This window comes from Coregonus lavaretus (genome assembly GCF_964263955.1).
Source record: "Coregonus lavaretus genome assembly, chromosome: 9".
NCBI lineage: Eukaryota > Metazoa > Chordata > Actinopteri > Salmoniformes > Salmonidae > Coregonus > Coregonus lavaretus.
The window spans coordinates 51,993,311-52,118,035 of NC_139996.1; the positions used below are offsets into that span (position 1 = coordinate 51,993,311).

Consider the following 124,725-nt stretch of genomic DNA (forward strand, 5'->3'; position numbering starts at 1 on the left):
CACAACATACACTAAGTTGACTGTGCCTTTAAACAGCTTGGAAAATTCCAGGAAATTATGTCATGGCTTTTGAAGCTTCTGATAGGCTAATTGACATCATTTGAGTAAATTGGAGGTGTACCTGTGGATGTATTTCAAGGCCTACCTTCAAACTCAGTGCCTCTTTGCTTGACATCATGGGAAAGTCAAAAGAAATCAGCCAAGACCTCAGAAAAAAAATCGTAGACCTCCACAAGTCTGGTTCATCCTTGGGAGCAATTTCCAAACGCCTGAAGGTACCACGTTCATCTGTACAAACAATAGTATGCAACTATAAACACCATGGGACCACGCAGCCGTCATACCGCTCAGGAAGGAGACGTGTTCTGTATCCTAGAGATGAACGTACTTTGGTGCGAAAAGTACAAATCAATCCCAGAACAACAGCAAAGGACCTTGTGAAGATGCTGGAGGAAACTGATACAAAAGTATCTATATCCACAGTAAAACAAGTCCTATATCGACGTAACCTGAAAGGCCGCTCAGCAAGGAAGAAGCCACTGCTCCAAAACCGCCATAAAAAAGCCAGACTACGGTTTGCAACTGCACATGGGGACAAAGATCGTACACCAGCTCTGTCAGGAGGAATGGGCCAAAATTCACCCAACTTATTGTGGGAAGCTTGTGGAAGGCTACCCAAAATGTTTGACCCAAGTTAAACAATTTAAAGGCAATGCTACCAAATACTAATTGAGTGTATGTAAACTTCTGACCCACTGGGAATGTGATGAAAGAATAAAAGCTGAAATAAATCTCTCTCTACTATTATTCTGACATTTCACATTCTTAAAATAAAGTGGTGATCCTAACTGACCTAAGATAGGGAATTTTTACTAGGATTAAATGTCAGGAATTGTGAAAAACTGAGTTTAAATGTATTTGGCTAAGGTGTATGTAAAAGTTTAAAAAAAACATTATATACAGACCACTATTGAAAAATACAATGTTCAGGCTGGTATGTTGACAATATTGGGCTTATAGTGAACACATATTATTTGTGCCGATTATTGATTTGATTGAATTTTACAATCAAATGTATTTATGAAGCCCTTTTTACATAAGCAGATGTCACAAAGTGCTTATACATAAACCCAGCCTAAAACCCCAAACAGCAAGCAATGCAGATGTAGAAGCACGATGGCTAGGAAAAACTCCCTAGAAAAGGCAGGAACCTAGGAAGAAACATAGAGATGAAGCAGGCTCTGAGGGGTGTCCAGTCCTCTTCTGGCTGTGCCGGGTGAAGATTATAACAGTACATGGCCATTAATGCCAGATTTTTCTCCAAGATGTTCAAATGATCATAGATGACCAGCAGGGACAAATAATAATCACAGTGGTTGTAGAGGTTGCAACAGGTCAGAACATCAGGAGTAAATGTCACTTGGCTTTTCATAGTCGGGCATTTAGAGGTTGAAATAGCAGGTGCGGTAGAGAGAGAGAGTTGAACACAGCAGGTCTGGGACAAGGTAGCACGTCCGGTGAACAGGTCAGGTTTCCATAGCCGCAGGCAGAAGAGTGGAAACTGGAGCAGCAGCACAACCAGGTGGACTGGGGACAGCAAGGAGTCATCAGGCCAGGTAGTCCTGAGGCATGGTCCTAGGGCTCAGGTCCTCCGGGATGGGAGGGAGAAATGGAAAGAGAGAAAATTAGAGGGAGCATAGTTAAATTCACACAGGACACCGGATAAGACAGGAGAATAACACCAGATATAACAGACTGACCGTAGCCCCCCGGCACATAGACTATTGCAGCATAGATACTGGAGGCTGAGACAGGGGGGAGGGGGGGGTCGGGAGACACTGTGGCCCCGTCCGACGATACCCCCGGACTGGGCCAACCAGGCAGGATATAACCCCACCCACTTTGCCAAAGGATGAATTGGAACGCCGACTGCGAGCCTAATCGCCCAACATCAGTGCCCGACCTCACTAATGCTCGTGGCTGAATGGAAGCAAGTCCCCGCAGCAATGTTCCAACATCTAGTGAAAAGCCTTCCCAGAAGAGTGGAGGCTGTTATAGCAGCAAAGGGGGGACCAACTCCATATTAATGCCCATGATTTTGGAAAGAGATGTTCGCCGAGCAGGTGTCCACATACTTTTGGTCATGTAGTGTTTTTATGGGAATATCCTGCTGCCAGGAGAACGTAATGTCGCCTGGTGAGGCACAGACTCTTAGATATAACAACTCACCCCTCTGGTGGCCACAATGAAGATCAGTTCAACTTCCCTTCTTTCATTCAGAAAAATGGCATAGGAAAATCACAATTTTGTTTCTCGCACACACCTTGATGTGAATTCATTGCATAATGAACTACAGTTTGACCAAAAACAGAGTTTAATGGAACGCCAGGGACTGTGAGGGGACACACACAAACACACGCTAACACTCACTTTATTATTTTAGTTGTATTGTTTGTATTATTATTATTTTGTTGTTGTTGTATTGTTTGTATATCGTTGAATTTTACATTTGGGTGACTGTCCTTGTCTATCAGTGTTTTGTTACTTGTCATGATTTGTGTTTTTTGTGGACCCCAGGAAGAATAGCTGCTGCTTCGGCAAAAGCTAATGGGGATCCAAATAAACCAATTAGATGAAACCAGCTGATTATGATTCAAACATTGCAATTATTTGTCATTTTCAGCTCTGTTTAATAAAAGTGAGTCACCTTTAAACTCCTAGAATTAAAAATATATTGGAAACTTTAACATTCTAATCAGAAGATAGCCTACCTATACAATTGGATTAAATAGCATTTAGGTACTCATTTTCTTTGTGACCATCACCACCAGTCAGTAGGAAGATGTTGTTGTCTCTACATGTAGGCCTAGGCTAATATGCTTGAATTGAGTGATCCATTGCATTTAGAAGTTAAGAGACAGGCCCCACATACTCCCATGTAGTGGAAAGCAATGCATTTTGGAAAACTGCAATGAAGGTTCTCATATTGTCAGATAGAACCGAAGTTTCCACATGGAAGCCTTAAACGCAATTCTGCCACTTTTCAACCTCATATTTATTATCTCCAGCACCAAAGTGTCTACATATGTGAAAACGGCACGTTTCTATGATCTGTAGTTAAAAAGATAAGAAGAAAGGTCATAAACAATGTTTCTCTGTGACATCACATTGTAGGAAAACTAGACTCCCTGCGGACCTGTCATCTTTTCACTCCCTCCTCTCTACATTTTCTTCCTCTGTTTCTGCTGCTAAAGCCACTTTCTACCACTCTAAATTTCAAGCCTCTGCCTCTAACCCTAGGAAGCTCTTTGCCACCTTCTCCTCCCTGCTGAATCCTGCTCCTCCTCCCCCTCCCTCCTCCCTCTCTGTGGATGACTTCATCAACCATTTTGAAAAGAAGGTTGACGACATCCAATCCTCATTTATTAAGTCAAATGACACCACTGGTCCTGCTCACACTGCCCTACCCTATGCTTTGACTTCTTTCTCCCCTCTCTCTCCCGATGAAATCTTGCGACTTGTGATGGCCGGCCGCCCAACAACCTGCCCGGTTGATCCTATCACCTCCTCTCTTCTCCAGATCATTTCCGGAGAACTTCTCCCTTACCTCACCTCGCTCATCAACTCATCCTTGACTGCTGGCTATGTTCCTTCCGTCTTCAAGAGAGCGAGAGTTGTACCCCTCCTCAAAAAACCTACACTCGATCCCTCCGATGTCAACAACTACAGACCAGTATCCCTTCTTTCTTTTCTCTCCAAAACTCCTGCTATCTCTCTCAGAATGACCTTCTTGACCCAAACCAGTCAGGTTTCAAGACTGGTCATTCAACTGAGACTGCTCATCTCTGTGTCACGGAGGCACTCCACACTGCTAAAGCAAACTCTCTCTCCTCTGTTCTTATCCTTCTAGACCTATCTGCTGCCTTTGATACTGTGAACCATCAGATCCTCCTCTCCACCCTCTCCGAGTTGGGCATCTCCGGCGCTGCTCACTCTTGGATTGCGTCCTACCTGACAGGTCGCTCCTACCAGGTGGCGTGGCGAGAATCTGTCTCCGCACCACATGCTCTCACCACTGGTGTCCCCCAGGGCTCAGTTCTAGGCCCTCTTCTATTCTCTCTATACACCAAGTCACTTGGCTCTGTCATATCCTCACATGGTCTCTCCTATCATTGCTACACAGATGACACACAATTAATTTTCTCCTTTTCCCCTTCTGATAACCAGGTGGTGAATCGCATCTCTGCATGTCTGGCAGACATATCAGTGTGGATGTCAGATCACCACCTCAAGCTGAACCTCTGCAAGACGGAGCTGCTCTTCCTTCCGGGGAAGGACTGCCCGCTCCATGATCTCGCCATCACGGTTGACATCTCCATTGTGTCCTCCTCCCAGAGTGCAAAGAACCTTGGTGTGACCCTGGACAACACCCTGTCGTTCTCTGCTAACATCAAAGCGGTGACCCGATCCTGCAGGTTCATGCTCTACAACATTCCCTGCCTGCCTGTGCCATTAAACCCCTACAACTTATCCAGAACGCTGCAGCCCGTCTGGTGTTCAACCATCCCAAGTTCTCTCATGTCACCCCGCTCCTCCGCACACTCCACTGGCTTCCAGTTGAAGCTCGCATCTACTACAAAACCATGGTGCTTGCCTACGGAGCTGTGAGGGGAACGGCACCTCCTTACCTTCAGGCTCTGATCAGACCCTACACCCAAACGAGGGCACTACGTTCATCCACCTCTGGCCTGCTAGCCCCCCTACCTCTACGGAAGCACAGTTCCCGCTCAGCTCAGCTCAGTCAAAGCTATATGCTGCTCTGGCACCCCAATGGTGGAACAAGCTCCCCCACGACGCCAGGACAGCAGAGTCACTGACCACCTTCCGGAGACACTTGAAACCCTACCTCTTTAAGGAATACCTGGATTAGTATAACAGTAATCCTTCTATACCCCCCCTCCCCCACCCCCCCGTAAAACAAAGGGTAGTTGTCCCACTGGCTATCCTAAGTTAAATGCACCAATTTGTATGTCACTCTGGATAAGAGCGTCTGCTGAATGACTTAAATGTAGAAATGATGCAATCTCTATTGCACTCCACACTGCCCTTTCCCACCTGGACAAGAGGAACACCTACATGAGAATGCTATTCATTGACTACAGCTCAGCATTCAACACCATAGTGCCCTCAAAGCTCATCACTAAGCTAAGGATCCTGGGACTAAACACTTCCCTCTGCAACTGGATCCTGGACTTCCTGACGGGCCGCCCCCAGGTGGTAAGGGTAGGTAACAACACACCTGCCACGCTGATCCTCAACACGGGGGCCCCTCAGGGGTGCGTGCTCAGTCCCCTCCTCTACTCCCTGTTCACCCATGACTGCATGGCCAGGCACGACTCCAACACCATCATTACGTTTGCCAACGACACAACAGTGGTAGGCCTGATCACCGACAACAATGAGACAACCTATAGGGAGGAGGTCAGAGACCTGGCCGTGTGGTGCCAGGATAACAACCTCTCCCTTTACGTGATAAAGACAAAGGAGATGATTGTGGACTACAGGAAAAAAAAGAGGACTGAGCACGCCCCCATTCTCATTGACGGGGCTGTAGTGGAACAGGTTGAAAGCTTCAAGTTCCTTGGTGTCCACATCACCAACGAACTATCATGGTCCAAACACACCAAGACAGTCGTGAAGAGGGCACGACAAAGCCTATTCCCCCTCAGGAGACTGAAAATATTTGGCATTGTTCCTCAGATCCACAAAAAGTTATACAGCTGCACCATCGAGAGCATCCTGACTGGTTGCATCACCGCCTGGTATGGCAACTGCTCGGCCTCCGACCGCAAGGCACTACAGAGGGTAGTGCGTACGGCCCAGTACATCACTGGGGCCAAGCTTCCTGTCATCCAGGACTTCTATACCAGGCGGTGTCAGAGGAAGGTCCTCAAAATTGTCAAAGACTCCAGCCACCCTAGCCATAGACTGTTTTCTCTGCTACTGCACGGCAAGCGGTACCGGAGCGCCAAGTCTAGGTCCAAAAGGCTTCTCAACAGCTTCTACCCCAAGCCATAAGACTCCTGAACAGCTAATCATGGCTACCCAGACTATTTGCACTTGCACTTCAAACCAGCAAAGCCTCTACAAACAAACCAACTGAAAACAAAATAACATTATTGCAGTGGCTTTACATAATGAACATCTTGAAAATTGTCCCACATGAATAAACTCACTGATGGTCAAACTCAACACATACCGTTCAGAACAAATCGACCACACCCCAAACATTTCTTAAAGAAAGCATGGTCACAAATTGGTTGCTCACAGAAATAAACCAACATCAACGCTGCCATACAGCCTATACACCCAAAGGACCTTTCAAGTACTACACTCTCACCTGAACATGGCCAAGGGGTGATTTTATACATTTGCTGCATGTTCTCCCCTAATAAGGGTGCCAAGGGAAACACTGGCTTTGGTTCCTAGCCTGTCACACAATATTGTTCAGTTACAACATTTTAACTGATTGAGGTTTAGGTGAGGTTATGGTGATGCCCATCTACTGTTGGACTCCAGTTAAAGAGCAGCGGGCGGCAGAGATGCAGTTCAGTTTAAGAGTCTTTATAGATTCAGGTAATGGAGATGATACATGGCAGGGAATGATTGACAGTGGTTGACATGAGACTCTTCTTGAATTAAAACTTGGTTGGCTTTGTATAGAGTATGGTTTATCTAAAAGGAGACACAGAAAGGTGCAAATAATAACAGGCAATAACAGCAATTAACATACATAATTAATTGGCTGTAAATGATAGTGATGTGAAATCAAGGCTTTCTGAAGGCTTCAGTGCTTTCACCAAATTGTGCCGAAAAACTGTTAATTACTTGGAGCTTCATTATCTGTTCACAATGCACATTAGTGATATCTGCTGGTTAGCAATAAATATGAGTGTGTTATTATCAGATAGACTGTTTTCATAAAGATTCTGTGGCACAACGGTAAGTCGTTGTCTTTAGTAGCCTATGATCAGTTGGAATACCTGGTTCGCACTTTACATTAAGTTGACTCTTTTTCAAAAACATAATCTATTGCATTATTTAGCATGCTTAAGACAAACTTATACTATACTAAATAAAATAAATGATTTGATCAACAGTGCAGAAAGTGTGGTTTCACTTCTTAAATAAAAAAAATAAAAATAGTGTGTATAACGGTATTTGACCTCATACCCTCATGTCCCTGAATGTTCCCTACTCTACCTGCTAAGCTACCTGTCAGGTGAAACTACTGTACATGTACAAAATCCTAACTATATTTGTAAGTATGGTGTCCAGTAGAGGTCGGTGTTTGAAAGCAGCTTAGAATCAAAGAAAGCACCGGAACCATGGCGAAATCAATGGGATCTCACATTTTGCAACACATGGTTTGAAAAAGCATGTGATCAAACGATGCTTCGGAAGTCATTGATGACTTACTTCTGATAAAGCGATACACACATCGGCACACTGCTTCGAAGATTTCGAAGCATACCTCGGAGCTCCGGTATCAAACGTAGCATCACTAGTAAATGGCAATAATCAATGACAATATGCAAATACAATAAGCATACACAGTGCATTCGGAAAGTATTCAGACCCCTTGACTTTTTCCACATTTTGTTACGTTACAGCCTTATTCTAAAATTGATTAAATAGTTTTTTTTCCCTGGGGAAAGGCCTGATTGGTGGAGTGCTGCAGAGATGGTTGTCCTTCTGGAAGGTTCTCCCATCTCCACAGACCAACTCAGGAGCTCTGTCAGAGTTACCATAGGATTCTTGGTCACCTCCCCGATTGATCAGTTTGGCCAGGCGGCCAGCTCGAGGAAAAGTCTTGGTGGTTCCAAACTTCTTCCATTTAAGAATGATGGAGGCCACTGTGTTCTTGGGGACCTTCAATGCTTCAGAAATAGTTTGGTACCCTTCCCCAGATCTGTGCCTCGACACAATCCTGTCTCTGAGCTTTATGGACAATTCCTTCGACCTCATGGCTTGGTTTTTGCTCAACTATGGGACCTTATATAGACAGGTGTGTGCCTTTCCAAATGATGTGCAATCAATTGAATTTACCACAGGTGGACTCCAATCAAGTTGTAGAAACATCTCAAGGATGATCAATGGAAACAGGATGCACCTGAGCTCAATTTCGAATCTCATAGCAAAGGGTCTGAATACTTATGTAAATAAGGTATTTCTGTTTTCTAGTTTTTATAAATTTGCTAAAATATCTAAAAACCTGTTTTTGCTTTGTCATTATGGGGTATTGTGGGTAGATTGATTAGGATTTTTATTTAATTAATCTATTTTAGAATATGGCTGTAACCTAACAAAATGTGGAAAAAGTCAAGGGGTCTGAATACTTTACGAATGCACTGTATATAAAACTAGGCTCCACTGCATTACAGACTGCAATGGATAGGCGTTCCCAATCATGAGCCCCGGCCTTCCCTGCTCTTGCTAATGTAAACACTTTTGTGCTGCCTAACCAATGGCTGTGCTGTTCAGGAGGTGTGTCAAAGGCTTCCATTTTTTATTTGCCCAAAAAATGCATTCTCTCTATGCACGCTGACTAGGCCTACTGATGTCCTGTTCAGTTTGAGAGGGAGAGCTCTAAGATTTTTTAGAGTAGTATGCACATGGATTCAGTTTTTGTGGATTACCTTGACGTTGTCACAGGACGGCCCCCACACCCACTTCTGAGGCGTCCACCTCCACCACGAAAGGCAGCGTAGGGTCTGGGTGTTTCAGCAACGGGGCAGAGGTGAAATGCCCCTTCAGCAGGCGAGAGGTGAGGCGATGGAGCTGAAGTTCCTGATGAAGCGGCGGTAAAAGTTGGCAAACCCCCAAAAACCATTGTAGTCCCTTTATGGTGGTTGGGACTGGCCATGACCTGACCGCATCTACCTTCCTTTCCTCCATAACCACCCCCTGCGGGCTGAACCAATATCCCAAGAAGGAGACGGTGACCTGATGGAACTGGCACTTCTCCGCTTCACTTACAGATAGTTCTCCAGGAAGCGTCCCAGGACTACCCGGACATGGGCGATGTGTTCCTCGAAGGTAGATAAGGATGTCATCGATATACACGACCATCTGTCTGTGACCCTTCGGTTTTTGGCAAGTGGCAGCACACAGCAAAGTATCGCTCCGAGTTACAGTGGGGGAAAAAAGTATTTAGTCAGCCACCAATTGTGCAAGTTCTTCCACTTAAAAAGATGAGAGGCCTGTAATTTTCATCATAGGTACACGTCAACTATGACAGACAAAATGAGATTTTTTTCTCCAGAAAATCACATTGTAGGATTTATTTGCAAATTATGGTGGAAAATAAGTAGTTGGTCAATAACAAAAGTTTCTCAATACTTTGTTATATACCCTTTGTTGGCAATGACACAAGTCAAACGTTTTCTGTAAGTATTCACAAGGTTTTCACACACTGTTGCTGGTATTTTGGCCCATTCCTCCATGCAGATCTCCTCTAGAGTAGTGATGTTTTGGGGCTGTCGCTGGGCAACACGGACCTTCAACTCCCTCCAAAGATTTTCTATGGGGTTGAGATCTGGAGACTGGCTAGGCCACTCCAGGACCTTGAAATGCTTCTTACGAAGCCACTCCTTCGTTGCCTGGGTGGTGTGTTTGGGATCATTGTCATGCTGAAAGACCCAGCCACGTTTCATCTTCAATGCCCTTGCTGATGGAAGGAGGTTTTCACTCAAAATCTCACGATACATGGCCCCATTCATTCTTTCCTTTACACGGATCAGTCGTCCTGGTCCCTTTGCAGAAAAACAGCCCCAAAGCATGATGTTTCCACCCCCATGCTTCACAGTAGGTATGGTGTTCTTTGGATGCAACTCAGCATTCTTTGTCCTCCAAACACGACGAGTTGAGTTTTTACCAAAAAGTTCTATTTTGGTTTCATCTGACCATATGACATTCTCCCAATCCTCTTCTGGATCATCCAAATGCACTCTAGCAAACTTCAGACGGGCCTGGACATGTACTGGCTTAAGTAGGGGGACACGTCTGGCACTGCAGGATTTGAGTCCCTGGCGGCGTAGTGTGTTACTGATGGTAGGCTTTGTTAATTTGGTCCCAGCTCTCTGCAGGTCATTCACTAGGTCCCCCCGTGTGGTTCTGGGATTTTTGCTCACCGTTCTTGTGATCATTTTGACCCCACGGGGTGAGATCTTGCGTGGAGCCCCAGATCGAGGGAGATTATCAGTGGTCTTGTATGTCTTCCATTTCCTAATAATTGCTCCCACAGTTGATTTCTTCAAACCAAGCTGCTTACCTATTGCAGATTCAGTCTTCCCAGCCTGGTGCAGGTCTATAATTTTGTTTCTGGTGTCCTTTGACAGCTCTTTGGTCTTGGCCATAGTGGAGTTTGGAGTGTGACTGTTTGAGGTTGTGGACAGGTGTCTTTTATACTGATAACAAGTTCAAACACGTGCCATTAATACAGGTAACGAGTGGAGGACAGAGGAGCCTCTTAAAGAAGAAGTTACAGGTCTGTGAGAGCCAGAAATCTTGCTTGTTTGTAGGTGACCAAATACTTATTTTCCACCATAATTTGCAAATCAATTCATTAAAAATCCTACAATGTCATTTTCTGGATTTTTTTCTCTCAATTTGTCTGTCATAGTTGACGTGTACCTATGATGAAAATTACAGGCCTCTCTCATCTTTTTAAGTGGGAGAACTTGCACAATTTGTGGCTGACTAAATACTTTTTTCCCCCACTGTATAAGCTAGGAATCTCGACAGTTTGTGCCATCATCATGGAAGTGTGCCACACTATCTGGCATGTCCTGAAGTAGGATTTTGTTGCTTATCCCTCTGTGGCAAAATGGGCTTCACCATGATCGACGTGGGCGCATAGTCGGGAAGGAGATGCAGGAATCTTCTCAGGAAGCAAGTTTGGCTTCCAACTCATTGTAGGCCAGCTGCCGCTACCAAATGCTTGCCGGTGACCATATCCAGGTAAGATATGCTAAATACATGACTATACATATGTGAAAATTATACCTATTATAGACGTTGTAATTATACAGTGAGTGTCACAGGCGCCAATGAAGTACGACCAAAGCGCAGCGTTGGGAGTGAACATGATGATTTTAATGTTGAAACACACGACAAAACAAAACACGATCCGTGACGTCCTCAGTTACACCGACTGAACATAGAACAAAAACCCACAACCACAAGGTGAACACAGACATTTAAATATGGCTCCCAATCAGAGATAACGAGCCGACAGCTGACACTCGTTACCTCCGATTGGGAGTCACTGACCAAACATAGAACGCGAACACCTAGACACTACCCACAGTACAAAACACACGGAAATCTACACACCCTGACTAAACATAAAAAGTCCCAGAGCCAGAGTGTGACAGTACCCCCCCCTAAAGGCGCGGACTGCGACCGCGCCTAAATACAAGCAAACAGGGGAGGGCATTCCTCCTCGGCGGCGGCTCCGGCTCCGGGCCTCCTCCCCACTTCCTCTCCAACCCCCCAAAGTACCCCTGGTCCTGTCTAGCCCCGCTGGCCGGAACCGGACTGACGACACGCGCCCCTGGCTTGGCGCGTGGAACAGGAACGGACCGGACCGGGCTGACGATACACACCCCTGGCTTGGTGCGTGGAGCAGGACCGGACCGGAATGGGCTGGCAACGCGCACCACAGACTTGGTGCGGAGAGTAGGGACGAGCCGGACAGGGCTGACGAAACGCACCCTTGGCTTGGGGCGTGGAGCAGAACCAGGCCGGACAGGGCTGGCGACACGTACCACAGCCTTGGTGCGGAGAGCAGGCACGGGCCGGACAGGGCTGACGAAACGCACCGCAGACTTGGTGCGGGGAGCAGGAACAGGCCGGGCCGGGCTGGCGACGCGCATCATTGGCTTGGAGCAGGGAGCAGGCACGGGCCGGACAGGGCTGACGAAACGCACCACAGACTTGGTGCGGGGAGCAGGAACGGGCCGAGTCGGGCTGGCGACGCGCACCGTAGGTTCAATGCGAGGAACAGGAACAGACAGAACCGCACTGGGGACACACACCCCTGGCCCTACACGGGGATCAGGAACGGGCCGGACCGGACTGGAAACACCCCCCAGTACCTCTCGCCGTGCCTCCACACTTTCCATCCCCTTCGTAACCAGTGGCCCCCTTAAACTGGCGGCCATATCTGCCAACCTCTTGCACTCCTCCGGGCCGTACACCTTCTGCCCCGACGTCGTGAGCCCCCCCCTAAAAATTTTCTGGGGGTCTCTCCTCTCGGTGGACCAGGCCTCCATAGTCCTCTCCCAACCTTCGCTCTTCTGGCTCCACCACTCGTTATCCAACTGCTGCTTGGTCTCGTTGTGGTGGGTTTTTCTGTCTCAGGCGCCAATGAAGTACGACCAAAGCGCAGCGTTGGGAGTGAACATGATGATTTTAATGTTGAAACACACGACAAAACAAAACACGATCCGTGACGTCCTCAGTTACACCGACTGAACATAGAACAAAAACCCACAACCACAAGGTGAACACAGACATTTAAATATGGCTCCCAATCAGAGATAACGAGCCGACAGCTGACACTCGTTACCTCCGATTGGGAGTCACTGACCAAACATAGAACGCGAACACCTAGACACTACCCACAGTACAAAACACACGGAAATCTACACACCCTGACTAAACATAAAAAGTCCCAGAGCCAGAGTGTGACAGTGAGGGAAAAAAGTATTTGATCCCCTGCTGATTTTGTACGTTTGCCCACTGACAAAGACATGATCAGTCTATAATTTTAATAGTAGGTTTATGTGAACAGTGAGAGACAGAATAACAACAACAAAATCCAGAAAAACGCATGTCAAAAATGTTATAAATAGATTTTGCATTTTAATGAGGGAAATAAGTATTTGACCTCTCTGCAAAACATGACTTATTACTTGGTGGCAAAACCCTTGTTGGCAATCACAGAGGTCAGACATTTCTTGTAGTTGGCCACCAGGTTTGCACACATCTCAGGAGGGATTTTGTCCCACTCCTCTTTGCAGATCTTCTCCAAGTCATTAAGGTTTCGAGGCTGACGTTTGGCAACTCGAACCTTCAGCTCCCTCCACAGATTTTGGCTAGGCCACTCCAGGACCTTAATGTGCTTCTTCTTGAGCCACTCCTTTGTTGCCTTGGCCATGTGTTTTGGGTCATTGTCATGCTGGAATACCCATCCACAACCCATTTTCAATGCCCTGGCTGAGGGAAGGAGGTTCTCACCCAAGATTTGACGGTACATGGCCCGTCCATTGTCCCTTTGATGCGGTGAAGTTGTCGTGTCCCCTTAGCAGAAAAACACCCACAAAGCATAATGTTTCCACCTCCATGTTTAACGGTGGGGATGGTGTTCTTGGGGTCATAGGCAGCATTCCTCCTCCTCCAAACACGGCGAGTTGAGTTGATGCCAAAGAGCTCGATTTTGGACCACAACACTTTCACCCAGTTCTCCTCTGAATCATTCAGATGTTCATTGGCTAACTTTAGACGGCCCTGTATATGTGCTTTCTTGAGCAGGGGGACCTTGCGGGCACTGCAGGATTTCAGTCCTTCACGGCGTAGTGTGTTACCAATTGTTTTCTTGGTGACTATGGTCCCAGCTGCCTTGAGATCATTGACAAGATCCTCCTGTGTAGTTCTGGGCTGATTCCTCACCGTTCTCATGATCATTGCAACTCCACAAGGTGAGATCTTGCATGGAGCCCCAGGCCGAGGGAGATTGACAGTTATTTTGTGTTTCTTCCATTTGCGAATAATTGCACCAACTGTTGTCACCTTCTCACCAAGCTGCTTGGCGATGGTCTTGTAACCCATTCCAGCCTTGTGTAGGTCTACAATCTTGTCCCTGACATCCTTGGAGAGCTCTTTGGTCTTGGCCATGGTGGAGAGTTTGGAATCTAATTGATTGATTGCTTCTGTGGACAGGTGTCTTTTATACAGGTTACAAGCTGAGATTAGGAGCACTCCCTTTAAGAGTGTGCTCCTAATCTCAGCTTGTTACCTGTATAAAAGACACCTGGGAGCCAGAAATCTTTCTGATTGAGAGGGGGTCAAATACTTATTTCCCTCATTAAAATGCAAATCAATTTATAACATTCCTGACATTTAATCTTAGTAAAAAGTCCCTGTCTTAGGTCAGTTAGGATCACCACTTTATTTTAAGAATGTGAAATGTCAGAATAATAGTAGAGAGAATGATTTATTTCAGCTTTTATTTCTTTCATCACATTCCCAGTGGGTCAGAAGTTTACATACACTCAATTAGTATTTGAAAGCATTGCCTTTAAATTGTTTAACTTGGGTCAAACATTTCAGGTAGCCTTCCATAAGCTTCCCACAATAAGTTGGGTGAATTTTGGCACATTCCTCCTGACAGAGCTGGTCTCCTTGCTCGCACACGCTTTTTCAGTACTGCCCACAGATTTTCTATAGGATTGAGGCCAGGGCTTTGTGATGGACACTCCAATACCTTGACTTTGTTGTCCTTAAGCCATTTTGCCACAACTTTGGAAGTATGCTCAGGGTCATTGTCCATTTGTGACCAAGCTTTAAATTCCTGACTGATGTCTTGAGATGTTGCTTCAATTTAACCACATAATTTTCCTTCCTCATGATGTCATCTATTTTGTGAAGTGCACCAGTCCCTCCTGCAGCAAAGCACCCTCACAGCATGATGCTGCCACCCCCGTGCTTCACGGTTGGGATGGTGTTCTTCATCTTGCAAGCATCCCCCTTTTTCCTCCAAACATAACGATGGTCATTATGGCCAAACAGTTCTATTTTTGTTTCTTCAGACCAGAGGACATTTCTCCAAAAAGTACGATCTTTGTCCCCATGTGCAGTTGCAAACTGTAGTTTTTTATGGCGGTTTTGGAGCAGTGGCTTCTTCCTTGCTGAGCGGCCTTTCAGGTTATGTCAATATAGGACTCGTTTAACTGTGGATATAGATACTTTTGTACCTGTTTCCTCCAGCATCTTCACAAGGTCCTTTGCTGTTGTTCTGGGATTGATTTGCACTTTTCGCACCAAAGTATGTTCATCTCTAGGAGACAGAACGCGTCTCCTTCCTGAGCAGTATAACGGCTGCCTGGTCCCATGGTGTTTATACTTGCGTACTATTGTTTGTACAGTTGAACGTGGTACCTTCAGGCGTTTGGAAATTGCTCCCAAGGATGAACCAGACTTGTGGAGGTCTACACATTTATTTCTGAGGTCTTGGCTGATTTCTTTTGATTTTCCCATGATGTCAAGCAAAGAGGCACTGAGTTTGAAGGTAGGCCTTGAAATACATCCACAGGTACACCTCCAATTGACTCAAATGATGTCAATTAGCCTATCAGAAGCTTCTAAAGCCATGACATCATTTTCTGGAATTTTTCAAGCTGTTTAAAGGCACAGTCAACTTAGTGTATGTAAACTTCTGACCCACTGGAATTGTGATACAGTGAATTATAAGTGAAATAATCTGTCTGTAAACAATTGTTGGAAAAATTACTTGTGTCATGCACAAAGTAGATGTCCTAACCGACTTGCCAAAACTATAGTTTGTTAACAATACATTTGTGGAGTGGTTGAAAAACAAGTTTTAATGACTCCAACCTAAGTGTATGTAAACTTCCGACTTCAACTGTACGTGACTACAGCTCAGCGTTCAATACCATAGTGCTCTCCAAGCTCATTACTAAAGCTAAGGACTCTGGGATTAAACACCTCCCTTTGTAATTAAATACTGGACTCTCTGACAGGTGAGGGTAGGCAACAACACATCCGACACACTGACCCTCAACACGGGGGCCCCTCAGGGGTGCGTGCTTTGCCCCCTCCTGTACTCCCTGCATGGCTGCACATGACTCCAACACCATCATTAAGTTTGCTGATGACACGACGATGGTAGGCCTGATCACCGACGACGATGAGACAGCCTACAGGTATTATAGTATTCTACAGTATACTACATCATTCTATAGTAAACTGTAGTATTTTTTTGTGGGAACTTAACTTACATTTCTTTCTATAATACGTATAAATGCGACCTTTTCACGTGGGTAGACGCTGGTATTGTGCTGGAGGTTGAGAATGAGGTTGAAAAGTGGTGGTGTTGCCCTTTTAATAATAGCTGATAAAATCTGTTTTCCAGTTAACTGTGTGAGCACCTGTACATTTACCATGACTACTACTACTGCCAATGTGTCTATTGGCAGGTACAATAATGATTTTACATGTTATTCATGGTTTAAATGAAGAAATCTCAGAATAGCTGTAAATAATGAAGTGTGAGAAAGTCAATGTTGGAAACCAAGGGAACAGGGACTGGACAACGATAGATTTCCTGTCAATGGACTGACGTCATTTGGGACAACTTGATTGGCAGGTCCTCGAACCACCTACCTCCCATGTCAGCACTGACTAAAAGAGCTCCTTGCAGCTTTTGTCACGCATCAATGAAAGCAGTAAGTCCAGACTGATGTAACCTTATGAAAATCCAGTGTCACCAAGCACATTTACTCCTGAGTTCTAGGCAAGAGAGCCTGCCCTGAGGTAAACTAGCTAACCGCCCAGATAAGCTCCATAACACTGACTACGCTTATTGTAAAAACCACCGCAGTCAAAACCTGGCTAATTTTGAAGTTGGTTCACTGAGTATGTGCACTTTAAGTCAATTAACAGTTGGCATATTATTAAATGTTATATATATTTTTTTGTCACATGCACCGGATACTGTAGGTGCAGTGAAATGTGTAGTTTTACAGGGTCAGCCATTGTAGTACGGCGCCCCTGGAGCAAATTAGGGTTAAGTGCCTTGCTCAAGGGCACAGACAGATTTTCACATAGTCGGATTGGGTATTTCAACCAGTAACCTTTCGGTTACTGGCCCAAAGCGCTAACCGCTAGGCTACCTGCCGCCGTGCACCATATGTGGACAAAAAAGGAATAACTTGTGGGGGACTTTTATTTTAACATGAGGTAAGCAGAGAGGAAGTGGGTCTACAACAGACCTACATTTTGAAAGTCTGTTTAATAATATGTTCCTTTAGATATTTTTTCTCAAATTCCTCCGTCATAATGACCAACCTTCCAGCCCACCTGCACAGTAAGTCGAAATGGAATTGCATTTAACTTCTGTCATCCCGCAAACTGTTTTGTGCATTAAAAATGAAAGCAACGCTAGTATATGTAAATACACCCGTGTTGCTAAGAGAATCTATAGTTGGGCATGCCTTTGTAGTTTGTACATACTTATTTAGTCACCATCTGAACAAATAATAAACAGCTTGGACTGGCCAACCAAGAGGTCAAGCAGGAGCTGGCTCTGGACTTAAGGTAAGGTAGCTGTCTCTTGGATACTTACATTCAACACCTAGGCACATACGCAGATTTCTCACATAGATGCACATCTTAAATCAAGTTACAGACCAGTTAACAAGGCCTAAGACCCCCAGACAACAATATTAGAAGGCTAGTTAATCGGTTTCGTAACACAATGGATAACTCTACTTGTTACCATACAATTACCATGTTATAACCACTATTTTAAGCTGTAATGTAAAGTGCTACCATTATGATTGTAGTTAATAAAATGAAATCCAGTATCAGTGTACAGAAATATATAGAGACAACTTGCTAACAAGTGGACTACCACATAAACCACCATCTCTAAACGTCACCTTTTGTCACTTTTACAGTTTGTTTAGAGATTACAACTTATACAAAACATGTTTTCACCTGTGAATGAAGCATACATATCCAACTTAGTTCTAATAGACAGTAACCATACAAGTATGCACAAAATGGAAACTAAGGCTGTTTCAAACATTAATGTTGTGGAGGAGGCAAAGAGCTATTTTCTTGTGATGATAGGTCTTGCAAGTCTGATCCTGACCTCTAGTTTCTAAAAGTGTCCGTGTGTGTTTCAATTAAAATGAGCGAGAAAGAGCGAGAGTGAAAGGTTTGAAAAGTGTGGTTGTGAGCTGACAGGTACACATTGTTCCTGGAAAGCTGTATCGGAGATGAATCATGCCTGAACACCACTCTAACTATATGCCTCAGTGCTCTTCAGTCATATTTTCACTTTGCCGTGACTGTCTGACTGTGAGAAAAATAACACGTTTACAGTTGTTCCGTTAGCTAACTAACTACCCTCTTCTGAGAACACTTGACTCTTCAAATACGTTGGCCGCATGAGCGGAACTCATGTGTAAGCGTTTGACCTTTCAAAACATTGAAAACACTTGCACAAGTAGGTTTTTTTTTTATTACCCCAAGTGAGGCACTCTGGAATAGCAAAACTACCAAGGAAATATTCTGAGATGACTAGTCATGCGCCAAGACAGATTGAATACCTTTTGTACTAATGAGTAAAATGCAGATGTTATATATATTTTTTAATGAAATCTGACCCTAATTTCTAAGACACATGATCAACTATGGTGTTTCATTATATTAAAATGGTATTTCGGCACTTTTATTGGCCTTCATAGAACCAAAGCACAACATGGGGAAATGTAACAACACAAGTAAGACACGTAGGGGGACAAAAAAATCACCAAAGCATTATAGATGGCTTTGAAAGAGATCATTGACAGTCCAAGGTCTCTCACTATCCTGCCCATTCGAGCTTTGCAAGTTTGGTTAGCGAGGGCACTTTCCTGGTTGTAATTAGGATAATTTACATTTCTCTCCATTGGGACTTCTGTACTCAACGGCCCTGCTTCATGGGGCTGCACCAAATCTCCCAGGATTTTTATTCTGAAAATGGGAGGGAAGCCTACCTGCTGAGTTTGTCTGGGTACCATTCCACTCCTTGCCACTCCTGTCAAAGTGACTGGACTTTCGGCAATTCATTTTTTTGCCGATTTACGGAGCAGTTGCTGATTGGTAGTTGGAAACATTATGTTTTCCATGACAACATTATGGAACAGGGGGTGCACACAAATTTGCTGCAATATAGACCTTTTCAACTGTCAAAACAATAACGTTCTACAGTGAGGGAAACAAGTATTTGATCCCCTGCTGATTTTGTACGTTTGCCCACTGACAAAGAAATGATCAGTCTATAATTTTAATGGTAGGTTTATTTGAACAGTTTGAGACAGAATAACAACAAAAAAAATTAGAAAACGCATGTCAAAAATGTTATAAATTGATTTGCATTTTAATGGAGGGAAATAAGTATTTGACCCCTCTGCAAAACATGACTTAGTACTTGGTGGCAAAACCCTTGTTGGCAATCACAGAGGTCAGACGTTTCTTGTAGTTGGCCACCAGGTTTGCACACATCTCAGGAGGGATTTTGTCCCACTCCTCTTTGCAGATCTTCTCTAAGTCATTAAGGTTTCGAGCCTGACGTTTGGCAACTCGAACCTTCAGCTCCCTCCACAGATTTTCTATGGGATTAAGGTCTGGAGACTGGCTAGGCCACTCCAGGACCTTAATGTGCTTCTTCTTGAGCCACTCCTTTGTTGCCTTGGCCGTGTGTTTTGGGTCATTGTCATGCTGGAATACCCATCCACGACCCATTTTCAATGCCCTGGCTGAGGGAAGGAGGTTCTCACCCAAGATTTGACGGTACATGGCCCCGTCCATTGTCCCTTTGATGCGGTGAAGTTGTCCTGTCCCCTTAGCAGAAAAACACCCACAAAGCATAATGTTTCCACCTCCATGTTTGACGGTGGGGATGGTGTTCTTGGGGTCATAGGTAGCATTCCTTCTCCTCCAAACACGGCGAGTTGAGTTGATGGCAAAGAGCTCGATTTTGGTCTCATCTGACCACAACACTTTCACCCAGTTCTCCTCTGAATCATTCAGATGTTCATTGGCAAACTTCAGATGGGCCTGTATATGTGCTTTCTTGAGCAGGGGGACCTTGCGGGCGCTGCAGGATTTCAGTCCTTCACGGCGTAGTGTGTTACCAATTGTTTTCTTGGTGACTATGGTCCCAGCTGCCTTGAGATCATTGACAAGATCCTCCCGTGTAGTTCTGTGCTGATTCCTCACCGTTCTCATGATCATTGCAACTCCACGAGGTGAGATCTTGCATGGAGCCCCAGGCAGAGGGAGATTGACAGTTCTTTTGTGTTTCTTCCATTTGCGAATAATCGCACCAACTGTTGTCACCTTCTCACCAAGCTGCTTGGCGATGGTCTTGTAGCCCATTCCAGCCTTGTGTGGGTCTACAATCTTGTCCCTGACATCCTTGGAGCTCTTTGGTCTTGGCCATGGTGGAGAGTTTGGAATCTGATTGATTGATTACTTCTGTGGACAGGTGTCTTTTATACAGGTAACAAACTGAGAATATGAGCACTCCCTTTAAGAGTGTGCTCCTAATCTCAGCTCATTACCTTTATAAAAGACACCTGGGAGCCAGAAATATTTCTGATTGAGAGGGGGTCAAATACTTATTTCCCTCATTAAAATGCAAATCAATTTATAACATTTTTGACATGCGTTTTTCTGAATTTTTTTGTTGTTATTCTGTCTCTCAATGTTCAAATAAACCTACCATTAAAATTATAGACTGATCATTTCTTTGTCATTGGGCAAACGTACAAAATCAGCAGGGGATCAAATACTTTTTTCCCTCACTGTATATGCACGTGCAACCTAGCGGTTCCGCAGTAAACATCTGGCGCTGCATGCAGAGCGCCATAAATGCTAGCTTGCACAACTGAAGAAAAGTTTCATTTCAAAGATTTTTCAAAGATTTTACTGATTTACAGTTCATAAAGAAATCAGAAAATTGAAATAAATGTATTAGGCCCTAACCTATGGATTTCACATGACTGGGAATACAGATACTAATCTGTTGGTCACAGATACCTTTTAAAAAATGGGCCTCACAATGGTCCTCAGGATCTCGTCACGTTATCTCTGTGCATTCAAATTGCCATCGATAAAATGCAATTGTGTTCATTGTCTGTAGCTTATGCCTGCCCATACCATAACCCCACCATGGGGCACTCTCTTCACAACGTTGACATCAGTAAACCACTTGCCCACACGACGCCGTATATGTGGTCTGCGGTTGTGAGGCTGGTTGGACGTACTGTCAAATTCTCTAAAATTACTTTGGAGGCAGCTTATGGTAGAGAAATGAACAAATTCTCTGGCAACAGCTCTGTTTGACATTCCTGCAGTCAGCATGCCAACTGCACTCGCCCTCAAAATGTGAGACATATGTGGCATTGTGTTGTGTGACAAAACTGCACATATTAGAGTGGCCTTTTATTGTCCCCAGTACAAGGTGTACCTGTGTAATGATCATGCTGTTTAAACAGCTTCTTGATATGCCACACCTGTCAGGTGGATGGATTATTGTGGCAAAGAAGAAATGCTCACTAACAGGAATGTAAACAAATTTGTGTGTATGGACAATTTCTGGGATCTTTTATTTCAGCTCATGAAACAATATTTTTGTTCAGTGTAGTTAGTTGGCTAGCTAGCACAAAATGACAAGTTCGTATTTCTTGATCCAAACAAAAAACAGAACAAACGAGTTATATACATACATTGACAAGTTGCTACCAGATCCACTAAACAAAATCATCAGACAACAATTATTATCTGTTTGCTCTGGTGGTGTTAGCTACATTTGGCTAGCACAGCAAATAACCACAGAGCTAGCGTGATGTGAAGGTAGAGAAAGATCAATTTACCTTGTTAGCCAGCTAGATAGATTCATCTCTCACGACAGCCAACAATAGAACTAAACTAAACATAGCTAGCATACGAGTCCAATGTTTGACGGCCACATTGTTCACATCAAAGGTTAGTGGGGTAATTACTGCCGCTAGCTATCAATCTCTCTCTCCCCCTTCACCAATCTGTCTCTAATAGCTCTTCATCTGCTTTCTCCAAAACGCAACTATATTTTACCCAGGTGTATTGCCCACTTAGTTTCAATTAAGAAACATACTGTAGTATTAATTAACCACTAGCTTGTGGCATGTATTACCAACCTCACGTTACGAGAGCTAGCTAGCGGTTTGTTTCCATGTAGTAAAGCTAGACTACAATACAAAAATGCTAGCGCTGACACCTGGTGGTGATAATGTTGAACTGCATATCATTACACCAGGATGATACATAACGTGAAGCAACAAATTGCAACTTAAATTTCAAGCAATATGTATTTTGAAATTAAAATATTCCTTTCTGTTATGAGGCCTACCTTAATTAGTAGGGCTTGCACTAACCCATTTCATTATGGCATGTGTGGTAACTGTAGAAGTCAAATCTTTCTAAATGGTACGCCTCATTAATTGTCTACTTAAAAAGGAAACCCACACACTGCTCTTGCCAGTATCAGCCTTTTCTTTTCTTTCAAGTTATTAGAAAAGTATTCCCACACACATAAATCCTCTCAGATCTGTGAGTGCTTTTCCTATTTCAAATAGTATCATTTCAAATGGAGATAACATCTGAACAGAATGCAAACAATGTGTGAGGATTTGCTAATCCTGTTTCAGTATAGAAATGACAAGCCACATGTACAAGTGCATTGGACATGCCCACGAGGCCAATACTAATCCCATCATATGTCTGTATTGGGAATGCATGCCATAAATAATCTCACATCCATTGTAAACAATGGAACCAAAAGGGTACAGCACGGATAGTGGAGGCAAGAGAAAAATACCCTGGAGAGTGACCACAGTGAAGGGTCCCTTTTACATGGGCTGCAAAGTAACCATGTAATGTTTGCGTTCCATCCCTGTATGGTTGAACGGGCCAAGACGCAAACCCAAATCAAACCACTTGAGGACAGTGAGCAGAATTCAGCAAATTTGCAGGAGGAGATCCTCCCGCAGCCGAGATGCTTATGGTATTAAAATATAGATACATTCATGATAGACAGAAGACACTACTTCACGTCACAATGGCTCCTAGAGTTCACCTGCAGCTCACCTCTGCTACAGTCACACCCCTTTCACCTCCTCCTACGCCACCGACAGTAGAAATCAGCCGCCGACTGTGTGATCTGAGTCAATGTAGCGGAATGAAATACCCACAAAATGTATTCTGTGGGTGCTAGATTGACTCAGTTCACACAGTCTGCTCTGCTGGCTGCTGAGGTTGATGCGGAGAAATACAGTGAGTGTAGCAGAGGGGTGAGTGTGTAGCACATGTGAGCTAGTTGACAGGTGAGTGCTAGACTCTTTCTCAATTCATCCTTGATTCCTCTCATCGCCTCCTCAAAACCCATTGGAGAAGGTCAGTGGGGAGGAACCTTGTACCTTCTCCTCCAACACAGTTGTGATACAATACAGGTGAGGAGATAGGATGCAAGTAATCAAGGAAAGACAAAGTGAGACAAAGCCCTAGTAGCCATCATGTGACGTCACACGCCCTGAGACCTAAAGTATTGTTATCCTAGCCCAACCAAGATCATGGTTTTGGTAGGATAATGGACGCTCCTTTGTGGGTATGAAGTGCTGTTGTGGACAGGGGTTGAATCCTAGGTCAGCCATACAGAGATTGTTACACCCACACCAATGACCAAGGACACCAGCTTCAGCTGAAAATCTGTGCAATATCAGACAAAACGAGAGCATGACAACAAAATAAAATGGACAAAGAGGGAATGTTCAATAACCAAAAATACACTATACTTAAATCAAATAATCAACACTTTATTTCATATCATACAAAGAACGCCTACAGTTGAAGTTGGAAGTTTACATACACCTTAGCCAAATACATTTAAACTCAGTTTTTCACAATTCCTGACATTTAATCCTAGTAAAAATACCCTGTCATAGGTCAGTTAGGATCACCACTTTATTTTAAGAATGTGAAATGTCAGAATAATTGTAGAGAGAATTACTTATTTCAGCTTGTATTTCTTTCGTCACATTCCCAGTGGGTCAGAAGTTTACATACACTAAGTTGACTGTGCCTTTAAACAGCTTGGAAAATTCCAGAAAATGATGTCATGGCTTTAGAAGCTTCTGATAGGCTAATTGACATCATTTGGGTCAATTGGAGGTGTACCTGTGGATGTATTTCAAGGCCTACCTTCAAACTCAGTGCCTCTTTGCTTGACATCATAGGAAAATGAAAATAAATCAGCCAAGACCTCAGAAAAAAATTGTAGACCTCCACAAGTCTGGTTCATCCTTGGGAGCAATTTCCAAACGCCTGAAGGTACCACGTTCATCTGTACAAACAATAGTATGCAAGTATAAACACCATGGGACCACGGAGCCGTCATACCGCTCAGGAAGGAGAAGCGTTCTGTCTCCTAGAGATGAACGTACTTTGGTGCGAAAAGTGCAAATCAATCCCAGAACAACAGCAAAGGACCTTGTGAAGATGCTGGAGGAAACAGGTACAAAAGTATCTATATCCACAGTAAAACGAGTCCTATATCGACAACCTGAAAGGCCGCTTTGCAAGGAAGAAGCCACTGCTCCAAAACCGCCATAAAAAAGCCAGACTACGGTTTGCAACTGCACATGGGGACAAATATAGTACTTTTTGGAGAAATGTCCTCTGGTCTGATGAAACAAAAATAGAACTGTTTGGCCATAATGACCATCGTTATGTTTGGAGGAAAAAGGGGGTGCTTGCAAGCCAAAGAACACCATCCCAACCGTGAAGCACGGGGTTGGCAGCATCATGCTGTGGGGGTGCTTTGCTGCAGGAGGGACTGGTGCACTTCACAAAATAGATGGCATCATGAGGAAGGAAAATGATGTGGATATATTGAAGCAACATCTCAAGACATCAGTCAGGAAGTTAAAGCTTGCTCGCAAATGGGTTTTCCAAATGGACAATGACCCCAAGCATACTTCCAAAGTTGTGGCAAAATGGCTTAAGGACAACAAAGTCAAGGTACCGCCCCCCATTCATCCTGTGAATGGCACACATACAGAATCCATGTCTCAATTGTCTCAAGGCTTAAAAATCCTTCTTTAACCTGTCTCCTCCCCTTCATCTACACTGATTGAAGTGGATTTAACAAGTGAAACCAATAAGGGTCATAGCTTTAACCTGGATTCACCTGGTCAGTCTATGTAATAGAAAGAGCAGGTGTTCTTAATGTTTTATATACTGTATTGACTATGGGGGGGGGGGGGGGGGGGGGGTACTTACAGTACATTACCCAAATTCCAACCTGATACTTACAGTACATTACCCAAATTGCAATGCAATTTTGATTGACTACAGGAGGAAGAAGAGGTGTGTGTTTCAATTCTACTGCACAAATTCACATTTGATTGTCTAGCTAGTCTATGGGGAGCTGTTCAAAACGGCCTCTTTGGCAGGAGATGCATCTTTCGTCCTGTCAACAGTGAGCGTCTGAGGAAGACTGCAGAGGTTGTGTTCCCGGTCTCACCACACATAGATAGGCACACACCTCCTTCCTGTTGACAGGCTCTTTCCACACAACTCAACTCTGTCCCCCACAGTTACTCAAATGTCACCATGCATACTCGGCGTCAGAGAGGGAAGATGCTAATTAAGCCGATGACGCCATTTTGTCTTGACGAAATGAGTCATGTTCCAGAGCTGTCTGTATAACGGTTTTCCACAACACAAAATGGTGTGCATTTAGCTCTATCAGGAGTGTCTAACTAATTTTGCCCCGGGGGCCGCATTCAGTCTTCAACGAGTTCCAGAGGGCCGCACTGAAAATTTCCTTGACGTCAATTTGCAAAATAGAGTCCTCTATCCACCGTTTTGGGAATTTTCTATGCTCTCTGACTGTCTTGTGATTACTAGCGAGCTGGACAGTCAAGAAACTGTATGAATATACAGTTCCTTCAGAAAGTATTTATACTCCTTGACTTATTCCACATTTTTGTTGCTACAGCCTGAATTAAAAATGGATTAAATCGATTTTCTACACAATATTTTCAAGCAGATTTAAGTCAAAACTGTAACTCGGCCAGTCAGGAACATTCAATGTATTCTTGATAAGCAACTCCAGTCTAGATTTGGCCTTGTGTTTTAGGTTATTGTCCTGCTGAAAGGTGAATTCATCTCCCAGTGTCTGGTGGAAAGCAGACCAGGTTTTCCTCTAGGATTTTGCCTGTGCTTAGCCCCATTCTGTTTATTTCTTATCCAGAAAATCTCCCCAGTCCTTAACGATTGCACGCATACCCATAACATGATGCAGCCACCACTATGCTTGAAAATATTGAGAGTGGTACTTAGTAATGTGTTGTACTGTATTTGCCCCAATAATAACACATTTTATATTCAGGACAAAAAAGTTAATTGCTTTGCCAATTTTCTTGCAGTATTACTTTAGTGCCCTGTTGCAAACAGGATGCATGTTTTGGAATATTATTATTCTGTACAGGCTTCCTTCTTTTCACTCTGTCAATTAGGTTAGTGTTGTGGAGTAACTACAATGTTGATCGATTTCAGATGTCCCTCAGTCTTCTCCTCTTGGCCTTTCGGAACAGGGTAATATGGCGCCTCCTCGCCAACAAAGCCAAAGCTTCACTTCTCCTCTTGGCCTTTCGGCCCAAATTTCCCCACAGGATGAAGCCAACCCTCTCTGCGCACTTGGCACCGAACACCTTGACAAAATCGTCAAAAATGCCCACACTTTTGATCCCGTTCCAGGGAGGCCAAACGGCACTGAGACGTTCTTAGCGGACATAGAGAATGCCTTGGATGGCTACCCGAACACTACGGGTGCTGACAGGCTTTACCTGTTGAAGCGAATGTCGAAAATACACGTGACAAGGTTAATCTGTCTACAACAGCAACACATGCAGAACGACTACAAGAAACTTGCCACGGCTTTGAAAATAGAATTCAGTGGTTCGGCGACACACAAACACGACAGCTTGCTGGCTAACACTGTCAAACAAGCTCGGAATTAACACCCACAAGCATATTATCATATGCTTCGTTCAGATTACTTTGGCCTACTCACTGAAACCGGAATGGAAGAGCTATTGCCATTCAAACAAAAGTTTCTGTTGAACATGTATCCCCGCTTCATTAACTACTTGTGCCCTACAGCCCATGTTGGTTTGCCAATCTCAGAACCAATCTCAGAACTGGTTTGCCAATCTCAGAACTGGTTTGTCAATCTCAGAACTAAGCCGCGCTTAGAGCCTTGACATCGCAGTTTTGAAAATTGAACAGGAGCATTCACTTCAGTTAGAGGGTGCGTTAACAGAGATAGGAGCGTTGAACGATGACGAACAACAAAGGTATCTACCACGAAACCAACCACCGCAGTCAAAATAGCTATAAAGTACGTCGCCAGTGAAACGACTACCGCTACAATCAACCTGATAGCTACGTTCCTGCACTCAACCCACAGAAAGTGTCAAGGAACAAGGGTAACAAAGGCTTCTATGATGATCAAAACGTAGACTGATGCTCTATAGAAGTTCTGCTACGAGAAGTACTAAAGCGAGAAAGGGGAAAAAGATAAGTCACTATGACTAGACGTGGAATTGCCAGACAACCGGTCCGTCTGAATTAACACCCTTAGCGAGGACGTAAACAATCAAATTACTCCCGCTCTCAATCGAGACCCTATCCAGCGGGCCGCTCGTTCAGGAAACAAGCCCACAGGCTTTGACTATAGACTCGTGTATACAAATGTTGCGAAGCAAAAGGTCAAAAACATTGCAATTGCCAATTCCACTCAAACCCCGATAAGTCGATCTGTCTTCACCATGAACACAAATGACACATCACATTGTTGCGAACCTCCACTCCACTTTGTGGGGAATATGACCACAAAACGCAACTCAATGTTGCCATACCTGGAAACAGGCCTGGAGGGCTGCTTAACCTGTGATGCTCTAATTGATTCAGGCTCAACAATATTTCTCATCTCTCAAACATTGTTCAATGATCTCAAAAGGGCTTTGAACCCAGCTAAACGTTGGTTAAAAACGCAACGATGCGACACTAAACTTTGAGGTTTCACTCAGACTACCTCGCCTCTCACATTGAGACTCATGCTGAAACTACATTTCCAAGATGTATCGCTCGTTCACCCTATGTATGTTACCAGCTTCGAAACTGAACACCTGCTACTTGGAGCAGACTTAATGGATCGTTTGATCCCACTAATGGATTGGAAAACCAACCAAGTATTGACCCTATCCCCTCCTCTCTTCTCCAGACCATTTCCGGAGACCTTCTCCCTTACCTCACCTCGCTCATCAACTCATCCTTGACCGCTGGCTATGTCCCTTCCGTCTTCAAGAGAGCGAGAGTTGCACCCCTACTCAAAAAACCTACACTCGATCCCTACAATGTCAACAACTACAGACCAGTATCCCTTCTTTCTTTTCTCTCCAAAACTCTTGAGCGTGCCATCTCTAGCCAACTCTCCTGCTATCTCTCTCAGAATTACCTTCTTGATCCAAACCAGTCAGGTTTCAAGACTGGTCATTCAACTAAGACTGCTCTTCTCTGTGTCATGGAGGCTCTCCGCACTGCTAAACCTAACTCTCTCTCCTCACCACGTGCTCTCACCACTGGTGTCACCCAGGGCTCAGTTCTAGGCCCTCTGCTATTCTCTCTATACACCAAGTCACTAGGCGCTGTCATATCCTCACATGGTCTCTCCTATCATTGCTACGCAGACGACACACAATTAATTTTCTCCTTTCCCCCTTCTGATAACCAGGTGGCGAATCGCATCTCTGCATATCTGGCAGACATATGTCGGATCACCACCTCGAGCTGAACCTCTGCAAGACGGAGCTGCTCTTCCTCCCGGGGAAGGACTGCCCACTCCATGATCTCGCAATCACGGTTGACAACTCCATTGTGTCCTCCTCCCAATGCAAAGAACCTTGGCATGACCCTGGACAACACCCTGTCGTTCTCCGCTAACATCAAAGCGGTGACCCGATCCTGCAGGTTCATGCTCTACAACATTCACAGAGTACGACCCTACCTTACACAGAAAGCGGCACAGGTCCTAATCCAGGAACTTGTCATCTCCCGTCTGGATTACTGCAACTCGCTGTTGGCTGGGCTCCCTGCCTGTGCCATACCCCTACAACTTATCCAGAACGCTGCAGCCCGTCTGGTGTTCAACCTTCCCAAGTTCTCTTATGTCACCCCGCTCCTCCACACACTCCACTGGCTTCCAGTTGAAGCTCGCATCTACTACAAAACCATGGTGCTTTCCTACGGAGCTGTGAGGGGAACGGCACCTCCTTACCTTCAGGCTCTGATCAGACCCTACACCCAAACGAGGGCACTACGTTCATCCACCTCTTGCCTGCTAGCCCCCCTACCTCTACGGAAGCACAGTTCCTGCTCAGCCAAGTCAAAGCTATTCGCTGCTCTGGCACCCCAATGGTGGAACAAGCTCCCCCACGACGCCAGGACAGCGGAGTCACTGACCACCTTCCGGAGACACTTGAAACCCTACCTCTTTAAGGAATACCTGGAATAGTATAACAGTAATCCTTATACCCCCCCTCCCCCCATAAAAAAAGGGTGGTTGTCCCACTGGCTATCCTAAGTTGAATGCACCAATTTGTAAGTTGCTCTGGATAAGAGCGTCTGCTAAATGACTTAAATGTAATGTAAATGTCACAGGTAACCATGCCGTCTCCACTGACCCCACAGTCTTTTCCTAACGCTAGCTGCAACACAGTCATCCACAAGGAGTATCTGTCGATTGTACCCCTTGGGAAAAAGACGTTTCGACACCTCTTGGTGCAGAATCTGACCCAAGGAGATATAACGATATCTCGTCACATTCAATCAGCAAACCTGATTGACTATTCCTTTCATGATTTCGAGCCTGCAGTCTCTGTGAGTGAGCAACTTCCCTCCTCCTTGGAGTCATGCGATACTGTAGCTGAGATTAACTTCTCGTCCTTCGGACACTTCCGCAAGCACTGCGGCCGTCTCAGAAATAAAAGCATCGACGTGCAGAGTGTACTCTGCTTCCGAAGATATATTTTCCACTTTGAGGGGGACTGAAACCCCTTACAATTAAACTAACGGCGTCAGTCCCGCTACTGACCCGATGACTCCCACTGGTGAAACGCTGTGTGATATCGCAGAAAGACTACGTGCAACACTGTACGAGGCCGCCCGATCAGGAAACAAATCTAGTTGTAAACTTCCCCAGGAGAACAGAGAGGAGCGGACAAGCCCCTCGACGGGGGATAACCTTAGAGCACATCTGAGATATCACTGAGGTGTACCAAAAGAAGTCCAGTGGACTTTCCACCTCCAAAAACAAAATGGTAACAATAATCATTCCTTGCCATGTGTAGTCTCAACTACAATGCAACTAGTAAAATACTCTAATCATGTGTTCCGGTAGGATAACATTTTTGAATAAATCGGTAGGTTAGCTGGTCCCCTTGAGTACCAGTACCAATGCCAGCAACAGTCAGTTGCCACACTCCGTAAGAAGGTTAGAGACATAACAAGTCGAATTGCCCTTGATAACAGCGACAGAGGAGGTAGTCACTCAGATTGCAACACGTGGACATGAATCTCCCAAAACACTCTTCTGATGGTTATCACACATGCCACTAATAAATAGAACCCTCCATTCAGGAGTAAAGTTGTTAGAAGTCATGAACCATGATCACACCGCGTACGACTGGTTCAGTGCTTATAAATTACTTCCGTCGTGAGGTTAGCTCCTCCGTGGATAACATAGCTAGGAAATAGACTCCTTCATACCCATCACCCCTACAATGGTGTAATACACATCGACTTGTAGTAAAACCACTACAGGCCCCCTTGGCATATGGCTTGAGGTCGGCACCAATTTTTACTGACTCACTGTCATTGACTTGGAAATTATCTGATGACGTCAGACTCATTCTGAACAGGTTGCAGCCTACCAGGATACTTGGTTTTCTTTCCCTTGGCATGTGCGCTGGTGTAAGCATAAACGCACATGTACAACGGAACATTTAAATGAGGATTTATGCTAGGATCACTTAAGGGTCCGAGCAAAATACCAGCCTTGGTAAAGTTGAAAATTTACCCTGAAGCCATTTGACTCTACAGCTACCTTAATCACCAGTTTCTCCCCAGAGGTCCATAGGTCATCCCTGTAGACTGTCCGAAGCTAGTGCCTTACAGCTGTAGACTTATCATGTAGTTATCAACTTAGGATAGTGCCTAAGCAACACACCGCAAAGTAGGAACACCCTAGATATGACAGACACAATGCCATGATAGAGAAATTTAGCCAAGACCGTGGACGTATATAGAATATAGTCCAATTAGATGATTAAGGTGTGGTAACTATATTTTGTATATCTTTTGTTTGTGTTTTTGTTAATTTTTACTTTCATTTTCTTTGACTTAGGAAGTGAGTGCCACAAACAAGTTCCCCAGACGACCACCAGTTAGTGTCACAACGCCGCTCGTTTGAGGAAGAAATGTAATTATGCATTTTGTGAGCGTTGTGCTTGTTAACATCTGCCTAAGTTACTGCCTAGATCTACCAGCCTGGACAACCGGACGACGGGTCCGGAACGGTGATCCCCAATCAGGACATCCCCTGGCCATTCCTACCAGGGTAAACCACCAAAGGGGGACCGCAACGACGATCCACAACCAGGACATCCTGTGGTCATTTTTATGGTGGGTTGCATCTTGCAGAATCCTTCCAAGGTTGAACCCACCAGAAGGGGACTGTCATGACTCTCCTGGGTGAGGGTCAAAGTCCTCAGATCAGCTTGGCAAATGGCTGACAACAACCAGACCCTCTTACCCACAGAAGAGAGGAGGGGGGGAGGAGGAGGCTGTGCTCATCTTGATACCTTAACACTCTGCCATAAATTAGAGAGGAGGATAATCTGTGGCCCTCTAGTATGGTGAAAGGAATGTGCTTTGTCTCCAGAAGATTTTGCCGCCAAAACGTTTACGTCCAAAAAGTAAACACTGGAACAATATTCCTAACATCCGAATGTTTGGAATGGTCAGTGGGGATCTAAAGACTAATCATGTCATATTGTTTATTATTTTGTGATGCCATTAAAAATATAATATCGCAAATACTGTAATTTTGAAAGTATACACTTTTTCTGTCAAGTTTACATCCAATATGTTGTGTATATAATATGGAGAATTACGAGAGTATTTTTGTTAAGATAGGAATGTGATTTTAGTTTTCGAACGAGATCATAGGTTTTCATATAAGCTATGCACGGTGACTAGACACGCCCGAGTGAGCTCAGAGACCGTGTCAGCAAGTAGGAATGCCCCTTTTACCAGAGTGCATAAAAAGCCTTGGTAACAAAATGTACATTAGACGAGAAAGCGTGGAGCTGCGGCTACACAGCTGAAAATGATTAGAACTTTGAATCTCAACGCGAGGTGAAGAAGATAAACTCACTAGACCAGAACATTGCCAGTCTGCAGCTATGCGTGTAAAGTGATCTAGAACTTTGACTAAAGACACGAGGTGAGAAGGAGAAAATCCCATCTCAGACAATCATTAGAATGCATCGGAGTATCTGTTCTATTTGAACACTCCACTCCAAGCCAGGACAACTAAGAAGGACATTGTGACCTCTGGTGGACAAGCAGAGCCTTACACCAAAACGGGACACTAAAACCTACCCCTTCCCATAGAAGGCTTGATTAGTTTCAACGGCGAGACGACGAACAAAGACATAACAAAGACATCTACACGTACAGTTGAAGTTGGAAGTTTACATACACTTAGGTTGGAGTCATTAAAACTAGTTTTTCAACCACTCCACAAATTTCAAACTATAGTTTTGGCAAGTCGGTTAGGACATCTACTTTGTGCATGACAAGTAATTCTTCCAACAATTGTTTAGACATATTATTTCACTTATAATTCACTGTATCACAATTCCAGTGGGTCAGAAGTTTACATACACTAAGTTGACTGTGCCTTTAAACAGCTTGGAAAATTCCAGAAAATGATGTCATGGCTTTAGAAGCTTCTGACAAGCTAATTGACATCATTTGAGTCAATTGGAGGTGTACCTGTGGATGTATTTTAAGGCCTACCTTCAAACTCAGTGCATCTTTGCTTGACATCATGGGAAAATCAAAAGAAATCAGCCAAGACCTCAGAAAGAAAATGGTAGACCTCCACAAGTCTGGTTCATCCTTGGGAGCAATTTCCAAACGCCTGAAGGTACCACGTTCATCTGTACAAACAATAGTACGCAAGTATAAACACCATAGGACCACGCAGCCGTCATACCGCTCAGGAAGGAGACGCGTTCTGTCTCCTAGTGATGAACGTACTTTGGTCCGAAAAGTGCAAAGCAATCCCAGAACAACAGCAAAGGACCTTGTGAAGACGCTGGAGGAAACAGGTACAAAAGTATCTATATCCACAGTAAAACGAGCCCTATATCGACATAACCTGAAAGGCCGCTCAGCAAGGAAGAAGCCACTGCTCCAAAACCGAAATAAAAAAGCCAGACTACAGTTTGCAACTGCACATGGGGACAAATATCGTACTTTTTGGAGAAATGTCCTCTGGTCTGATGAAACAAAAATTGAACTGTTTGGCCATAATGACCATCGGTATGTTTGGAGGAAAAAGGGGGGCGCTTGCAAGCCAAAGAACACCATCCCAACCGTGAAGCACGGGGGTGGCAGCATCATGCTGTGGGGGTGCTTTGCTGCAGGAGGGACTGGTGCACTTCACAAAATAGATGGCATCATGAGGAATGAAAATGATGTGGATATATTGAAGCAAAATCTCAAGACATCAGTCAGGAAGTTAAAGCTTGCTCGCAAATGGGTCTTCCAAATGGACAATGACCCCAAGCATACTTCCAAAGTTATGGCAAAATGGCTTAAGGACAACAAAGTCAAGGTTTTGGAGTGGCCATCACAAAGCCCTGACCTCAATCCTATAGAAAATGTGTGGGCAGAACTGAAAAAGTGTGTTCGAGCAATGAGGCCTACAAACCTGACTCAGTTACACCAGCTCTGTCAGGAGGAATGGGCCAAAATTCACCCAACTTATTGTGGGAAGCTTGTGGAAGGCTACCCGAAACGTTTGACCCAAGTTAAACAATTTAAAGGCAATGCTACCAAATACTAATTGAGTGTATGTAAACTTCTGACCCACTCGGAATGTGATGAAAGAAATAAAAGCTTAAATAAATCATTTTCTCTACTATTATTCTGACATTTCACATTCTTAAAATAAAGTGGTGATCCTAACTGACCTAAGACAGGGAATTTGTACTAGGATTAAATGTCAGGAATTGTGAAAAACTGAGTTTAAATGTATTTGGCTAAGGTGTATGTAAACTTCCGACTTCAACTGTAAATGCATTCATGACTTCTTACCCAAACGGGCGGTAGTTCGTTATGATTACTTTGAGGGTAGCTTCCAAATGTATCAACGATAAGTTTGACTCTCTCTTTGTCTCTCCCTCCCTCTTTTGATAACCAAGCAGTCATGCTGTTCTTAGTCCGCTAGTGACTTTTTCTCATGTATTAAGTATGTATGAATTCTGTGTTTTTATTTAGTTAGTAAATAAATAAGACAATTTCTGTAGTGCTGAATGATAAGTAAAGCTGGGGTTCTTGCGGATCCAAGAATTCTGCAACCATTCAGAATGACGACTGATAAGAGGTAATGATTGATATGTTGACTGTTTTATACATTTGATAGGTAAAGACCTTTTAGAGTTTAATTCGGGAGATGGTAACTCTATAAACAACTTATTCCGTGGTGCCCCAAATCCTAATGAGTTAATTGTTACATTATTAATTTAAATCGAGTAACAATTAAACATAGTTGATTCGAAAAATAACAGTCATCATATTAATGAAAGTCACGTCACGACAGCACTGTAGGGCCATTATAATTTCTACACAGTTTCGATTTGGTTATAGTCATTTTAAAGTATATTGCGTTAGTCCCCCCCCTAACAATTCACAGGCCGTATGTTTGACACCCCTGCTCTATAGCTTTTTAAGTAGTTGATGTTAAACTTGAATCAAAATAACTGAATTCATCTTGATTTAGCTCAATGATTCCCATCTTATCTATCCATGGTGAATGCCTAGTCAGCCTTACCTCTTGAATACAAGTCTGAGGACACATAAATCGAAAAGTCATTAAAAATGTTTTAATAAAGATCAGAAAACATACACTTAAAAGAATCAGATGAATCAACTTTCACTTTTGCATTTGTTACACATCTGGCCACGACAGACGCTGTCAATTTAAAACATTAGGTCTAAAAGCCTGTGTAACCAACTGTGTTATTTATTGAACCTCTGAAAGTGCAATGACATAGTTGGCCATTCACAAGGCCTGGCAAAATGAGCAGAAGAACAGTGTTTAGTTTGGCAACACTAAAGGCCAGTTTCCCAGCCCCAGTGGTCTCTCAATGGAGAAACGTCATTGAGAGTGTTTTTTAATCCAGGAATATGTTTAATCTAGGTCTGGCCTCTTTAACAGGGTCCTTACATGTTACATAGTCTATTCCACTGCATTACACTAACTAGCACAGTGTAATGAAAATGAGGATACAGCTCTAGTGAACCAAGCGACGCCTGACCTCAGGGTGCTCCAAATGAAGCACGGTGACTAACTTGCTAATTCCTTGAACTCCCTCTCATTAAATACCTTGCAATGTAACTGTTCGAAAAGCTCACCACAACGTAGTCTAAAGTCTTTCGTAATTTTTCTTTCTGGCATTGCGAGCAGCAAAGCATTACAATATTATTGGTTAGCAGAACCGAGTTAGCCTTTAGCAGCTAGCTAACTGAGTTAGCCTTTAGTGGCTAGCTAACTGAGTTAGCCTTTAGCGGCTAGCTAACTTGCGCTCTTCTCCGAGGTCTCCATGCGCGATTCCTTCAGCGGTCTGCTGCGGGGCGAGGTGGCGGCGTCTCCATCTCCCTTCTCCTGGTCGGGGGTGGATAGGTGCTCCAGCTCGTAGCGACCGTTCAGGTCCCCCGGCCGGACATGGTTGGAGGTCTTCTTGTGCTCCCGGATCTGGGCCAGCTGGTGGCCGGCATAGTCGGGCTTTGCGGTGAGGGGCCCCACCGGGACATCCACGCCCAGGATGTCGACCACCATGTAGGGCCGCAGCCAGCCCACCAGAGGGGTGCTGCCGGGGGTGTAGTGGGTCTGCCGGTGGTAAAACAGAAGTCCGTCCACCTGAGGACACACAGACTCCACTCAGTTTGGGCTTGTGACAGTAACAGCTGCCTCATCAAGCCCCTGGAGAGCTCCCTCTGTCTCACCTCTAACCTCAATGGTGGGCAGCAAGCAGCAAAACAGACTCTAGAGGTTGAGAAAGGAACTAGATGTTCTATTGGGAGCTATAAGTTGAGAGATGGAGCATTGGACCGGGAAACCCAGACTAGCAATGTGTGTTCATTCTATGAAGTACACTTCATGCTTTCCCAAGAGTGTCAAGAGGCAAACAGAAGATATTCACTCTACTGAAGAATCACAGACTGTTCTGCCCCTTTTACAGAGGACAAGTAAAATCACAGATGTACTATAGGAAGTAAATAGCTGCATTTGCAGTAGTATGCAGTTGCTCTTACATTGAAGTTGTACTCAGTTGCAAGTGCTTGCTGTATGGCTTCTGTTGAGCAGGCAGTGCTTTGAAGACTCACAAACTTGAACTATGGAGAAAAAAACAAACAGACAGGCAACCATATTACATTTACATTTTAGTCATTTAGCAGACGCTCTTATCCAGAGCGACTTGCAGTTATTGTCAGACAGCACACAGGCCACAGTTAATTGATAATCTAATGACAATTTCACCATCTTTCCACAATCTCACGACTACACTTTTTTCATTTAAATACATTTTAAACTGCATGTGTTCGCGGTCATGGTCAAATCAAAATAAACATGGAAAAGGAGGTGACATCTTTTGTCTTTTTTGTGCCTCAATTCATCCTCATTTGGACTAAACTGAAAAGGGCTATATACAATATACAGTGGGGAGAACAAGTATTTGATACACTGCCGATTTTGCAGGTTTCCCTACATACAAAGCATGTAGAGGTCTGTAATTTTTATCATAGGTACACTTCAACTGTGAGAGACGGAATCTAAAACAAAAATCCAGAAAATCACATTGTATGATTTTTAAGTAATTAATTAGCATTTTATTGCATGACATAAGTATTTGATCACCTACCAACCAGTAAGAATTCCGGCTCTCACAGACCTGTTAGTTTTTCTTTAAGAAGCCCTCCTGTTCTCCACTCATTACCTGTATTAACTGCACGTGTTTGAACTCGTTACCTGTATAAAAGACACCTGTCCACACACTCAATCAAACAGACTCCAACCTCTCCACAATGGCCAAGACCAGAGAGCTGTGTAAGGAGCTGTGTAAGGACATTTGTAGACCTGCACGAGGCTGGGATGGTCTACAGGACAATAGGCAAGCAGCTTGGTGAGAAGGCAACAACTGTTGGCGCAATTATTAGAAAATGGAAGAAGTTCAAGATGACGGTCAGTCACCCTCGGTCTGGGGCTCTATGCAAGATCTCACCTCGTGGGGCATCAATGATCATGAGGAAGGTGAGGGATCAGCCCAGAACTACACGGCAGGACCTGGTCAATGACCTGAAGAGAGCTGGGACCACAGTCTCAAAGAAAACCATTAGTAACACACTACGCCTTCATGGATAAAAATCCTGCAGCGCACACAAGCTCCCCCTGCTCAAGCCAGTGCATGTCCAGGCCCGTCTGAAGTTTGCCAATGACCATCTGGATGATCCAGAGGAGGAATGGGAGAAGGTAATGTGGTCTGATGAGACAAAAATAGAGCTTTTTGGTCTAAACTCCACTCGCCGTGTTTGGAGGAAGAAGGATGAGTACAACCATCAATCAATCAATCAATTTTATTTTATATAGCCCTTCTTACATCAGCTAATATCTCGAAGTGCTGTACAGAAACCCAGCCTAAAACCCCAAACAGCTAGTAATGCAGGTGTAGAAGCACGGTGGCTAGGAAAAACTCCCTAGAAAGGCAAAACCTAGGAAGAAACCTAGAGAGGAACCAGGCTATGAGGGGTGGCCAGTCCTCTTCTGGCTGTGCCGGGTGGAGATTATAACAGAACCATGCCAAGATGTTCAAAAATGTTCATAAGTGACAAGCATGGTCAAATAATAATCAGGAATAAATCTCAGTTGGCTTTTCATAGCCGATCATTAGAGTTTAAAACAGCAGGTCTGGGACAGGTAGGGGTTCCATAACCGCAGGCAGAACAGTTTAAACTGGAATAGCAGCAAGGCCAGGCGGACTGGGGACAGCAAGGAGTCACCACGGCCGGTAGTCCCGACGTATGGTCCTAGGGCTCAGGTCTCTCAGTTGGCTTTTCATAGCCGATCATTTAGAGTTGAAAACAGCAGGTCTGGGACAGGTAGGGGTTTCGTAGCCGCAGGCAGAACAGTTGAAACTGGAATAGCAGCAAGGCCAGGCGGACTGGGGACAGCAAGGTGTCATCATGCCCGGTAGTCCTGACGTATGGTCCTAGGGCTCAGGTTCTCAGAGAGAAAGAGAGAACGAGAGAATTAGAGAGAGCATACTTAAATTCACACAGGACACTGGATAAGACAGGAGAAGTACTCCAGGTATAACCAACTAACCCCAGCCCCCCGACACATAAACTACTGCAGCATAAATACTGGAGGCTGAGACAGGAGCGGTCCGGAGACACTGTGGCCCCATCCGAAGAAACCCCCGGACAGGGCCAAACAGGAAGGATATAACCCCACCCACTCCGCCAAAGCACAGCCCCCGCACCACTAGAGGGATATCCCCAACCACCAACTTACAATCCTGAGACAAGGCCGAGTATAGCCCACAGAGGTCTCCACCACAGCACAAACCAAGGGGGGGGCGCCAACCCAGACAGGAAGATCACGTCAGTAACTCAACCCACTCAAGTGACGCACCCCTCCCAGGGACGGCATGAAAGAGCACCAGCAAGCCAGTGACTCAGCCCCTGCAACAGGGTTAGAGGCAGAGAACCCCAGTGGAGAGGGGAACCGGCCTGGCAGAGACAGCAAGGGCTGTTCGTTGCTCCAGCCTTTCCGTTCACCTTCACACTCCTGGGCCAGACTACACTCAATCATATGACCTACTGAAGAGATAAGTCTTCAGTAAAGACTTAAAGGTTGAGACAGAGTCTGCGTCTCTCACATGGGTAGGCAGACTGTTCCATAAAAATGGAGATCTATAGGAGAAAGCCCTGCCTCCCGCTGTTTGCTTAGAAATTCTAGGGACAATTAGGAGGCCTGCGTCTTGTGACCGTAGCGTACGTATTGGTATGTACGGCAGGACCAACTCGGAAAGATAGGTAGGAGCAAGCCCATGTAACGCTTTATAGGTTAACAGTAAAACCTTGAAGGTCATTTACCACCTTCACAAGTGCAGTCTCAGTGCTATGATGGGGTCTAAAACCAGACTGAAGCATTTTGTATACATTGTTTGTCTTCAGAAAGGCAGTGAGTTGCTGCGCAACAGCTTTTTCTAAAATTTTTGAGAGGAATGGAAGATTCGATATAGGCCGATAGTTTTTTATATTTTCCGGGTCAAGGTTTGGCTTTTTCAAGAGAGGCTTTATCACTGCCACTTTTAGTGAGTTTGGTACACATCCGGTGGATAGAGAGCTGTTTATTATGTTCAACATAGGAGGGCCAAGCACAGGAAGCAGCTCCTTCAGCAGTTTAGTAGGAATAGGATCCAGTATGCAGCTTGAAGGTTTAGAGGCCATGATTATTTTCATCATTGTGTCAAGAGATATAGTACTAAAACACTTAAGTGTCTCTCCCGATCCCAGGCCCTCGCAGAGCTGTGCAGATCCAGGACAGCTAAGCCCTGGAGGAATACGCAGATTCAAAGAGGAGTCCGTAATTTGCTTTCTAATGGTCATGATCTTTTCCTCAAAGAAGTTCATGAATTTATCACTGCTGAAGTGAAAACCATCCTCTCTTGGGGAATGCTGCTTTTTAGTTAGCTTTGCAACAGTATCAAAAAGAAATTTTGGATTGTTCTTATTTTCCTCGATTAATTTGGAAAAGTAGGATGATCGAGCAGCAGTGAGGGCTCTTCGGTACTGCACGGTACTGTCTTTCCAAGCTAGTCGGAAGACTTCCAGTTTGGTGTGGCGCCATTTCCGTTCCAATTTCCTGGAAGCTTGCTTCAAAGCTCGGGTATTTTCTGTATACCAGGGAGCTAGTTTCTTATGACAAATGTTTTTCGTTTTTAGGGGTGCAACTGCATCTAGGGTATTGCGCAAGGTTAAATTGAGTTCCTCAGTTAAGTGGTTAACTGATTTTTGTCCTCTGACGTCCTTGGGTAGGCAGAAGGAGTCTGGAAGGGCATCAATTAATTTTTGTGTTGTCTGAGAATTTATAGCACGACTTTTGATGCTCCTTGGTTGGGGTCTGAGCAGATTATTTGTTGCGATTGCAAACGTAATAAAATGGTGGTCCGATAGTCCAGGATTTTGTGGAAAAACATTAAGATCTACAACATTTATTCCATGGGACAAAACTAGGTCCAGAGTATGACTGTGGCAGTGAGTAGGTCCAGAGACATGTTGGACAAAACCCACTGAGTCGATAATGGCTCCGAAAGACTTTTGGAGTGGGTCTGTGGTAAAGCAACCCCAAGAACACCATCCCAACCGTGAAGCATGGAGGTGGAAACATCATTCTTTGGGGATGCTTTTCTGCAAAGGGGACAGGATGACTGCACCGTATTGAGGGGAGGATGGATGGGGCCATGTATCGCGAGATCTTGGCCAACAACCTCCTTCTCTCAGTAAGAGCATTGAAGATGGGTCGTGGCTGGGTCTTCCAGCATGACAACGACCCGAAACACACAGCCAGGGCAACTAAGGAGTGGCTCCGTAAGAAGCATCTCAAGGTCCTGGAGTGGCCTAGCCAGTCTCCGAAACCTAAAGGATCTGGAGAAGGTCTGTATGGAGGAGTGGGCCAAAATCCCTGCTGCAGTGTGTGCAAACCTGGTCAAGACCTACAGGAAACGTATGATCTCTGTAATTGCAAACAAAGGTTTCTGTACCAAATATTAAGTTCTGCTTTTCTGATGTATCAAATACTTAGGTCATGCAATAAAATGCACATGAATTACTTAAAAATCATACAATGTGATTTTCTGGATTTTTGTTTTAGATTCCGTCTCACAGTTGAAGTGTACCTATGATAAAAATTACTCTACATGCTTTGTAAGTAGGAAAACCTGCAAAATCGGCAGTGTATCAAATACTTGTTCTCCCCACTGTATGTATTATTGTGTATCGCTCTTACAGGGTTCCTTTTGGTAATGTCAGCCATGCCATCAGTCTCCTGGACTTTCGACTGGAGCCAGTAGAACCGGAACTCCGTCTGTTAATGGGAAAACAAACACTATCATCAACAAAGCTGCCTTTAAAATCCCCAAATGACAGATGAATTGGTCAACATGGCAAAAACGAGGACATCTGTAGCCCAGACACTAGTACTCCAGTACTGTAATTCCACTGGAACTTCAATGCTCTACTATGGCAATGGAGATAATGGTAGAGAAAATATAACTTTTAAAAGCAAACATGAACATGTTTTTAATCAATCTGTGTGTGCTTACCGGACAGTCATACACTGGATGGCCCCTCCAACACATGACATCCAGGATGAAGTAGGTCCGCTCCACCTCACTGTAGATACAGTCCAGGATGGTGTAATCTGCACACAGACCGAACATTAGCACTACCATTTATAGTCATATATTTTTGCATGGATGCACAGTTTGCAATGACAGTGGTAGAATAGATGGGGTGTGTCTTTTTTGGGTTCCCCTTTGATTCCTAGCCCCTCCTCGCTCCAAACCCTCAGGGTGTTCACAGATCTGAAAGTATTGGATAGGTTAAGTAATAATGGTGGATGCTCTGCTTTGCCTATTGGAAGGCTAATTGGAACCATTACCATATTGATAAGATAGTACTTTATTAATCCTCAAAGGGGAAATTTGATTGCACCAGCCAATACATACAAAACCTACCCCCACCCAGTCCTGTTAAATCTGTGAACCCTAACGGGGTGGAGGAACTGGAAGCTACAGATTGAAATGGGACCAGGCCCACGTACCTTTTCCCATTGCAGAGTTGTGTCTGTTCCCTCCAGGCAACAGAGAAGGGAAGCGGTTCACACAGTAACCACTTTTGGTGTATGCTGCAGTGGACCCCTTCAAAATGGTGGGGAAACAGAGACGCGACAATGAAAAAGTTCTCTCACTTCAGTCAAATCATATATTCAATCAAACATTCGACAACTCCATATAACAAACAGTGTACTCTACATTATGCTGTATTATGATACCCCAGGAAACAGATATGACTGTTCAGATAATGATAAAATAGGTTATGCCAAATCTAGAATCGGGTGAAAGAATAGGCCTAGAAGAGTTCACAGTTTATTTACGCTGATGGAATGACAGCTAATTTTAACCCAACGGTGGTTATCATCAATGTCATGACCACACAATGACCACATTCATGATCTCCAAAAGTTTGTCTTTTTCACACAGAGACAGCTCTTAAAATTAACATGAAAAGAAATGGCTGTGCTCGAGAGCATCAAAACCGCGATGTATTATGGGTAAATTGTGACTACTGATCTACAAATAATATTGAGTAGTTTTTCTGTAGTTATACATACTGTTTTACCCACTTTATATGTATATACTGTATTCTAGTCATGGCTCATCCTTTAGACATTTTTCACACCCCTTCACTTTTTCCACATTTTGTTGTGTTACAAAGTGGGATTAAAATTGATTTAATTGTACTTTTTCAACAACGATCTACAAAATACTCTGTGATATCAAAGTGGAAGAAAAATTCTAACATTTATAAAAAATGTATAATAATAATCTTGATTAGATACATTTTCACCCCCCTGAGAAAATACATGTTAGAAACACCTTTGGAAGTGATTACAACTTTAAGACTAAGAGCTTTGCACGCCTAGATTGTACAATATTTGCCCATTATCCATTTTAAAATGATTCAAGCTCTGTCAAGTTGGTTGTTGATCATTGCTAGAAAGCCATTTTTAAGTATTGCCATAGATTCTCTAGCCGATTTAAGTCTAAACTGTAACTAGGCCACTCATGAACATTCAATGTTGTCTTGGTAAACAACTCCAGCGTATATTTGGCCTTGTGTTTTAGGTTATTGTCCTGCTGAAAGGTACATTTGTCTCCTCTAGGATTTTCCTCTAGGATTTTGCCTGTGCTTAGCTCTATTCAGTTTTTTTTTTTACTCCCTAGTCCTTGCTGATGACAAGCATACCCATAACATGATGCAGCCACCACCATGCTTGAAAATATGAAGAGTGATATTCAGTGATGTGTTGTGTCGGATTTGCCCCAAACATAACACGTTGTAATCAGGACAAAAAATACAAATCTTTGCCACATTTCTTTGCAGTATTACTTAAGTGTAGTGCTGAGCAACTAGTGCTTTTTGAGGTAGGTTCGCTTTCTTATTTTTTTTTACATTAAATGCATTATGAATAATGCTGTTACAATGATTTTATACATTTTTATGGAAATGTAAAAGCCAAAAATAGTGAACACTCGATTGCCAAAACACTGAAAATATTCCATTGTCTCTGTCAGGTCCACATTGGGTAGACATCGATAGAAAAATAGGAAATTACTATGAAATTGTGTATATTACTTAGCTTATATTTGATGTCTATTATTTTTCATTCTTTAAAGTAATAATCTAATCTCTGCTCAGGCAGTAGCAGTCAGCCAGCCCGGCCATCTAATGTTATGTGCTCCCCATACTGTACTGTCTTTAATCATTCTATTAAGATAGCCTGCCTAAGATGCTGCAGAGCAGTCTGACAAATACATTTGACTAGTTCTTCAAGGTAGATAATGTATACATTCTCTGTCCTTCTCGTCGCTGTGTTGCGTACATTCCTCTCTCATGCGGTCTATGCAGTCTCTGTACATCTAACCCAACGTAGCGAGCGTAAAAGTGTATCCATCCAAAAATCTGTATATAATGACGAGATGCTCATGTCTATGTTCTAACAATGGGAGCCATCCCGAAGCCGGGAAGGCTTAGGTCAAAAGCCTTGTTCCAAAATAAACCCAGAGAAATGCATTCTGCTTATTTTGGACTGATTTTGGCGTGAGAGAAACTTCTCGCCTCTTCCTCTCTGATATGAGCCGGGAAAAACTAGTGCAATGGATTATGGTCATTGTAGTTCATTACCACGTTTCTGCACTGAACTAGGTTGAATATTTGCTTACTGAAAACTACAACTCCCTTCAGCCAAGCGACCCACATAGTTCTTGACTTGATTTCTCACATTTCTCTCATGAATTATTTGATTTATTTAAAGAAATGACGCTTTGGGCTTACAAAAAAATGAAATGGTATTCAAGTAATTTAATTCAAGTAATTGAACTGTTCCGGATGACTGTGTGATCACACTCTCCGTAGCCGATATGAGTAAGACCTTTAAACAGCTCAACATTCACAAGGCCGCAGGGCCAGACGGATTAGCAAAACGTGTACTCCGAGCATGCGCTGACCAACTGGCAAGTGTCTTCACTGACATTTTCAACCTGTCCTGATTGAGTCTGTAATACCAACATGTTTCAATCAGACCACCAGTCCCTGTGCCCAAGAACACTAAGGTAACCTGCCTAAATGACTACCGACCCGTAGCACTCACGTCTGTAGCCATGAAGTGCTTTGAAAGGCTAGTCATGGCTCACATCAACACCATTATCCCAGAAACCCTAGACCCACTCCAATTTGCATACCGTCCCAACAGATTCACAGATGATGCAATCTCTATTGCACTCCACACTGCTCTTTCCTACCTGGACAAAAGGAACACCTACGTGAGAATGTTATTCATTGACTACAGCTCAGCGTTCAACACCATCGTGCCCTCAAAGCTCATCACTAAGCTAAGGACCCTGGGACTAAACACCTCCCTCTGCAACTGGATCCTGGACTTCCTGACGGGCCGCCCCCAGGTGGTAAGGGTAGGCAACAACAAATCTGCCACGCTGATCCTCAACACGGGGGCCCCTCAGGGGTGCGTGCTCAGTCCCCTCCTGTACTCCCTGTTCACCCAAGTTCCTTGGTGTCCACATCACCAACAAACCATCATGGTCCAAACACACCAAGACTGTCGTGAAGAGGGCACGACAAAGCCTATTCCCCCTTAGGAGACTGAAAAGATTTGGCATGGGTCCCCAGATCCTCAAGAAGTTCTACAGCTGCACCATCGAGAGCATCCTGACTGGTTGCATCACTGCCTGGTATGGCAACTGCTCAGCCTCCGACTGCAAAGCACTACAGAGGGTAGTGCGTACGGCCCAGTACAACACTGGGGCCAAGCTTCCTGCCATCCAGGACCTCTATACCAGGCGGTGTCAGAGAAAGGCCCTAAAAACTGTCAAAGACTCCAGCCACCCTAGTCATAAACTGTTCTCTCTGCTACCGCACAGCAAGCGGTACCGGAGCGCCAAGTCTAGGTCCAAAAGGCTACTTAACAGCTTCTACCCCCAAGCTACAAGACTCCTGAACAGCTAATTGTAAGTAAGCATTTCACTGCAATGTCTGCACCTGTTGTATTCGGCGCATGCGACCAATAAAATTTGATTTGATTTGATTTGATTTAATCAAATGGCTACCCAGACTATTTGCATTGTCACCCCCTCCCTCTTTTATGTTGCTGCTACTCTGTTTATTATCTATGCATAGTCTATGCATGTACATATTACCTCAATTACCTCGACTAACCTGTGCCCCCGCACATTGACTCTGTACCGGTACCCCCTGTATATAGCCTCGCTACTGTTACTTTACTGCTGTTATTTAATTATTTTGTACTTATCTATTTTTTACTTAACACTTATTTTTCTTAAAACTGCATTGTTGGTTTAGGGCTTGTAAATAAGCATTTCCCTATAAGGTCTACACCGGTTGTATTCGGCGCATGCGACAAATAAAATAGGATTTGATTTGAATTAGTTGTTTAATAACAACAACTAAATGTTGGTTCATCGCTCAGCACTAAAGTGCATTGTTGCAAACAGCATGCATGTTTTGTAATATTTTTAGTCTGTACAGGCTTCCTTCTTTTCACTCTGTCAATTAGGTTAGTATTGTGGAGAAACTACAAGGTTGTTGATCCATCCTTGTTATTCTCTTATCACAACCATTAAACTCTGTTTCAAAATCACCATTTGCCACGTGGTGAAATCCCTGAGCAGTTTCCTTCCTCTCCGGCAAATGAGTTAGGAAGGACGCCTGTATCTTTGTAGTGACTGGGAGTATTGATACGCCATCCAAAGCCTAATTAATAACTTCACCGTGCTCAAAGGGATATTCAGCGTCTCCTTTTTTCTTTATTGAGATATTGAAAAACCTCCCTGGGCTTTGTGGTTGAATCGGTGCTTGAAATTCACTACTCAATTGAGGGACCTGACAGATAATTGTATGTGTGAGGTACAGAGATGGGGTACTCATAAAAAAAGAAAATCATGTTAACACTGTTATTGAACACAGAATGAGTCTATGCAACTTATGTGATTTGTTAAGCACATTTTTACTCCTGAACTTATTTAGGCTTGCATAACAAAGGGGTTGAATACCTATTGACTTTCATTTTAAAAAAAAAAGTTCTACAAACAAAATTCCACTTTGACATTACAGGGTATGTGTGTAGGCCAGTGACACACAATCTCAATTTAAAAAATGTTAAATTCAGGCTGTAACACAACAAAATGTGGAAAGGTCAAGGGGTAAGAAATACTTTCTGAAGGCACTGTAACTACTGCTGTACACACACACACACACACACCTTTCTATTCATATACTGTCCATACTGTCTTTACACACTATTAAATGTATGTATGTATGTATGTATGTATGTATGTATGTATGTATGTACACTACCGGTCAAAAGTTTTAGAACACCTACTCATTCAAGGTTTTATTTTTATTTTTTACTATTTTCTACATTGTAGAATAATAGTGAAGACTTCAAAACTATGAAATAACATATATGGAATCATGTAGTAACCAAAAAAGTGTTAAACAATTTGAGGGAACATTGGCTGTAACCCAACAAAATGTGGAATAAGCCAAGTAGTATGAATACTTTCCATCATTGCTAGTAGCTTACAGCAAGCACCATGCCCGATCTGTCTCCCTGCATCTCCTCCCGCGAACTCCTTGCTGACTGGCTGTCCTAGCCAGCAAAGATCATCTATCTATCGGAGTTATTCAGGATATAGTATAGCTTCGCTTTTTCCTCTCTGATCCAGAAATACTTTAAGAAATTAACAGTACTGGTATTTCGGTCTGAGCATAGCTAGCAATTCCAGGCAACCTCTTCCGTCTCACGTTAACAAAACCCTGCCCACAGTGTTTGATTGACAGGTCTAACACACATCGAAAACGCAATAGAGCAATGCAGAAACGAAACAGCAAAATTAAGCATTGCGATTGATTTATCAAATTTGATTGATCATTTTAATCTTGACAGTCTTAAACCACACAGAGTATGGAAAAGCATTATCAATTGCAATTGAGAATACATTTTATTTTTGTCACAATTCATGCTATCACAACAAGGAAATTAAATGACAAACATGAGAAATGATTTGTCATTTAAGCATTTACATTTAGTTTTTCAGTGTTGTACTGGATAGTACCATGGAAATGAAATATTAAACACTACGTTTTTCTAATTGGCAGGCATTATGCATACTCAATCATGAAAATTATAATACTATATATTACTTTGATGTGGGAAATCCTTCAAGAATGTTGGAAAAGCATTCCAGGTGAAGCTGGTTGAGAGAATGCCAAGAGTGTGCAAAGCTGTCATCAAGGCAAAGGGTGGCTACTTTGAAGAATCTCAAGTATAAAATATATTTTGATTTGTTAAACACTTTTTTGATTACTACATGATTCCATATGTGTTTTTTTCTACAATGTAGAAAATAGTAAATATAAAGAAAAACCCTGGAATAAGTAGGTCTGTCCAAAGCTTTGACTGGTACTGAATATAGTTCGGACACACCTACTCATTCAAGGGTTTTTCTATTTTTTTCTAGGTTCTACTGCACTGTTGGGAGCTAGAAACACAAGCATTTCGCTGCATCTGCAAATCTGTGTTCGCGACCAACAAACTTTGATTTTATTTATTTACGATGCAAGGTGATTTGTAGATCAGGCAGTCTCGACTTGTCTTTAAAGTTGGCTGAAATGTCGAACGCGCCCATTGACGCATGCTTTTCTTTGACTTTTTAAAGTAAAACAAAGTAACCCTTGACCTTCGAGGTGCACAATGGTGGAAAGATGCTATAGACCACCAAGTGCTAACAGTCAGTATTTGGATAACATGTGTGAAATGCTTGATAATGTATGTGATATCAATAGATATATTTTCTGGGTGATTTAAATATTGACTGGCTTTCATCAGGCTGCCCACTCAAGAGAACGCTTCAACCTGTAACTAGTGCCTGCAACCTGGTTCAGGTTATCAATCAACCTACCAGGGTAGTTATAAACAGCACAGGAATTAAATCATCAACATGTATTGATCACATCTTTACTAATGCTGCAGAAATTTATTTGAAAGCAGTATCCAAATCCATCAGATGTAGTGATCACAATATAGTAGCCATATCTAGGAAAACCAAAGTTCCAAAGGCTGGGCCTAATATAGTGTATAAGAGGTCATACAATACGTTTTGTAGCGATTCCTATGTTGTTGATGTAAAGAATATTTGTTGGTCCGTGGTGTGTAATGAGGAGCAAACAGACGTTGCACTTGACACATTTATGAAATTGCTTATCCCAGTTACTAATAAGCATGCACCCATTAAGAAAAGTACTGTAAAAACTGTTAAATCGCTGTGGATGGATGAGGAATTTTACAATTTTATGGTTGAGAGTGATGAGGCAAAATAAATGGCAAATGGGTCTGGCTGTACAACCGATTGGCAAACGTACTACAAATTGAGAAATCATGTGACTAAACTGAATAAAAATAAGAAACTACACTATGAAACAAAGATAAATGACAAAGAATGATAGTAAAAAGCTTTGGAGCACCTTAAATGAAATTTTGGGCAAAAACGCAAAATCCGCTCCATCATTCACAAAACCCACTAATATTGCCAACTACTTGAATGATTTTTTCATTGGCAAGATCAGCAAACTTAGGCATGACATGCCAGCAACTAACGCTGACACTACACATCCAAGTATATCTGACCAAATTATGAAAGACAAGCATTGTAATTTTGTATTCCGTAAAGTAAGTGTGGAAGAGGTGAAAACATTATTGTTGTCTATAAACAATGACAAGCCACCGAGGTCTGACAACTTGGATGGAAAATTACTGAGGATTATAGCGGACGATATTGCCACTCCTGTTGGCCATATCTTCAATTTAAGCCTACTAGAAAGTGTGTGCCCTCAGGCCTGGAGGGAAGCAGAAGTTATTACTCTACCTAAGGATAGCCTCATGTAGCTCAGTTGGTAGAGCATGGCGCTTGCAACGCCAGGGTTGTGGGTTCGATTCCCACAGGGGGCCAGAATGAAAAATGTATGCACTCGCTCTGGATAAGAGCGTCTGCTAAATGACTAAAATGTAAATGTGAAATGATAGTAAAGCCCCCTTTACTGGCTCAAATAGCCGACCAATCAGCCTGTTACCAACCCATTGTAAACTTTTGGGAAAAATTGTGTTTGACCAGATAATAATAATAATAATAATAATAATGCCATTTAGCAGACGCTTTTATCCAAAGCGACTTACAGTTATGCGTGCATACATTTTTTTATTATTTTTTTGTGTATGCAATGCTGTTTTACAGTAAACAAATGTACAGACTTTCAGCATGCTTACAGGGAAGGACATTCAATAAGCACAGCACTTACACAAATGACTGATGATTGGCTGAGAAAAATTGATGATAAAAAGATTGTGGGGGCTGTTTTGTTAGACTTGCGGCTTTTGACATTATCGATCATAGTCTGCTGCTGGAAAAACGTACATGTTATGGCTTTACACCCCCTGCTATATTGTGGATAAAGAGTTATAGGTCTAACAGAACACAGAGGGTGTTCTTTAATGGAACAAAATCCAGATAGAATCAGGAATTCCCCAGGGCAGCTGTCTAGGCCCCTTACTTTTTTCAATCTTTACTAACGACATGCCACTGGCTTTGAGTAAAGCCAGTGTTTCTATGTATGCGGATGACTCAACACTATACACGTCAGCTACCACAGTGACTGAAATGACTACAACACTTAACAAAGAGCTGCAGTTAGTTTCAGAATGGTTGGCAAGGAATAAGTTCATCCTAAATATTTCAAAAAATAAAAGCATTGTATTTGGGACAAATCATTCACTAAACCCTAAACCTCAACTAAATATTGTAATGAATAATGTGGTAATTGAGCAAGTTGAGGAGACTAAATGAAATCAAATTGTATTTCTCACATGCGCCGAATACAACAGGTGTAGACTTTACTGTGAAATGCTTACATACAAGTCCTTAACCAACAATGCAGTTCAAGAAAAATAGTTAAGAAAATATTTACTAAATGAATTAAAGTAAAAAATAAAATAAAAAGTAACACAAAATAACAATAACGAGGATATATACAGGGGGTACAGGCTGGGGACCCATGCCAAATCTTTTCAGTCTCCTGAGGGGGAAAACGTTTTGTTGTGCCGTCTTCACCACTTGTTTTGGTGTGTTTGGACCATGATAGTTTGTTGGTGATGTGGACACCAAGGAACTTGAAACTCTCAACCCGCTCCACTACAACGCCGTCGATGTGAATGGGGGCGTGTTTGGCCCTCCTTTTCCTGTATTTCACGATCAGCTCCTTTGTCTTGCTCACGTTGAGGGAGAGGTTGTTGTCCTGGCACCATACTGCCAGGTCTCTGACCTCCCTATAGGCTGTCTCATCGTTGTCGGTGATCAGGCCTACCGCTGTTGTGTCGTCAGCAAACTTAATGATGGTGTTGGAGTCGTGGGTGAACAGGGAGTACAGGAGGGGACTAAGCACGCACCCCTGAGGGGCCCCCGTGTTGAGGATCAGTGTGGCAGATGTGTTGTTGCCTAGACTTACCACCTGGGGGCGGCCAGTCAGGAAGTCCAGGATTCAGTTGCAGAGGGAGGTGTTCAGTCCCAGGGTCCTTAGCTTAGTGATGAGCTTTGTGGGCACTATGGTGTTGAACGCTGAGCTGTAGTCAATGAACAGCATTCTCACATAGGTGTTCCTTTTGTCCAGGTGGTCAAGGGCAGTGTGGTGCGTGATTGAGATTGTGTCATCTGTAGATCTATTGGGGCGGTATGCGAATTGGAGTGGGTCTAGGGTTTCCGGGATGATGGTGTTGATGTGAGCTATGACCAGCCTTTCAAAGCACTTCATGGCTACCGACGTGAGTGCTACGGGGCGGTAGTCATTTAAGCAGGTTACCTTCGCTTTCTTGGGCACTGGGATAATGGGGGTCTACTTGAAACATGTAGGTATTACAAACTTGGTCAGGGAGAGGTTGAAAATGTCAGTGAAGACACTAGCCAGTTGGTCCGCGCATGCTCTGAGTACACGTCCTGGTAATCCGTCTTGCCCGCGGCCTTGTGAATGTAGATATGTTTAAAGGTCTTGCTCACATCGGCTACGGAGATCGTGATCACACAATCGTCCAGAACAGCTGGTGCTCTCATGCATGCATCACTGTTGTGTGCCTCGAAGCGAGCATAAAAGGCATTTAGCTCGTCTGGTAGGCTCGCGTCACTGGGCAGCTGGAGGCTGGGTTTCCCTTTGTAGTCCGTAATAGTTTGCAAGCCCTGCCACATCCGACGAGTATCAGAGCCGGTGTAGTAGGATTCAATCTTAGTCCTGTATTGACGCTTTGCCTGTTTGATGGTTCGGCATAGTGGGATTTCTCATAAGAGTCCGGATTAGTGTCCCGCTCCTTGAAAGCTGCAGCTCTAGCCTTTAGCTCGGTGCGGATGTTGCCTGTAATGGCTTCTGGTTGAGATACAGTTGAGGTTGGAATTTTACATACACCTTAGCCAAATACATTTAAACTCAGTTTTTCACAATTCCTGACATTTAATCCTAGTAAAAATTCCCTGTTTTAGGTCAGTTAGGATCACCACTTTATTTTAAGAATGTGAAATGTCAGAATAATAAGAGAGAGAATGATTTATTTCAGCTTTTATTTCTTTCATCACATTCCCAGTGGGTCAGAAGTTTATATACACCAAATTAGTATTTGGTAGCATTGCCTTTAAATTGTTTAACTTGGATCAAACGTTTCGGGTAGCCTTCCACAAGCTTCCCACAATAAGTTGGGTGAAATTTGCTCCATTCTTCCTGACAGAGCTGGTGTAACTGAGTCCGGATTGTAGGCCTCCTTGCTCGCACACGCTTTTTTAGTTCTGCCCACAAATGTTCTATAGAATTGAGGTCAGGGCTTTGTGATGGCCACTCCAATACCTTGACTTTGTTGTCCTTAAGCCATTTTGCCACAACTTTGGAAGTATGCTCAGGGTCATTGTCCATTTGTGACCAAGCTTTAACTTCCTGACTGATGTCTTGAAATGTTTCTTCAATTTAACCACATAATTTTCCTTCCTCATGATGCCATCTATTTTGTGAAGTGCACCAGTCCCTCCTGCAGCAAAGCACCCCCACAGCATGATGCTGCCACCCCCGTGCTTCACGGTTGGGATGGTGTTCTTCGTCTTGCAATTTTTCCTCCAAACATAACGATGGTCATTATGGCCAAACAGTTTATTTTTGTTTCATCAGACCAGAGGACATTTCTCCAAAAAGTACGATCTTTGTCCCCATGTGCAGTTGCAAACCGCAGTCTGGCTTTTTTATGGCGGTTTTGGAGCAGTGGCTTCTTCTTTAATGAGCGGCCTTTCAGGTTATGTCAATATAGGACTCATTTTACTGTAGATACTTTTGTACCCGTTTCCTCCTGCATCTTCACAAGGTCCTTTGCTGTTGTTCTGGGATTGATTTGCACTTTTCGCACCAAAGTACGTTCATCTCTAGGAGACAGAACGCGTCTCCTTCCTGAGCGGTGTGACGGCTGCGTGGTCCCATGGTGTTTATATACTTGCATACTATTGTTTGTACAGATGAACGTGGTACCTTCAGGCATTTGGAAATTGCTCCCAAGGATGAACCAGACTTGTGGAGGTCTATAATGTTTTTTCTGAGGTCTTGGCTGATTTCTTTTGATTTTCCCATGATGTCAAGCAAAGAGGCACTGACTTTGAAGGTAGGCCTTGAAATACATCCACAGGTACACCTCCAATTCACTCGAATTATGTCAATTAGCCTATCAGAAGCTTCTAAAGCCATGACATCATTTTCTGGAATTTTCCAAGCTGTTTAAAGGCACAGTCAACTTAGTGTATGTAAACCGCTGACCCACTGGAACTGTAATTCAGTGAATTATAAGTGAAATAATCTGTCTGTAAACAATTGTTGGAAAAATTACTTGTGTCATGCACAAAGTAGATGTCCTAACCGACTTGCCAAAACTATAGTTTGTTAACAAGACATTTGTGGAGTGGTTGAAAAACAAGTTTTAATGACTCCAACGTAAGTGTATGTAAACTTCCGACTTCAACTGTATGTACGTACGGTCACTGTTGGGACAACGTCATTGATGCACTTATTGATGAAGCCGGTGACTGAGGTGGTATACTCCTCAATGCCATTGGATGAATCCCGGATCATATTCCAGTCCTGCTTCGAGTAACCCTGGATTGTAAACTGTCATGGTCAAAACATATTGATACAACAGTAGCTAGGATGGGGAGAAGTCCATAATAAAGCGCTGCTCTGCATTCTTAACAGCACTATCAACAAGGCAGGTCCTACAGGCTCTAGTTTTGTCGCACCTGGACTACTGTTCAGTTGTGTGGTCAGGTACCACAAAGAGGGACTTGCAATTGGCTCAGAACAGGGCAGCACGGCTGGCCCTTGGATGTACACAGAGAGCTAACATTAATAATATGCATGTCAATCTCTCCTGGCTCAAAGTGGAGGAGAGATTGACTTCATCACTACTTGTATTTGAGAGAGGTACTTACATGTTGAATGCACCGAGCTGTCTGTTTGAACTACTGGCACACAGCTCAGACACCCATGCACACCCCACAAGACATGCCACCAGAGGTCTCTTCACAGTCCCCAAGTCCAGAACAGACTATGGGAAGCGCACAGTACTACATAGAGCCTTGACTACATGGAACTCTATTCCACATCAAGTAACTCATGCAAACAGTAAAATTAGATTAAAAAAAAAAAAAAGATTAAAATACACCTTATGGAACAGCTGGGACTGTGAAGCAACACAAACATAGGCACAGACACATGCATACAAACACACGATAACATACTCACTATATGGTATTAGAGTAGTGGCCTAAGGGCACACACTTAATATGTTGTGAAATCTGTTCTGAATGTACTGTAATGTAAAAAAAAAAAGCATAACTGTGGGCCTCCCGAGTCGCGCAGCGGTCTAAGGTGCTGCTAGAGGCTTTATCACAACCGGCCGTGATCGGGAGCCCCATAGGGCGGCGCACAATTGGCCCAGCGTCGTCCGGGTTAGGGGAGGGTTTGGCCGAGTGGGCTTTACTTGGCTCATCGCGCTCTAGCCACTCCTTGTGGCAGGCTGGGCGCCTGCAGGCTGACCTCGGTCATCAGTTGAACGATGTTTCCTCCGACACATTAGTGCGGCTGGCTTCCGGGTTAAGTGAGTAGGTGTTAAGAAGCGTGGTTTTGCGGGTCATGTTTCGGAGGACGCATGACTCAACCCTCACCTCCCGAGCCCGTTGGGGAGTTGCAGCGATGAGACAAGATCGAAATTGGGGAGAATAAGGGGGAACATTTCAAAAAATAGAACATTTTGCTGGATCCCAGGAAGAGTAGCTGCTGCCTTGGCAGCCAGCCGCACCAATGTGTGGGGATCCATAATACCATGGCTTGCGAAGGTATTCACCCCACTTGGCATTTTTCTTATTTTGTTGTCTTACAACATGGAATTTTTGGGGGGGTTTGTATCATTTGATTTACACATCATGCCTACCACTTTGAAGATGCACATTTTTTTTGTGTGAAACAAACACAAAATAAGACAAAAAAACTGAACCCCCCCCCCCTTTTGCAGCAATTAAAGCTGCAAGTCTCTTGGGGTATGTCTCTATAAGCTTGGCACATCTAGCCACTGGGATGTATGCCCATTCTTCAAGGCAAAACTGCTCCAGCTCCTTCAAGTTGGATGGGTTCCGCAGGTGTACAGCAATCTTTAAGTCATACCACAGATTCTCAATTGGATTGAGGTCTGGGCTTTGACTAGGTCATTCCAAGACATTTAAATGTTTCCCCTTAAAATCACTTGAGTGTTGCTTTAGCAGTATGTTTAGGGTCATTGTCCTGCTGGAAGGTGAACCTCCATCCCAGTCTCAAATCTCTGGAAAACTGAAAACAGGTTTCCCCTCAAGAATTTCCCTTTATTTAGCCCCATATATCATACCTTCAATTCTGACCAGTTTCCCAGTCCCTGCCGATGAAAACCATCCCCACAGCATGATGCTGCCACCACCATGCTTCACTGTGGGGATGGTGTTCTCGGGGTGATGAGAGGTGTTGGATTTGCGCCAGACATAGCGTTTTCCTTGATGGCCAAAAATATAAATTTTAGTCTCATCTGACCAGAGTACCTTCTTCCATATGTTTGGGGAGTCTCCCACATGCCTTTTGGCGAACACCAAACGTGCTTGCTTATTTTTTTCTTTAAGCAATGGCTTTTTTCTGACCACTCTTCCGTAAAGCCCAGCTCTGTGGAGTGTACGGCTTAAAGTGGTCCTATGGACAGATACTACAATCTCCGCTGTGGAGCTTTGCAGCTTCTTCAGGGTTATCTTTGGTCTCTTTGTTGCCTCTCTGATTAATGCCCTCCTTGCCTGGTCCATGAGTTTTGGTGGGCGGCCTTCTGTTGGCAGGTTTGTTGTGGTGCCATATTCTTTCAAATGTTTAATAATGGATTTTAAATGGTGCTCCGTGGGATGTTCAACGTTTCAGATATTTTTTTATAACCAAACCCTGATCTGTACTTTTCCACAACTTTGTCCCTGACCTGTTTGGAGAGCTCCTTGGTCTTCATGGTGCCACTTGTTTGGTGGTGCCCCTTGCTTAGTGGTGGTGCAGACTCTGGGGCCTTTCAGAACAGGTGTATATTTACTGAGATCATATGAAACTTAGATTGCACACAGGTGGACTTTATTTAACTAATTATGTGACTTCTGAAGGTAATTGGTTGCACCGGATCTTATTTAGGGTTTCATAGCAAAGGGGGTGAATACATACAGTGAGGGAATAAAGTATTTGATCCCCTGCTGATTTTGTAAGTTTGCCCACTGACATAGACATGATCAGTCTGTAATTGTAATGGTAGGTTTATTGGAACAGTGAGAGACAGAATAACAACAAAAAAATCCAGAAAAACGCATGTCAAAAATGTTATAAATTGATTTGCATTTTAATAAGGGAAATAAGTATTTGACCCCTCTGCAAAACATGACTTAGTACTTGGTGGCAAAACCCTTGCTGGCAATCACAGAGGTCAGACGTTTCTTGTAGTTGGCCACCAGGTTTGCACACAACTCAGGAGGGATTTTGTCCCACTCCTCTTTGCAGATCTTCTCCAAGTCATTAAGGTTTCAAGGCTGACGTTTGGCAACTCGAACCTTCAGCTCCCTCCACAGATTTTCTATGGGATTAAGGTCTGGAGACTGGCTAGGACACTCCAGGACCTTAATGTGCTTCTTCTTGAGCCACTCCTTTGTTGCCTTGGCCGTGTCTTTTGGGTCATTGTCATGCTGGAATACCCATCCACGACCCATTTTCCATGCCCTGGCTGAGGGAAGGAGGTTCTCACCCAAGATTTGATGGTACATAGCCCTGTCCATCGTCCCTTTGATGCGGTGAAGTTGTCCTGTCCTCTTAGCAGAAAAACACCCCCAAAGCATAATGTTTCCACCTCCATGTTTGACGGTGGGGATGGTGTTCTTGGGGTCATAGGCAGCATTCCTCCTCCTCCAAACACAGCGAGTTGAGTTGATGCCAAAGAGCTCCATTTTGGTCTCACCTGACCACAACACTTTCACAGTTCTCCTCTGAATCATTCAATGTTCATTGGCAAACGACAGACGGGCATGTTTATGTGCTTTCTTGAGCAAGGGGACCTTGCGGGCGCTTCAGGATTTCAGTCCTTCACGGCGTAGTGTGTTACCAATTGTTTTCTTGGTGACTATGGTCCCAGCTGCCTTGAGATCATTGACAAGATCCTCCTGTGTAGTTCTGGGCTGATTCCTCACCGTTCTAATGATCATTGCAACTCCACGAGGTGAGATCTTGCATGGAGCCCCAGGCCGAGGGAGGTTGACAGTTATTTTGTGTTTCTTCCATTTGCGAATAATCGCACCAACTGTGGTCACCTTCTCACCAAGCTGCTTGGCGATGGTCTTGTAGCCCATTCCATCCTTGTGTAGGTCTACAATCTTGTCCCTGACATCCTTGGAGAGCTCTATGGTCTTGGCCATGGTGGATAGTTTGGAATCTGATTGATTGATTGCTTCTGTGGACAGGTGTCTTTTATACAGGTAACAAACTGAGATTAGGAGCACTCCCTTTAAGAGTGTGCTCCTAATCTCAGCTCGTTACCTGTATTAAAGACACCTGGGAGCCAGAAATCTTTCTTATTGAGAGGGGGTCAAATACTTATTTCCCTCATTAAAATGCAAATCAATTTCTAACATTTTTGACATGCGTTTTTTTGGATTTTTTTGTTGTTATTCTGTCTCTCACTGTTCAAATAAACCTACCATAAAAATTAGACTGATCATTTCTTTGTCAGTGGGCAAACGTACAAAATCAGCAGTGGATGAAATACTCCCCCCCCCCCCCCTCACCACTTTTCCATTATTTATTTTTTAGAATTCTTTGAAACAAGTTATTTTTGTCATTTCACTTCACCAATTGTAAGGAAAACACTGATTGGTCCTTACCTTGGAGGCGACGATGAGAGAGCGCTTCCCCACGGGACAGACCACCATGAGCCAATCAGTGTCCAGTTCCTGAGGGACGTCCACTAGCCACTCTGACAGCATGAGCTGGACAGGAAGAGAAGACTCAGTTCAGTTACATTATTAGGATTCCTGTGATTTGTTTTGACTGAATTAAAGAGTTTAGCACACCATTATTTTCTGTAAAATACGTTTTTTCAAATCATAAAATCAGTACTATGTCAAAACTGTTTCTGTCCTGCCACCTCATATTTTAAGCTCTGCCTAACTGCTTTAACCAGTTCATTTGGAGGGAGGAGTATCTTTTCAGAAACAAATTTGAGGTGTTTAAATACTGGCTGAAGGAAAATGATACCTTGGCAATTCATGCACCCTCTTCTGGTAAAATAATGCATTGTCAGAAATATTGCGCTGACCTGGTTGGCATAGTACTTTGGCAACTTCTTCCTCTCAATCTCCATCCCCTCATCCTCTGCATCCTTCTCCTTCTCCTGCTGTTCCTCCTCCTTTCTGTCCACCACCACTTCTTCCTCATCATCACTATCTGCCCCTGTCCAGTCCCCATCAGCCAGACGGCGTGCATGGTTGACATAATTCAGCCTTTTCCTAAAGACAAGAAAGCACACATATGAAGTCAAGGGGAAATGGAAATGTAATTAGTAATGATGTCCGTCTCTCTCTGGTGGTGTTGGCAAATGATATAGTGCCTTACAAAAGTATTCAGACCCCTTGGATTTCTTCACATTTTATTGTGTTACAAAGTGGGATTAAAATTAATTGAATTGTCATTTTTTGGTCAACAATCTACACTAATGTCAAGGTGGAAGCAATTACAGTTGTGAGTCTTCTTGGGTAAGTCTCTAAGAGCTTTGCACACCTGGATTGTGCAATATTAGCCTATTATGCTTTTCAAAATTCTTCAAGCTCTGTCAAGGTGTTGGGGATCATGGCTAGACAGCAATTTTCAAGTCTTGCTATAGGATTTCAAGCAGATTTAAGTCAAAACTGTAATTTGGCCATTTAAGAACATTCACTGTCTTCTTGGTAAGCAACTCCAGTGTAGATTTGGCCTTGTGTTGTAGGTTATTGTCCTGCCTAAAGGTGAGTTCCTCTCCCAGTGTCTGGTGGAAAACAAACTGAAGCAGGTCTTGCTCTAGGATTTTCCAGTGCTTATCCCATTCCTTCTTATCCTGAAAAACTGCCGATGTCAAGCATACCCATACCATGATCAAATCAAATGAAATGTTATTTGTCACGTGCTGAATAAAACAGGTGTAGACCTTACCGTGAAATGCTTACTTACAAGCCCTTAACCAACAATGCAGTTAAGAAAAACAGGAGTTAAGAAAAAGGTAAAAAGTAAAAGAATAAAAGAGCAACAATAAAATAACAATAACGGGGGGTTTCCGTACCGAGTCAATGTGCAGGGGTACAGGTTAGTCGAGGTAATATGTACATGTAGGTAGGCGTAAAGTGACTATGCATAGATAATAAACAGCGAGTAGCAGCAGTGTAAAAAAGTGGGGGCAACGCAAATAGTCCGGGTACCCATTTCATTAGCTGTGCAGCAGTCTTATGGCTTGGGGGTAGAAGCTGTTAAGAAGCCTTTGGACCTAGACTTGGCGCTCCGGTACCGCTTGCCGTGCGGTAGCAGAGAACTGTTTATGACTAGGGTGGCTGGAGTCCTTGACAATTTTTAGGGCCTTCCTCTGACACCGCCTGGTATAGAGGTCCTGGATAGCAGGAAGCTTGGCCCCAGTGATGTACTGGGCCGTACGCAGTACCCTCTGTAGCGCCTTGCGGTCGGAGGCCGAGCAGTTGCCATAGCAGGCAGTGATGCAACAAGTCAGAATGCTCTCGATGGTGCAGCTGTATAACTTTGAGGATCTGAGAACCCATGCCAAATCTTTTCAGTCTCCTGAGGGGGCATAGGCATTGTCGTGTCCTCTTCACAACTGTCTTGGTGTGTTAGGACCATGATAGTTTGTTGGTGATGTGGACACCAAGGAACTTGAAGCTCTCAACCTGCTCCACTACAGCCCCGTTGAGGAGAATGGGGGCGTGCTCGGCCCTCCTTTTCCTGTAGTCCAACGATCATCTCCTTTGTCTTGATCACGTTGAGGGAGAGGTTGTTGTCCTGGCACCACACTGCCAGGTCTTTGACCTCTTCCCTATAGGCTGTCTCATCGTTGTCGGTGATCAGGCCTACCACCGGTGTCTTAATGATGGTGTTGATGTCGTGCTTGGCCACGCAGTCACGGGTGAACAGGGAGTACAGGAGGGGACTAAGCACACACCCCTGAGGGGCCCCTGTGTTGAGGATCAGCATGGCAGATGTGTTGTTGCCTACCCTTACCACCTGGGGGCGGCCCGTCAGGAAGTCCAGGATCCAGTTGCAGAGGGAGGTGTTTAGTCCCAGGGTCCTTAGCTTAGTGCAGCCACCATCAAGCTTGAAAATAAGGTGGCAGTTACAGTGGGGAGAACAAGTATTTGATACACTGCCGATTTTGCAGGTTTTCCTACTTACAAAGCATGTAGAGGTCTGTCATTTTTATCATAGGTACACTTCAACTGTGAGAGACGGAATCTAAAACAAAAATCCAGAAAATCACATTGTATTATTTTTAAGTAATTAATTTGCATTTTATTGCATGACATAAGTATTTGATCACCTACCAACCAGTAAGAATTCCAGCTCTCACAGACCTGTTAGTTTTTCTTTAAGAAGCCCTCCTGTTCTCCACTCATTACCTGTATTAACTGCACCTGTTTGAACTCGTTACCTGTATAAAAGACACCTGTCCACACACTCAATCAAACAGACTTCAACCTCTCCACAATGGCCAATACCAGAGAGCTGTGTAAGGACATCAGGGATAAAATTGTAGACCTGCACAAGGCTGGGATGGGCTACAGGACAATAGGCAAGCAGCTTGGTGAGAAGGCAACAACTGTTGGCGCAATTATTAGAAAATGGAAGAAGTTCAAGATGACGGTCAATCACCCTCGGTCTGGGGCTCCATGCAAGATCACCTCCTGGGTCATCAATGATCATGAGGAAGGTGAGGGATCAGCCCAGAACTACACGGCAGGACCTGGTCAATGACCTGAAGAGAGCTGGGACCACAGTCTCAAAGAAAATAATTAGTAACACACTACGCCGTCATGGATTAAAATCCTGCAGCGCACGCAAGGTCCCCCTGCTCAAGCCAGCGCATGTCCAGGCCCGTCTGAAGTTTGCCAATGACCACCTGGATGATCCAGAGGAGGAATGGGAGAAGGTCATGTGGTCTGATGAGACAAAAATTGAGCTTTTTGGTCTAAACTCCACTCGCCGTGTTTGGAGGAAGAAGGAGGATGAGTACAACCCCAAGAACACCATCCCAACCGTGAAGCATGGAGGTGGAAACATCATTATTTGGGGATGCTTTTCTGCAAAGGGGACAGGACGATTGCACCGTATTGAGGAGAGGATGGATGGGGCGATGTATCGCGAGATCTTGGCCAACAACCTCCTTCCCTCAGTAAGAGCATTGAAGATGGGTCGTGGCTGGGTCTTCCAGCATGACAACGACCCGAAACACACAGCCAGGGCAACTAAGGAGTGGCTCTGTAAGAAGCATCTCAAGGTCCTGGAGTGGCCTAGCCAGTCTCCAGACCTGAACCCAATAGAAAATCTTTGGAGGGAGCTGAAAGTCTGTATTGCCCAGCGACAGCCCCGAAACCTGAAGGATCTGGAGAAGGTCTGTATGGAGGAGTGGGCCAAAATCCCTGCTGCAGTGTGTGCAAACCTGGTCAAGACCTACAGGAAACGTATGATCTCTGTAATTGTAAACAAAGGTTTCTGTACCAAATATTAAGTTCTGCTTTTCTGATGTATCAAATACTTATGTCATGCAATAAAATGCAAATTAATTACTTAAAAATCATACAATGTGATTTTCTGGATTTTTGTTTTAGATTCCGTCTCTCACAGTTGAAGTGTACCTATGATAAAAATTACAGACCTCTATATGCTTTGTAAGTAGGAAAACCTGCAAAATCGGCAGTTTATCAAATACTTGTTCTCCCCACTGTACTTAGTGATGTGTTGGATTGGATTTCAGCCTAACATAGGGCTTTGTATTTAGGCCAAATGTGTGTCCCTTTGCCATGTTTTTTTTGTTGCAGTATTACTTTAGTGCTGTTGCATACAAGATGCATGTTTCGGAATATATTTTATATGTGTTCTTTTTACTCTGTCATTTTGGTCATTATTGTGGAGTCACTACAATGTTGTTGATCCATCCTCAGTTCTGTCCCATCACAGCCATTGAACTCTGGAGCGGTTTTAAAATCACCAATGGCCTCATGGTAACATCCCTGAGCAGTTTCATTCTTGTCCTGCAGCTCAGTTCAGAATAACGACCATCTTTGAGATGTCTGGGTGATTTAATACAATGCACAGCAAATTATTAACTAGACCATGCTTAAAAGAGATATTCAATGTCTGATTTGTTATTGTTACCAATCACTGCCCTTTTTTATGAGGCTTTGAAAAGCTCCCTGGTCTTTGTAGTTGAATCTGTAATTGAAATTCAACACTTGACTAAGGGACTTTACAGATGTATGTATCGGGGACAGAATTTTGCCAAATTTGATAAAAACTTGTTTTCGCTTTGTCATTATGGGAATTGTGTGTAGATTGATGAACACATTTAATTGAATCAATTTTAGAATAAGGCTGTAACGTAACAAAATATGGGAAAAGGGAAGGGCTCTGAATACTTTCCCAACACACTGTATATAGACTGCTCAAAAAAATAAAGGGAACACTTAAACAACACAATGTAACTCCAAGTCAATCACACTTCTGTGAAATCAAACTGTCCACTTAGGAAGCAACACTGATTGACAATACATTTCACATGCTGTTGTGCAAATGGAATAGACAACAGGTGGAAATTATAGGCAATTAGCAAGACACCCCCAATAAAGGACTGGTTTTGCAGGTGGTGACCACAGACCTTTCTTTCTTCAGATTCTTCATTTCTCAGAACAAGAATAGACTGACGAGTTTCAGAAGAAAGTTATTTGTTTCTGGCCATTTTGAGCCTGTAATTGAACCCACAATTGCTGATGCTCCAGGTTCTAAACTAGTCTCAAGATGGCCAGTTGTATTGCTTCTTTAAATCAGCACAACAGTTTTCATAACAGCTAACATAATTGCAAAAAGGGTTTTCTAATGATCAATTAGCTTTTTTAAAATGATAAACTTGGATTAGCAAACAACATGCCATTGGAACACAGGACTGATGGTTGCTGATAATGGGCCTCTCTACGCCTATATAGATATTATATAAAAAATCAGCCGTTTCCAGCTACAATAGCCATTTACAACATTAACAATGTCTACACTGTATTTCTGATCAATTTGATGTTATTTTAAAATGGACAAAAAAAATTGCTTTTCTTTCGAAAACAAGGAAATCTCTAAGTGACCCCAAACTTTTGAATGGTAGTGTAGGTCTACATTAAACAACACACATTGGCTGCTATTGTAGGCTGAACAAGTTGAGACCCTGAATGAATTCCAAAAAATAATAATAGGGTCGGGAGCCCTACGCGACCGCTTACATAACCAGTCAAAAGATTGGACACACCTACTCAAGTCTAATTTTATATGTTTTCATTTCAGGCTGTACGGCAACTAAAAGCATTTTGAAAGGGGGTGGTGACTTTCTATACCCACTGTGTGTGTGTGTGTGTATGTATGTATGTATGTACAGAGGGGAAAAAAAGTATTTAGTCAGCCACCAATTGTGCAAGTTCTCCCACTTAAAAAGATGAGAGGACTGTAATTTTCATCATAGGTACACGTCAACTATGACAGACAAAATGAGAAAAAAATATCCAGAAAATCACATTGTAGGATTTTAAATGAATTTATTTGCAAATTATGGTGGAAAATAAGTATTTGGTCAATAACAAAAGTTTCTCAATACTTTGTTATATACCCTTTGTTGGCAATGACACAGGTCAAACATTTTCTGTAAGTCTTCACAAGGTTTTCACACACTGTTGCTGGTATTTTGGCCCATTCCTCCATGCAGATCTCCTCTAGAGCAGTGATGTTTTGGGGCTGTCGCTGGGCAACACGGACTTTCAACTCCCTCCAAAGATTTTCTATGGGGTTGAGATCTGGAGACTGGCTAGGCCACTCCAGGACCTTGAAATGCTTTTTACGAAGCCACTCCTTCGTTGCCCGGGCGGTGTGTTTGGGATCATTGTCATGCTGAAAGACCCAGCCATGTTTCATCTTCAATGCCCTTGCTGATGGAAGGAGGTTTTCACTCAAAATCTCACGATACATGGCCCCATTCATTCTTTCCTTTACACGGATCAGTCGTCCTGGTCCCTTTGCAGAAAAACAGCCCCAAAGCATGATGCTTCCACCCCCATGCTTCACAATATATGGTGTTCTTTGGATGCAACTCAGCATTCTTTGTCCTCCAAACACGACGAGTTGAGTTTTTACCAAAAAGTTATATTTTGGTTTCATCTGACATTCTCCCAATCCTCTTCTGGATCATCCAAATGCACTCTAGCAAACTTCAGACGGGCCTGGACATGTACTGGCTTAAGCAGGGGGACACATCTGGCACTGCAGGATTTGAGTCCCTGGCGGCGTAGTGTGTTACTGATGGTAGGCTTTGTTACTTTGGTCCCAGCTCTCTGCAGGTCATTCACTAGGTCCCTCCGTGTGGTTCTGGGATTTTTGCTCACCGTTCTTGTGATCATTTTGACCCCACGGGGTGAGATCTTGCGTGGAGCCCCAGATCGAGGGAGATTATCAGTGGTCTTGTATTTCTTCCATTTCCTAATAATTGCTCCCACAGTTGATTTCTTCAAACCAAGCTGCTTACCTATTGCAGATTCAGTCTTCCCAACCTGGTGCAGGTCTACAATTTTGTTTCTGGTGTCCTTTGACAGCTCTTTGGTCTTGGCCAGAGTGGAGTTTGGAGTGTGACTGTTTGAGGTTGTGGACAGGTGTCTTTTAGGTGTCTTTTATACTGATAACAAGTTCAAACAGGTGCCATTCATACAGGTAACGAGTGGGGGACAGAGGAGCCTCTTAAAGAAGAAGTTACAGGTCTGTGAGAGCCAGAAATCTTGCTTGTTTGTAGGTGACCAAATACTTATTTTCCACCATAATTTGCAAATCAATTCATAAAAAATCCTACAATGTGATTTTCTGGATTTTTTTCTCTCTCAATTTGTCTGTCATAGTTGACGTGTACCTATGATGAAAATTACAGGCCTCTCTCATCTTTTTAAGTGGGAGAACTTGCACAATTGGTGGCTGACTAAATACTTTTCCCCCCACTGTATACAGTACCAGACATGATTTGGAAAGACACACAACTGTCTATTTAAGGACCCACAGTTGACAGTGCATGTCAGAGCAAAAACCAAGCCATGAGGTTGAAGTAATTGTCCGTAGAGCTCCGAGACAGGATTGTGTAGCGGCACAGATCTGGGGAAGGGTACCAAAAAATGTCTACAGCATTGAAGGACCCCAAGAACACAGTGGCCTCAATCATTCTTAAAATGGCAGAAGTTTGGAACCACCAAGACTCTTCCTAGAGCTGGCCGCCCAGCCAAACTGAACAATTGGGGGAGAAAGGCCTTGGTTTGGGAGGTGACCAAGAACCCGATGGTCACTCAGATAGAGCTCCAGAGTTCCACTGTGGAGATGGGAGAACCTTCCAGAAGGACAACCATCTCTGCAGCACTGCACCAATCAGGCCTTTATGGTGAGTGGCTAGACAGAAGCCACTTCTCAGTAATGGGCACGACAGCCCACCTTGAGTCTGCCAAAAGACACCTAAAGGACTATCAGACCATGAGAAACAAGATTCTATGGTCTGATGAAACCAAGATTGAACTCTTTGGCCTGAATGCAAAGCGTCACGTCTGGAGGAAACCAGGCACCATACCTACGGTAAAGCATGGTGGTGGCAGCATCATGCTGTGAGGATGTTTTTCAGCAGCAGGGACTGGGAGACTAGTCAGGATCGAGGGAAAGATGAACGGCGCAAAGTATAGAGAGATCCTTGATGAAAAGTTGCTCCAGAGCGCTCAGGACCTCAGACTGGGGCGAAGGTTCACATTTCAACAGGACAACAACCCTAAGCACACAGCCAAGACAACTCAGGAGTGGCTTTGGGACAAGTCTCTGAATGTCCTTGAGTGGCCAAGCCAGAGTTTGGACTTGAACCCGATCAAACAACTCTGGAGAGACCTGAAAATTGCAGTGCAGCGACGCTCCCCATCCAACCTGACTGAGCTTGAGAGGATCTGCAGAGAAGAATGGGAGAAACTCCCAAAAAAACAGGTGTGCCAAGCTTGTAGCGTCATACCCAAGAAGACTCGAGGCTCTAATCGCTGCCAAAGGTGCTTCAACAAAGTACTGAGCAAAGGGTCTGAATACTTATGTAAATGTGATATCACTTTTTTTTTTTATAAACCTGTTTTTGCTTTGTCATTATGGGGTATTATGTGTAGATTGATGAGGAAAATGTTTTACTTCATACATTTTTGAATAAGGCTGTAACGTAACAAAATGTGGAAAAAGGGAGGGGTCTGAATACTTTCCGAATGCACTCTATCAGGACCCGGTCTTTCAAAGATCATTTGTAAAAATCTAAATAACTTCACATATCGTCATTGTAAAGGGTTTAAACACTGTTTCCCATGCTTGTTCAATGAACCATAAACAACTAACCAACATGCACCTGTAGAATGGTCGTTAAGACACTAACAGCTTACAGACGGTAGGCAATTAAGGTCACAGTTGGACACTAAAGAGGCCTTTCCACTGACTCTGAAAAACACCAAAAGAAAGATGCCCAGGGTCCCTGCTCATCTGCGTGAACGTGCCTTAGGCATGCTGCAAGGAGGCATGAGGACTGTAGATGTGGCCAGGGCCATAAATTGCAATGTCCGTACTGTGAGACGCCTAAGACAGCGCTACAGGGAGACAGGACGGACAGCAGATCGTCCTCGCAGTGGCAGACCACGTGTAACACCTGCACAGGATCGGGACATCTGAACATCACACCTGCAGGACCGGTACAGGTTGGCAACAACAACTGCCCGAGTTACACCAGGAACGCACAATCCCTCCATCAGTGCTCAGACTGTCCGCAATAGGCTGAGAGAGGCTGGACTCAGGGCTTGTAGGCCTGTTGTAAGGCAGGTCCTCACCAGACATCACTGGCAACAACGTCGCCTATGGGCACAAACCCACTGATGCTGGACCAGACAGGACTGGCAAAAAGTGCTCTTCACTGACAAGTCATGGTTTTGTCTCACCAGGGGTGATGGTCGGATTCGTGTTTATCGTCAAAGGAATGAACGTTACACCGAGGCCTGTCCTCTGGAGCGGGATCGAGTTGGAGGTGGAGGGTCCGTCATGGTCTGGGGCGGTGTGTCACAGCATCATCGGACTGAGCTTGTTGTCATTGCAGGTAATCTCAACGCTGTGCGTTACAAGGAAGACATCCTCCTCCCTCATATGGTACCCTCCTGCAGGCTCATCCTGACATGACCCTCCAGCATGACAATGCCACCAGCCATACTGCTCGTACTGTGCGTGATTTCCTGCAAGACAGGAATGTCAGTGTTCTGCCATGGCCAGTGAAAAGCCTGGATCTCAATCCCATTGAGCACGTCTGGGACCTGTTGGATCGGAGGGTGAGGGCTAGACCCATTCCTCCCAGAAATCTCTGGGAACTTGCAGGTGGCTTGGTGGAAGAGTGGGGTAACTATCTCACAGCAAGAACTGGCAAATCTGGTGCAGTCCATGAGGAGGAGATGCACTGCAGTACTTAATGCAGCTGGTGGCCACACCAGATACTGACTGTTACTTTTGATTTTGACCCCCCCCTCCCCTCCCCCCCCCCCCTTGTTCAGGGTCACATTTCTGTTAGGTCACATGTCTGTGGAACATGTTCAGTTTATGTCTCAGTTGTTGAATCTTGTTATGTTCATACAAATATTTACACATGTTAAGTTTGCTGAAAATAAACGCAGTTGACAGTGAGAGGCCGTTTCTTTTTTGGCTAAGTTTATATACTACCAGTCAAAAGTTTAGACACACCTACTCATTCAAGGGTTTTTCTTTATTTTTACTATTTTTTACATTGTAGAATAATAGTGAAGACGTCAAACTATGAAATAACACATATGGAATCATGTAGTAACCAAAGAAGTGTTAAACAAATCAAAATATATTTTATATTTGAGATTCTTCAAATAGCAACCCTTTGCCTTGATGACAGCTTTGCACACTCTTGGCATTCACTTATTTGGTTACTACATGATTCCCTATGTGTTGTTTTATAGTTGATGTCTTGACTATTATTCTACAATCTAGAAAATAGTAAAAATAAAGAAAAACCCTTGAATGAGTAGGCGTGTCCAAACTTTTGACTGGTACTGTATATATACACATAAATACATACACACACAGTGGGTATAGAAAGTCACCACCCCCTTTAAAACATTTCACCATAAAACCTTTTGTTGCCTTACAGCCTGAAATGAAAACACATAAAATTAGAATTTTTCCTGCTTTATTTACACACATTAACCCACAATAACCAAGTGGGAAAAAAATCTAAACAACTCTGAAAATGATTTAAAATTAAAACAGTAAAACACCCTATTTGGATAAGTGAACATCCCCCTGAGTTAATACTTGGTGGAACCACCTTTTGCTTGAATTACAGCCATGAGTCTCTTTGAATACGTCTCTACTAACTTTGCACACCTAGGACTGTGCAATATTTGCCCATTCTTCCTTGCAGAATTGTTCAAGCTCTGTCAAATTGCATGGTGACCGCTCATGGACTGCACTCTTCAAGTCATTCCACAGATTCTCGATGGGATTTAGGTCGGGGCTCTGACTAGGGCCACTCAAGGACATTCACCTTCTTGTCGTTCAGCCACTGTATGGTTGCTTTGGCGGTGTGCTGTGGGTCATTGTCATGTTGAAACATGAACCATCTTCCCATTTTCAACTTCCTGGCAGAGGGCTGCAGGTATTTTGCACTGTGCATTTTCCCTTCTATCCTGACAAGTGCTCCAGTCCCTGCTGAAGAGAAACACCCCCACAACAGGATGCTGCCACCGCTGTGCTTTACTGTAGGCATGGTGGTCTTTGGGTGGAAAGATGTATTGGGTTTACGCCAGACATATCGTTTTGCGTTCAGGCCAAAAAGTTCAATTTTGGTCTCATCTGACCACAGCACCTTTTGCCACTTGGCCTCGGAATCTACAATGTGTTTTTTTTCTTGCCACCCTCCCATAGAGGCCAGATTTGTGGAGCGCTTGTGATATTGTGGTCACATGCACACATTGACCAGTCTTTGCCATAAAAGGCCTGAAGCTCCTTCAAAGTCGCCATTTGCTTCTTTGGTAGCCTCTCTGATCAGTCTCCTCCTTGCCCGGTCATCCAGTTTGGAGGGACGGCCTGATCTATGCAGGGTCTGGGTGGGGCCATACGCCTTCTACTTCTTAATAATGTTCTTAACTGTGCTCCTAGGGATAGACAAAGCCTTTTAAATATGTTTATATCCATCCCCTGACTTATGCCTTTCCTCAACTTTATCTCGATATTTTGAAAGTACCTTTCCACCCATAGTGGATTATTTGCTTTGAATCCTCTAGTCCTCTATGAACAACTGCTTTTATTCTGAACTAATCAAAGTCACCACAATTGATCACAGATGGAAGCCAATTAGCTTGATTTTTGATCTGGAAGGTGGTTGGTTATACCTCAGCAAGTTTGCAATTGCAATTCTAAAGGGGGGGGGGGGGGGGTGTTCACTTATCCAAATAGGGTATTTTACTGTTTTAATTGTAATTCATATTTTTTCTCACTTGGATATTGTGGGTTACTGTGTGTAAATAAAGCCGGAAACAGTCTGATTTTATGTGTTTTCATTTCAGGCTGTAAGGCAACAAAAGGTGAACATTTAGAAAGGGGGTGGTGACTTTCTATACCCACTGTATATATAGCAATTTGGGTCAGGTGGGCATAATTTGAAAGCTTGTTCTATTGCCAACATGACTAGCTAAATGATGAAATACGATCTTATAGTGTTAGACTTTCACTAAACAATTCAGAGAAGTAGATCGTAATTTTGGTACGCATAGAATGGAGTCATGATGCATTTAGATGCGTCGTCAGCGGCAAATTTTCTACACAATACAACAAACATACGATCATTCTGTTCAGGACAAACCAAGGTATAATGCCATGTCATCTTGTAACTGTACATCAAACATAATTTACAGCATTTCCCTCACCCAGACAACAAAACATTTGCAAAGGTTGCCCAATTAGCGGGAGGGATGGGGGGCAACTTCTTGTCGCGCGCGGTTTTCAAATTCAGAACGGCTGTCAGTCAAAACCAAAACAGATCTGTGAAGCGGAGACTCTGAGCTCTGATGTCATGTATAGCATGCTACTGTACAGCCACTGCATTTTAATTTAGGATCTTATCAGTGTCCAGGAAAGGGCTACCTCTTCCGACTCATCCAGATATAAATTACCTTTAAGCTGTCTGACCTTATGTAATGAGTCTGATATGGATACAGGCTTACAGCTACAGCGCTTCACTCAGATATATTCATTAGCACCTTGCAATAAGCCATCTGGTGAAAACTCCACATAGCTTATCAGAGACAACCTCTCCCTCAACGTGACCAAGACAAAGGAGATGATTGTGGACTACAGGGAAAAAAAAAGAGGACTGAGCACGCCCCCATTCTCATCGACGGGGCTGTAGTGGAACAGGTTGAGAGCTTCAATTTCCTTGGTGTCCACATCACCAACGAACTATCATGGTCCAAACACACCAAGACAGTCGTGAAGAGGGCACGACAAAGCCTATTCCCCCTCAGGAGACTGAAAAGATTTGGCATGGGTCCTAAGATCCTCAAAGAATTCTACAGCTGCACCATCGAGAGCATCCTGACTGGTTGCATCACCGCCTGGTATGGCAACTGCTTGGCCTCCGACCGCAAGGCACTACAGAGGGTAGTGCGTACGGCCCAGTACATCACTGGGGCCAAGCTTCCTGCCATCCAGGACCTCTATACCAGGCGGTGTCAGAGGAAGGCCCTCAAAATTGTCAAAGACTCCAGCCACCCTAGTCATAGACTGTTCTCTCTGCTACCGCACGGCAAGCGGTGCCGGAGTGCCAAGTCTAGGTCCAAAAGACTTCTCAACAGCTTCTACCCCCAAGCCATAAGACTCCTGAACAGCTAATCATGGCTACCCAGACTATTTGCACTGCCCCCCCACCCCATCCTTTTACGCTGCTGCTACTCTGTTAATTATTTATGCATAGTCACTTTAACTCTACCCACATGTACATATTACTTCAACTACCTCAACTAGCCGGTGCCCCCGCACATTGACTCTGCACCGGTACCCCCTGTATATATAGCCTCCCTACTGTTCTTTTATTTTACTTCTGCTCTTTTTTTCCTCAACACTTTTTTTTGTTGTTGTTTTATTTTTACTTTTATTTATTTTTAAATAAATGCACTGTTGGTTAAGGGCTGTAAGTAAGCATTTCACTAATGTCTGCACCTGTTGTATTCGGCACATGTGGCCAATAAAATTTGCTTTGATTTGATTTGAGAGGGCAGGATGGAGCTGCCCACAACCATATGAAGTTCCTATGAGTTAGGGGTTAGTAGGCCAAGTTGTGTCTGGACTGGGCCTGTAATTGGTTAGGGAACTAACGTTTTCTGCAGATCTAGAAAGCGCCGCCGTCGCTCGCTTTGCTCCAAAACGCTGAACTTGGTCTTGTACTGGGCCATCCGTGGATGGGGGGCGGCTGTGCTGTTGGCCTCCTTGGAGACGGCGAAGCTGGCCGAGAGAGCTTGGGTAAGGTCATCCATGGTGGTGGGGAGCCTGGAAATCCACACAAAGGCATGAGTTACGACGTGTATGGTGAGCTCAGCTGACCCCTGATATATCAAGGGGCCACTTCTACTAGAGCAACATATGGAGTTGACAACAGGGCTACCAAACTCAAACTGGATGATAATGCAAGTTGACTGATCAATAAGCCAAAATCGTTAACTAATTTGCTGTTGTGCATATAGTGTCACCACCCCAGGCAACTTGGCATGTGTCGTGTCATGTACAGCGTGGAGAACAAGTATTTGATACACTGCCGATTTTGCAGGTTTTCCTACTTACAAAGCATGTAGAGGTCTGTAATTTTTATCATAGGTACACTTCAACTGTGAGAGACGGAATCTAAAACAATCCAGAAAATCACATTGTATAATTTTTAAGTAATTAAATTTGCATTTTATTGCATGACATAAGTATTTGATACATCAGAAAAGCAGAACTTAATATTTGGTACAGAAACCTTTGTTTGCAATTACAGAGATCATACGTTTCCTGTAGGTCTTGACCAGGTTTGCACACACTGCAGCAGGGATTTTGGCCCCCTCCTCCGTACAGACCTTCTCCAGATCCTTCAGGTTTTGGGGCTGTCCATGGGCAATAAGGACTTTCAGCTCCCTCCAAAGATTTTCTATTAGGTTCAGGTCTGGAGACTGGCTAGGCCACTCCAGGACCTTGAGATGCTTCTTACAGAGCCACTCCTTAGTTGCCCTGGCTGTGTGTTTCGGGTCGCTGTCATGCTGGAAGACCCAGCCACGACCCATCTTCAATGCTCTTACTGAGGGAAGGAGGTTGTTGGCAACCTTCCATCCTCCCCTCAATACGTTGCAGTCGTCCTGTCCCCTTTGCAGAAAAGCATCCCCAAAGAATGATGTTTCTACCTCCATGCTTCACGGTTGGGATGGTGTTCTTGGGGTTGTACTCATCCTTCTTCTTCCTCCAAACACGGCGAGTGGAGTTTAGACCAAAAAGCTCTATTTTTGTCTCATCAGACCACATGACCTTCTCCCATTCCTCCTCTGGATCATCCAGATGGTCATTGGCAAACTTCAGACGGGCCTGGACATGCGCTGGCTTGAGCAGGGGGACCTTGTGTGCACTGCAGGATTTTAATCCATGACGGCTTAGTGTGTTACTAATGGTTTTCTTTGAGACTGTGGTCCCAGCTCTCTTCAGGTCATTGACCAGGTCCTGCCGTGTAGTTCTGGGCTGATCCCTCACCTTCCTCATGATCATTGATGACCCACGAGGTGAGATCTTGCATGGAGCCCCAGACCGAGGGTGATTATTTTCTAATAATTGCGCCAACAGTTGTTGCCTTCTCACCAAGCTGCTTGCCTATTGTCCTGTAGCCCATCCCAGCCTTGTGCAGGTCTACAATTTTATCCCTGATGTCCTTACACAGCTCTCTGGTCTTGGCCATTGTGGAGAGGTTGGAGTCTGTTTGATTGAGTGTGTGGACAGGTGTCTTTTATACAGGTAACGAGTTCAAACAGGTGCAGTTAATACAGGTAATGGGTGGAGAACAGGAGGGCTTCTTAAAGAAAAACTAACAGGTCTGTGAGAGCCGGAATTCTTACTGGTTGGTAGGTGATCAAATACTTATGTCATGCAATAAAATGCAAATTAATTACATAAATATCATACAATGTGATTTTCTAGATTTTTGTTTTAGATTCCGTCTCTCACAGTTGAAGTGTACCTATGATAAAAATTACAGACCTCTACACACTTTGTAAGTAGGAAAACCTGCAAAATCGGCAGTGTATCAAATACTTGTTCTCCCCACTGTATGTGTATGTATATATATATATATATATATATACACAGTTGAAGTCGGAAGTTTACATACACTTAGGTTGGATTCATTAAAACTCGTTTTTCAACCACTCCACAAATTTCTTGTTAACAAACTATAGTTTTGGCAAGTCGGTTAGGACATCTACTTTGTGCATGACACAAGTCATTTTTCCAACGATTGTTTAGAGACATATTATTTCACTTATAATTCCCTGTATCACAATTCCAGTGGGTCAGAAGTTTACATACACTAAGTTGACTGTGCCTTTAAACATCTTGGAAAATGCCATGGCTTTAGAATCTTCTGATAGGCTAATTGACATAATTTGAGTCAATTGGAGGTGTACCTGTGGATGTATTTCAAGGCCTACCTTCAAACTCAGTGCATCTTTCCTTGACATCATGGGAAAATCAAAAGAAATCAGCCAAGACCTCAGGAAAAAAATGGTAGACCTCCACAAGTCTGGTTCATCCTTGGGAGCAATTTCCAAACGCCTGAAGGTACCACGTTCATCCGTACAAATAATAGTACGCAAGTATAAACACCATGGGACCACACAGCCGTCATACCGCTCAGGAAGGAGACGCGTTCTGTCTCCTAGAGATTAACGTACTTTGGTGCGAAAAGTGCAAATCAATCCCAGAACAACAGCAAAGGACCTTGTGAAGATGCTGGTGGAAACAGGTACAAAAGTATCTATATCCACAGTAAAACGAGTCCTATATCGACATAACCTGAAAGGCCACTCAGCAAGGAAGAAGCCACTGCTCCAAAACCGCCATAACAAAGCCAGACTACAGTTTGCAACTGCACATGGGTACAAAGATCGTACTTTTTGGAGAAATGTCCTCTGGTCTGATGAAACAAAAATAGAACTGTTTGGCCATAATGACAATTGTTATGTTTGGAGGAAAAAGGGTTAGTCTTGCAAGCCGAAGAACACCATCCTAACCGTGAAGCATGGGGGTGGCAGCATCATGTTGTGGAGGTGCTTTGCTGCAGGAGGGACTGGTGCACTTCGCAAAATAGATGGCATCATGAGGAAGGAAAATGATGTGGATATATTGAAGCAACATCTCAAGACACCAGTCAGGAAGTTAAAGCTTGGTCACAAATGGCTCTTCCAAATGGACAATGACCTCAAGCATCCTTCCAAAGTTGTGGCAAAATGGCTTAAGGACAACAAAGTCAAGGTATTGGAGTCGCCATCACAAAGCCCTGACCTCAATCCCATAGAAAATTTGTGGGCAGAACTGAAAAAGCGTGTGCGAGCAAGGAGGCCTACAAACCTGACTCCGTTACCCCAGCTCTGTCAGGAGGAATGGGCCAAAATGCATCCAATTTATTGTGGGAAGCTTGTGGAAGGCTACCCGAAACATTTGACCCAAGTTAAGCAATGCTACCAAATACTAATTGAGTGTATGTAAGCTTCTGACCCACTGGGAATGTGATGAAAGAAATAAAAGCTGAAATAAATCATTCAATCTACTATTATTCTGACATGTCACATTCTTAAAATAAAGTGGTGATCCTAACTGACCTAGGACAGGGAATATTTACTAGGATTAAATGTCAGGAATTGTGAAAAACTGAGTTTAAATGTATTTGGCTAAGGTGTATGTAAACTTCCGACTTCAAATGTATCCACACACACACACGTGGATGTAGGCAACACAATACTATCTGGGTGCTCTATATAGAGCACCCAGATTATTTGCGTTGCCTACATAGCAGTTGCACTATCAGAGAGAGACAAGCTGCGGAATAATTTGTGCAAGCCGCCCCCTCGTTGGCTACTATGTTGCAATGTCAATATTCTCTGATTTGCCTTGTTGATATTATGTACCCAAGTGAGTGGACACATAAGGTAATTGATTCATGCCTGATATTACCCACCATTGCCCTGTGTGCCCGCTCCCATATACTATAATTCTAAATGTCCTTCCCCTTGTGATTGTAACACGTATACAGGTAGACCAGAGAGGCCATCCCTGATTGGCACCTGGACTGTGCTCACCTGTGTTTCCTACAAATGTTGTTTCGGATTGGAATATTTGAACCGGTTAGCATATGTGTAGGCGCGCAGAAGGAGACGGAGGAAGCATGGAGAAGTCAGAGGTAGCCACACTTGTAAAGTGGGCTAAGGAACAGAAGTTGGGTTTTGGAGAAATGCCATCAGTGAGTGCTTTGCAAGCAATGTAGCGGATAAAGGCGCGGCAAGAGCCTGGTGAAAGGATAGACGTGGTTATGGACAGCGAGGAAGAAGAGCCGAGTGTAGTGTGAAGATGTGTGTTGAGGAAGAACGGCATCAGACACGATAAAGAAGAATCTGGACGAGTAGGAGTGACATTTTTGGTTTCAGGGGGGGTGAGAAAGGAGTTCAGTGTAGTTGAATCAGTGAAGGTAACCTGTAGTGGACTTGTGATATTTGGTTGTGTTACTTCTGACCAGAGGGAGAAGGCGCTTCGTGTCACACAACTTGGGTCAAGATCGGTTTCTTGCTTTGCTCTTAGGAATAGGGCACCATTGAAAGGAGTGATTTCTGGGGTAGCGTTAAGTGCAGAGGTAGAGCAATTGAAGTTGAAAAATCCTGGTGTTTGTGATGCCCGCCGTTTGGTGCAACGCAGACTGCACTGCATTCAGAGAATTTGACTATCCGAAATACATAGGTTTGACAAGGTGACATGTAAAGGGGCCTTTGCTGCCTTTAAAAAGGAACGTGTAGATTTTCCTTTTGTATTTCGTAATTTTCGTCATTCATTGGTCGAGTTTGTTTGTCTTCATGTGTCCTTGTCAATTGTAGGTCTAAGTAAGACATTTGATGTAGGCCTATGCCTTTTATTTCAATGCATGTGTATGGTTTATCTGGGAAGGTTTGCTGTTTTATGTACTGGTTACTCTCACATTGATGTCGGCGTTATGACTTGATAGCTTGTATTTTGCATCTATTTCATGTTGCACTGTTCCACAAGTAAAATGTGTCAATCTATGATGAGGTCGAGTAGTGGTTGACAATGTAATTAATTGCTGAGGCATTTTTTTGTTTTGCTCTTCTCCAAATAGCATTAGAGTTTTTAAATTGTGTAGAAATGCAGTAAATGAGCTTCAACCACAAACATTCCCTGGGAGGGCATCCCCACCCCACTTTGCCATTCCCTAGGTTTAGTGGATCTGACGCCACTGCGCTCAACCACAGTAATAAACCCCGCTTATTTCTACAATGTATCTTCCTAAAATCTGATGTTAAACCTAACCTTAACCCCACAATGCTAACCTTATAACTAATCCTAAACTTACATTAAAGACCAAATGTTTCTGTTTCTGACTGACGATATAGCTGTGGCTGTGTTATCTATACGTGGGAACCGGGTTGCAGGCCTGGGGCTGCCATGGGACAAATTTCTGTCCTAGATACGTTTGTTTCTAACGTTACTTCCATGTTCTGTAACGTTGTTCACTGCCATGTCACTATTTAGTACGCGACGACTGGGTGATGTAAAATGTAACAACTGAGTCAGTGTCACATTGTATCAACTTGAAATGAAACAGCAAGCTGGACCAAATGGATACGCGTTAGCTAGCTAGCTGTTGTAGCTAGCTACATCCACCGCAGCATTCATTCAAATACTTTTAGCTGGCTTGTTGCCTTGCATTGAAACTCTTCACAGTTGTGCGAGCCGTTGTTAAAATAAATAAACCGACTAGATAGGTGGTTAGCTAGCTAGCCAGATTATAAACTACCTTGATGAAGAACGAGGCAGGCGGGCTGAGATGTCACGTTTCTCCTACCAGCAGGTTTCTTGTTGGCCAAGCAAAATACTTCCCGGAATGAGGTAGCGTTCCAGGGCCCGGTTTCCCCAAAGCATCTTAAAGATGCACTATGCAGAAATCGCGCCGCCATTTCCTGGTTGCTAAAATTCTAATAGTTCGCCTAATTTCAGGTTATGTTACAAAACAAGTAACTATAGTGTAGATAATCATTGTACCATCTAATCCGCAGTGAAATATATTTTCCATAACCAAAAATATTGTATTTTCAGCTGTTGGAAGCTGGTGTACAAAACCGAAAGTGAAAGCAGGAAAAAATGAAGTAAGATCGGGAAGCATAGAAATACGCACATAGAACATATCAACCGTTTCTTAGACTTGCTTTCAATGAGAATGACATATCTATAACTCACCTTTCTATGTGAATTTGGTTGCGTTGGCCAAAAAATGACATACTGCAGCTTTAAGGCTAAATTCATGTTAGAACCTTTGTAGGAGCATAATTAAATCTCAGAGCTGTTTCCCAAAACCATCATCACTAAAGTTGCACTTGAAATCACTATTTTATACCGACTGCCTCAGACCACTTGTAGAACATCTAAGTGCGTCATTAGATGTGTTTTTCCCTACCGCGTCAGGTATACACCAAAGATATCGCACTAAACATTGAATCAAGGGGTGCGTTCGCAAATTGGCTCCAGTGTGTCAAAGTACGCTCTGGGTCATTCGTAAATTCAGAGTGTTGTCAGATTGTTTGTTGGTAAATTCAAAGCATTTAGTTCTCTGAGCTTTTAGAGCGCACACTGGACGCTCTGGCAGAGGAGTAGGGTTGATCGGAGCGTTCTGACCTCACAACAGCAGTCAAGCACTTTAGCTGGCTAAAGTTGGCTAGCTTGCTAGCTACTTCCAGACACAAATGATAGAACACCTCACACTGAACATTTTACTTGCCCTAGCAGAGCTGGTTAGAGTGTTTTCATCTTATCTAGAGATGACTATAACTATGTTATGGCAACAATTTAATTCAGTTTTTTATCCAATGTTTACTTACACCTGTCAAAACAACCGAGTTCCTCTGAAATCGGAGTAGATAGCCAAAGTGAATTTACGAATGCACCCTCAGACAAGAGTGCTCTGAAATCGGAGTAGATAGCCAGAGTGAGTTTACAAACGCACCCAATATATTTATCTGTCTCTGTGACCTCCATATCATTATAACTTCACAAATAAGTTGACTACAAATACAAAGTTGCCAATGTCTCTGCAATTGTTACAAACAAGCGAAGGATAAAAATGGTTTTATTCAAATGAAAACAGAGATGACTGCATTAAAAGATAAATAGCCTGCCTACAGTATAGGCTACATAGTACATAGGCCTATTGTATATATTTCAATGATATTGAAATACATTTCATGTTCATTCAATTGAGTTTTATTTTGCTATTTGGCTACTGTCTGTCATTTTTGCCTCCATATATTTCATGATGTGTAGCCTAACATGTGGAAATCTTGATTTAGTGCATTATTATAGGATACACATTAGAATAAGCCGCCTCAATATTTGCAGCCATAGGTGATACCCACAGGGCACACAATGTTTGAATCAAAGTTGTTTCCACATAATTTCGTCAAATTACGTTGAACCAACACGGAATAGACGTTGAATTGACATCTGTCCCCAGTGGGTAATATCTCTCTAAGAGCTGATCCGTCGCCAGTATTGTGGAATAATTATAATGTTAAGGTAAGATTTGAATGGAGAAAGCTGACCCAAGAGATATTATCACCTAATGGCTAGAAATATTGAGTCGGCTTATTCCAATGCTTACCCTATAACAATGCACTCAATCACAGATTCATTTGGCACATCATTGCACACATTGTTACACATCATGAAATATATTGAGGCAAAAATGACAGACAGTGTAGCATACAAATAGAACTCAATTGACCTGAACATGAAATGTATTTCAATATGATTGAAATATATAGCACTATGTGGACTATAGGCCTACTTAATTTTTCATTTAAAGCATATTTTTATAATTTGCATGTTCAATTGCAAAGACATTGGCAACTTTGTATTTATAGTCAACTTTGTTCCCAAGTTATCTGGGTCACAGAGCGACAGATAAACAGCTTGATTGTATGTTTAGCAGAGATCTTCTGTGTATACAGTGATGCGGAAGAGCAAAAAAGCATCTAAGACGCACTTAGCTGTACTATGAGTGGTCTGAGGGTAAATAACAAGCGTTTTTGGTCTGTGCAACGCTTATCAGTCTAATGATCTAATACTCATTCAATTTGAATAATATAATATTACTTTCAATTTCTTAAGACCTCAATTTTCTGATCCACTCGTTTAAATTGAATAGAAAACAGTTTCACATTTTTTCATTAATCATTTTTCTACACTGTAAAATAGTTTTTCCAATTTATCTTTATTCGTTTGAAAAATATAATTATTTTATATTGGTGTGGCTGGGATGAAAGGGTTGATTTCTAAGTATGTGGTTCAAGTGGATGCTACCACTTAAGTTCGGGGGAGATTAGCCTTGCCTAAATGAATGTGGTCCTTGTGTAACTTAGATGCAAGGAGTCAGGAAGCAGGTGCAGTTAGAGAGTTTAATAATAACGACCATGGCGCGATGCAAACCAAGCGACGTGTCTGACATAGAAACACAAACAATACTACCTGATGACTGATAACAAAAGATATGTAAAGGGTAAGTAATCAAGGGAGTAATGAAGTCCAGGTGTGACTGATGATGAGACGCAGGTGTGCGTAACGATGGTTGCCAGGTGTACATAAAGATGGGTTGCCAGGACCGCAAGTTAGTAGACAGGTGACATCGAGCGGGGGAGCGGGATTGGACGTGACACCTTCGAAGCGAAGTCACACACACACACACACACACACACACACACACACACACACACACACACTCCATATATCCCCAAAGCAATGCAATACCATTCTAACTACCATGGTGTGTAGTCAGGACACCGAATGGAGTTAACTCTCTTGGTACTGTCACTGACTGCGAAGACATGGAGTTGCGTGCATCAGTCCCTGCAGCCTGCCCTTCAAATTCACCACAATGTTATCCTCAATCCCCCGTGTATGCCAACACCTTGCATAGAGAGTCTTACAGCTAGGCCTAGCCTATAGGTCGAAGCGGAAGGTTAACTTACAAATCTGTGTGTAATGGCGTGGTGTTTTATGTACACTTCCAATGAAGTAGCCTCATAGGCCTAGGCTTATTATCTTGAGGATGTAGCCTAATGCATGGATTGAACCCCCCTGTCAGGCTCACAGGCTGGCCCTGAACGGACACCTTGAAGCTTGTACAGAGCTTGAGCTCGGGTAATGCCCCATCTGAGACAACTATTTTACTGTCCATTATTATCAAAAATAGTGGTATAGCTGAGACAAATGTATACATAGCCTATAACGGAGACGATGCCCCTGTATTGGGATAACCTATGCACCCTTCAATCCTCCCATCCTTGAAGACATCACAGATTGATGCGCGAAATGAGATTTTACGCTAGGCTAACAACCAAGTTATTTATATCATTGATCATCATTTATCTAAACATTAGGAACACCTGCTTTCCATGACAGACTGACCAGGTGAATCCAGATGAAAGCTATGATCCCTTATTGATGTCACTTGTTAAATCCACTTCAATCAGTATAAATGAAGGGGATGAGACAGGTTAAATAATTATTTTTAAGCCTTGAGACAACTGAGACATGGATTGTGTATGTGTGCCATTCATTTACATTAAAAAAAACATTTTTAGTCATTTAGCAGACGCTCTTAACCAGAGCGACTTACAGTTAATGAGTGCATACATTTTTCATACTGAAGGTGAATGGGCAAGACAAAAGATTGAAGTGCCTTTAGACGGGGTATGGTAGTAGGTGCCAGGCGCACCAGTTAGTGTGTCAAGAACTGCAACGCTGCTGGGTTTTTCACGCTCAACAGTTTCCCTTGTGTATCAAGGACATCCAGCCAACTTGACACAGCTGTGGGAAGCATTGGAGTCAACATGGGCCAGCATCCCTGTGGAATGCTTTCGACACCTTGTAGAGTCCATGCCCCAACAAACTGAGGCTGTTCTGAGGGCAAAAGGAGGCGGTGCAACTCAATATTAGGAAGGTGTTCCTAATGTTTTATACACTCAGTGTATATATTTAGATGATTATTTCAAGAAATGGAGAATCCACCCATGAATATATTCAAACAGCGCCTATATTCTCCTTTGCAGGAGTGGTCCTTGAGATTCCTCTCCTCCCACAGACACGTTTGCGTAAAATCCCTGCTTCCCTCCTCCCCTAGCCGTTGGATAGGCCTATAGGCCTATAATGCTGATATGCTATAGTCTAATTTACTTTCACTTTCCCACTGTAACCTACTGCTAGCCTACAGGTTATGGGTACTCAATCTAGTGGGCCACTGTAGGTTTAGTCTGGGTTTGCGCACTGTATTAGTAGCGTCCACTTGAACCACGTATTTAGAAATCACCCCGTTTTCCTAACCACATATTTCAACTTGTACTTTTCTAACGACACATTGTAAATTAGAAAATTGGAAAAAGTATATCAAAATCTAAATTTTACAGGGTAGAACAATTGGAAATTGAAAATTGAAACTCAGTTATGAGTGGATCAGAAAATTGAGAAATTGAAACATTGAAACTTATATTATTCAACTTGAAGGATCACATTAGATAATTGGATTGATACGCGTTGCAACACCGGGGGTCTAAGTGCAACTTTACTAAAGATGGTTTTTGGAAACAGCTTGGAGATTTAACAATGCTCCTACGAAGGCTCTAATGATGACCTTAGCCTTAACCTCTATGGGATCGGTGTCCTGTATACGGGACGGTTGAGCTAATGTGCGCTAATGTGATTAGCATGACTGTTGTAAGTAACAGCAAACTTTCCAGGACATAGACATATGGGCAGAAAGCTTAAATTCTTGTTAATCTAACTGCACGGTCCAATTTACAGTAGCTATTACAGTGAAAAAATACCATGCTATTGTTTGAGGAGAGTACACAACAACTGTCACGACTTCCTCTGAGGCTGCCTCCTCTCCTTGTTCGGGCAGGCTTCGGAGTTCGTCGTCACCGGCCTTCTAGCCACTGCCACTCCTCATCTCATCATTCCATTTGTTTTGTCTTGTTTATTACACACACCTGGTTCATATACCCTCATCAGTACCTGTATAAGTGTTCCCTCTGCCCCCTTATCTTTGTGTGTGATTGTTTATTGTGGAGGTTCGATTAGCTCGGTGGAGTTCTTTGTTATTTTGTATCGCCGGGTTATTTTCACCCGTGTCCTTCGTTGTTGTCCAGTGCCCCTGTTTTCCACACTGAAGTGTTTGACGCATTGCTGCATACTACTGTGTTCGGAATAAACCTTTTATTCTGTGATTTGCCCTCCTGCGCCTGACTCCTTCAAAACACACATCACAGAATCACACACCCCAACATGGAGTCAACAGGAGAAACGAACATGCCAGGAGTCGTGGCACAGGTCCGGGAGGTATGCTGATATGCTAACCAGCTTGGGAGAAGCGATGGATCGGGTTCTCCAGGTCGTCCCAACGCCTGGAGAGGAGAGGACCCGATCCTTCGAGACCAGCTGAGCGACCGGATCCAGCCACCCACACCCCAGCACCCAGAGGGATTCAATTATCCTGACAGCTGCCCGCTGCCAGGATTCCTCCTGCAGCTGGACCTCTACTTCACAACCGTCAGCCCGGCTCCATCGGAGCGGGAGAAGGTGTCTGCCCTCGTCTCCTGTCTCTTGGGGAAAGCCCTGGAGTGGGCCAACGCGGTTTGGAGTGAAGGAGGAGCCACGTTGGACAACTACGGGGAGTTCGCTCGCCTCTTCCAGGCAGTCTTCGACCACCCGCCCGAAGGTAGAGAGGCGGGTCGAACAGCTGGTCCACCTGAGGCAGGGGACGAGGACCGCGCAGGACTTCGCCCTGGAGTTTTGGAGTCTATCGGCTGGGTCCGGGTGGAACGAGCGGGCCCTAATCGACCACTTCCGGTGCCATCTACGAGAGGATGTCCGAAGGGAGCTAGCCTGCTGGGACACCATGTTGTCCTTCAATCAACTGGTGGACATGGCCATCCGGTTGGACAACCTGCTGGTTGCTAGAGGACGTCCTGAAAGGGGCCTGCCCATTCCACCCCCCCACCCCCCACCTCTCCAACCCAGATTACGAGATGATGGAGCGGCGATCCGGGAGAGTGGAAGACGACAGCGCCAGTGTCACACTCGTGGCGCGAGAGGACATTCTCCTGCACGCTGTCTTCAGAGTTCTTTTGTGTCTGGAGGCGGCAGGCAGGTCACTCTTGCGTCACCCCTGGTATCGAACACCCACACTCATTCAGAGCCCTCTGCTGCGCACTGTACCCTACACGTCCACTTTCCTGATTATACAGTAGTTCCCCAGTGTAAGGCACTGGTCGATTCAGGCGCAGCTGGGAACTTTATGGACAGGTCATTTGCACATAGTCTAGGTATTACCTTGGTTCCCCTATCCATTCCACTCCCTATCAGAGCACTTGACAGTTGACCAATAGGGTCCGGGTTCGTTAGGGAAGTTACAGCACCAGTCACTATGGTTACGCACGAGACTCATCGAGAGCAAATCACTTTTTTTATTATTTAGTCTCCTGATTTCCCTGTTGTGTTAGGTCTTCCCTGGTTAGCACTACACAACCCCACCTTTTCATGGCCACAGAGGGTTCTCACGGGGTGGTCGCGAGAGTGTCAGGGTAGGTGTCTAGGTGTTTCCGTTGGTGCAACCACGGTGGAAAGTACAGACACTACCTCCACCGTGCGCGTTCTCCCCGAATACCTCGATTTGGCGCACACGTTTTCCAAAACGCAGGCAACCAAATTACCACTTCATCGGGCGGGGGATTGCGTAATAAACCTCCGGGTAGACGCTGTGCCTCCCAGGAGTCATGTGTATCCCCTGTCGCAGGCTGAAACAGAGGCTATGGAGACATACGTCTCCGAGTCCCTGCACCAGGGGTTCATACATCCCTCCACTTCGCCCACCTCCTCGAGTTTCTTTTTTGTGAAGAAGAAAGACGGAGGTCTGCGCCCTTGCATTGATTACCGAGCACTGAACAAGGGGTCAATACGTTATAGTTATCCTCTACCCCTCATTCCATCTGTGATCGAGTCAATGCATGGGGCGCGCTTCTTCACAAAAGTAGATCTCCGGAGTGCGTACAACCTGGTGCGTGTCCGAGAGGGGGACGAGTGGAAGAACACATTCAGCACAACTACGGGGCATTACGAATAGCTGGTGATGCCTTACGGTTTGATGAATGCTCCATCCGTCTTCCAGTCCTTCGTGAACAAGGTGTTTTGGGACATGCTTGGTCGCGGTGTAGTGGTCTACATCGATTATATTCTGGTGTATTCCGCTATGCGCGCCGAGCATGTGTCCCTGTTTCGCAAAGTGCTGGCCCGACTGTTGGAACATTACCTTTATGCCAAGGCAGAGAAGTGTATGTTTTTCCAGCAGTCAGTGTCCTTCCTCGGATACCGCATTACCACCTCAGGTGTGGAGATGGAGGGAGATCGCATTTCAGCCGTGCGTAATTGGCCGACTCCAACCACAGTTAAGGAGGTGCAGCGCTTTATTGGCTTTGCCAACCACTATCGGAGGTTTATCCAGGGCTTTGGCAAGGTCGCAGCTCCCATCACATCTCTGTTGAAGGGTGGGTTGTCCCGGCTCCGCTGGTCTGCTGAGGCTGATAGGGCCTTCAGTAACTTGAGGGTTCTGTTCACATCAGCCCCGGTACTGGCTCATCCCGATCCATCACTACCGTTCGTAGTGGAGGTGGATGCATCTGAGGTAGGGATAGGCGCTGTCCTATCTCAACGCTCGGGCACGCCACCCAAGCACCGCCTTGTGCCTTCTTCTCCAACAAGCTCAGCCCGGCGGAGCAGAACTACGACGTTGGTGATCGGGAGCTGTTGGCTGTTGTCTGAGCCCTGACCGTGTGGAGGCACTGGCTGGAAGGTGCGAAACACCCTTTCCTCGTCTGGACAGACCACCGTAACCTAGAGTACATCCGGGCAGCGAGGAGGCTGAACCCTCGCCAGAACAGGTGGGCCTTATTCTTCACCCGGTTTGATTTTACTCTGTCTTACATCACGGGTACGAAGAACGTGAAGGCAGACCCACTGTCACGGCTGTACGACACAGAGGAGAGGCCCATAGACAACACCCCCATACTCCCGGCCTCCTGCATTGTGGCGCCGGTAGTGTGTGCGACGGACGCGGACATAGAGCGGTGCATTGCGCACAAAGTCATCTCCACCTCAGTGTCCAGCTGGGCTGCAGTACGTGCCGTCTCTTGTCCGTGACCATCTGATCTATTGGGCACACATGTCCCCCTCCTCTGGTCACCCAGGTATTGGTCGTACAGTGCGCTGCCTGACCGGAAAGTACTGGTGGCCTACCTTTGCTAAGGACGTGAGGGTGTATGTCTCCTCCTGCTCGGTGTGCGCCCAGAGTAAGGCACCTAGGCACCTCCCAGCGGGTAAGTTACAGCCCTTACCAGTTCCACAACGGCCATGGTCCCACTTGTGTATTAACTTCCTTACTGATCTTTCCCTCTCTCAAGGTAACACCACCATCCTGGTCGTTGTGGACCGCTTTTCCAAAGCCTGCCGCCTCCTTCCTCTGCCCGGTCTCCCTACGGCCCTGTAGACTGCGGAGGCCCTGTTTACACACGTCTTCCGGCACTACGGGGTGCCAGAGGACATAGTGTCTGACCGGGGTCCCCAGTTCACATCCAGGGTCTGGAAGGCGTTCATGGAACATCTGTGGGTCTCGGTCAGCCTGACCTCTGGTTTTCACTCCGAGTCTAATGGACAGGTGGAATGGGTGAATGAGTGGGTAGGTTCCTGCGGTCCTACTGCCAGGACCGGCCGGGGGAGTGGTCGGTGGTCTTCTCATGGGCCGAATATGCCCAGAACTCTCTCCGCCTCTCCTCCACTAACCTAACGCCATTTCAATGTGTTTTAGGTTATCAGCCGGTTCTGGCACCGTGGCATCAGAGCCAGACCGAGGCTCCTGCGGTGGATGACTGGTTTCGGCGCGCGGAGGAGACGTGGAACGCTGCTCACATCCACCTCCAGTGCGTCGCCAGAAGGCCAACACTGACCGCCACCGCAGTGAGGCCCCGGTCTTTTTACCGGGTGATCGGGTCTGGCTCTCTACCCGGAATTTGCCCCTCTGCCTGCCCTGCCGGAAGCTGATTATGCGGTTTGTGGGGCTAGACCCAAGGAGAATGAACGAGGTTACTTATAAGTTACTACTCCCTCCCTGTCACGACTTCCTCCAAGGCTGCCTCCTCTCCTTGTTCGGGCAGGCTTTGGCGTTCGTCGTCACCGGCCTTCTAGCCACTGCCACTCCTCATCTCATCATTCCATTTGTTTTGTCTTGTTTATTACACACACCTGGTTCATATCCCCTCATCAGTACCTGTATAAGTGTTCCCTCTGCCCCCTTATCTTTGTGTGTGATTGTTTATTGTGGAGGTTCGATTAGCTCGGTGGAGTTCTTTGTTATTTTGTATCGCCTGGTTATTTTCACCCATGTGCTTCGTTGTTGTCCAGTGCCCCTGTTTTCCACACTGAAGTGTTTGACACATTGCTGCGTACTACTGTGTTCGGAATAAACCTTTTATTCTGTGATTTGCCCTCCTGCGCCTGACTCTTTCAAATCACACATCACAACAACAAAAAACATATCACGGCAACTGGTTTGATACATTCACCTCTGAAGGTAAATAATGTATTTACATTCAGTAATCTTGCTCTGATTTGTCATCCTAAGGGTCCCGGAGATAAAATGTAGCATAGTTTTGTTTGATAAAATCCATTTTTATATTCAAATGTAGGAACTGGGTTCTACAGTTTGAACCCCTGCTGTCTCTGGCTCCACATCCACCCCGCCCGGCCATCTAGATGTGTGAAAGTTAGTGTTTAAGCTAATGATCCATCATGTATGACATTCCTGGGAGTGTGTAAACTTACATTTTGCGTTACCACATCATCAATGTATCATTTGACCAATTCGGCACATTTGGGCAGACTTGATACAAAATTGTCCAATATTGCAATGCTTCACTGGATCAATCTGAAACTTTGCACACACCCAAAATCTAAATTGCGCCTAAACTGCAAAAATATATTTTGGCCTTTCTTTTGCATTTCAAAGATGAAGGAACCATTTTTTTAAAGCATGTTTTTTAGTTTTTATTATCTTTTACCAGATCTAATGTGTTATATTCTCCTACATTAATTTCATATTTCCACAAACTTAAAAGTGTTTCCTTTCAAATTGTATCAAGAATATGCATATCCTTGCTTCAGGTCCTGAGCTACAGGCAGTTAGATTTGGGTATGTCATTTTAGGCGAACATTTTAAGGGTCCGTTCCTTAAGAGGTTTTAAGATGCTTTTGGGAACCGGCAAAGGTCGTTTTCTTTGTAGTGGTGGTGCACTAGTGGAAAAGCGTCGCAGCAACAGCCCACATTTATTGACATGTGATTTACTCTGAGATGTCCCGAGCCGCGCGACTACAAAAAAAGACGACCTGAAACGTCAATAGCTCCACAGTACACTGCAAAACAAATTAGTTAGGATTTTCATCCACCCTTACATTAAATGCTGACATTTCTGGCAACAATTTACACAAGCAAAGGTAATGTAGAGGAATAGAAAACGAATCTTGATTTACATTTTAGTGCATCAATCTTAAATATTGCAAATGGCAGCATCTTTCTCATCATCTTCATAGCCTATAGGCTACTCCACAATCACATCAACATCATCATCATCAATCATCAATATCACCATTAATTATAGCCTAACTGTAAAACAAATATTGACTTATGATAAAAGCGTATGTTTATCACGTTGGGGGCAGTGTAGAGCTGATTTCTTGCATTTCAGAGAATGGATAAAAGACCTCAATGAAGAAAAAAATACGTTCCTCTATTGTCACCTATGTGAAGCTAGCCACAATAACGATTATCCACAATAGTGGAATTTGCGGTTCTCCTTCAAAATAAAGGTCCTTCATTGAAAGTCACGTAAACGGATACAAATTGTGGAACCATGCCATATTTGGACTAGATAACGCTAAACAAGCTTGGAATGTGAATAATTGTGTTCTGTGGGTGTCACTGAGTAGACTCATATCCCATGTCATTCCACAATCAATAGTTAAGGTTGTACAGTGCAATATGAAGTCTACTCAGTGGCACAATAGGCTGAATAGGGAGGTGATTCCCCACAGTCAAAGTCCCACAATAAGCGCTACGACGCTAATATTTGTGTAAACTCTTCACAATTTTTGTTCTGTAGGTGTTGCTGGTTTAGATCTTACCTGTCGGAAAGATATCAGTTTGTCTCTGTGAATGGTCTGTCCTCCGACAAATCAACTGTACATTTCGGTGTTCCTCAAGGTTCCGTTTTAGGACCACTATTGTTTTCACTATATATTTTACCTCTTGGGGATGTTATTCGAAAACATAATGTTAACTTTCACTGCTATGCGGATGACACACAGCTGTACATTTCAATGAAACATGGTGAAGCCCCAAAATTGCCCTCGCTAGAAGCCTGTGTTTCAGACATAAGGAAGTGGATGGCTGAAAACTTTCTACTTTTAAACTCGGACAAAACAGAGATGCTTGTTCTAGGTCCCAAGAAACAAAGAGATCTTCTGTTAAATCTGACAATTCATCTTGATGGTTGTAAAGTCGTCTCAAATAAAACTGTGAAGGACCTCGGCGTTACTCTTGACCCTGATCTCTCTTTTGACGAACATATCAAGACTGTTTCAAGGACAGCTTTTTTCCATCTACGTAACATTGCAAAAATCAGAAATTTTCTGTCCAAAAATGATGCAGAAAAATTAATCCATGCATTTGTTACTTCTAGGTTAGACTACTGCAATGCTCTACTTTCCGGCTACCCGGATAAAGCACTAAATAAACTTCAGTTAGTGCTAAATACGGCTGCTAGAATCCTGACTAGAACCAATAAATTTGATCATATTACTCCAGTGCTAGCTTCCCTACACTGGCTTCCTGTTAAGGCAAGGGCTGATTTCAAGGTTTTACTGTTAACCTATAAAGCGTTACATGGGCTTGCTCCTACCTATCTTTCCGAGTTGGTCCTGCCGTACATACCAATACGTACGCTACGGTCACAAGACGCAGGCCTCCTAATTGTCCCTAGAATTTCTAAGCAAACAGCGGGAGGCAGGGCTTTCTCCTATAGATCTCCATTTTTATGGAACAGTCTGCCTACCCATGTGAGAGACGCAGACTCGGTCTCAACCTTTAAGTCTTTACTGAAGACTTATCTCTTCAGTAGGTCATATGATTGAGTGTAGTCTGGCCCAGGAGTGTGAAGGTGAACGGAAAGGCTCTGGAGCAACGAACAGCCCTTGCTGTCTCTGCCAGGCCGGTTCCCCTCTCTCCACTGGGGTTCTCTGCCTCTAACCCCGTTACAGGGGCTGAGTCACTGGCTTGCTGGTGCTCTTTCATGCCGTCCCTAGGAGGGGTGCGTCACTTGAGTGGGTTGAGTTACTGACGTGATCTTCCTGTCTGGGTTGGCGCCCCCCCTTGGTTTGTGCTGTGGTGGAGACCTCTGTGGGCTATACTCGGCCTTGTCTCAGGATTGTAAGTTGGTGGTTGAGGATATCCCTCTAGTGGTGCGGGGGCTGTGCTTTGGCAGAGTGGGTGGGGTTATATCCTTCCTGTTTGGCCCTGTCCGGGGGTTTCTTCGGATGGGGCCACAGTGTCTCCGGACCGCTCCTGTCTCAGCCTCCAGTATTTATGCTGCAGTAGTTTATGTGTTGGGGGGCTGGGGTTAGTTGGTTATACCTGGAGTACTTCTCCTGTCTTATCCAGTGTCCTGTGTGAATTTAAGTATGCTCTCTCTAATTCTCTCGTTCTCTCTTTCTCTCTGAGAACCTGAGCCCTAGGACCATACGTCAGGACTACCGGGCATGATGACACCTTGCTGTCCCCAGTCCGCCTGGCCTTGCTGCTATTCCAGTTTCAACTGTTCTGCCTGCGGTTACGAAACCCCTACCTGTCCCAGACCTGCTGTTTTCAACTCTTAATGATCGGCTATGAAAAGCCAACTGAGAGACCTGAGCCCTAGGACCATACGTCGGGACTACCGGCCGTGGTGACTCCTTGCTGTCCCCAGTCCGCCTGGCCTTGCTGCTATTCCAGTTTCAACTGTTCTGCCTGCGGTTATGGAACCCCTACCTGTCCCAGACCTGCTGTTTTCAACTCTTAATGATCGGCTATGAAAAGCCAACAGATTTATTCCTGATTATTATTTGACCATGCTTGTCACTTATGAACATTTTTGAACATCTTGGCATGGTTCTGTTATAATCTACACCCGGCACAGCCAGAAGAGGACTGGCCACCCCTCATAGCCTGGTTCCTCTCTAGGTTTCTTCCTAGGTTTTGGCCTTTCTAGGGAGTTTTTCCTAGCCACCGTGCTTCTACACCTGCATTACTAGCTGTTTGGGGTTTTAGGCTGGGTTTCTGTACAGCACTTCGAGATATTAGCTGATGTAAGAAGGGCTATATAAAATAAAATTGATTGATTGATTGATAGACTAATACCCCATTTCATGGATCCCCAATCCACAGGTGTGAAATACAGTGAGCTCCAAAAGTATTGGGACGGTGACCATTTAAAAAATGTTTTGGCTCTGTACTCCAGCACTTTGGATTTGAAATTATACAATGACTATGAGGTTAAAGTGCCTACTGTCAGCATTCATTTGAGGGTATTCTCATCCATTTTGGGTCACTTTTATTGTAAATAAGAATAGAATATGTTTCTAAACACTTCTACATTAATGTGGATGCTACCATGATTACGGATAACCCTGAATTAATCGTGAATAATTATGAGTGAGATCGTTACAGACCCACAAATATCATACCCCCCCCCAAAAAAAAATGCAAACATCCCATGTTATTGTAATGGTGAGAGGCTAGCATGTCTTGGGGGTATGATATTTGTGCGTCTGTAACTTTCTCCCTCATCATTATTCATGATTCATTTAGGATTATCTGTAATCATGGTAGCATCCACATTTATTTAGAAGTGTTTAGAAACATATTACATGCTTATTTTTAATAAAAGTGACTTCAAAATGACACAATACAATATTTATCATTAATTTCTATTGGGCACAAAATAATCTGAAACACAACCAAAACAAACAGAAAATGCATCCATCAAATTTGTAGAGTCACAAGCTTGATGTAATCATTGTGTGCTATGAATGTGGAACCAAATACGTAACTTTTTACTACTTTAATACACATATAAGTGAATTTGTCCCAATACTTTTGGCCCCCTAAAATGGGGGGACTATGTACAAAAAGTGCTGTAATTTCTAAATGGTTCACCCGATATCGATGAAGATACCCTCAAATTAAAGCCGACAGTCTACACGTCAACCTCATAGTCATTGTATCATTTAAAATCCAAAGTGCTAGAGAGCCAAAACAACTAAACGTGTCACTGTCCCAATACTTTTGTAGCTCACTGTATAATTATAGCCCAATGCAATTGAAGTTTAATACATCAACAGTGCAATTTCAACTGATTTTTAAATGTCAAATTAACTAATTATTGTCTTTTGTTGAATTTATATAATAACATTCCAACCTTGTTAAGTATTATCTAGTCCAAATATGGCATGATTCCACTATTTGTATCCGTTTGCATCACTTTCAATTGGGGACATTTATTTTGAAGGCAAACCGTAAATTCCACTTGTGGCTAATCGTTATTGTGGTTAGCTTCACATATGTTTTATTGTCCATGCCTAACGTCATGGAAATAGTTACTTTGTTACAGAACGTATAGGAATAACATCCAATAAGTAGCTTATGCTTTGCATTAGTCGCAGACCGTAATCATTTGCTAATAATGCTTAATCTTTTTTTTATTAAAGGAAACTGATCAAGATACACAAGAACCTGTTTAGCGGGGGAAATGGAGCAAGTCCAAGGAATGTCGATCAAGACCAGAATGCACTAGTCTGGGATATCATTACTCATCTCTCTCGGCTCTGAATGCTTTCTTCCACCCGGGCCACTTTGTCTTTGTGCTGGAAACAAAATATTTTGATAATGTTTGATCATGTCGGTGGGATGTACAGCAAGTCTGTGTTCGAGGACCGTATCACGCAAGGATAACAATCAAACGATTATTCAGGATTACAACGAATTAACGCATGTTTGCAATTGTTTCTTGGTGAAAACAAGTTTTCGTATGAACCGGTGTGTCAATGCTTGTGTGATGCATGGACTGAGGAGTTACAAGTTGCGATAGCCCACAAGTTCGATTGCGGTTTCAAGTATCGAAGGTAAAGCTTGGATATCCTCAATAGAAACAAAGAAAACGTTTAGGCTAATGACACATAAGGCAATCAATAGGAATATGGTACTGATGTAGTGGGCAGTGGTTGCATGGCATGTGGTATTTCAGCAATTTATCCAGTTTGCAATTGATATTTGCAGTAAGAATACCAAAGGAAATAGCCCATATTCTCTATTAATTGTATGTGTTCAGGCATGGAGTCTCACAACCACTGAAAACCATTTGCAATTCGATGTTACTGCTTTTGTATGAAGTCCATAGGCCTACTAAAAAGATGGACAAGATTCTTGGCACAGTATAGAAAACAACCCAGGACTCTTGTGTAATCGAGTCAGAGATATACCCAGCTTGATACTGCACTAGAGAGTAAAACTAGATATAGCACTAAGGTTATTATCATGTTATAGTGCATGAGCACATATCAGTATTTGTGCCATTTGACACTTGTTGTGGCATTCCAGCAAAAGACCATAACATTTACATAACTCTTTCGCACCTTCTCTTATTGATTCAAACAAGTGTTGGGTGACTAAAGTTGAGATGAGCTGAAGTAGTAGGGCTATAGTTCAACAATTTAGAGATCACCTATTTGTACAACATGTGTTAAAACGTTGTGCTCAAGGGTAGCTGCATCACAATGATTTTAGGCAGCGTGTGCGTATGATATTCATCAGAGAGTCAAAATGTCGATGAAAGGCAAGGCACTCTACACTTTCCAAAGTGAAAACAAAGAGGAGATCAGCATACAGGAGAATGAGGAACTGGTTATCTTTGACGATAACTCTGTAGATGGCTGGTTACAAGGGGAGAACAGTAAAGGACAGAGAGGTCTCTTCCCGGCCTCTTACGTGGAAGTAATCCGCCCTCGTTCCAACTCCAACCTGACAGACTGCTCCATAAGCCCAGTGGGTTCTCCGGGCAATGACTCCTCGTATTTCCCCTCCGCCCCAAACACACCCTTTCACATGCAACAGGGTTACTATGACGATGACGATGATGACTGGGATGATTGGGATGACAGTTCCACAGTGGTGGACGATGATGGCCGCAGTGGTGCAAATGGACATTCCCATCAGAGCCCCCACTCCAACAACCCCAATGTCCACTATCGCGCCAAACCATACATGGAGAGGCAGGACAGCATCTCCAGCTCGCGGAAGGGCAGTATGGTGGGCAGGAACTTGAACCGATTCTCCAGCTTTGTCCGCTCAGGGGTGGAAGCGTTTGTGTTGGGCGATGTGCCCATGAATGCTAAGATAGCGGAGTCGTACACCATTGAGATGGGCCCCAAAGGGCCTCAATGGAAAGAAAGCCCCACACCTTTCTCTTGCTCCATCGAGGACCCTACCAAGCAGACCAAGTTCAAAGGCATCAAGACCTACATATCGTACCGAGTGACCCCAAGCCACAATGCGAGGCCTGTGTACCGGCGTTACAAGCACTTTGACTGGTTGTACAACCGTCTACTGCACAAGTTCACAGTCATCTCTGTGCCCCACCTGCCCGAGAAACAGGCAACGGGGCGCTTCGAAGAGGACTTCATCGAGAAGCGCAAGAGGCGGCTGATCCTCTGGATGGACCACATGACCAGCCACCCGGTCCTGTCGCAGTACGAGGGCTTTGAGCACTTCCTCATGTGCGCTGACGACAAGCAGTGGAAGCTGGGCAAGCGGCGGGCAGAGAAGGACGAAATGATGGGCGCCAACTTCATGCTCACCTTCCAGATCCCAAACGAGCACCAGGACCTGCAGGATGTGGAGGAACGTGTGGACTCCTTCAAGTCCTTCGGCAAGAAAATGGATGACAGCGTCATGCAGCTTACGCATGTGGCCTCGGAACTGGTGCGGAAGCACCTCGGAGGCTTCCGCAAGGAATTTCAGCGGCTGGGGAACGCTTTCCAGAACGTCAGTCAGGCGTTCATGCTGGACCCTCCCCACTGCTCAGACACCCTCAACACCGCCATCTCCCACACGGGACGCACTTACGAGAACATCGGGGAAATGTTTGCGGAGCAACCTAAGTATGACCTCTTCCACATGCTGGACAAACTGTCACTCTACCAGGGCCTACTCGCCAACTTCCCCGACATTATACATCTACAGAAAGGTAATGTACACTCCCCTTATCATGTGCCAATTAGTGTTAGACCTAGAGTATAATAGCTTGTCCTAGAGATGAATATTCAACTCATTGCATTGCCTCACATGGAAACAAAGCCTCAGTGTCACTCTTGTGATAAAAACTGTTATAGCTAAGTTCGGCCCATATTGATATGTTATAAGTGATCATGCATTACCACAACAGCTGGCAAATCAATAGGGCAACTCTTAAAAAGGACTGGCGGATAGTGGTCCAGAATCCTACAAACTAATTATTTCCAGGGGCCATACAACACATCTGTTGTTAATCACATTGTTAGGAGGAAAAATTGAAAAGTGGAACAAATTTAACACAGCAGTTGGAATCATTCAATGTCCATTGTTAAGATTTGATTCCAAATGTACAGTGGTGACGTCCTAGGTTCATTACTGGATGACATTTCGGGTGAGAAGTTTTTGCCTGCAGGGGCACAGGAAGAATCAGCCATCTTCTTACTCAGAAATCAAGTGTTCCTTGATTGATGGACGCTGACAGTTCTATCAAACATGTCTTTGAGCTCTACTCGAACGGTCTCTCTTAAAACTGACCAGTTCTACTGCTCTGTCACTATGCTAAATGGAATGATAATCGAAGTACCCCCCAAGCCATTCCTTAGCTGCATGTAGAGGAACTTTCAACACTGTGTACAGTCTGGTACCAGAGTACTCAATCACACTGTACATTTTAAAGTCTACTGGGTTTTTAAATAATTGTGTAACATCCGCTGCTTCCTCTCGTGCGGGGAAGGATGGAAGAAAGTTCCATCACATCAATAGAGGAACAGCTAACTTGTAAACATTTCATCTTTGATAGTACACATCCACTACCACCAGATACACAATTTTCTAAGATAAAAGTGCTTTGAAGTTCCCTGCAATGTAGGGCTGGGCGATATTTAAAAAATGTTTGTCGGTATGACGATATTTGATGGTATTATGTTTTGGAATAATACAAGTTCTACATTTGCTTTATGAGTTGTGTATGACCCTAGGGTGGCAACACATACATTCTAACTGATTTCAATGGGTATTTCTCCATTCTGATTGTTTTATACTGTTCAATCAAACTTCAACCAAAAGTTGATATAATTTAGATCATTTCCACACGGCCACGTAGGGCTGCACGATATGGGCAAAAATCGAGGCCTTATTTTTAACCAAATATTGCAATTGCGATTTGACTTGTGATTTAGATCAAAACACTTGGGTGACACTTGTTGGAATCATGGAAATATAATGATTATTCCAATTCTATAGTTAGAATGTAATAGTGGTCACTTTAAATACAGTGTTGTTTAACAAATGAAAAAGCCAGGGAGCGTTCAAAGAATTAGGAATTACAATACTAATAGGATCTCTATGCAGGTGTTATTGTGACAGGGTAGGAACCAAAGTGTTGGTCAGTGTTTCCCAGGGGAGTGGGACCCTATAATCTTTGGCTACATTAAATGTTTTTTTCTCTTACTTCATGTAGCTAACATTCATGCTCTCTGATTTAGAAGATACTGTTGCACAAACAATTTAGGCCTACTCCAGCACTGGTATCAGGCTGTATTAGCTAGCTACGTTTGCGCTCAGTAAATCAGGGATATTCAACTATATTCTTATGGGGGCCAGATTTGAAAAAGGTTATTTACAGGGGGGCCAGACATTTTATACATGGGATTACTTTTCCTAAGACCAGTATAAAAAAACAATGCACAAACATAATTATAATCTTATAAAGCACTTTTATTTAAATTAAATGTTGCTAAAAGTTCATTTTAAGTGCTTAGCCTAATTCAGTGTATCAAATTGTTTAAATAATGGAACACATTTGTACTTATAACACAGTTGACCTCCATCACATTAATACATTTCTACTTTCCTGTCCGTTTTACATACATAGCTTCATCTTTTGCTTTATTTACACATTGGAAACCTTTTATGCATGGCGTATCTCAGCTGACCAGCATCACATTCTGTTCTATTTTCTATTTCTTTATTATTTCATTATTTTCTCTGTCTTGTTGTGTTGTTTTTTTTACACATAGAAACCTTTTTATGCATGGAATATCTCAGTTGACTAGCTTTTGTGGAGAAGTCACTCTCCCCCCGCACCTCTGTGGGGACTTAAACTCACCAGATCTTGTTGCAAAGTTAGCTTTCAGTTTATCTAAAAACTCTTGACGTCACGGGAGTGATCTGTACTGATGATGACTGAATATAGTTGAGCATTTGTTTGGGCTCAAATCAGAGGAGATAATAACACATTTATTTTGAAAGGAAGTCCATTTGTCAATCATGTCAATAACTGTTTTATCCCTTCCCTGTAGTCCCAAAGTAAGTCCATTCAATTGATCACTAAAAAACAAGCATTTTCGCAAGATGTGTTGGCTTTCTTATAGTGGCATTCGCGGAGAAAAGCAACTATCTCCTCCCTAAGCTCACATAGGCTGCTCTCTTGACAGCATTATTAACCTTGCTTAGCCACCTAACATCATGATGTAAAAGTAGATAATGATGCTCAACAGACTACAGAACAAGCTATGTTGCAGGCTAGATGTTAATCGGATAAAGTTTGATAGCCATAACTGAGTCCATGGTGTTTTTTAACTCACCGTTGAGTTAAGTGCAAAGCACGCTCTGGTGTGTCAGGCAGTGTAGGGATCTCATCTGCGGTGAAATAACCGATAGGCTGGCAGACAGACCCTGTACCCCTGTTAGCAGCTCTGATTGGCTGTAATGTTGGATGATATTGATTGACAGCACTTCATGGGCTGGACTACAGGAAAACAGATTCTCCCATTGAAGAATGTTAAACAAGGAGGGGGATTTTTTTTGCAGATTTTTAAAATGAATGTTCAGAATTGATCAAAGGGCCATTCTAAATTGAAAACGGGCCTGATCTGACCTGCGGGCCGCCAGTTGAATAGCCCTGACGTACATTTATTAGCTAGCCAGCTAACTAGCGATTAGCATTAGCGGCGAACACGATTTATTTTGGCCACAACTTGCTAAGAAAAGACAAACTAGCTGTTTGCTGACAGTAAGATACATAAACTAGTAGTGTAATTATAGAACGCTTGTGGATTTATGTTAAGAAGCAGAGTGGAAAGCAGCATCATTGTCATCAACATATTGTTGCATCTGCTGCATTGACCATGCAGACTGAAGAGTGAATGGTTGACAAGTGATCTCATGGTTGAGCAACAACAACTCCGCTCCTAAAGTGACAGGGGGTGGGGCTTGGTGAGAGAGAAGGAGAGAGATGACTCAAGTAGCGTAGTAAACTATAAAAATGGACTGGCGTATCACATTTAATAGTGATGGGGGAAATAAATCGATACAGTTACATACCGGATATTATTTTTGACTATATATCGTATCGTTTTGACAATATCGCAATATTATTTTTGCGCTAGTTGACTGTACCTGCAAAACTCCAGCATTTTTCCTTCATAGCTTGTTCTCCATTTTTTTAAATAGGGAGCCAATTCAGCACTTTTATTTCCATGACTGATCAAAACTTGCTTTCTCATGACTCTCTCTTGTCCCTCTGCAGCAGAAAAATGGTAAGCAATATATCACAGTATCGAATCGCAATTCGGAAAGTATTCAGACCCCTTGACTTTTTACACATTTTGTTACGTTAAAGCTTATTCTAAAATTGATTGAATAGTTTTTTACCCCCTCATCAATCTACACACAATACCCCATAATGACAAAGAAAAAACAGGTTTTTAGAAATGTGTGCAAATTTATACAAATAAAAACAGAAATATCACAATTACATAAGTATTCAGACCCTTTACTCAGTACTTTGTTGAAGCACCTTTGGCAGCGATTACAGGCTCGAATCTTCTTGGGTATGACGCAAAACACCAGTCTCAACGTCAACAGTGAAGAGGCAACTCCGGGATTCTGACCTAGGCAAAGTTGCAAAGAAAGTGTTCTTTTGCCCATCTTTAATTTTTATTGGCCAGTCTGAAATATGGCTTTTTCTTTGCAGCTCTGCCTAGAAGGTCAGCATCCTGGAGTCGCCTCTTCACTGTTGACGTTGAGACTGGTGTTTTGCGGGTACTATTTAATGAAGCTGCCAGTTGAGGACCTGTGAGGCGTCTGTTTCTCAAACTAGACACTCAAATGTATTTGTCCTCTTGCTCAGTTGCGTACCGGGGCCTCCCACTCCTCTTTCTATTCTGTTTAGAGCCAGTTTGCGCTGTCTGTGAAGGGAGTAGTACACAGCGTTGTACGAGATCTTCAGTTTTTTGGCAATTTCTCGCATGGAACAGCCTTCATTTCTCAGTACAAGAATAGGCTGACGAGTTTCAGAAGAAAGTTATTTGTTTCTGGCCATTTTATCCTGTAATCAAACCCACAATCGCTGATGCTCCAGATACTCAACTAGTCTCAAGAAGGCCAGTTTTATTGCTTCTTTCATCAGCACAACCGTTTTCAGCTGTGCTAACATAATTGCAAAAGGGTTTTCTAATGATCAATTAGCCTTTTAAAATGATAAACTTGGATTAGCAAACACAACGTGCCATTGGAACACAGGACTGATTGTTGCTGATAATGGGCCTCTGTACGCCTATGTAGATATTCCATTAAAGATCAGCCATTTCCAGCTACAATAGCCATTTACAACATTAACAATGTCTACACTGTATTTCTGATCAATTTTATGTTATTTTAATGGACAAAAAAATAGCTTTCTTTCGAAAACAAGGACATTTCAAAGTGACCCCAAACTTTTGAATGGTAGTGTATGTAAATAAGGTATTTCTGTTTTTTTACTTTTAATACACTTGCAAAATTTTATAAAAACTAGTTTTTGCTTTGTCATTATGGGGTATTGTGTGTATATTGATGAGGGACATTTTTTATTTAATCCATGTTAGAATAAGGCTGTAACGTAACAAAATGTGGAAAAAGTGAAGGGGTCTGAATACTTTCCGAATGCACTGTATAGAATCGTGAGAATTGCAATACATATCGTATCGGCACCTAAGTATCGTGATATCATTTTGTGAGTCCCTGCCAATTTCCATCACTAACATTTAACAAACCAAACATTGAAGTACCGTTATAGAAGGTAAAGTAAAAACCCAAACCGGTCCGTGCATCAATACTGGTATATAGTAAAATACAGTATACCGCCCATCCCTACAACAATATGTTTTGTCTTCATTAATTTGTTTTATTTAATTTACTTTCAAGTGCTACTTTTCTGCAGTGTGGGTTTCATATGATGCAGTATCGTTGGTTATGTAGAACTTACAGGTAGCCTAACTGCCAGAATTAAGGAAACACCAACATAAAGTGTCTTAATAGGGCGTTGGGCCACCACGAGCCGCGAGAATGGCTTCAATGCGCCTTGGCATAGATTCTACAAGTGTCTGGAACTCAATTGGAGGGATGTGACACCATTCTTCCACAAGAAATTCCATAATTTGGTGTTTTGTTGATGGTCGTGGAAAACGCAGTTCCGGGCGCCGCTCCTGAATCTCCCATAAGTGTTCAATTGGGTTGAAATCTGGTTGCTTATGTAGTTCAAGCTCCAGCAAGCTAGCTGTATTGCATGGATTTAATAGACATTGCTAGCAGCCTAGCTCTGTAAGTCAAGGCAAAGGAATGTAATGGTCCAAGGCAGAGAATATAGCAGCCAGGAGCTGTAATGACTAAGCAGATTCAGCTGGCTGGCAAGCCAGGTCATCACAGCTCCTGGCTGCTAGAGTCTCTGCCTGGTCTCATAGCAGTTCAAGGGATGCTACTAGCTTTAGAATACATTTCAAATACAAAAGTAAGTAAATTAGATATATATTATCTATGAAATGAATAATGCCATCACTAGATGGGAAAAATGTCTTGCTTCCATGATATTTTTATTCTGCTGAGTCCCATTTGCACATTGCACATCAGCCCACATATAACCTACATAAATACATTAATGCATTCAGTGGTGAAGTTTGCATGTTAACAAATCAGTTGGGTGGTCAACCACCTTGCACAAACTGACAACCTTGTAATGACAGGGACATGCTACAGTACAGGGCCGGCTCCAGGCATAAGCGACATAATCGGTCTCTTGGGGCCCAAGGCCGCTAAGGGGCCCCTAACCCCCCAATTAATTTTTTTTGTAACTCAGTCCGTGTCTCAATTTACTGTTGAGAGTTAGAATAGTAGAATACACAAGGTCATCTCGCTTAGGGCCCCCAACCAAATCTCACTAAGGGCCCCCAAAAGGCTAGAGCCAGCCCTGCTACAGTATGTATGGTACAGTGAGCTGTAAGAAATACAGCGTTTAGTGTCAGTTCAAAAAGCTTCCATCTGGGGTGATATTGGATGTGCCTTGCCCCATACAATCCCAAGGATCATTAACCTCCATTGGATGCATTGAAAAGGGTTGATACGCCTAGAACATGCTTAGGCATAGCTGATGCATTTGCTATGGCCTACAACTTTGACGTGTCTGTATTTGTCATCAGGGTGGTGCAGAATTTGAGCAAGATAGTCAAACGACCAGCATACCAAGGCCATGCTTCAGTTCCCAAACAACCCACATCAGGTGATGGAAGGGGGAGGGGCCTCCAGCACAGGAATCAACATTTATCTTAGTTGTCCATGGGAAATAAGGGCGTTGGTGAATGTTGCAATCTTAAGCAAACAACTGCAAAGAGGTCATTCGTAGCTTAATAATAATAATAAAGTCCTTTAGGTGCCTTTTGGCAAACTCCAAGCAGGCTGTCATGTGCCTTTTACTGAGGAGTGGCTTCCGTCTGGCCACTTTACCATAAAGGTCTGATTGGTGGAGTGCTGCAGAGATGGTTGTCCTTCTGGAAGGTTCTCCCATCTCCACAGAGGAACTCTGGAGCTCTGTCAGTGACCATCGGGTTCTTGGTCACCTCCTTGACCAAGGCCCTTCTCCCCCGATTTCTCAGTTTGGCCGGGCGGCCAGCTCTAGGAAGAGTCTTGGTGGTTCCAAACTTCTTCCATTTAAGAATGATGGAGGCCACTATGTTCTTGGGGACCTTAAATGCTGTAGACATTTTTTGGTACCCTTCCCCAGATCTGTGCCTCAACACAATCATGTCTCGGAGCTCTAAGGACAATTCCTTCGACAATCACATTGTAGAAACATCAAGGATGATCAATGGAAACAGGATGCACCTGAGCTCAATTTCGAGTCTCATAGCAAAGGGTCTGAATACTTATGTAAATAAGGTATTTCTGTGCCTTGCCATACAATGACTATGCAATAACGTCTCACATGGATGGAACCAGTGACCCCGATCAGGGGTGTAGTGGAGGGTAAACACATGTAAACGTTGTTTACACACTTTTTTATTTGTGAAATAGTGTTTACTCACCTTTTCATTTAGTTAATTATCGTTTACCCACTTATTATTGCGTTCCCAGTGTTGATCAAAGCTCAGAATGATAATATTCTTATCTGAGTTCTAATCACACCTGCCTCTCTGCGAATGAGTGGAATCATGATTCAGGTCCGCATTCATTCACCACTCTTATCCAATGGCAAACTCCGCCCACGGCACAGGCTGAGACGTGAAATGAACTACCTCAACCCAGACCAAGTGGCAAGTAGAGACACCACTGACAGTGGGCTTGCGAGATGCTGGACATAAGGCCATTTTTAACCGTCCCTCGACTCTTGTCGTGTCAAAAGACATCCCCCAAACAAACAAAAAACAGACTCTCTGAGAATGAGTGTAAAACTGGTAATAAGTCGCTGATATTTCAGTCAGGTGGCCAGCTAGCTAGCTCAATCAAGGGCTCTGGCTACTGTTAGCCAGCTAGTTAGCTAGCTAACGTTATAGCAAACTGTCTAGAAGGATAAAGTTAGAAGCTATTGTTAAACAAAGCCTGGCCTCAGCAGGAGCAGTTGACTGAAATTATTGAAATAAATAAATTAGGCCCTAATCTATGGATTTCACATGACATGGATTTCACATGACTGGGCGAGTGGTTTGCTGATGTCTACATTGTGAACAGAGTGCCGGGCAGACATAAGCTACGGACAACAAACACAATGGCATTTTATCGATGGAAATTGCGCTTAGTGGGACTATCATTTGTTTTACAACAGGACAATGACCCAAAACACACCTCTAGGCTGTGTAAGGGCTATTTGACCAAGGAGGGTGATGGAGTGCTGCATGAGATTACCTGGCATCCACAATCACCCGACCTCAACCCATTTCAGATGGTTTGGGATGAGTCGGATGGCAGAGTGAAGGAAAAGCAGCCAACAAGTGCTCCGCATGTGGGAACTCCTTCAAGACTGTTGGAAAAGCATTCCAGGTGAAGCTGGTTGAGAGAACCCCAAGAGTGTGCAAAGCTATCATCAAGGCAAATGGTGGCTATTTGAAGAATCTCAAATATAAAATATATTTTGATTTGTTTAACACTTTTGGTTACTACATGATTCCATATGTGTTATTTCATAGTTTTGATGTCTTCACTATTATTCTACAATGTAGAAAAAAAAAACCTTGAAGGAGTAGGTGTAGGTGTGTCCAAACTTTTGACTGGTACTTTGTATGACACAGTACATGTCACACCCACATGACATCACAGCTTACCAATGGGCAAGTGTGCAGCTGAGTGGGTGAGCATCGTTATCTTTTGTGTTTTTCAATGAGCACTGCAGTGTAGCTGGACTAGCTGTCACTTCCAAGGAGAAAACCACCTGCTGAAATCTTGAACAAAGAGGCGAGGGAACACAATGGAGTGAAACTGAATGACCCCAGGGGTGTCGGTATCGGACAGAGCTGCTGTCCACACGTTGCATAAGAGGAAATGTGAGGAGCTGGTTCCCATGCATGGTAGCCTAGATCTGGTAACACCTGCCCAAAGAGAATACATCAAATTGAAGGAAAGGGGAGGAGATTATGGGCAGAAAAACACATTGGAACTATGTACTACTATAATGTGACGATATGTCATTCCACCAGCAGCGTTTGGTCTCAAATACCTTTTTTTGTATTATTTTCACTCACATTTGTTTAGCTCGATTCCTAGTGCAAGATGGCGTCACATCATGACCAGCCAGCCCTCTCACCTGAGGCCAGTCAGCCCTCTCAGACATAGTTTACTCTGAGAATTAGGGATCGCTTCCCAAGTCCCCAGTATGCATACCCACGGTCGGCCATTGAGGCTTTGAAGTGAACAAGAGGCCTGCTTTGTCCTACAGTGTATGTGGCAGAACACATCACATCCATCTATCAGGGTTTTTCTTATAAAGCAAAGGAAACAAAGATGTGTGTGCCTTGTTTCGTGAAAATGTGGGCCAAATGACCTCTCCATCTGTTACTGCACCCACAGGGAACAGAGAGCAGGACCTAGAGAGGCACATGGCCCTAGATACATTACCAGGAATGACAGGGTGTGAGTGAAGATGTAAATGCTGGCTGGTTGTGTGTGTGAGAGAGGGTGCATGCGTGTGTGCTCTGACCCAGAGATTAATAATTGATATTACAGCATACTACAGGATGACCCTATGTTAGTCAGGCAGGCCCCCATTGATTAGACCCTAGAGCACAATGTGTCCATCCTATCCTAAATAGCACATTGGTTAGGCAAAAAATGTGTCACACTACACAATAGCATGAGCACAAACTGTACACAGCAATTCAGACCAATTGTGATCAACAGGAAGATAAAGACCACAACACCTTTTAAGTTGTCCAGTAATGGCACCTTCTGTAACCTGCTTAGTCTGGGCTGTGAATGTTTTCTCTTGTCTATTTGCTCACACATAAATCTTGACAAACGGTAGGACTGTGTTTTCACACACTGTCTATCCAAATGTCTTTGCATTCCTGGCTGGCTGTGTTTCCTAGCTAGCACACTGCTGTTCCACAGTGGTGAAGTTATACAATACAGAAGTAATACAGATGTCTTAGAATATTAAAATCCTTTAACTGCTTTAAGACACATACTGTATGTTGCATCTTGCAACTTGAGCCATGAATTGAATGTATTTCATGATGAATTAACGTTACCATGTTGGTAAAGTAGTTCCGTTTAGCGAAGTGTTTGTTTGTATTTTCTAAAAGCTTTTCTGGTGTTCCAAAAAGGACCCATTTGTTGCAGAGAAAATTCACAGGCTTCTGCTTGGCCTTAAATGCTTGGCCCTCCTACTTCTTCCAACCCCCACACTTCCACTCCCCTTCCTCTCTCCCCTGATTGCAGGACATCAAATGGAGCTATAACTGTCTGCTCTTTAAGACTTGGCATCTGCGCTCTATGTCTGCCGGCCTGATAAAGCTGACAATGGTTGGCATGGAGAAGTTAGCCATCAATCTGGTGCTGTGCTGAGTTGTACTGGCTGCACGGTCTACGTACAGACGTGTGTGTGTGTGTGTCTCTGTCTGTCTGTCTGTCAGGTAGAAATAGGCGAGCACAAAATATTATGTGTATGGAAAGGGGTTAGCCATGTCGCTCGCTCATCTTTTTATTTTTATTAAAAGTTTTATTTTGACCAGGTAAGTCCCATTGAGATATGAATCTATTTTTAAATTGTGTCCTGGTCAAAAGGAAGAAGCAGCTGCTCTTTCCTTTCAAATGGTAATCTTGTAATATGTACCCTCTGCTGGGTCTTGTGAATAGTAAAGTGGCTAGGCTTAAACCATAATTGCTTGTTGTGTTATGAGAGCTGTGCTTTTGATCAGATGAATCACTAGTTCGTAGTATGGGTCTACTTAAAAAAGGCACGCAAAATCGTGGAGAAGGAAGGGTCGTGTTGCCAATGGCAATCACTCTTAATCAACGACACTGTAAGAGACAGGAACACAATGTCAATTTATCACGCTATCCAGCGAAACATGACGGTGTTATAGTGTTACAACACAGTTCATCAGACTTCCAACAAGTCATCTGTTGAACAATACTCTAAGTGTGAATATGGTTAGACCAGTTGGATCTGTTGAACACGTGTCTCTCTATGTACTACACTTGTTTGCAATCACGGACCAACACATGACCAAACACATATAAATTAAGGAGGACCAAGGCACTCTTCATGCAATTAAAATGCCTTCATTGTGGTGGCATGTTCAATTGAACAAAATCTTTCAAACTCAGAAACGTTTTGGCATGTCTTGTCTAGCCTTTGTCAGGGAGTGATACCATGAACAACACAATTTAAATTCTGAGGTATTATTAACCTTTTCACGTTTGCGTTCCAAATATCTCTAACGGTCGCCCCAGTGTGAGTTTTTTTATGCGCATGATATCAGGATACACTCACTGTTCCAAAATGTGATTGTTACGCAACAGGACAGTTAACCCATGCTGCCCTCAAACCAAGACACGCTGCCTGCTAATTATCTATAGGATAGGCTGTTTCAACTTGTCAATTTCTAATTATTTTGGAACAAGTTTTATTTTCTAACAGTTTGAATTGGAGGAAACCAGATTTTGTTGTGGCACAGATCTGGGGAAGGGTACCAAAAAATGTCTACAGAATTTAAGGTCCCCAAAAACACAGTGGCCTCCATCATTCTTAAATGGAAGAAGTTTGGAACCACCAAGACTCTTCCTAGAGCTGGCCGCCCGGCCAAACTGAGAAATCGGGGGAGAAGGACCTTGGTCAAGGAGGTGACCAAGAACCCGATGGTCACTCTGACAGAGCTCCAGAGTTCCTCTGTGGAAATGGGAGAACCTTCCAGAAGGACAACCATCTCTGCAGCACTCCACCAATCAGGCCTTTATGGTAGAGTGGCCAGACGGAAGCCACTCCTCAGTAAAAGGCACATGACAGCCTGCTTGGAGTTTGCCAAAAGGCACCTACAAGACTCTCAGACCATGAGAAACAAGATTCTCTGGTCTGATGAAACCAAGATTGAACTCTTTGGCCTGAATGCCAAGCGTCTGGAGGAAACCTGGCACCATCCCTACAGTGAAGTATGGTGGTGGCAGCAACGTGCTGTGGGGATGTTTTTCAGCGGCAGGGACTGCGAGTAAAAAAAAATGTTTTACTCGCACAGCCAAGTCAAAGGGTCCAACAACCCTCCCGAAAGCAAAACTTTTTTTTTAACAACCATCCTATTTTGGACTATCCCTGAGTAAATTTTGAATTATCCCTAAATGGTAGCAGTCTGGAGCCATGTGTGGGAAAGGAGAACGCACCAAACTGTACTGGAAATTCCTGTGTTTAATTTGCCAGAGTGTTTGTGTTCACAGTTAATCTCTCCCACCCCCCACCCCCTCTCCTGTCCCTCTCTATTCCCACTTCTCTCTTTCTGTCAGTCTTCCTCCATTGCATAGCATGGTTGGCATACCAGTTTCGCTCTCACTGTGACTTATAATATAGCTCAATTCTCTCCACAGCTTAGAATGGTCACAAGACATGTGGTACAGTAGCTGAGGAAAGCCATCTGGTTGGACTAGATAAACAAATCTGGTGATGGCTTTCCAGGCCATTGGACATTTATATTTATTATAGCAGGCATTTATTCCAGTGGATTGACATGAGTAAAGGGATACCAATCTTCTACAACTACCACTACTACGACGACTACCACTATTACTAATTGTATTTATTTAGCACATCACAGTGTAGGTGCTTAAATGCACCACATACGTAATGGACAGATACAATATATTCATGTTATATACGTTATATAACGAGGGCATTGCGTTCATCCACCTCTGGCCTGCTGGCTCCCCTACCTCTGCGGAAGCACAGTTCCCGCTCAGCCCAGTCAAAACTGTTCGCTGCTCTGGCACCCCAATGGTGGAACAAGCTCCCTCACGACGCCAGGACAGCGGAGTCACTCACCACCTTCCGGAGACACTTGAAACCCCATCTCTTTAAGGAATACCTGGGATAGGATAAAGTAATCCTTCTACCCCCCCTTACCCCAACCCAAAGAAATAAAAATAAATAAACATATTGTAAAGTGGTTATCCCACTGGCTATAAGGTGAATGCACCAATTTGTAAGTCGCTCTGGATAAGAGCGTCTGCTAAATGACGTAAATGTAAATGTTATATACATACATAGGGAAACAGACCATTGCGTAAGATCCACATTCCAGTCTACTCTTCTCAAGGGACATGGCATAAGGACATTTGGAAACAGTGATTTAACACCCCCACCCCACCCAACTCCTACTTTTTGTTACGTTGGCATGTTACCCAGTGATGCACATTCTTTCCTCATGTAGAAAACACAATACATTATTCTAGGTCAGAGCCACAGACTGTTCAGTACACCGCTGCCTCTGGAACAGCCATAAAATGCCCTACATGCTTACTCAGACTGCAGCCTGGAATTCTATAGAAACTAGGGTTGGGCGGTATCCAGATTGTCATACCTTCATACCGACCTTGTGCCATCCCGGGATATTTGGTAATACCGGCACTGAACACAAGGGGAGCTATTTTCAATCCAAAGGATTTGTAAAGTTCCATAGCGAATATACAGTTATACACTCTCCTCTGACATAAACTATTTACAGGACAGACATCCCAGCTCATAAAGTTATACAAGTAACTCAAATGCTACTCACAGTTTGCTGCATGCACAAAACAAATATTAGACCGCAAGGCTCTCGATCCAGGAGAGCCAGCTGTTACCAAGTGGCGCTTGATTGCAAGAAGCTAACACTTAGAAAGATAACTAGCTACTAAGTTAGCAAACCAAATGCACAACTGCCGAACATTTAGCACATTTTAGACCGTTAACTTAATGCAGGACTGCCCAACCCTCTTCCTGGAGAGCTACCATCCTGTGGGTTTTCAGTCCAACCCTAACTTAACACACCTGATTCTACTTATTAGCTGCTCAACAAGACCTTCACTAGCTGAATCAGATATGCTAAATTAGGGTTGGACTGAAAACCTACAGGACAGTAGATCTCCAGGAAGAGGGTTGGGCAGCCCTGACTTAATGGTTAGCTTATAAGAGATCTAGCTGGCAAACATTTAGTTGTGAGTTTCATACTGGTGTGTGCTGCACAACAGTTAGTGACTCACAAGGCTCCGGTCTCTCGTCATTGTGTGCTTGTAAACAACATGTGACTGGGGACTACCGGGAAGCTTCATGATGTAGAATAATGTGACAGGTGAAATGAAGAACGCAATCTGCTTTATCTGTTAACATGTTGCACAAGTTGACTGCAGGTATTTATTTAAAAAGTAGCTACAAATATTCAAATGTAATAAAAAATGTCAAATAAATAGTTTCAACGGTATCGACGGTAGGGGTGTAACCGTTCACCAAACCCATGGTGTGGTACATATTGTGGTTTTAGGGTCACGGTTCTGTTTTGGTACAGCGGAAAATTAAATGCCTTTCACAATGTTAATTATTCACAATGTTCCTGGCATTGTCTGTTGTGACAGGATTGTTATGTTGGGCCTCTCAAGTTTCCACTTTGATGCTGCATTTGTAACCATGTGGGAGGTGGGAATTTACCAGTTGTGAAGTCATAAATACCAGTTGGATGATTCATGTGATTTGAACTCATTGACAAAGCTGATTGGCTAATGGCTAGTGCTGAGCGATTAACCGGAATTTCAGTTATTTTTCGTTTTTAAACAACTAATTGACCGACATCGGTTCAATAATTAGAATTCCATTTAGTTCGTTTTTTTTCTGTGAGATCAATCCGTACATTGCACAGTTTCTCTAGAGATCCAGCCTGAACTGTGCAATGTAGTAGGCAGTTGTAGTTTCCAACAGGCCAATATTCTACATAGTTTAGCGCATAAAACGGGGGAATTAACTACAATGACCATAATCTATTGCTCATCTACTAGTCCGGTCTGTGTTTATTTTACGACTGCTACTACTGAAGAGAGAAGAGTGCGCGATCGTGAGGTGATATAGAGAGCAGCTGTTGCGTCGCGAGGTATTTCTACCTGAAAATACATGATCTAAGTGAAAAATTATCTAAACCGAAATTGAAAACAGTGATTTTTTTTTTTTTTTATCGAACCGAAACCGAACCAACCTCAAAAATCACTACTAATGGCCAACAAGCTGCATGAACCATAAACAAAAAATACAGCTATCATTCTTGTAAATAAATTATCGAGTTAAATAAATAATGTTTTGTTGTTGCATTTAACTGCTGAAAATGCTGTTATAGAGTAGGCTTTGGCGGTATACCGTATATACCGTATACCTGGGTATTTGGAAATAGCCACGGGATGGTTTTTCAATACCGTCAATACCGTTGAAACTGTTTCTTTGAGGTTTTTCAATACATTTTTATATTTGTAGCTACTTTTTAAGTAAATGCCTACAGTCAACTTGTGCAATACGTTAGAAGATAAAGCAGATCGGGTTCCTCATTTCACATGTCACATTATTTTACATTATGAAGCCTACCATAATTCCACAGAATAGTTGAGCCAGTCATGTGTTTGTTTGTAAATTGCACCGCGGGAGAAAGCCGGAGCAGGTGAGTCCAGCTGTGTATTGACAGGAGTCGCGTTTTATATTGAAAGTCAACAGTGTTTTTTTGCTTCAATAGAGTGATCAGGGGCGTACAACTATAGTTTTCCTTGTGCAACACATTCAGCAGAAAATAGCTTCATTTTCATCAGATGACAACAGAAGTGCAATGCAATTTGGGTGGCAGCCACACAAGTAAATGAGCTTACATTTAAAAAAGCAAGGTCTTTTTTGCAAAAAAACGATGCATGGCCATTGTAAAGAATATAGCCAGCAACAAAATGTATAATGTTTTGCTTAAAGTTAATCTTGCATTTTACCTGAGAAAAGTAGGCTGGCTAAATTGAGAAAAGTACCGTAGAAAAATCAGTCAGAGCACTGTCTGTTGATAGAATGCCCATTTGCGAATTCTCATTAGAGTGGAGAAGTGCGACTGAAGCAAAAAAGTGGTCTGATGCCGGGCAGAAATTACAATAAGCATTTTAGATCTGCGTTTACAAAACGCAGCAAGATATTAAGCATTTTATATTTTTTCCCTGCGTGAAAACACAGAATTCTGCATTAACCTTAAGTTTAACTTTCTAGTTATCTAAGTAAGTGGCTGAATTAATAAGGTGACAGGGGATCACATTGTGTTAGCTTTCTGCCGTGTTTGAGAAGTCAAAGCTCTTTGGATGAGTTATCTGTACAGCTGCCACTGCTGTCTTGTTTTTCTTGCATTTTTTCCTCTCCATTCTCGGCCCGTCTGCTCGTCCCCCCTCTTCTCTGAGCAGAGCAGGCAGGCCCGTTACCCTAACGAACCCAGACTCCACACAGACACAGCGTGTACACATGCTGCTCCAGAGCCAGTACTGTATTTGTATTTGTATTTATTATGGATCCCCATTCAGCAGCTACTCTTCCTGGGGTCCAGCAAAATTAAGGCAGTTATAACATTACAATACATTCATAACAGATTTCACAACACACCAAGTGTGTGCCCTAAGGCCCCTACTCCACTACCACATATCTACAACACAAAATCCATGTCATTAAAACCCACATGGACTACGATAGAATCGATGTCCATGTCCTGGCATAGTACATTGTTGTTCTTCCTTCAGACAAGCATGCGTCAAAACGTTGTCTCTCGTTCATATTCGCTTGTGAATGTCCAAACTCACCAAAAATTACATTCAGTAGCTGCTACCTATATATGTATAACTGTATGAGCTAGATTGCCTGTCTTTTCAATTGGTTTATTTTTGTTTGCGCTCGTTCGCATATTTAGCTAGCAGCCTCCATGGAAATTCACTATTACTTGTGCTAATTTTGTTAGCATTCTGGTAATAGACGCCCAATGGGCTTTTTTTTGTGTTTTTGGCGCACCGTTGTGTACTAAACCGGGTAATACCATAAATCCCGAGATGAGAGAAGGACAGTATGAAAATCTGGATACCGCCCAACCCAATTATAGAGGCCATTTCCTTAGTAGGTGACATCAGAGGTCACTATATGGGAAAAGTGTGTCTCCTGAGTGGCGCAGTGGTCTAAGGCGCCGCATCGCAGTGCTAACTGTGCCACTAGAGATCCTGGTTCGAATCCAGGCTCTGTCGCAGCCGGCCGTGACCGGGAGACTCATGGGCGGCGCACAATTCGTCCAGGGTAGGGGAGGGAATGGCCGGCAGGGATGTAGCTCAGTTGATAGAGCATAGCGTTTGCAACGCCAGGGTTGTGAGTTCGATTCCCACAGGGGGCCAGTATAAAAAAATAAAAAAAGATGTATTCACTAACTGTAAGTCGCTCTGGATAAGAGCGTCTGCTAAATGACTAAAATGTAAAATGTAAGTGGGTGCTCAGGGTGATAGACGAGTTTCGCACTAGTAATAACCAGTTGGAGGGCCGTTTAAGTGGATTTTTCCCAGTCGTATGTAGTAAATTCCCACTTCCCACTTGGTTACGAACACACCATGACACTGCCTCCTTCAAAATGTTTATCTGACTCAATAAAGGTAATTAACATATACAAGCAAGCATTAGGCAATGAGTTGACGTTGACTAGCAATAATCGGTCTAGAGTTTAGAGTTCACCCTGTACAGATACAAGTTACCACAGAGATCATACATCCATATAGACATCCATATAGATAGCATCAGAGTTATCCTCAGTGAACAAGTTTCATATAGATACCAGACATAGATACTATAGTATTGTTCTATCAAACATTCAATAGTCAGTACTCTGGATACTGTACCAGAGAGATACATTTTGGCCCCTCAGAGGGGGAAGGGCTGACTAGTCCTTGGGAATTATCCTTTGTGCTTCACTTGTGTTCCTGGACCATTTCCCATGCAGCTCCAGGTGACAGAGAGTACATAAATTAGGGCCTAGGCTACATGTGTAAAGTAGTATTATCAGGATAATGTGAAAGTAAGAATGTGAACACCTGAAAGCTTGATGAAGGAAGCAACATTGTATTGCTACATCTGTTTTGAATTCAGTGAGTTGTGTTAACTACTGTTTCTTACAGTAACATGATTTGTGTACTGTCACAGTAGCAGTTACGTCTGTGGCGTCATATGCTCTATTTGCATCTAAAGCAGATTCTGTTAAAAGTTGGAGGGTGCTTTATCTTGCCAATATCTCAAAAATGCCTAAAAAAGGCCAACAATGTCTACTGTAATATTCCAAGTCAGCCAAGGACAGGTTTTACGAGACTATGAGGAAGCTGAAGTCTCACAAGGCTGTCATGCTTTCCAAAATGTCTCAAAAGCATATGAATAAGTCGTACAAGTATTCACAATTCCTGATCACAGCCCTCAAATTCAAACACAATTCAAATGTTGAACCTGAATATGATTTTCAAGGTGTCATTGTTTTATACAGGTCATGCTAGGTCCACAGGCATGCACTGGTAGTAGTAGCATTTCCCTTGTATCGGTAGCTAGCTAGCCCACAGGTCATAGCGTATTCATTGTATCGGTAGCTAGCTAACTGCTAACTGCTCTCTCCACAGGTCATAGTATTTCCATTGTATCGGTAGCTAGCTAACCGCTAACTGCTCTCTCCACAGGTCATAGCATTTCCATTGTATCGGTAGCTAGCTAAACCGCAAACTTCTCCCTCCACAGGTAGTAACACTCATGTATCGGTAGCTAGCTAACCGCCAACTGCTCTCTCTCTTTCCTCAGGTGCGTTCGCCAAGGTCAAAGAGAGTCAGCGGATGAGCGACGAAGGGAAGATGGACCAGGACGAGGCAGACGGAGTGCGTAAACGCTGCCGGACAGTGGGATTCGCCCTACAGGCTGAGATGAACCACTTCCACCAGCGCCGCGAGGTGGACTTCAAGGAGATGATGCAGGCCTACCTCAAACAGCAGATCGCCTTCTACCAGCGCGTGGGGCAACAGCTGGAGCGTACCCTGCACATGTACGACAACCTGTAGAGGCTGGGCTTGTCATCAGCCCTGACGTTATCCTTCTGATCCGAAATGGCCACCCAGTTCAACGGGGCCTCCTCAGGGGTTGCCAAAAAGCCTAGTGGAAATAGAGACATCCCACTGGACACACACTGGTTGTTTCAACGTAATTTGTCAACGTATTGTGACGTGGAATCAACGTGGAAAATACATTGGATTTGAAAAAAGTAATCAACCAGTACTGTTTTCATAATTGAAATTAGGGTAAAACTTCAACTTAACTACATAGACTTAACCTGATTAACAGGTTGTTACATCAATCTAATTTCAACATATTCATCAGAACTATGTATACGTTGAAATTGCGTTGAAAATTCCACGTAGAAACATCAAGAATCTTCAACCTTGGGTGGTTGAAATGATGATGAATTTCATATTTGATTAGACATACGTTATTTGACCTTGTTTCAATGCTGATAGTAAAATGGTTGGTTTGAATCAACATCATTGTTTCAATGTCATGCCATCAACCTAAATAGAGGTATGTTGAAACAAAATGTGAAGCCACAGTCCAATGATTCGGGCCTGAACAGTGACTCCTACATGAGGGGTAGTGCACTTCAGTGAGAAAAAGTCTACTATCCAGATGCCTACCTCTATGTACCCTGCTTAGCTTTGGAAACAAGCTGTGATTCAGCTGAGCTATCATGTCAACACATTTAGACATTGATCAGCTTCCATAATCATTTGCTTAGACTACCTAAATACCATTGAATAGTTGAAAGTAACTCCTCTGACTTTTCTTACACAAGCTGTATGTGAAAGTAAATTTGGAGTGAGATTGGGTTTATTATGTAAGCTACATTGACATCTGATTTGCCCAAAGGACACAATAATTTCAACGCTAGGTATACTATCATGGCTGATTGGATCTTTGGAAGTTTAGAAGTATAAGTAGTTACCATTAGCCTTTTAATTAGGATGCCGAATGTACCTCTTTATTTCGGTTGATGGCATGAAGTTGAAACAATGACGTTGATTCAAACCTACCATTTTACTATCAACATTGAAACAAGGTCAAATGAAATACGTCTAATGAAATATATAATTCAACATAATTTCAACAGTGTTGGGGAAGCTACTCTGAAAATATAGTTTACCAAGCTACCAATTACATCACACTGGAAGAAGTTAAGCTACACTAAAGCTACCCTTAAGAAAAATATAGTTTACTTAACTAAAGTTACTTTGAGAAAGTTGTTCAATAAATCCAAAGTACTATCTGAAAGAGAAAAAGGAGAGAGAGAGAGACAGCGGGGAGAGAGAGAGAAAGAGAGAGAGAGAGAGAGAGAGATAAAATGTCATAGACTACAAATTGCAAGAACAGTTCACTTTGGGGTCATATGTTAATATAATGTGTAATTTAGCCTATTAAACACGATAACAATGTTTCAAGTGAGAATTTGGCAGGTCTGATGCCGAAAAGCCAAACAAATATTTCCTACTTTACCCATATTTTATTTTATTTTTTAGCAAAAAGAGTAATGTGTATTTCCAGTAGTTATCTACACTGCATGGCAAAAAAGTAATTATTTACTGATTTGACTTTAGATTTGACTTTAGTTCAACTACCACCAAGCTACTGCAAATGTAGTTAAATTACTAGTTGAACTACATGTAGTTCACTACTCCCCAACACTGAATTTCAACCACACTAAGTGTACAAAACATTAGGAACACCTGGTCTTTCCATTACATAGACTGACCAGGTGAAAGCTATGATCACTTGTTGATGTCACCTGTTCAATTGAGACAAGGATTGTGTATGTGTGCCATTCAGAGAGTGAATGGGCAAGACAAAATATTTAAGTGCCTTTGAAAGGGGTATGGTAGTAGGTGCAAGGCGCACCGGTTTTGGTCAAGAACTGAGGGCAAAAGGGAGGGGGCGATAGAACTCAATATTAGGATGGTGTTCCTAATGTTTTGTACATTTAACCAGGATGAACATAGGATGAAAAATATTTGGTACGTTTCTGTGTGGAATTTTTAATGCACTTTCAACGTATACATAGTTCTGATGATTATGTTGAAATTAGATTGATGTAACAACCTGTTAGTCAGGTTAAGTTATTGTATTCAAGTTGAAGTTTTACCGTAATTTCAATGCTTACAACACTGGTTGAAATTAGATGAAAACAGTACTGGTTGATGACCTTTTTCAAATCCAATGTATTTTCCACATCCACAATACGTTGACAAATTGCATTAAAACAATGTTGATTCAACCAGTGTGTGCCCAGCAGGCTGTAGCTGGGAAAATGTATCTCTTTATTCTCTTTCTTCATGGTGGACCATGATAGTAACACAAACCCTGGCTTGAAAGAAGAGAGGGGTTGTTGGGGTTGCTGCCTTATAAAGATTACTTTCTGATTATTTTGGCTTGAATATGGGCCAAGAGGTTCGTAGACTCGGACAGAAAGAGGGCATGTACTTGAAGAGGCTGGGGAAGCCAATTTGTGCACTTCACGTAATAGTCACTTTCCAGGCTGAAATTCGAAGTTGAAATTCTTGGTTTCAAGGGACTTACACCATTGTCTTCTTCATAAATACACCAATTTTGCTATGTTATGACCAATATGTTTCTTTGTTTGTATACGATACCATCTATTTAAGGTGTTTGCAACAAATCTTAATATGTTAAATGATAGGTGGTATTTAATAATTATTTGTAGAGGGTTAAAGACAGGCATGTGTAGCCTTAATGCTTGGACAATTCCGAGCAGACGGTAGAAACTGAACTCCTTTAGTGTAATGTATGAAAACCATGACAGAGTCCATACCATCTCCTCTCCAGTTGAGTTTGCACAGGGGCTTTGTACCCGTTGATCATGGTGTGTGTGTGCGTGCATGCATGCATGCGATTATAATTTGCTGGGTTATTGATAGATTCCTTGTTCTTTCTGTTGCAACAAACATTTGCCCAGCAGTCTTGAAGTTGGAAGTACTTAATGTTACAGTAAGTGTAAACAAGGAGTAATCACCCCCCTTATTTGAGAAACAATGTTTGCTTTGAACATAGTGTTCTTCTCTGAACTGAACCATTACAGCACCAATTTCAGTGTTGATTACCAAATAATTTAAGTTGTTCCAGTCATATTACACATAGATTTTAATAGGAGCTATCTTGTGAGACTTTATAGAGATATGTGGTTTGTTTGAGCTATCTTTAGAACTATGATGAATCTAAGAGGTTAAGACAGAGACACTGCTTCGCAGTGAAAGCATTACCTCAAGAACAGTCAAGTAAATTATGAAATTATTAAGTCCATTCACATGCTTTAATTGGCCTTTCCCAAGTACTGTTAAATAATACAGTACTCTACTCAGGGTTTTTATTCTGATCATGTAATGTGGAATTTTGAGGTATAAATGTCTAGCACAGACCCCAAAGAGATGCATTGTGCATTGATCTCCTGCCATGTACTTCCATTCACCACAATTTGACAGGACAAAAACGAATCACCAAAATAACAATACTGTTATTGGATGATGTCCTCTTTTTCCAGTAATGCTTGAGACCATAGTTTCAGTAAATAAACAAAGACTGCCCTGCATTACCTTCTTAGTTAACCACAAAAGTCTGACTCTGTCTATGACTCAGTACTGAGTGTTGTTTCAGTGGCTGTTCCGCTTCCAACGTACATTCCAGGGTATGGGCAGATGTAAAAACCAGGTGTTTCACAACCCTTCCTCATCTTCTTGCCTGTCTTCTTATTGCACAAAGACCAAAGTAACACTATTTAGTGCTCAGTTTCAAATGAAATGAAAGGGTCTCTCAATAAATAGCTGGCCATACATAGGAGGTGGTCGAGTGTTGGCTGTCTTCAATAGTTTTCTTATTCAAACGGTCACATTTTGAGGAGATGGGGATGACAACCTCTGTGGAAAGAGACTAACAGGGCAAAAGGAGAAGGAATATTCAGGGGAAAAGGACTGCAAATGATTCCATGTGAAATGTTACACTCACCTACTCTGACTACCACTGGCAGTGCGATGGTAATGTAAGGACATGTAACCATGTTGATAAACTGAATGGCTGGTGGAAGGACACTGAGTCTCACACAAATGATTCTGGCTTAACGAGGATGTGTGAGACTGGGACTGGCATGATGAGACCTATGGTTCTGTTATATTTTCCTATATGGAAATACGTACTGTCTTAGGTTTTTGGCATGAGGAACGATGTCACTAAGGGAGGCTCTGAAAGTCTTAATAAAAGCAATCATGCTGATTCTGATTCTGAATGTTGTTTATCTATCTTTGTGCATGGAGCAGTGCATTAATGTTGCCTTGGGGAGAGATGGGAGAGATGAGGGGTGCTTTCTGGAGCCTTCAAAAGATATGGTATGAATACACACTATACACATTGTATTAATAAATTCCTGCGTAAAAGACACGAAAAGGCACTTATGCTGTAAACACAATGATAGATGACATCACATAATATGGAAATGTTCCCAGCTTTGACTGGGAAACTACTGCAACGAATCAAACTCCCTCTATGCAAACTTGTAAAACAAAATATGGAGAAGGATAATTGTTAAAAATTTTTTTTTACAAGTTTACATAGAGAGAGTTTGATTCGTTGCAGTAGTTTCCCAGTCAAAGCTGGAAAAATATCAATTTTATGTCAGCAAGTATTCTCACATATTTCCTATGGCGTATGCATTGCACGGTGGGAATGGTTGTCACTGTAGAAATGTAACAAATGCACCTCCCCTTGCCCCCAAATTCTCATTAACAGAAGAGTGATCAAATGAACATCCTACACCTGTAACAAAGCAGGATGCCACCATATCGTCCAATTATGTCAGAACTGTTATCACCTGGGGCCTCCCCAGTGGCGCAGCGGGCGAAGGCATTGTAACTACCAATTGGATATCACGAAATCGGGGAGAAAAGGGAGTAATGAAAAATTAACAACTGTTTTCACCATGAGGAACGAGGGGATGAGGAATTTATTCTTCAACTTCTTGCTGGCCTTGGTTCTCATTATCATCCACTTCAATTTATTTATGTCTAAAAATACTACTACTACTTCTGTCTGTAAATATGGGCTCTGTTCAATCTATCGCTGAAAGTAATTTCTGTGCGTTTACTGTGAATACTAATGCTAATGCGGGAACATGGCTTTAAATTTCAATCACGCTGTAACGCTGAACTTCCGCGATACGGATTGAATAGAGTCCTAAGTCTGCCAATATTTGCATTCCGGACGTGCCCCATCCTAGACGTGTCCTAATGTGACTTACAGTGCCTTGCAAAAGTATTCATCCCCCTTGGCGTTTTTCCTATTTTGTTGCACTACAACCTGTAATTTACATTGATTTTTATTTGGATTTCATGTAATGGACATACAAAAAATAGTCAAAATTGTTGAAGTAAAAAAAAAAAAGAACGTGTTTAAAAAAAAATCTACAAAAAAATCAAACGGAAAAGTGGTGCGTGCATATGTATTGTAGACCAAGGAGCTCTCCAAACAGGTCAGGGACAAAGTTGTGGAGAAGTACAGATCAGGTTGGGTTATAAAAAAATATCTACAACTTTGAACATCCCATGGAGCACCATGAAATCCATTATTAAAAAATGGAAAGAATATGGCACCACAACAAACCTGCCAAGAGAGGGCCGCCCACCAAAACTCACAGACCAGGCAAGGAGGGCATTAATCAGAGAGGCAACAAAGAGACCAAAGATAACCCTGAGGAGCTGCAAAGCTCCACAGCGGAGATTGGAGTATCTGTCCATAGGACCACTTTAAGCCGTACACTCCACAGAGCTGGGCTTTACGGAAGAGTGGCCAGAAAAAAGCCATTGCTTAAAGAAAAAAATAAGCAAACACATTTGGTGTTCGCCAAAAGGCATGTGGGAGACTCCCCAAACATATGGAAGAAGGTACTCTGGTCAGATCAAGGAAAACGCTATGTCTGGCGCAAACCCAACACCTCTCATCACCCCGAGAACACCATCCCCACAGTGAAGCATGGTGGTGGCAGCATCATGCTGTGGGGATGTTTTTCATCGTCAGGGACTGGGAAACTGGTCAGAATTGAAAAAAATGATGGATGCCGCTAAATACAGAGAAATCCTTGAGGGAAACCTGTTTCAGTCTTTCAGCGATTTGAGACTGGGACGGAGGTTCACCTTCCAGCAGGACAATGACCCTAAGGGGAAACATTTACATGTCTTGGAACGGCCTAAACCCAGACCTCAATCCAATTGAGAATCTGTGGTATGACTTAAAGATTGCTGTACACCAGCGGAACCCATCCAACTTGAAGGAGCTGGAGCAGCTTTGCCTTGAAGAATGGGCAAACATCCCAGTGGCTAGATGTGCCAAGCTTATAGAGACATACCCCAAGAGACTTGCAGCTGTAATTGACTTTGGGGGGGGGGGGGGGGGGGGGTGAATAGTTATGCATGCTCAAGTTTTCTGCTTTTTTGTCTTATTTCTTGTTTGTTTCACAATAAAATATATTTTGCATCTTCAAAGTGGTAGGCATGTTGTGTAAATCAAATGATACAAACCCCCAAAGAAAATCAATTTTAATTCCAGGTTGTAAGGCAACAAAATAGGAAAAATGCCAAGGGGGGTGAATACTTTCGCAAGCCACTGTATACATGCACTTTCCTCTATCAAGCATGGAGTGAAAAGGCACACAAAAAAGGCTCACAATAGCTTCATCATGAAGTAAGAACAGCTGTTTTACTCATCATGACACAGAGACAAGGGCCTTCACTATTCGAATGCTTCAGATGTTGCAGAGGCAAGCATTCCATTTGTCAAGAACTTTAACAGCTGAAATATGAACGGTAGTGTTAGATCTGACTTTTTAACGTTCTGTTTACGAACTTTGGTATAGAACATTCTATTAACGACCTAGGTCTCTTTAAGTGTAGAGGATGTTAAGGTAGAAGAAAGACAGGCTGGAAATAGATCAATGGTACTGTTACGTACCTACTGTTTTGGGGGTAAATACGTAAAAATATGCTATTGTACAATGTTTCAAATGCTCAAATAATGAATAGCTTAATGCAGGGATGGGCAACTTTGATGGGGGTGGGGGCCACAAAACATTTTAATATGGTATCTGAGTGAGAGTGATTAACAAAATCAATGGCAGCACCCTGGAGGTCAGGGCCCCCCCCTGCCAGGTTGGTATTTGGCCATGATTAATTACTATGTTTACATAGCTGGCTAGACTAACTTACCAATCTAAAAATTGTAAGCTGACATGGCTGATTGAGTGACTGTCAGTGACTGACATAACATAAGAAAAACTGCTGATGCACAACCGCATTTGAAAATGGTGTATTCTTCTATTCTAATTCAACAGGAAGTTTAGACCTCGACTGAGTTCTTTTTTTTTGGGGGGGGGGGTGGATTGATCCGCGAACATACAAAAGGGGGGCTGCCAGTTGCCCATCCCTGGCTTAATGGGTGACATTGTCCACTTCTAAACACACAAGGTGTGCTCAAAGCATTGCGTTTTGGTATTCACTGTGTGACACCTGCAAGTTAATAGTCTCACTATCTTAAAATTGATCTTAGTGGAACAAAGATAATATGTGTCAATCGCCCCCTTTATTTGATCATTTCATTATGATGCATTTTTGTGACGTGAACAGCTGTTTTCGTTTTGAACCAAAGCCTTGAATAGATGGCAACGTTCCAGGCCCTCTCAGGTTTGAGTTTTTGGAATGCAACTCATGTGTGCTGGTGATGTCAGTCTCATGACGTGCCAGAGATCAAGGTAATTGAATTCGATTATACAACATCGAGATGGACAGACAGACAGTGTTCATCTAGAATGATTCTAGGTGCTAATTAGGGTAAAGCCAAAAGTATCAATATGTTGGTTCTAAGAGCCATTTTTAAATATCCAAACACCAACACCTCAATGAATAGAATACTGTATCTCCCTACATCTGTATCAATATGTGTGTTCAAAGACGTATGTTAACCCTTTACACTCGTGGGAATTGACCTATATGGATAGGGCTAAATTGAAATGTTGCTTACAGAAGAAATATGAAATGCATAACCATGGTAGCAATTGAAAGGAAACAGTTTGGAGATTATGGGCAAATTATTAGACCAAAAATGAGGACACAACAGTTCACCTGACACGACTGAATCCAAACATTACACTGTTGATTTTATGTGGATTTTACTGTACTTGTCGTCGCATTTGTTGATAATGAAATCTGAAAATACTCTGGATACATTCAGTAACATGACAAGAATATTCCTGGGAAATGTGGGTGAATAAGTAGGTGCAACAAAAGACAAACAAATGACAAGGGTTTGAGTGAAAGGACTAACTGGTGTCTCCAAGTGGCCACACACCTCTACAACGTGTGCACAGTTCCTTAGTAATTTCAATGCACTTTTATGACTCAAAGAAGAGTCTTCAACTATAAGGTTCTTTTTTTTTTTAGCTCTCCTAGCTGTGCCATTGAGGAACTAGAGCACACTTGTAGTTGTTTTGTTTGGAACACAACCCTGCATCCCCGCCATCACAGAATTACTGTTGCTGTTTACGCAATCCATTATAAATCGCAATCTGGGTCAGGTGGGCATCATTTGAAAGCATGTTCTATTGCTAACATGACTAGCTAAGTTATAAAATGTGATATTACAGTGTTAGGCTTTCACAATGCAATTCAGGGAAACAGATCATAATTTTGGTGTGCATAGAAAAGAGTCATGCATGCATTCACGTGCGTGTGTCCCGCATAGGCTCATTCTGTTCAGAACAACCAAGGGTATGACGCCATGTCATCTTGTAACTGTACGTCAAACATAGTGATCATAAATGTTGACACTGTATATGACATGAGTTTTATGATATGGAAATGTGAGGTGCATATTTGGACTCACAGGTATTTGGCTTGCTTGTATGACATCAAAGCGGTATTTATTATAATCCTTAATGTCTCATCTTTCAAAATACAGTCCTCTTAATTTACAGTATTTCTCTCACTCAGACAACAAAAAATGGGCAAAAGTTGCCCAATTAGCGGGAGGGATGGGCCGTTTGTTTAGCAAACTCTGCAATCACATGAGTGCTACAGAAACACTGCTAACTAAAAATGGTCTCTGGCTGGTTCACACTTGCATTAAAGGGTAACTACACACAAAATTCAAAATATCTTGAATTTTTCCAAGACCTCAAAAGTGGTTTTGTTGTTTTTCTATAAAAAATAGTGATTTTCAGATCGAAAAACATTTTTAAAAAGTGGGATAAAGGAAACCTGGAAAAATAAAACAGAGAAAACAGAATTTGGGAGAGAAAAAAATATACGGAATCAGGCATCTTCTCTGCTGTCACTATCTCTGTCTGTCTGTCTGTCTGTCTGTCTGTCTGTCTGTCTGTCTGTCTGTCTGTCTGTCTGTCTGTCTGTCTGTCTGTCTGTCATAGGTACTGTGAGAGATTACACTAACATATTAAGGAACTGGCAGTACATCTGTGTCTCTCTGTTTTCTTCCTACCTCCACTGCACTCACCTCTGAGCTGTTTCTGCTAAGCCTATCATCCTTTCCCACAGCACTGGTACCAGAAGACCAGGGGACCACACTGCCTGTGCTAAGACTGCCTGTGTTGGGACCAGCAACAGCCTAGTTGTGAATGAATAAACACATTTATTAGATAAAGAAGAACAATTACTGAATAAATGCCTAATAGAACATTGGTTCATAATACCTAATGAAGCCTAACTACTTATATTGCAAATATATCTTTCATATTCAAATGCCCCCCCCATCCTAAGGGTTAATTACTATTACATATATAATATAGAGCCACAATATTAAAACTGGCAGTACATCTGTGTCCGTCTCTCTCTCTCTCTCTCTGTTTTCTTCCTACCTCCACTGCACTGCACTTGACAGCTGCAGCAGCAGCTGAGGTAGCTGCTTTGCCCAGCAACCTCCTAGGGTAAGACTTTATTTTAAGGGTCTATAGTAAACCATATATAAGGCATTTACAAACCGTTTGCTCACCATTTATTAATCATTACTCCCACATTTGTAAATGTTAGTAAGCTAGTTATTCACACATGTATATATATTTACTTAAACATCCTGTGTTGTGTGCTTATTTTTTCACCAGGTACTGTGAGAGATTACACTGGTCACTCAAAAACGGTATAAAGTGTTTATAAAGTATAAATAGCGCTCACTTTAGATTAGGCACTGCAAAAATACTTTATTAATGATTAGTAAATTGTTTATTAATGTGGGGGTAATGATTAATGAATGGTTAACACAATTTATAAATGGTTTATTACGGAACCTTAAAATAAACTGTTACTGTCATAATGTATTACAATGAAACACTGAATTAATGCATAATAATTGCTAAATAATCCTCTGTTAAAGGTCAATTCGGGGACTCTGTCTATTTTGATTGTTTTATCAATGTTTATTTGCTTCTGAATCTCAGTCTCTTCAGCCAGCGAGTGGGTCTTAGTTTATG

At 43.2% G+C, this 124,725-nt stretch overlaps 2 protein-coding genes across 2 annotated transcripts; one reads left to right on the forward strand and one right to left on the reverse strand.

Moving 5' to 3' along the window:
* Positions 1 to 35,116: 35,116 nt before the first annotated feature.
* On the reverse strand, positions 35,117 to 77,799 carry snupn (snurportin 1). The gene is made up of 9 exons (XM_084168943.1): positions 77,711 to 77,799; positions 71,992 to 72,162; positions 58,604 to 58,793; positions 58,170 to 58,274; positions 42,143 to 42,239; positions 41,643 to 41,740; positions 41,327 to 41,404; positions 36,571 to 36,651; positions 35,117 to 36,175 (listed from the first exon to the last, which is right to left on the reverse strand). The coding sequence occupies exons 2-9, from the start codon at positions 72,147 to 72,149 to the stop codon at positions 35,831 to 35,833; spliced, it is 1,152 nt and encodes a 383-aa protein (XP_084025069.1). The 5' UTR covers positions 72,150 to 72,162; positions 77,711 to 77,799; the 3' UTR covers positions 35,117 to 35,830.
* Positions 77,800 to 93,507: 15,708 nt separating this feature from the next.
* Positions 93,508 to 118,488, forward strand: snx33 (sorting nexin 33). The gene is made up of 2 exons (XM_084168944.1): positions 93,508 to 95,342; positions 113,958 to 118,488. Exons 1-2 carry the CDS (start codon positions 93,920 to 93,922, stop codon positions 114,209 to 114,211), a joined length of 1,677 nt encoding a protein of 558 aa, XP_084025070.1. The 5' UTR covers positions 93,508 to 93,919; the 3' UTR covers positions 114,212 to 118,488.
* The last annotated feature ends 6,237 nt before the right edge of the window (positions 118,489 to 124,725 follow it).

Excerpts from the sequence above, each read along its gene's own strand:
- snupn (XM_084168943.1), bottom strand. The coding sequence starts at position 72,149 with ATGGATGACCTTACCCAAGCTCTCTCGGCCAGCTTCGCCGTCTCCAAG. Across the intron at positions 58,275-58,603 it reads CAAAGTACTATGCCAACCAG|CTCATGCTGTCAGAGTGGCT; the intron begins GTCAGCGCAATA and ends CTTCCTGTCCAG. Across the intron at positions 42,240-58,169 it reads CTCTCATCGTCGCCTCCAAG|GGGTCCACTGCAGCATACAC; the intron begins GTAAGGACCAAT and ends ACCATTTTGAAG.
- snx33 (XM_084168944.1), top strand. The coding sequence starts at position 93,920 with ATGTCGATGAAAGGCAAGGCACTCTACACTTTCCAAAGTGAAAACAAA. Across the intron at positions 95,343-113,957 it reads CATTATACATCTACAGAAAG|GTGCGTTCGCCAAGGTCAAA; the intron begins GTAATGTACACT and ends CTCTTTCCTCAG.